The 105,550-nt window shown below is 42.5% G+C and overlaps 4 protein-coding genes and 1 long non-coding RNA gene across 6 annotated transcripts; 2 read left to right on the top strand and 3 right to left on the bottom strand.

Moving 5' to 3' along the window:
- Positions 1–9,638: 9,638 nt before the first annotated feature.
- Positions 9,639–27,872, bottom strand: LOC120047124 (peroxisomal targeting signal 1 receptor-like). The gene is made up of 17 exons (XM_038992661.1): positions 27,747–27,872; positions 26,785–26,901; positions 25,546–25,702; positions 24,444–24,482; positions 24,158–24,278; positions 23,751–23,900; positions 23,508–23,592; positions 22,896–22,986; positions 22,364–22,486; positions 20,907–20,990; positions 19,722–19,841; positions 18,570–18,713; positions 18,324–18,394; positions 13,110–13,322; positions 12,707–12,872; positions 10,166–10,323; positions 9,639–9,891 (listed from the first exon to the last, which is right to left on the bottom strand). Exons 3-17 carry the CDS (start codon positions 25,657–25,659, stop codon positions 9,639–9,641), a joined length of 1,932 nt encoding a protein of 643 aa, XP_038848589.1. The 5' UTR covers positions 25,660–25,702; positions 26,785–26,901; positions 27,747–27,872.
- A 2,216-nt stretch (positions 27,873–30,088) lies between these two features.
- Positions 30,089–61,814, bottom strand: LOC120047125 (calsyntenin-3-like). The gene is made up of 17 exons (XM_038992662.1): positions 61,757–61,814; positions 58,777–58,899; positions 57,654–57,864; positions 57,220–57,428; positions 55,798–55,947; positions 51,721–51,906; positions 46,812–47,099; positions 44,353–44,465; positions 43,181–43,406; positions 38,458–38,606; positions 37,896–38,044; positions 35,470–35,696; positions 32,311–32,472; positions 31,527–31,672; positions 31,145–31,280; positions 30,640–30,824; positions 30,089–30,497 (listed from the first exon to the last, which is right to left on the bottom strand). The coding sequence occupies exons 1-17, from the start codon at positions 61,812–61,814 to the stop codon at positions 30,348–30,350; spliced, it is 2,868 nt and encodes a 955-aa protein (XP_038848590.1). The 3' UTR covers positions 30,089–30,347.
- A 3,563-nt stretch (positions 61,815–65,377) lies between these two features.
- Positions 65,378–85,489, bottom strand: LOC120048308 (lysophospholipid acyltransferase 5-like). Of its 2 annotated transcripts, XM_038994172.1 has the most exons (13): positions 85,364–85,489; positions 81,011–81,118; positions 71,814–71,920; positions 71,363–71,456; positions 70,980–71,017; positions 69,751–69,929; positions 69,520–69,628; positions 69,302–69,388; positions 68,868–69,034; positions 68,315–68,462; positions 67,538–67,693; positions 67,138–67,268; positions 65,378–65,841 (listed from the first exon to the last, which is right to left on the bottom strand). In XM_038994172.1, exons 1-12 carry the CDS (start codon positions 85,446–85,448, stop codon positions 67,149–67,151), a joined length of 1,398 nt encoding a protein of 465 aa, XP_038850100.1. In that variant the 5' UTR covers positions 85,449–85,489; the 3' UTR covers positions 65,378–65,841; positions 67,138–67,148. The 2 variants fall into 2 exon arrangements, with proteins under 2 accessions (XP_038850100.1, XP_038850101.1); XM_038994173.1 differs by lacking the exons at positions 70,980–71,017; positions 71,363–71,456.
- Positions 85,490–88,627: 3,138 nt separating this feature from the next.
- LOC120048309 (triosephosphate isomerase B-like) lies at positions 88,628–93,527 on the top strand. The gene is made up of 7 exons (XM_038994174.1): positions 88,628–88,840; positions 90,872–90,995; positions 91,153–91,237; positions 91,537–91,669; positions 92,212–92,297; positions 92,563–92,650; positions 92,849–93,527. Exons 1-7 carry the CDS (start codon positions 88,732–88,734, stop codon positions 92,965–92,967), a joined length of 744 nt encoding a protein of 247 aa, XP_038850102.1. The 5' UTR covers positions 88,628–88,731; the 3' UTR covers positions 92,968–93,527.
- A 5,742-nt stretch (positions 93,528–99,269) lies between these two features.
- LOC120047546 lies at positions 99,270–101,061 on the top strand. Its single transcript, XR_005476901.1, has 2 exons — positions 99,270–99,473; positions 99,847–101,061. It is a non-coding gene; the product is annotated as an uncharacterized LOC120047546 (long non-coding RNA).
- The last annotated feature ends 4,489 nt before the right edge of the window (positions 101,062–105,550 follow it).

The raw sequence follows: 105,550 nt of genomic DNA on the forward strand, positions 1-105,550 counted from the left end.
GTTACCTTATCTTTAATTGGGATACCATATACTTCCTGTAAAACACAGTCCTTGAGTGGAAATAAGACTGACTTATCGATATTAATTTTCAAACCTGAAACTAAGGACATGTCTTCAATACAGGAAACTGCTTTAGAAACCTCATTCATGTCTCTCAAAAATATGGTGGTATCATCAGCCAGTTGACATCATTTAAATTCCTTGCCAAGTGCTGAAACACCTTGAAAATTCTATTTTTTGAGGAGCCATAATTGGGCAGCCCGGCCTAATGCCACGCCCAATATCAAATCTTTGGGATGTCCCATGAGCTAATTTCACAGAGCTAGTACAACCACTATAAAGTTTGGACTCCTTTAAAAAAAGCCACCAAACCCTCAAAAACATATTTCTTTGAACATAAACTCATGTTCTACAGTGTCAAAAGCTTTATAAAAATCAACAAACATAAGAAAACTACCATCAAGGATGAGGTCATTATAGTCAATTATATCTAAGTTCAACCTGATGTTATTACTAATGTGTTGACCATGCATAAAACCAGATTGTTCTTCATCAATTATATGATGTAAACCTCGTTTCAACCTCTTAGCAAATACAAGGGCAAATCATTTCCATCATTATTCAACAGGCTAATGGGCCTCCAGTTGTCTATATAAAGACTATCCTTATTTAGGTTTAGGAATCAAAGTAATTACACCTTGCTTTAAGGAAGCCGGTAACTCCCCTTTCTCTATTGATTATTGGAACATAGCAAGAATGAAAGGAATCAATTGATCATTGAATGTTTTATAGAACTCGCTTATTAAACCATAATTTCCAGAGGACCTATTGTCCTTAAGGTTTTTAATACAATCTTTTATCACAAAAATCCCTGAAATCATTATCTATCGTCTTAGCAATGTTTGCTACATTGTCTAAGAAAGGATCCATATTGGAAGTTGACTGGGCTGATGTATACAGATTCTGATAAAACTGGGCAACATGCTGAGAGATTTCTTTTGGATTTTCATTGGGAGTATTATTGATAATTCATTTATATATGGAAGTCATTTCGCCTGCCCTTTTTTCTAAATTAAAGATATTTTGTATTTCTCTCTCCCTCTTCCATCCATTTTTGTCTTGATCTTACAAACGCTCCCCGGGCATTTTCCTCGTAGATACAGTCTAACTGCATTTGCAGTGATGATAGCTCCAGTAATTTCTGATTAGTTAGATCAGTTTTTTAAGTATAATCCATTATTCTCTTTATGGTGTCATATTCTTTCTCTCTCTTCGCACGAGCAATTTCTTTCCCCATTGAAATAGCCAAAATGTCATTAGCTCCCAGTAACTTCCAAACGTATTCATAACACACGCACAATTCCAATATTTATCAATAATTCCTGCTACTTCCTTCTTAAATACTTCATTCTCTAGTAAAGTCTTATTCATTTTCCAGTAACCTTAACTACCTTTTTCTGTTGACAAAGCATGCATATTTATCTTTATTGAAATCCCTTTGTGGTCTGTTAAAATTGATGGTTCAATTGAGACTGTATCAACCTTGTCAGCATATCTTCAGATATCAGCCAGAAATCAATACAGGATTGTATAGATAAATCTTTGGTACTCCATGTAAACATAATCTTATCTGGGTTCTTATGTCTTCAAATATCTCGAACACCTAACCTTAGACATATATTCCTTATCTCACAAACATAATTGCTATCCTTAGGAGGCCATCTATCTAGATTATCATGTAATACTGTATTAAAATCTCCCCATATTATTTTGGCCAATGGAAATTTAGCCTAATCTACCAATAGCCTAATCCATCTCCCTGTATATATGTCACGCCCTGACCTTAGAGAGCCTTTTTATTTCTCTATTTGGTTAGGTCAGGGTGTGATTTGGGTGGGCATTCTAGTTTGTCTATTTCTTTGTTGGCCTAGTATGGTTCCCAATCAGAGGCAGCTGTTTATCGTTGTCTCTGATTGGGGATCATACTTAGGCAGCCCTTTTTCCCATCTTCAGTTGTGGGATCTTGTTTGTGTGTACCGTAGTTGCTTTCTGCACTGCATATAGCTTTATGTTCGTTTTTGTATTTTGTTGTTTTTCGGTGTCATTTTAATAAAATAAAAATGTACGCCTACCACGCTGCACGTTGGTCTCATTCTATCAACGAGCGTAACAATATAAGCCTTAATATTTACTTTTAAAATAACTGATGACCGATTGGTACCAAATGAAAGCCAAATATCATTTCCCCATTGACACTTCCAAAACGCAGTATCTGTGGAACAGGCATGCGTTTCTTAAATTAAATAAAAGTCGGCACTCTTTTACAATACAAAAACAAAGATTTCCTTTTCAAAATATTACGGAATCCCCTGGCATTAATAGAAAAAACAGAAATTGACATTTACTATCACAGTGACTATAAGAAGAATTTTAAACTTGTATACGTTCACATGAACCGGGTTCTCACAAAATGAAACATTCTTACTAGGTGCAAATAAAACAGTCCTTTGCACCACGCAGGTGGCAGACCTAAAGTATATTTTTATACAATTGCAAATAACATTGCGCCATATAAATTGGTAAAACGAATCGCCATCAAACTAATATTAAGTGTCAGTGCGAATTTACCTGCCGTAAAAAAATAAGCTAGGCTCACACAAATAATGCTCTTTCCCCAAGAAATAAATGTTATCAGTTGCAAAGGGGAGTACCCCAAGGTTCAACCCTAGGCCCCACGCTCTTCTCAATTTACATCAACATAGCTCACAGGCTGACTACACCGCTCACATCTCGTGCGCGAGTGTTGCAAAATAAATTTAGAGATCTATATTATTCAATTATTGCACCCACACTGCTCGCTCGCACGCGCCAACGAGTGTCTACGTTGCCAAGGGCTAAAATAGAAGTCAGTTCTATTTGTGACGCAGTTCGCGCTGCAAGTCTTTCCTCTCCCATCTCCTCATTGGTTTATAGAAGCAGGTACGCACGTACCATCTCTTCATTGGTTATACCCACGTGGGTGATTGAAAGACGAACGAGGTCAGTGGCGGTAATGCACCTAATTTATGAAAGTTGCCAATCGCAATATAAAGTCAAGAGAAGAAAAAGCCTGGAAGGAGGAGAGATGACTAGAAACGATTCGGTTGACCGTTTTATGTGTGGATTAATTGTCGGAGTAGAGGATCTTGTGCATTTCAGGTAAAATAACAACTCAATGTTTATATCCCAGGACAAATTAGCTAGCAAGTGCAAGCTAGCTAGCTAAATTGCCATAAAGGTTTAATGCTTTTTGACCTGTCCACTCCAGGAGACTATCAAATATGATGACAACACCACCCCAACGGGTTGTTGCTGGGCAGCTTCCATGTGGTGTTCGTATTCTTCTCACTTTGCTTGTTGAGGTGGATTGCTGCTATAACTTGATGACCTTTCACATACCTTACCATTTCATTGGCTCTCTTGTAGAGTGTATCCATTGTTTTCAGTGCCATGATGTCCTTGAGAAGCAGATTCAATGCATGAGCAACACAGCCAATGGGTGTGATGTGAGGGTAGGACTCCTCCAATTTAGACCAAGCAGCCTTCATGTTCGCAGCATTGTCTGTCACCAGTGCAAATACCTTCTGTGGTCCAAGGTCATTATTGACTGCCTTCAGCTCATCTGCAATGTAGAGACCGGTGTGTCTCTTGTCCCTTGTGTCTGTGCTCTTGTAGAATACTGGTTGAAGGGTAGAGATGATGTAGTTAATTATTCCTTGCCTACGAACATTCAATCACCCATCAGAGATGATTGCAATACAGTCTGCTTTCTCTATGATTTGCTTGACCTTCACTTGAACTCTGTTGAACTTTGCAGCCAGCAAATGAGTAGATAAAGCATGTCTAGTTGGAGGGGTGTATGCTGGGCAAAGAACATACAGAAATCTCTTCCAATACACATTGCCTGTGAGCATCAGAGGTGAACCAGTTGCATACACAGCTTGAGCAAGATATTCATCAGCATTTCTCTGACTACGTTCCTCCACAGATTCAAAAAAACTTCTGATTCCAGGAGGACCATGAGCTGTTGCTATCGATAAGGTGTCCGATTCATAATTTTCCCCTTGAATAGAAGTAGAGGGACTTTTGTCAGAGGTTGCTTGTTGTGAGCGCTGAGGGAACTTTATGCACTTTTGCCAGATGATTCTGCATCGTTGTTACATTCTTCACATATGATTTGGCACATTATTTGCAAATGTACACAGCTTTTCCTTCTACATTAGCTGCAGTGAAATGTCTCCACACATCAGATAGTGCCTGTGGCATTGTCCTGTAAAGATTATAAAAAATTAATGAAAAAAACCCAAATACAATTCCATGTACAGATAAATAGTTAAGCAGTTAAAACATTTATCTTACAAAGGAGTTGTTTAAAAATGAAACATGTATGGAAACAGGTGAATTAACTCTCCTCAGCAAGCTAAAACCCACATGGTAGCCAAAACTAACTAGCAGAAATTGTTAACAAGTTAGAAATGATTTAAACACTTTGCTGTATGCTACTATTTACTAGTTAACAAAAAATCATGTATGTCATATAAAATATTCACCCCACCCAGTATTGTAATCAAAACTTACCAGAAAGCATGTAGTCCTTGGCTCAGACAGTGTAGAAGTGTGGGCTCAATAGCATCTCATTAGTGTGCGAGATCTTGAGAATCAGCTGTACATATGATGGAAGAATGCACTGTGCATGCAGAGGGTTGCAATTCCATTCAATTGGGGATAGTTTAACCAAAATATGCCACAAGACCTAGAATTGCCTTATGTGTATCCCACAAAAAATGTTCACTGTTATAAGCTAACTTTTTTGATGAATTTAAGCAGAATTCCTGGGCTTAACTTCCCCCATGGAAAATTTCCTGAAAATTTCCAGGAAAGTTTATGACCCTTTGCAACCCTAGTTCCACTTGTTTTTTTTGGAGGGCCCACCAAGATTTACATGCTAAAATCGTCACTGGGGATGCCCAAGGGCTAATGTGAACTCTGATAAAGGTTCTATAGTGTACTATACTTTAGGCCAATTACACACTAGAATTACCCAATGTGTCAAGTGAAAATGTGCAATGGCATAATATACCAAACATTAAGAACACCCCCTCCCCCCTTTTTCCTCAGAACAGCCTCAATTCCCTGGGGCATGGACTATACAAGGTGGCGAAAGCGTTCCACAGGGTTGCTGGCCCATGTTGACTCCAATACTTCCCACAGTTGTGTGAAGTTGGCTGGATGTCCTTTGGGTGGTGGACCATTCTTCATACACACAGGAAACTGTTGAGCGTGAAAAACATAGCAGTTTTGCAGTTCTTGACACAAACCGGTGCGCCTGGCTCCCCGTTATATACCATACCCAGTTCAAAGGTACTTAAATCTTTTGTCTTGACCATTCACCTACTGAATGGCACACATAGAAATTCCATGTCTCAAAATCCTTATTTAACCCATCTCCTCCCCTTCATCTACACTGATTGAAGTGGATTTAACAAGTGACATCAATAAGAGATCAGAGCATTCGCCTGGATTCACCTGGTCAGTCTATGTCATGGAAAAAGCAGGTGTTTCTAATGTTCTGTACACTCAGTGTAGTACATGTAAATAGCTTAAATAGTATGTTTGGGCATATGCTGGATTTATTCTTGATAGATACGATGTGTAAAATGTTCATATTTTATTGTCCTGTATTATCTCCTATATTCCTGGTGTATCTCTCTTACCTCCACAGCAGCATTAGCTTGCTGGAAATTTGAACCTACCCACAATTCTGCAGACTCCACTGAGATCTGACCAGGAAGGAAGAGGTAGCAATGGCAGACGTGGACACCAAGTTGTCCATAACAACACAAAGTGGGACTAACAGATGTTGAGGTTGTGACTGTAAAGGAGGAGCAGAAAAAGATGGGGAAGAGGGATGAAAGAGGAAGACAAGGAATGGGAAGAAGCAAAACACAGAACTACACCCATTCTCCCACTCCCTTTCTCCCCTACAATCTACACAACTCTAGCGCAGGTCGTCTTTCCTACTTTTCTAAAAGGATTTGCTTTAATCGAAATGCAAGTTGAATCAGCGAAAACGATTTGCTTATGCATACGGTATCTTCCTGGGGTTTGTACAAAGAAACAACATAAAAACTACAAGGGAGGGGTGAGAGTTTTAATTTGGTACAAATGAATGGGGGTTGTTAATGGAAGGTGAAAGGCAAGTGTTCACGTTAGGGTCAAAGGGGGAAAAGTATATGTCACAGTCAAAGGACAACCATGAGAACTCCTATGACTACATACTCAATGGTAAACACCAGGTCTGGGGTCTAATTCAAGAAGTGACTTGGAATTCAAATAATGATAATAAAAACAAAACACACACAAAAAAAGATTATATTTCATCCCCTACCTAAATTGAAAATGTATTTGCCCCAACTGTTAAAAACATACTGTATGACTTCACTTGACAAGGGGAACTGGAAGTCTGATTCAAGAGAACAGCTATGATGATTTTCATTGGCAGATAGAAATCGTAGGCATACATTTGAACTTTTGTTTGATAATTGTCAATGTTGGGAAATGCAACATACACTACATGACCAAAAGTATGTGGACACCTGCTCGTTGAACATCTCATTCCAAAATCATGGGCATTAATATGGAGTTAGTCCCCCTTTGCTGCTATAACAGCCTCACTCTGCTAGGAAGCCTTTCCACTAGATGTTGGAACATTGCTGCAGGGACTCCATTCAGCCACAAGAGCATTAGTGAGGTTGGGCACTGATGTTAGGCGATTAAGCCTGGCTGGCAGTCGGCATTCCAATTCATCCCAAAGGTGTTCGATGGGGTTGAGGTCAGGGCTCTGTGCAGGCCAGTTAAGTTATTCCACAACGATTTCAACAAACCATTTCTGTATGGACCTTGCTTTTTCCACGAGGGCATTGTCATGCTGAAACAGGAAAGGGCCTTCCCCAAACTGTTGCCACAAAGTTGGAAGCACATTGTATACTGTAGCGTTAAGATTTCCTTTCACTAAGGGGCCTAGCCCAAAACCATGAAAAACAGCCTCAGACCATTGTTCCTCCGACACCAAACTTTACAGTGGGCACTATGCATTGAGGCAGGTAGCTTTGTCTTGGCATCCATCAAACCCAGATTCGTCCGACGGACTGCCAGATGGTGAAGCGTGATTCATCACTCCAGAGAACGCGTTTCCATTGCTCCAGAGTCCAATGGCGGTGAGTTTTACGCCACTCCAGCCGATGCTTGGCCTTGCACACAGTGATCTTAGGCTTGTGTGTGGCTGCTCAGCCATGGAAACCCATTTCATGAAGCTCCCGACGAACAGTTATTTTGCTGACGTTGCTTCCAGAGGCAGTTTGGAACACGGTAGTGAGTGTTGCAACCGAGGAGACGATTTTTACACAATAAGCGCGCTTCAGCGGTCCCGTTCTGAGCTTGTGTGGCCTACCACCTCCTGGCTGAGACGTTGTTACTCCTAGACATTTCCACTTCACAATAACAGCACTTACAGTTGACAGGGGCAGGTCTAGCAGGGCAGAAATTTGACAAACTGACTTGTTGGAAAGGTGGCATCCTATGACAGTGCCACATTGAATGTCACTGAGCTCTTCAGTAAGGCCATTCTACTACCAATATTTGTATATGGAGATTGCATGGCTGTGTGCTCGAGTTTTTCACCCATCAGCAACGAGTGTGGCTTAAATAGCCAAATCCACTAATTTGAAAGGGTGTCCACATACTTTTGTATATATAGTGTATTTAAAAGCCGAATACTTACCTTGTGAATACATATGTGAATGTACCTGCCCCGCCCAAACCCCCTTGTACTTACAAGTACTTGTCAACTTGTTGTATGCTACTTACTATTCATAGAAAGAGCTGGATACGTGCAAAACAAAGTAGTCTCTGTATCAGATACTCTTGGCTGAATTAACAAACTGTATTGACCATTTGCTTTTTCGTGCTGTAAAAGCAGCCTAATCCTGGGTCATTTTGGTCTATTTGGGTCTGCTATCCTGCAACTGGCCAAGGAAAATACAAATATGGGAAATTACTGCCCTTTCAAACATGAAAAGTAGACCTAATCAATGAGTCAGAGCTTTATTGCTGAATATCACATTAATAATCATTACAGTATGGTTAACTATTTGGAAAACAGTACAATAATTATAGTACAGACAATATGGCAAAAAAGCATTATTTTACAATTAAGCTAATTATTTTACAACAAGGGCATTTGTTTGAAGAAATAAGGGTTGAGGGAAGGAAGAAGTCCAAAGACACCTCTTTCAGTATACCATCACCTTTACACTGATGTCATCCTCTGTCCAAAGCTGAGTCATTCATTATTGCACACTGTAGCAACAGAAAATGAAAACTAGCGCTTCTTGTCGGACAAATTCAGGTAGGTCCCTCCCCGTTCGCTTCCATTGGGTTCCTACTAGTGAATACGACTCTGGTGTGTACAACTCATGTCAGCAGTCTTTCATTTCTCTCAACTACTTCTTTGATTGATATGTCATTGATTGGACTGAGTACGAGTATAATTCATTCTCTGATCTCTATAAAATAACGGGGGGAAAACTAGACACTGTGGCCCTCAAGGACCGGAGTTCAGCACCCCTGCTCCAAAGCCAGATATCTATATTACTGTAATGATCTCTTTTCTACCTTCAGCAATTGATTCGGCTTTACAACGTTTGAACTTCCTATTTTCAAGGGGGAATAAAAAAAGAAAAACAAAGATCCTCCAAACAAACAAGATCCTATCTTTTCTTTACATTACAGGAACATTCATCTCAACTTGATATTTTGCTCTACCATGTCTGTTTTATTCCCTCTGGAAAACCTAAGGTGCCAACTTTTCACTAGTATCCAATGTATACATCCATGGATCATAGGGCTGAATGAAACTAAGGGAGTCAAGTGGCTCCTCAGTTTCAATAGGCATGACGATGCCTCTGATTATGAGGGACACAACAAGAACATCCCTGCGCCCGTTGCTGAGGACCGAGGGGAGCGAACCAGACATCTGTGAACTAGTCTGGGTGCCAGTCTGTTTCTGCTTTGTGTCAAACATGATAATGAAAAAAGTAGGAACCAACTGGCAACCAGGCGATGTCAGAGTGATCAGGGGAGGAAATAGTATGTATTCAATACACCTGGTGTACACTGTGCATTTCCCTTGGTTGCTGAAAGACCCATCAAATGTCCTTCTCACCTCTCCTCCCTTTCGGCCTACTCTCCCCTTGTCACAGTTCATCATCCCTCTCTTCCTTGGTTTGGATTGGATAGGTATCAGGGTTGGAGTCAGTTCCATTTCAATTCAGGAAGTAAACTGACCCAAACCCTGGTAGTTATAAGATGGCAGAAATGCTACGAAAGGAGCTACTTCCATGTTGTTTATACTTATCCAATCATTTCTGGTTTATATGAAGTGCCTATAGGGTTAGGGGGTTGTTTGTGGACAGGACCTCTCTCTCTCTCTCCTCCTTTTCTCTCTCTACCTCTCCCAGACACCTTCCTTCCCTAAGTGCGCACTCACACACTATCAACTCTCCTCCTGCCCCTCTCCCTCCCTCGGCCCTCCCACACCTTCATTCCCCCCCCGCTTCCCCCCCCCTCTGACAGAAGTAGGAGAGCAACGTGTCGAGGTCTCGCCGGTCGGCCGCCGCGTATAGCGAGCTCTCTCCCATCATGCTTAAGGCCATGCGCAGGGTGGACCAGATGTTGTCGGACATCATGGTGGCTGCGGTGCTCCCCGGGCCCTGGCTGGCACTGACCTTCTCGCCCTCCCCCGACGCCTGACGCTGCAGGGACAGGGCTTCCAGGAAGTGCTCCACGGCCTCTCTGTAAACCAGGAAGAGAATAGGAGTCAAATTGAAATTGTCATTGTGGTGCATTCAATAGATTTTTATTAAGGCAAAAATAATTATATTGTGAACAAAGTCAATACATTATATAAAGTCCATTTCTACTCCTGGTATGACCTGAATCTACAACTTAACTTTGACAAGCATAAGAAAGTACAGTGTTTTAAGTGGTTTTGATCAAATATTTTAAAAATAAACATATTGTGTGAATTTTTTTGGGACAAAGCGGTGCATCTCTGGCCACATCTCACCTGTGGGCTCCTAGGTTGACGCAGCTGATTCCCAGGTTGTACCGACTGCGGATGAAGCCTGGCTGCAGTTCAAGCGCCCTCCTATAGGCGGCAACAGCCTCCTCTGAGCGGCTTCCATTGGCAAGCGTGGCGCCCAGTTTATTCCACAGCAGATAGTCCTGAGAGAGAGGGAGACAGACAGAGAGATCATGAGCCCCTGAATTAGTGTTGGATACATGGAGTTTTTCCACATAGACTTATACAGAAAACTACCCTCTGCATTACCTAAACATCAAATAGAAAAATTCTAACTTACAACCTTGATTTTGGACAAAATGACTTACTGCCAAGAATTATCCAGCAAACTTTCTAGCAAACCAACAATCAGCATAAGAAGCTCCGGAGAAACCTGAAAACACCACCCAACCTGCAACTGAGCGAGTAGATGTTCAGTCTGAAGCTACTTCTAAAGCCAAGAAGTAAAATACATTATAGTAATCTCTAGATATCTTACTATACAGACTCAGGACAGACGTCCCGGATGCAACGGCATTTGCACACTGTGGTGTGAAGTGAAAGGTGTGAAAGCCAACAATGACAGCAGACCATCACAGCTTCCCCCACCCCTGTGCAGAGGCAATCACAAAACAGTACCCCCCGGGAAATTAAACATGAGAATGCACGGAAACAGTACAAACAGAAGCTCCTTAAGGACAATCCAGAGACACTATTTGCTGACTCTTACAAACTGGGGATCGTACACTTATTTTTCCTCACATACATGGCACAGTTATCCTTCTGTTAAGAAAGAGGGTACGAGCAAAGGGTGGAAACTAAGAATAATGGACAATGAAGACCCTGACACTGACAAAGGTTATGTCAACCTGTACAGATCTGGAACAGTATTGGTGCACTATTGTTGCAGGGCAGCCTCAAACCATTTTCAGCAGGACTTCTACAAGATCAAAGAGAGAGCACAGCATAAGAAGCTCATCCTTGGACCACGCCCCCACCCCATAGGCGAGCAGCCCCAATAGGAGTGTCCCCTCCCCTAGACCTGAGAAAACCCAGGTCCCACAAATGCACTGCTCCTGCATTGATCTGAGGGAGAAATGGACCAAGCTGGAGATAAAGCTGGCGCAGCTCAAGGAGCTGTTCAGAACACTTGAGACAGCAAAGACCCAGACAACAATACCCCCTCAACAAGACCCAGAAGGAGGAGAGACAGCTGTCTGGATGAGGGAGACCAGTCTACCTCAGACCCACAGCACAGAAGGTAAAGACAAGAGTGAGAAAGAGAGAGAGAGAGAGTACATCAGTTAATTGAAACAAAAGGTGAGCTGATTAAAGTTGTTCAAGAGGGGGTAGTTGGTGTCTGTGAAAAAGGAAGGGCAATCACAGAAGCAGAAGGGGGTAACTGCTACATGTGACTAGGGATGGGTAGTTTCAGAGAGAAAAAGAGTTTGAATAGGGAAAGAAAGTTAAAAAGGGGGTGTTGTGGTTAGACATACCGTTTGAAGAGGAGGAAAGTAATAGACCCTTTTGGAATACCTAAAAATGCATTCCCCGGTCTCCTTCCTTTAAGTATATGACAGTCTATGATTAAAACAATGAGGTATGGTCCACAGATCTAATTGAATCTGAACAACCCTTTAACTGGAACAGAATATGAAACAGAATAATATACTGTATATATATGAACTTTTGTTACTTTCTTTGCTTTCAGGCCCACAGGGAAAGGGTGGTACGGAGGGGTCTCTTGTCGTCTTAGGGAGGGCTTGCGGAGATTTATCAGGAATGTAAGGGGTGACTCGGGATGGATAGGTGGGAGGGGGACCGATAGGCAACTTCAGTTGCTGGATGGGAAGGGGTTGGAAACATGGTTTCCGGGTGGGTGGGGACTGGGTTGGGGTTATCTGTGTATGCATTTCTTTTATCGTTTTTGTACCTGTGACCCACAGTCTGAAAATTAAAAAAAAAGGTTGATCACAATATTTTTTACAATGAGATGGACCCAATTGCTTTCAGGTAACCATTTAGCATACAGATCAGAAATGACTTCAAGGAAGCAAGCAAGGAAGGAGGCATTCGGACACATTTGAATTGATCAACTTTATGCTGTTTAAATAAAATTAAGCTAATTATAATCAAGTGTGTTTATTCTCCAAACACACATGAACCACAGATTGTGGATAACCTACTAGTGTACCTGTGGTGTGACAGAGAGGGCTGCGGTGAAGGGGATAACCTGCTAGTGTACCTGTGGTGTGACAGAGAGGGCTGCGGTGAAGGGGATAACCTACTAGTGTACCTGTGGTGTGACAGAGAGGGCTGCGGTGAAGGGGATAACCTGCTAGTGTACCTGTGGTGTGACAGAGAGGGCTGCGGTGAAGGGGATAACCTGCTAGTGTACCTGTGGTGTGACAGAGGGCCGCGGTGAAGTGGATAACCTGCTAGTGTACCTGTGGTGTGACAGAGGGCCGCGGTGAAGTGGATAACCTGCTAGTGTACCTGTGGTGTGACAGAGAGGGCCGCGGTGAAGTGGATAACCTACTAGTGTACCTGTGGTGTGACGGAGAGGGCTGCGGTGAAACAGTCCACGGCCTTGTCATACTCCCCGCTCAGATTGAAGAGGACTCCCAGGCCACACTGTAGCTGGGGGTCGACGCGGGCGGGGTCAGAGTTCGCCGCACTGAGGAACAGGGACTGCACCTCGGTAAACAAAGATCTGAGAGTGGGGGAGGAAGGAGGGAGGCACAGAGATGGGAAAAAAGGAGGAGGGAGATGATTTAACAATTGTGATATTTTAAGCCAACAGGTAGAATCCATGTTTCGTAACATAAACATGAGAAAATACAGAAGAATGTCCTGTATTTCATTTTGTGTTATATTGATTAGCAGTTATAAGTATATTCTGAATATACACGCACACCACATTCATACACAATGAAATAGGTTCACTCACTCCGGCAGCAGTGAGCCAAATCTCTCCCTCTCTCTGGTCCCTCCGTCCTTCTCACGCTCCCGTTCACTCTGCTCCAGGACTGGCCGGTACGCGGGGTTGTGCCTCAGCCAATCGCGAAGGGTCTCACAGGCCTGCCTGTGCAGCGATTCGTTGGTGAAACTGACGGCCAGTGCCATCAGAGCGGTCAGGTTGTCCTTCTTCAACTCTATGCATCTAACGGCGAGAGAAAAGGAGAGAGCAAGAGACAGAGAAAAAAAAGAGAGAGCAAGGTGAGAGAACCCGAGAAAATGTTGCGTCAGCCAACACTGAGGCAACAAGTCGTCACAGGCATCATGTAACTTCGAGGACTTTCTATTTTGCACCCAAGTTCCTGCTTATCACAGCATCTTTGTATTCGAGCCACACATAAAACATGTTTTCATAAATCAAATAAGTACATACTTCATGACATACTCCTAATGTCACATAGGAGCTACGTCCCAAAAGGCACCCTTATTCTCTATATCAGGGTTGTCAAACATGCAAGCCAATTCAATGCGGCTCAAGGGTGGTTTAACAAAAAATAACAAAATTATTATTATATATATATATATACACACACAGTACCAGTCAAAAGTTTGGACACAGCTACTCAATCAAGGGATTTCTTTATTTTTACTATTTTCTACATTGTAGAATAATAGTGAAGACATCAAAACTATGAAATAAGACATATGGAATCACTTAGTAACCCAAAAAGTTTTAAACAAATCAAAATATATATTATATTTGAGATTCTTCAAAGTAGCCACCCTTTGCCTCGATGACCGCTTTGCGAACACACAAACACACACACAGTTAAAGTAGGAAGTTTACATACACTTAGGTTGGAGTCATTAAAACTCATTTTTCAACCACTCCACAAATTTCTTGTTAACAAAGTATAGTTTTGGCATCTATTTTGTGCATGACACAAGTAATTTCCCCCACAAATGTTTACAGACAGATTAATTATCTTATAATTCACTGTATCACAATTCCAGTGGGTCAGAAGTTTACATACACTAAGATGACTGTGCCTTCAAACAGCTTGAAAAATTCCAGAAAATGATTTCATGGCTTTAGAAGCTTCTGATAGGCTAATTGACATAATTTGAGTCAATTGGAGGTGTATCTGTGGATGTATTTCAAGGCCTACCTTCAAACTCTGTGCCTCTTTGCTTGACATCATGCGAAAATCAAAAGAAAGCAGCCAAGATCTCAGATTTTTTTTTTTATAGACCTCCACAAGTCTGCTTCATCCCTGGGAGCAATTTCCAAACGCCTGAAGGTACCACGTTCATCTGTGCAAACAATAGTAGGCAAGTATAAACACCATGGGACGCAGCCGTCATACCGCTCAGGAAGGAGACGTGTTCTGTCTCCTAGAGATGAATGTACTTTGGTGCGAAAAGTGCAAATCAATCCGAGAACAACAGCAAAGGACCTTGTGAAGATGCTAGAGGAAACAGGTACAAAAGTATCTATATCCACAGTAAAACGAGTCCTATATCGACATAACCTGAAAGGCCGCTCAGCAAGGAAGAAGCCACTGCTCCAAAACTGCCATAAAAAAAGCCAGACTACGGTTTGCAAATGCACATGGGGACAAAGATCGTACTTTTTGGAGAAATGTCCTCTGGTCTGATGAATCAAAAATATAACTATTTGGCCATAATGACCATCGTTATGTTTGGAGGAAAAAGGGGGAGTTTGCAAGCCGAAGAACACCATCCCAACCGTAAAGCACCGGGGTGGCAGCGTCATGTTGTGGGGGTGCTTTGCTGCAGGAAGGACTGGTGCACTTCACAAAATATATGGCATCATGAGGGAGGAAAATTATGTGGATATAATATTGTAGCAGCATCTCAAGACATCAGTCAGGAAGTTAAAGCTTGGTCGCAAATGGGTCTTCCAAATGGACAATGACCCCAAGCATACTTCCAAAGTTGTGGCAAAATGGCTTAAGGACAACAAAGTCAAGGTATTGGAGTGGCCATCACAAAGCCCTGACCTCAGTCAAATAGAACATTTGTGGGTAGGACTGGAGGAATGGGCCAAAGGAGGAATGGGCCAAAATTCATCCAACTTATTGTGGGAAGCTTGTGGAAGGCTACCTGAAACGTTTGACCCAAGTTAAACAATTTAAAGGCAATGCTACAAAATACTAATTGAGTGTATGTAAACTTCTGACCCACTGGGAATGTGATGAAAGAAATAAAAGCTGAAATAAATCATTCTCTCTACTATTATTCTGACATTTCACCTTCTTAAAATAAAGTGGTGGTCCTAACGGACCTAAGACAGGGAATTTTTACTAGGATTAAATGTCAGGAATTGTGAAAAACTGAGTTTAAATGTATTTGGCTAAGGTGTATGTAAACTTCCGACTTCAACTGCACATATACTTTAAAATGACTCAAACCAAATGGAAATGGTGTAGAAATTATACAGAACAAAAATAAAAATGCAACATGTAAAGTGTTGGTCCCATGTTTCATTTTATACTTTAACTTTTGATACTGAAGTACATTTTAGCAATTACATTGATACTTGAGTATATTTCAAACCAAATACTGTTACTCAAGTAGAATTTTACTGTGTGACACACTTTTACTTGTAATTTTCTATTAAGGTATCTTTACTTTTACTCAAGTATGACAATTGGGTACTTTTCCCACTACTGATCATTACACAGGTGCATGTTGTGCTGGGGACAATAAAAGGCCACTCTAAAATGTGCAGTTTTGTCACACAACACCACAGATGTCTCAAGTTTTGAGGGAGCATGCATTTGGCATACTGACAGCAGGAATGTCCACCAGAGCTTTTGCCAGAGAATTGAATGTTCATTTCTCAACCATGAGCTGCCTCCAATGCTGTTTTATAGAATTTGGCAGTATGTCCAACCTGCCTCACAACCGCAGCTCGCGTGTAACCAATCCCAGCCCAGGACCTCCACATCCGGCTTCTTCACCTGTGGGATCTCTGAGACCAGACACCCGGACAACTGATGAAACTGAGTATTTTTTATCTGTAATAAACTAGTTCTGATTGGCAGGGCCTGGCTCCCAAGTGGGTGGGCCTATGCCCTCCTAGGCCCACACCCCTGCACAGTCATGTGAAATCCATAGATTAGGGCCTAATGAATTTTTTTTAATTGACTGATTTCCTTATACAGTGGGGCAAAAAAGTATTTAGTCAGCCACCAATTGTGCAAGTTCTCCCACTTAAAAAGATGAGAGAGGCCTGTAATTTTCATCATAGGTACACTTCAACTATGACAGACAAAATGAGAAAAAAAAATCCAGAAAATCACATTGTAGGATTTTTAATTTATTTATTTGCAAATTATGGTGGAAAATAAGTATTTGGTCAATAACAAAAGTTTATCTCAATACTTTGTTATATACCCTTTGTTGGCAATGACAGAGGTCAAACGTTTTCTGTAAGTCTCCACAAGGTTTTCACACACTGTTGCTGGTATTTTGGCCCATTCCTACATGCAGATCTCCTCTAGAGCAGTGATGTTTTGGGGCTGTTGCTGGGCAACTCGGACTTTCAACTCCCTCCAAAGATTTTCTATGGGGTTGAGATCTGGAGACTGGCTAGGCCACTCCAGGACCTTGAAATGCTTCTTACGAAGCCACTCCTTCGTTGCCCGGGCGGTGTGTTTGGGATCATTGTCATGCTGAAAGACCCAGCCACGTTTCATCTTCAATGCCCTTGCTGATGGAAGGAGGTTTTCACTCAAAATCTCACGATACATGGCCCCATTCATTCTTTCCTTTACACGGATCAGTCGTCCTGGTCCCTTTGCAGAAAAACAGCCCCAAAGCATCATGTTTCCACCCCCATGCTTCACAGTAGGTATGGTGTTCTTTGGATGCAACTCAGCATTCTTTGTCCTCCAAACACAACGAGTTGAGTTTTTACCAAAAAAGTTATATTTTGGTTTCATCTGACCATATGACATTCTCCCAATCTTCTTCTGGATCATCCAAATGCTCTCTAGCAAACTTCAGACGGGCCTGGACATGTACTGGCTTAAGCAGGGGGACACGTCTGGCACTGCAGGATTTGAGTCCCTGGCGGCGTAGTGTGTTACTGATGGTAGGCTTTGTTACTTTGGTCCCAGCTCTCTGCAGGTCATTCACTAGGTCCCCCCATGTGGTTCTGGGATTTTTGCTCACCGTTCTTGTGATCATTTTGACCCCACGGGGTGAGTTCTTGCGTGGAGCCCCAGATCGAGGGAGATTATCAGTGGTCTTGTATGTCTTCTATTTCCTAATAATTGCTCCCACAGTTGATTTCTTCAAACCAAGCTGCTTACCTATTGCAGATTCAGTCTTCCCAGCCTGGTGCAGGTCTACAATTTTGTTTCTGGTGTCCTTTGACAGCTCTTTGGTCTTGGCCATAGTGGAGTTTGGAGTGTGACTGTTTGAGGTTGTGGACAGGTGTCTTTTATACTGATAACAAGTTCAAACAGGTGCCATTAATACAGGTAACGAGTGGAGGACAGAGGAGCCTCTTAAAGAAGAAGTTACAGGTCTGTGAGAGCCAGAAATCTTGCTTGTTTGTAGGTGACCAAATACTTATTTTCCACCATAATTTGCAAATAAATTCATTAAAAATCCTACAATGTGATTTTCTGGAATTTTTTTTCTCATTTTGTCTGTCATAGTTGAAGTGTACCTATGATGAAAATTACAGGCCTCTCTCATCTTTTTAAGTGGGAGAACTTGCACAATTGGTGGCTGACTAAATACTTTTTTGCCCCACTGTATGAACTGTAACTCAGTAAAACTGTTGAAATTGTTGCATGTTGCGTTTATATATTTGTTCAGTATATAATGGACCTACATTCATACAGTTTCCTCACTCTGTCCAGCTTGCTAACAATCACCGAAACAAAAGCTAGAATCAGGGAGCATAAAAAAACTCAAAACGATGAACAGAGGAAATGTTTTTGCACATTTTGACAGCAAGGAAATAACACATTTTCAGTGTGGCCCTCCGAACCTTGTTGAAGACAGAATGCGCCCCCCAGGTCAACATGAGTTTGACACCCCTGCTCTATATAGTGCACTACTTTTGGCCAAAGCCCTATGGGTGCCCTATATAGGGAATAGGGTGCCACTTGGGATACACAGGGACTTCTCTCCAGTTAGTGAGGCTGCTATTCAAACTCTTTACCTGCGGAGGGCACTGATGGCTGCAAACTCTTGTTCATTCTCTGCCTGACAGGTTCCCAGATATTGCCATGCCTAAAAAAAAGAAGCAGGAAAAAAGTGTGAGAGTGCTTAGTTCTCTTTACCTCTTTACCCACATAATGCTAACAGGGTAGGAAAGAACCCCCTTAGTCGCCAGCGCTTGTTAGCCAGAAATAATTTCACCTTGAGATATTATTATATCAGAGTTATTAATTACTGAGTGTCTCACCAGCTGGTTGTCTGGTTCTCTCTGTACGGCGCTCTCAAACAGACGCACGGCCCCAGGGATGTCCCCTGCCTCCATCCTCCTCACCCCCTCAGCAAGGGGGTCCTGGTGGGATAGGTATGGGTTGTCCTCCTCAAACTGGTACCCCTGGAGGGGGTGAGAGAGCGAGGGAGGGAAAGAGAAAGGGAGGAAGAAATAAAGAGAGAGTTAAATCATGAACAGCAACTTAGCAAACAAGACAAGGCAGATTTTTTTTAGCCTGGACAGGTAGGAATGCTGAACATATTCATTTTGATCTAGAAGGCTAAACTTATCCTTAACTAAAAATGAACCCTTATTTTAACCACCTAAGTTGACTGAGAACACATTCTCATTTACAGCAACAACCTGGGGAAGAGTTAGAGGGGAGAGGAGGGGGTTGGAAGCTGGGGTTGATTAGGTGGCCATGGACACCGGGGTTAACATCCCTACTCATTTAAAACATTTTTTTAAATTTTTTTACCCCTTTTCCTCACCAATTTTGTGGTATCCAATTGGTAGTTACAGTCTTGTCCCATCGCTGCAACTCCCGTACGGACTCGGGAGAGACGAAGGTCGAGAGCCGTGCGTCCTCCGAAACACAACCCAACCAAGCCGAACTGCTTCTTAACACAATACCCACTTAACCCGGAAGCCAGCCGCACCAATGTGTCAGAGGAAACACTGTACACATGACGAACGTGTCAGCGTGCACTGCGCCCAGCCCACCACAGGAGTCGCTAGTGCGCGATGGGACAAGGACATCCCTGCTGGCCAAACCCTCCCGCAACCCGTACGACGCTGTGCCAATTGTGCGTCGCCCCATGGGTCTCTCGGTCGTGGCCGGCTGCGACAGAGCCTGGACTCAAACCCAGAATCTCTAGTGGCACAGCTAGCACTGCGATGCAGTGCCTTAGACCACTGTGCCACTCTGGAGGCCAACATCCTTACTCTTATGATAAGTGCCATGGGATCTTTAGTGACCACAGAGAGTCAGAACACCCATACACTGAGTAATGTCCCCAATCACTGCCCTGGGGCATTGGGATATTTTTTTTTTTAGACCAGAGTACAGAATGCCTCCTACTGGCCCTCCAACACCACGTCCACAGGTGGATAGGAAGCTATGTCAAGTACCTTGTCGTAGGAGCTGCTGAGCATCTGGTCAAAATCGGAGAGCCAGGGGTGACTTTCTGCATCTCTCTTGGCCATCTCCTCCCACTCCTGCTGCAGCTTCTCCCAGAAGTCCACGTCGCTCTGATACAGAGGAACAATCCCAATGTCAAAGTCAGGGGTCAAATGATGGGGGTGCTGGGCATCATCATCATACCAGTTGCTGTGGGAATCCCCCTAATGTTAACATTGGCATCCAATAAAAATAGTGGTTTGGACCAAAGGGCCAATGTGAACTTTGATAAAGGTTCTATATACACCAATGATACATATATTATATATTAAGCCAATGATACATGGTAATTACCTGATGTGTGAAGTGAAAATGTGCAATGGCATTATTAGTACATGTAAAGAGCTTAATATATACTGAACAAAAATATAAACGCAACATGTAGTGTTGGTCCCATGTTTCATGATGCTGAAATAAAAGATCCCAGAAACGTTCCATACGCACAGAAGGCTTATTTCTTTCAAACGTTGTGCAAAAATGTGTTTACATCCCTGTTAGTGAGCATGTCTCCCTCCTTTGCCAAGAAAATCCATCCACCTGACAGGTGTGGCTTATCAAGATGCTGATTAAACAGCATGATCATTGCACAGGTGCACCTTGTGCTGGGGACAATAAAAGGCCACTAAAATGTGCAGTTGTGTCACACAATACAACAGATGTCTCAAGTTGAGGGAGCGTGCAATTTGCATGCTGACTGCAGGAATGTCCACCAGAGCTGTTGCCAGATAATTGAATGTTCATTTCTCTACCATAAGCCTTCTCTAACGTAATTTTAGAGAATTTGGCAGTGCGTCCAACCGGCCTCACAACCGCAGACCACGTGTACCCACGCCAGACTAGGACCTCCACATTCGGCTTCTTCACCTGCGGGATCGTCTGAGGGGGTGCTTTGGAGTATTTCTGTTTGTAATAGAAGCCCTTTTGTGGGGAAAAACACATTTTTATTGGCTGGGTCTGGCTCCTAAGAGAGTGGGCCTATGCCCTCCCAGGCCCACCCATAGCTGCACCCTTGCCCAGTTATGTGAATGTTAGGCCATAGGCTGGAATTATTCTTGATAGATACAATTTGGAAGATGTTTAAAAATACTTATGGTCATTATTCTGTTATCTTTCCTATTGTATCGTATCTCTCTTACCTCCACAGCAGCTTTAGCTTGCTGGAAATCTGGACCTGCTGTGGCGAACTCATCTACCCATGATTCCGCTGACTCCACTGAGACCTGAACAGGAAGGAAGAGGTAGCAATGGCAGATGTGGACACCAAGTTGTCCATAACTCTATAACAACACTTAAAGTGGGATGTTGAGGTTGTGACAGTAAAGGAGAAGCAGAACAAAATGGCGAAGAGGGGTGAAAGAGGAAGACAAGATAAAGGAATGGAAAGAAGCAAAACAAATCAGAGAACCACACCCATTCTCCCACTCCCTTTCTCCCCTACAATCTATACACCTCTAGTGCAGGTCGTCTTTACTACTTTTCTAAAAGTAATTGCTATAATCTAAATGCAAGTTTAAAATCAGCAAAAACAGTGCATCGTCCTTGGGTTTATACAAAGTGCTAAGAAACTACAGGAAAACCTACATGGGGCACAACATTCTGCCACTAAAAACAGCCATCAAACTACAGTAAAAAAAGGCTGATGAAAAATATCATCAGCTCAACACAACTTTCTTGACAGAAAGCCGGTGGCGGAGCCACTGGGCAATGTTGCCGTGGCGTCAGGGGTCCTACCTGCCTGACGACAGAAGCCCATTGATGTGCCTGTTTAGCCTTAGCTTTGGCAAGCTTCTGATCCCACTCTTGGGTTGTCAAGGGTAAAGTCCCTCCCCCAGTCTCCTCCAGGAACTATGGCAACCAGGGAGCGGAGAACGGGGGGAGGCATGATTGTTTTGTCGCAGGTGTGAGGCGTTGGGGGTGGATTTTTGTTTTGGGAGGGGTGAGGACCGAGGAGTTTTCATTTGATACAAATGAATGGGGGTTGTTAATCGAAGGAGGGGAAAGCCAAGAGTTCACGGCAGGGTCAAAGGGGGAAAAGTAGATGTCACAGTTAATGAGAAATCCTATGACTACATACTCAATGGTAAACACCAGGGCTGGGGTCTAATTCAGGAAGTGACTTGGAATTCAATTCATGATGAAAACAATACAAAAATGGCTATTATTATTTTTCAATCCCCTACCTGAATTGAAAAATGATTTGCCCCAACCCTGTCAACATACGACTTCACTTCACAAGGGGAACTGGAAGTCTGATTCAAGACGGGAACAGCTATGATAATTTTCATTGGCAGAAGTCGGCATATAGAAATCGCATGTATAGAAAGGACAATGCGCTCTTTTCAACAATAAATTATTTCTACATATACCTTTTCCAAATTATACATTGTACAGCTTAGTGCAAGGCTCACATACAGAAAAGTTCATGGCCATAACTTGGTTATGTAGTTAGTAACAGTTGCAGGGGTCTGCACCAAATACTGGGACGTGGGGGGGGTCATGAGGCACAAAATGAGGAAGTTTGAGCCAAGATGGCTCCCTGTAGGTTGACAGTTGCACCCTTCCCCTTGTGTCTTCAATGGAAGTTGGCTCCTACCTGGTTGAGGTTGGAGGCCCAGTTCTGAGCCTCCTTGGCCTGAGCTCTATCTGTGTGCTGTTTGCCTGCTCTGTCCTCCACTGTGACACTGCCCTCGCCAATCTGCCTAATGAACCGCAGGAACTACAGTGCAACACAACAACAACAACATAACAATGACACAATACCCATTATGGCTATGGCTAATGGACCTAGACTGGTCATTAAATCAGTTTGTGCTTTAGCCAAATCCCAAATAATGACAGGGGAGTTGGATACCACACAAACAGTTCTGAAGACCAGGTTGTAAAGAGTCACTATGCTACTACGGTCCATCACTGCAAAATGCTTTCCCATGGAACATTTTGATGTCTAATTGACTACAAAGAAGTGTGTCTCACTAAACACTTCAAAAGAAACGGCTACAACTACAATGATCCTGTTATTACAAAGCTACATTACTTCGATGGGCAAAGAATGGGGAAAGGGTATGGGGATAGATATGTAGAAGAAAAAAAAGTATGAAACACACGCGACACGGAAACACACACACCTCAGTGTTCTGTAACTTGGGGTCATTGACCTTTGCGACCAGCTCATTGGCTGTTTGCTTCAGTTCGTCTCCTGGTAGGTACTCTTTCGTCCTATTGGATTGACAAACATTAACATCAAAGGGTTAATTTAAACAGCTAACTGAGTCTCAAACAGTGACCATTTTAAAGAACAAGTGGGTTAAAGAGACAATGTACATTTTACATAATCACACTGTATCCTTGTAAATATATTGTACTTAAAATGCATTGTATCTTTTCACAATACATATCCAACAAGGATGGAATCAAAAGACGCTTTTGAATACCTAATTAAATGACTGCTACTTATTGGGTCAACGCATTACATACACAAACTAAAAGACTGTGTGTGGGATTAACTGGTTTTCATTTTTTTTCTTGACTTAGAGCTGTTATGGCCAAAGCCCTTATAAAGTGAACGCAATAACACAGAGTTCTGAGAGGACGACATCAAAGATTTTAAGACACGCTTAGCGGCTCAACATCACAATGGCACCATCTTCTCTGGAACGTTCTCAAGGTTTCTCAGAAGTTCACTGTATCCATCTACGTGTCCCTTGCTCTCCTTTTTTTCTCTGTCTCTCCATTATTACCATTCTTGCTCCCTCTCTCCCAGGTCTCCGAGCCATAGCTTCTCCTCTGACTGTTCCAGATACTCCTCTGCCCAACGCCCGGGATCTGAGAGCGAGAGAGAAGAAAGAGAAGAGAAAGAGGGGAGAAAGGGAAAGAGAGTAAGATACCGATTATTTCTCTACCTGCTAGAAATAGTGGCCACAAAGTACATTCAAACAAATGGTTGGCAATTGTGCCTACCATTGACATTCAAAAAAATGTACCTGTGCCATCCGTGATGAACTCTCTGGTCCAATCAGCGTCAGCCGGGTCTCCAAGTCCCGCCTGCCCTGAAGAGGCGGTGGCGGCGTCTGCTCCCGACAGAAACTCAGACGTCCAATCACCAGACAGGGCCAACGCGGCCACACCCGGAGCTACGGACAGGACAGGAGGGAAAGGATGTTGTTTTCTTCACACATTGGCAAAAAAGTGTGTTTTTCAGTCCAAGTACTTGGATGGAAGGTACAGGAAAACGTAATAAAGGTGTCTTGAAGTGTCAACATATGTTCTAAAGCCTGTGGGGTAACAATATGGAAGTGCTGCCGGGCAGGCACACTGCATATCTATAATGGTGTTGCTTCTGCTGCGTTGGAGAGTATAATATGGTATTCTATTACTGCTGTGTGTGTACCTTTCTGTGGAGCCTGTCTGTAGCTCTGCTGATCGATCTGCTGCATTTCCTCCAGTAACTGGCCCATGTCAAAGCTGTGAGGGGGCCGTGGAGGCGCCTGCTGCATGAACTCATTCACCAACTGGACACACACACATGCAGAACAGGACATCAAACGCAAGCCTATTCAATGACGATTAACAAACCTCACATGAATGAAACGTGTTTTCATATTCCTTTTTTAGAATATGCAGACAAAGCACAACAGTTCGAATCAATAGGGCTGGGAAGGTAATATGAGACTGACCTCTTCTTCTGTTGCAATTTCAATGGGTGTAGGGGGAATCTAGGAGAAAAAGAGGGATGAAAGTGATACTGTGAGATATATTTGTGAAAGCTATAGTACAACTAAGTTGTATGGTCCAAACAAACTATGATGTATGAACTCGTTCAAGTATGGGTAGATGGTTCCAGGGCTCTAAAGTGCGACAAAGTTTGTGTGCGAGACCAAGAGTTTTATTTTGGGAGCTCTACGCGACTAGGAAAGAAAGCTCCAAGATAATAGTTGTGGCAATAAGGCTTCGCTGTACTGTTGTTTCAGAGTGCCTAAGAGGGAAAAAAACGAGTGCAGATTCGATCATGTCATGGTTGCTCCGTTACTACAGCTTGTTCATAGCCCAACCGAGTCAAAAGATCTGACCCATATTACAGGCACAACATTTTTATCTTCCTGCAGCGAATCACCGGGACCACATTTTACATTCATAAACCATGTTGTGGGCCGTTCGAAAACTACTCGCATGTCGTTAACCATTTGTTTACACTTTGTTCATTCATGTTTTTCTGATTGGCTAGCTAGCTAACAAACCGGTAACTTTACCAATATCTCCAAATATTTGGGGGCACAGAAAGAAAGGAAAAGGCATAGCTTCTTCAGGAGATCAATGATCATAGAAATCACAGACCTGATGTTTTTAAAGAGAAAGTGTACAATTTTAAATGTAATGCATCTCAATATGAAAATAGTGCTTTTACACAATGTAGAAGCCTAATATTCCGCAAATGACTTGGTAATTTCAATTTAAGTTTAAGTTTTATAATAAACAAATGTATTTTACAGTGTTACATATTACTTTATAGGGCACAACATGTGCTTAAAGTAGACAGAATTCATAAAGACTTAATCTCAATAATTTTTTCATGGTGCGCATAAATTTCATGTCATGCTCCTAAATTTAAAAAAAAATTGGGAGCACCAATTTAAACTGGATGGGCCCCACCGTTGACCAGGGAAAATAGCTATCAATGCAACATGGCCAATAACAAACTAAGAATATAACAAACAGAACATGGATTACTTTACATATTCCATACGTTCTTTATTCTAATTTCTACCGGTGACTACTCACAGTTGGTGTTGACCTGTGCCTCCAAGCACCTCCCTCCTGGGTCATGTGACCCGTCAGCTTCATGAGGGGATTGGCTCCCCCGCACTCCCCCTCCACCAGCTCCCGCATCGCCATGGCAACACCGGGCAGCGGTGTATCCAATCAGACCACCTTAGAGCTGAAGAGAGGAATAAGTGAAATAAAACATTGACTTATCGATTAGACGATGGATTTTATTTGTACATTATTTGTACATTTCAAACATTTCAAATCTAATTAACTCAGTTTGATAATGTCACATTCAGGATCCTGCCTGGGTGCCAGACTCTTTCTGCATTCATTGAGGTGCCTAACAAGACAACAAATGTGAGCTATTAAGCAGAGATAGACCGGCACCAACACTATTCATGGTCCCATGCAAGACAGCTCAAGATAAACCATTTGAATACAAAGACGGTGTACCAGTACCAAGAAAAACATAAGAAAAAAATGTGGATGTCCGCTCACTGTTGGGAAGTCATTTACCTTCCTACTACAGCTAGGCTATCCTTTTCTCCAGCTCCTGTGCTGTGTTTGGGTGTGCGTCATCACTCTCTTTTCAACCTTTTACATCAATCAAAGCAACATGAGAGAGCTGTTTGAGAGATATGGAGATCTATTTGAGGATGAGAGGGCTAGCCAGGCCAAATTGAAATCTCATCCCAAGTGCCCAATGTCTCATAGTCCTCTCCTAATCTAACATGCTCTATCGGTTGCCTTTTAACACACACACACACACACCGAGGATACCAAGAATGGCTCCACAACAGGACTGAGTGAGAATAGCCTAGAGCTTCACTTTCCCTCTTCCGACTGGCTTTCAGTCTTTAACTCACTCTTTAAATACACACCTGGCCCTTTAAGTGAAAGAAAACATTCACGGGTGACAACCAACAGTCAAAGCAACTCCCTCTACTGCAAAGCTGTAGTAATATTCCCCAACCCACAGTCCTCTCCCCCACAACAGTGTGTCAATGCAATCAAATGTCGGAGAGAGAGACGAACCTGCTGTTCACATAGCTGACCTACTATCTAGGCCAACAACAGACGAGCACAGATAGTGGCTTACTCAACTTCACTAAACCTCTCAGACAAATACAATAATGACAATTTCTATAATGCAGTCAGCCCTGGAGCTGAGAAGTTAAGACATGCCCATTTCCACCATCTTACTACAATACAAAAAGTAACAGCACCACACACAACTGCAGGTAATCTTACCGAAAATAAGGGGAGACAACACTGTACCCTGTCCACAGGTGGTCCAGTACCTATACTAGGGTTTAGATTGGGTCAGCGGAAAGAAATCCTTCAAACAGATGCTGTACGATTAGGGCCCTGTTAAGAGGATTATAGACAGATATTAATAAACACTGTCTCACACACACACACACACACACACACACACACACACACACACACTGTGCAATACCGTGGATAGAAGAGACAGTCTTAATGAATATGCATGGTCCCAAAATGAGTGAATGTGTCTGGGTTTAATTCAGTTAGTAGGTATTCCTAGTGAGGTGTCATACTTTGCACTGTATGACAGCATGCTGTAGCTATATTGGCTCTACAGAAAAATATAGGTTAACTTCTCAAGTTGAGACTGACAGCATGAAAATGTTATTTAGGTATGATGCTTTCTCAAGTTGAAAACATAAGGTTAGTATTGCAATGCTTTTACCTGAAAACCACCAGTTGAGAATTCAAAGAGCACCATGAAACTAACCATTGCCATCATATAGGCAGTAGGTACTATATCTACTATATACTATACTAACTAGCTACTATACTGCAAACATCCTACTACACCATGTCAATAGTTCATGCACAGAAGTTAAGGGTGAGGCATGTCCTAGCCAAGTTTAGATTTATATGGTCACATTACATAAATGAATGTCCTCCCAACTAGCACTATAACGTTAAACATTGACTTTACATAATATATGTACTGTATGCTAGCTAGCTAGCTAGCTAACGTATCTACAGTGTGTAGTGGCTGTAGCTAGCTAATTATGGTTAGTTAGAGAGCGTTGAGCTTGCAAAATACATTCAGTAAAAGATTGAAAGCTAAGTAGCTACGTGTTTGCCACAATGCATGTTGATGACCAAATGCTAGCAATTTAGCTACAAAAATGTGACAGACCATTATTCGATTGATAGCATAATGTTCTACTCACCACCACCTACTACTACTACTGACTGTAGACCTTCCTACTATCCTCTTCTCCTAATTGTCTGCTTACAATATAATAAATAGCTGGCAATTCAAGCATCCAGCGAAGCTACTGAGTGTGAAAGTAAATCTTTACCCGTGTTTATTAACGCGTGTCTCTTTATTTACCTCTTGCTCTTTCCCCCATGACCCACAAAAAACCTACACAGACGCACAGCTAATCCTGCAAGTCGTATTCTCAAACAGCATCGACGTAGACCTTAAATGACAGACAATACGGAATGTGCGCAGAACGAGTTTATGCGTGTGTAAACGCTGCAAATCGATGTTGCCATTTATGCCTACGAATATTGTAACATTCTAAAAATGTTCGATTAAGTTGCAATCTTTGGCTACATTTGGTGAAACAATGTAACGAAAGGCGCGTAACATTGACCTTGATTGACAGTGGGTGAAGTACGCAAAGGGACAGCAAGGTTTGCGTATTTTATTGCGCAAGGTATGAATGAATTACAAAGTCCAACAAATTTGTTCTGCTTTGTGGCAACATAATTTTCTGTCTCAAACTCAAAACCCCTAATTCTCATTATCTCAGGAGAGGAACGAAAATATTATCTGGTTATTCCTGATATATGTAGGCTTTTACCAAGGAATTTATCTATTCTCTCAAACCATCCAAAAAGTGCTCAGAAGATGGTGATAATGAAATATTTTCAAATTGATTATTTACTTTTTAAAAAACAGGCAGCATTTAGACGTCATCAGAGTGTTTTATTATGAACTTTGAAATGTTTTCAGACAGTTATCAATAACAATAATCGTCATAATCCATGTTATCATTGTATCAATAATTACAGTTAATGTCCCAATAGTAACCATAGTAATAATATAAGTAATTCATGAAATTTGTATTACATTTTTAATATTACACTGAAAAACAACAGGCTTTATTTACTGACAGGTTTATCACTGCACATTGAAACACAGACAGACAGCAATAAACACAAAGGGAGGAAGTGAGGGAGGGTGAAGGAGGGATGGAGGGAGGAGGTACATTCAATAGACCAAAGAGATGGTGGGGACCGGCGTGAAAAGAAAAAGACGAGGGGGAGAGAGGAGATAAGGAAGAGAGAACGATTTGAGAATATTCTAAAGGAGGTGTGAAAGAAGGAAGAAGTGAGAGCGAGAGGGGTGACATAGTAGGTATTTATCACAATGTCCCCTCCATTTACTGTGATTCAGATATGAACAAGATTTTAAATTACAACAATTCAACACACGAATGAATACACTCATCAAGCCAGGAATCATCATCCTTATTACTACTACTATTATTATTACTCTGTATGCTGATGGTGTAACCTTTAAAAATATACAACAGCTGGTCAAATGATAAAACATTGTAATTGGTAATAAATAATATGTATATGCAGCTCCCTCTTTAAGAGTACAGACAGAGAGCAAGCGTTGACTGCAATAATAATAACAATAATTGTATGTACAGAAAATGTAATACAATCAAAACTGCCCGAGCTGAGCTGACATTCTGGATACAGCGGGTGTTGTGGTGTGTGTGTCGTTGTTATAGTGAGGTTGTTACGAGAGCGGTGGGTGGTGAAAGTGCAATGGGCTGGGGTCGCTCAGTCGAGATACTGGGGTTGTGGTAAGGGTCAGAGGTTACTCTATGCCCGTATCGGCAGCCTGTTTGGTTGTCTTGCAAAAACATACAATGAAAGGGATCTACCAACCAATACAATTTAACATTTAAAAGTCTACCCTGACAAAAGGAAAGTCCTGAAAATGTACACTTGTGCATGTACAATTTATTTGATCTAATTTAGCACATCACATACAGTATGTGAAGCACATCGTACATAGTATGTAAAAGTCTGTTAGAACCCTATAATTGTATGTTTTTCTATATTAGGGTTACTATAAATGTGGATCTGATCTGGAGTCAGATCTGGTGGGGAGGGGGTTCGTGTTTTTGGAAGTTGAGGAATGTATAGAGAGAAAGAGCGAGAGCGAGAGAGAGCGAGAGATTGTGCAGCAAAAAGACGACTAGATTAAATCTAGAGGTGTGTGGGATAGCGTCAGGATCAGGGCTTGTGTCTATGTGTGAGGGGCCGACACGAGGCTGTGTGTGAATCGATTGCTTCAATATTCATTTTGTGTGGTGGGCAAAGGTGTCTGAAGTGTGATATAGAGATAATAAAACATATACAATCTTAACTTTACAACTAAGTTATGTAGTCTCGGTCCGGCCTGTGTCACACAGACTTCCCGGACAATGTCAATTCCCTGTGAGTTAGGAATTAGTGCACCACATACAATTTTTGTTGGTTGTTTTGGTCAGGCGGTTAGAGTATACTGTATATATTGTACCGTAGAACATTTACGTGGTGAAACATTCAATGCACTGTTATTGGCTATGATGTTGTGATGTTGCGGTAATACAGTGTTTGTTGCTGTACGTTTACATTCCATAGACTAGAGGTGTCAGCAGTTTTCAATATTTAAAAGCGTTGAGAAGAGTGTGTGAGTGGCGAGCCGTTTTGTGGTTTCCATAGAAATGGGTGCGTCCAGAGAGAGAAAGACGATTGGCTTAGTAGCGACGGGGGTTGCCGTCTCTGCCCTCTTTCTTGATGATGATTCGCTGGTCGTCGTTGGCGTCATCAGGCGACTCCACCACTTCCTCGTCCTCCTCCCCCTCACCTTCAGTGTCAGCTGAGATGCCCATACGAGACTCATAGGACTGAGAGAGACAGAGGAAGAGAAAGAAGTGATCAAATAATCATTAAAATCGTCTCTACTCTTACACCAAACTCCAAACTTCCACACTGAAATGAATAAATAAAAATATATTCTATTCTGCAAAAACACAGTTAGATCTTTACCTCCATGGGGTTGACAATGATGGTGAGGGCAGAGTCATCCCATTGGCCGCTGTCCTCCTTAGACCCTCCCCTGGCGCCCTCGCCACGACGGTGGATGGAGCGGATTCGAAACACTCCCAGGATCACCATGACAACCAGGAAGCCCACGCACACCATGATGATGACTGTGGCTGCTCCTGGCACCACTGTCAGAGGAAAATAAGAATTTTATATGAACATTTCAGGCACCATCCTGTCATTAATGTCAGTGACACTGACACCTTGTGGTGAAAATTAACCTGAGATTTTTTGTATTTTGAATCTCTATTTTGAGAGTGGATAGGGGATTTCCCAATAGAAACAAAAGGGATGGTATAGAGTTACCTTCTATCTGTTTTTATGTGTCTGGATTTAACATTGAGCAAAACACATGTACTCAGGAATATAGAGCATAGTTCTCCTGTAAAAGGTAAATCAAGCGAAAAAGTTCGACATTAATACTGAGGTAAATAAAGTGTGTATAAACCTGAGTTGCGGTGGGGGTTAGGCAGGGTGTGTCCGCTCAGCTCCCCAGAGTGATGAGACGGGTGAAGGAACTGCTGCTGGGAGGCCAGGAGGTGAGACGGGTGGTACAGACTGTCCAGGGAGTGCAGGAAGTTCACCTGAGAGCAAGAATGGATGAATATTTGGATGGACAGACAGAGTGAGTAAAAGAGAGATAAAAAAGAAAAAGAAGCCTTGTCACAGAACCTCTTACTAACTGAGCTAATGTGGTGCTCTCTCTCTACCCACTAAATGCTAGTTTAAAAACACTTAGCTAGTGCCCTGGTATTGTACACCCCATTGAAGCGTATTTGCTAACCCATTTTGGGTTAATTACAGCCTCTATTGTCAGTTAGATTAGTTACCTCCAGTGTGAGCTCGTTGCTGGTGTATCTGCCATTCATCTCGGAGCAGGACAGACGGAACCGCCTCTCAAAGCGGGCCGAGCCTTTAGCCAGCCGGTAACGGACAGACCGAAGGACATCCTCATACACGGAGATGGACTCCGCTCCTAACACAGAGAGAGAGAGAGAGAGAGAGAGAGAGAGAGAAAGAGAGAGATGATGAGAGGTGGAGAGTAGGAAGTTTAGTGGCAGTTCAACACTCAGGAAACAATAAGACAAAAAGATAATGCTACAGTTTGTGAACGTGAAACAGAGGTGCGATGCAATATGCAACATAGTGTCACTTCAAAATCCCAACTAATCGCACCATGCTGAATGTCACTGTGGGAAGTAAATGAAGCGCTTCAGCACACAGACTATCCATCTGGTGCAGTTTTCCCAAACTTCTGTTTGAGAGATTTTCTTAGTTTTTCTTTGGAATTAAAGACCATACTCCAGCCTCACTAGCATTGAATTTATCAAAAGGTGCATTTCAGTAGCTGGTGCAGGGTTCCTCACTCCATGGCACAAGTGGGGGGGTGAGCCTTTCCTTTTTAGTCCTCTATTGCTCCTATATTGTTCCCGCAAGCAAGGGGGGAGGCTGATGACATCAGAGTGCACCCATCAGACCAACTCCTTGATTTAATATTTTTTTTTTTTTACCCTTACGTATTTATAACTGGGATATCGTTTTTCAACGGGAACAGTTTAATCACAGCTAAAGTGGGTCTTTAAAATAAAAGCAAATAGGGGAAATGAGCGGTACCTGTGATGGCGATGTAAGCAGTGGTGTTGATTATCTCCAAACCCCTCTCTCTCAGGGCATCCATGTCCACCAGGAGCTCCTCCCTCTCTGGGTTTAGCTCCTCCCCCAGGGGCTGGACCTCACAGCCGTCCAGAGTGTGGGCCACGGCATCTGACATCAGAGCTGGGGGTCCAGGGGTAAGAGAGATGAATGGAGGAGAGAATGAGGTGAGAGAGGGAGAACAAAAGATGGAAAGAGTGGAAAGGCAGAGTGCAAAGCAGAGAAAAAAGGAAGGGAGAGCGACAGAAAGCAGACAGTTAAAAGGAACAATTTTGTGGAGATAGAATAAAGTACAGTTGAAGTCAGAAATTTAGCCAAATGCATTTAAAAACTCAGTTTTTCACAATTCCTGACATTTAATCAGAGTACAAATTCCCTCTTAGGTAAGTTAGGATCACCACTTTATTTTAAGAAGGTGAAATGGCAGAGTATTAGTAGAGAGAATGATTTATTTCAGCTTTTATTTCTTTAATCACATTCCCAGTGGGTCAGAAGTTTACATACTCAATTAGTATTTGCTAGCATTGCCTTTAAATTGCTTAACTTGGGTCAAACGTTTCAGGTAGCCTTCCACAAGCTTCCCACAATAAGTTGGGTGAATTTTGGCCCATTCCTCCTGACAGAGCTGGTGTAACTGAGTCAGGTTTGTGGGCCTCCTTGATCGCAAACGCTTTTTCAGTTCTGCCCACAAATTTTCAATAGGATTGAGGTCAGGGCTTTGTGATGGCCACTCCAATACCTTGACTTTGTTGTCCTTAAGCCATTTTGCCACAACTTTGGAAGTATGCTTGGGGTCATTGTCTATTTGGAAGACCCATTTGTGACCAAGCTTTAACTTCCTGACTGATGTCTTGAGACGTTGCTTCAATATATCCACAAAATGTTCCTTCAACACGATGCCATCTATTTTGTGAAGTACACCAGTCTCTCCTGCAGCAAAGCACACCCACAACATGATGCTGCCACCCCCGTGCTTCACGGTTGGGATGGTGTTCTTGCAAGCCTCCCCCTTTTTCCTCCAAACATAACGATGGTCATTATGGCCAAACAGTTCTATTTTTGTTTCATCAGACCAGAGGACATTTCTCCAAAAAGTACAATCTTTGTCCCCATGTGCAGTTGCAAACTGTAGTCTGGCTTTTTTGGAGCAGTGGCTTCTTCCTTGCTGAGTGGCTTTCCAGGTTATGGATATAGATACTTTTGTACCTGTTTCCTCCAGCATCTTCACAAGGTCCTTTGCTGTTGTTCTGGGATTGATTTGCACTTTTCGCACCAAAGTACATTCATCTCTAGGAGAGAGAACGCGTCTCCTTCCTGAGCGGTATGACGGCTGCATGGTTCCATTGTGTTTATACTTGCCTACTATTGTTTGTACAGATGAACGTGGTACCTTCAGGCGATTGGAAATTGCTCCCAAGGATGAACCAGACTTGTGGAGGTCTACCATTTTTTTCTGAGGTCTTGGCTAATTTCCCCATGATGTCAAGTAAAGAGGCACAGAGTTTGAAGGTAGGCCTTGAAATATATCCACAGGTACACCTCCAATTGACTCAAATTATGTCAATGAGCCTATCAGAAGCTTCTAAAGCCATGACATCATTTTCTGGAAATTTCCAAGCTGTTTAAAGGCACAGTCATCTTAGTGTATGTAAACTTCTGACCCACTGGAATTGTGATAGTGAATTATAATTGAAATAATCTGTCTGTAAACAATTGTTGGAAAAATTACTTGCAAAGTAGATGTCCTAACTGACTTGCCAAAACTATAGTTTGTTAACAAGAAATTTGTGGAGTGGTTGAAAAACGAGTTTTAATGACTCCAACCTAAGTGTATGTAAACTTCCGACTTCAACTGTACATAATAGATTAGGTAGTGAGCCACAGATAAAGCATTGGCAGAGACTATTTTCTCTGTTGCTACACAGCTTTATCAACTGTGTCCTGAACAGACCCCATGCAGGAAGAAAGAGGTTCTTGTACATAACCATCATCATAACAGATACACTCATAACACTCATAACGGATGACAAACATAACCATCATCATCCTCATAACGGATGACAAACACAGATGTGGTGTGCTTCCTCTCCAATATACAGCCATTGCACACATACATAGGATTCTCACTTGGAGATGCACAAGGCACATCTAATAATAGTACTGGGTTTGTGTGGTCCTAATTAGTATTCAAGCACACAATCATTGGGGAAAGTTGATGGGTGGACGGGGGTTGGGTCAGTGACGAATATATGTATAGATGGATTAGCTGAGGATGTGCACGATTCAATGGGGCTGAAGTCCGTGAGGGGTTGTGATTCTGGACGGCCAGATAACTACCAACAATGACAAGAAACTGCCATGTGTGGAATCGTAAGTGACTCTTGTTCTTGAAGTCTTGTTTTGAGGTGTTTTGAGTGATTTCATGTCAATGCTAATATGGCAAAAAATCTGCTAGCTAGCTAGCTAACCAACAACCTCTAACGACGTATTTGAGAGACAACAAGTGCTCATTGGGCAAATGTATTCAATAAACACTGGAGACGGAATATAGTTTACATGTTGTCAACAATCTAAGTCAACCCAGTCTGCACGTGCGTCGGTTTTGCTGCTAAACAAACAACCCAACTATATGACTGGGAACATAGTTTCTCAGGGTTAGAAAACATGCACCCCAATTCAAAATCTGATTTAGAAGACAGATCTTACTTCACATTCTTTGTCCGCAGACATATAATTAAGTAGCACTGCTAGTAAGTGGAAATGGAGGCAGGTGTAAGAAAAATAAGTGATTTATAAGTTTGAGATCCAGGCCTCAGCCCTGAATGACTATTAAAAACAGGCTGAGATCAGGGGTGGAATCTAAGTAAAATATGCACAGTTTGATTGATGATTTAATGTGTTCCGACGCATTGATCACACAAAGACCAGACAATGGTCCATATGTAATCAGTCGTGCTCACATAATTATTTTTAGAAGCATCAATCCGTGTACAGTAGGTGTCCTTCCTACATAAAATGCTGGCAAAATGCTCTCAAAATTATTAGATTGATGCGATTGGAATGCACTAGTCTCTACCCCCGCATTGTCGTATTCGTGGAAGGGCTCTTTTTCTGGCTCACCTCCTCCTTCCATGCCCTGAGCGGCTGTGTTAACAGCATGAGACAGGGAGCACACAATCCTCAGCTCTGGGAAGAGGGGTACACCACGGGGGCCCTCGAATTCAGGCGCGGGGCGGGCCAGGTGGGGGCCGACCCCAGACAGGGAGATCTGAGGGGCGTCAGGCTGAAGGACCACCAGGTAGCCCTCCAACTGCCTGAGCGTAAGACAACTCTCCTCATTGAAACACCTAGAGGGAAGAGAGGAGAGAGAAAGAGAGAGAATGGGGGGGTCAAATAGGGCACCAGTTATTTCTCTATAAGTAAACAGTTTTAGGACTTGATGATTAGGCAAATCAGGTGCGTTAATGTTGGTCTAGGACAAAAGCCTGCACACCCTGTGGATTTCCAGGATTGAAAAACCCTTGACTATAATGATATTGTTTGTATTGTCTGATACTAATTAGTAGCTGATACTAATTGTGCCACTTTTCAGAAGCACTTTGAAATTGTGTTATTATTTGGCGATTCAGCACTTGATTTATGATTCAAGTGGTGCTCTGAGTTGTTTAGTGTGTGAGTGTTGGAACTATCTATCTCTCGTAATACTGTCTCTCTCTCTCTCTCTCTCGCTCGCTTTCAGTGAGCAGCTGCTATATCTGACTCTCCACAAGGGCCTGCTGTTCAGCCATCTGGAAGAACTGCTGACCTGAAATTAGTCTTATCTTTAAAAACATGCCCTCCAACTACTAACTGATAAATCAGACTGAAGAACACACTGGAAAAGCAAATAACCTCCTGACCTGGAATCAGACTAATCTTAAAAACACAAACAAAGAAACAGATCTCAAAACAAGCGTAAAAACATATCACTGTTGTACCTTAAATCCGACTAATCTAAAAACACAACAATAAGCGCAGCCATTTAAAAAAAAAAAAAAAAAAAAAAAAAAAAAAAAACTCTACAGGGTTAGATAATGAGGACTTCCGGTTGTTGCATCACTTCCTGCGATGGGTCAGATACTAAAGTACATAGATAGGTAGGACCAACATGCACTTCAAAGTACATAAATATTTAAATCAACAAAGTGGATAAAAAAGGACCCGTGTAGGCCTATGCGGTGCATTAACCCAAAAATAGAACACATTTTTCTGGTCATCCATGAACTTAATACAATGTGCGATACACTGTGTCATAAAAAAATATACTGTTTCAAGATTATATGCTTCAACCGTGCTTCCTCTTACCCAAGGCTAGATTACCTAGTTGAGCAAAAGCCGGGACTCATATCAGCTGCAAATCAAGCTCCACTCCTTGCACAGGGATGCTATCATTCAACATAACAGTATATCCTTGTGCTCTGATACATTTGCAGAGTAAAAGTTTCACATGCACACACATGCACTCATTTCAGCTTTTATTTATAACCTCCTGAGGGGGAAGAGGCGCTGTCGCATCTTCGTCACGAATGTGTGCGGACCATTTTAAGTCCTTAGTGACTTGGACACACAGGAATTTGAAGCTCTCGACCCGCTCCACTGCAGTCCTGTCGATGTGGAAGGGTCCACAATCAGCTCCTTGGTCTTACTGACATTGAGGGAGAGGTTGTTGTCCCGGCACCACAATGCTAGGCCACTGACCTCCTCCCTGTATGCTTTCTCATCGTAGTCGGTGATCAGGCCTACCACCGTTATGTTATTAGCAAACTTGATAATGGTGTTTGAGTTGTGCATGGCCACACAGTTGTGGGTAAAGAGGGAGTACAGGAGGGGACTAAGCACGCACCCCTGAGGGGCCCCTGTGTTGAGGGTCAGTGTGGCGGAGGTGATGTTGCCTACCCTCACCACCTGGGGACGGCCCGTCAGGAAGTCCAGGATCCAGTTGCAGAAGGAGGCGTTCAGTCCCAGGGTCCTAAGATTGGTTTCGAGCTTGGAGGGGAAAATGGTGTTGAATGATGAGCTGTAGTCAATGAGCAGCATTCTCACGTAGGCATTCCTCTTAGGTGGGTCAGAGCAGTGTGGATTGAAAATGAGATTGCGTCGTCTTCGGATCTGTTGGGGCGGTATGCAAATTGGAGTGTCTGGGATGATGTTCATGTGTGCCATAACCAGCCTTTCAAAGCCCTTCACGATGACAGATGTGAGTGCTACAGGGTGGTAGACATTGTGGCATGAAGCCTCAGAGTTTCTTGGGAACAGGAATGATGGTGATCAGCTTAAAACATGTGGGGATTACAGACTGGGACAAGGAGGTTGAAAATGACAGTGAATATGCCTGCCATTTGTTCTGCGCCTGGACTGAGAACACGCTGTGGAACTGTCCAGCCCCGCGGCCTTACGAGTGTTGACCTGATTAAAGACCTTACTCACGTCGGCCTCGGAGAGCGAGATCACTTAGTCCTCTCTGTGTGTGTGTTGGTGTGTGTGTGTGTGTACATGTAAGCGTGTACCTGAGGGAGGTGGTCAGTTTGAGTGGCCTGACTCCAGGGGTGGCGAAGCGGAGAGAGTTCCTGTAGGTGACCTGTTGCACGGCCCTGTTGAAGCTCTCAATGTCATCACCCTCCAGAACCAGCACAGACTGACTGGGGTTCACATGCACCTAAAAAGGTCAAAGTTCAAGAGTTCATGCTCCGAGGTCGCACACCCCTCAGTCACACACATAGTTAATTCTGGCTATGTATTCTCTTTATATATATATATATATTTCATCGGTACCACCATTTTGGGACTTCAGTTTTGATTGACTGTATGTTGCATGTGCACAGATATATATTATGCAGTAGACTCCAAATATTATGCAGTAGACTCCATATCCATCAGGGGGAAATTAACCTTTTTGTACACAACAATCTGAGTAGGACATATAGCAGAGGTTAACAAAACGTTGGGTGCCCTGACCTATCAAACCCTGTAGATGAAGGGGGAAAAAATGCTGGTCGTCAAAGCCCACTCTAAGCGTTAGCCAAGTGAGGCAGTGACCAATAGGACTCCTCTACAGTAGGGTGAGGTTACCTTCATGCCTGAGCCCAAGGTCTCCAGGTCCCCAAAGTCCAGCCCCTCCCTGCAGGCATACAGACACTCCACCACACTGTGGGGCTCCACACTCCCTGGACGCACCGTCACCCCTGACAACAGGCCACGGTAACCACCCACATACTTCCCTAAGAACCAGAAACAAAATGAACACAGTCAACACAGACAAAAAGATGAACACCCACACACATATATGCGCATGCACGGACACGGACACACACTTGTAAAAACAAATTAAGTCACCTGTGTCTTTCACCTCAGGGATGGTGTTGTTAAGGATGTCCTTCTGTTTATCTTCTGTCTCTGTGGGGAGAAGAAAGGGTAAAGGCAGTTGTTTTTATATAAAATAATTTATGGGTAACAATTAGATATAGATTTCCATTAAAATGTGGATTTTTTATTTATTTTTTAAGCAAAAACATTTTTCTCAAGAATTTTGCTAGGACTGTCTGGGAGTGTGTCACGGCCGTTGAAAGAACTGGACAAAGGTGCAGTGGTGAGCGTACATAATCTTTTATTATTTATGATGCCGACAAAAACAATAAACAATACCAAACAACCGTGAAGCTTAAGGCTAAGTGCCACAAACAAAGTTAACTTCCCACAAAGACAGGTGGGAAAAAGGGCTACCTAAGTATGGTTCTCAATCAGAGACAACGATAGACAGCTGTCCCTGATTGAGAACCCTACCCGGCCAAAACATAGAAATACAAATAATAGAACATAGAATACCCACCCCAACTCACACCCTGACCAAACCAAAACAGAGACATAAAAAGGATCTCTAAGGTCAGGGCGTGACAGAGTGGTCTAAGTGGGGAGGGGAAAACTGAAAACCAGCTGTTGGCAGAGAGGTTTGGAACTCTTTATTATTGGTCTATTAACCAATTTACCCCATGCAAACCTTCTGATTAGAAGGTCCTGTGTAGATTGTATTTTCAACCAGCAACTATCAGGAAATAAACACTGATAAAAAAAAAAAACACGTTTACAATGTTAGTTTCATCAGCTGTTGTAAAATATTATTTATACAACAGGTGGGTCCAATCCTGAATGCTGATTGGTTAAAACCACATTCCAGCCGGTGTCTATTCCAAAACTTACCAACGGCTAAATCTGATGTTAAAATGCCTATTTACTCTGTTCCATCTGACTGCGCAATCCACTGTCTCATCAGCCCAGCCAAGCAATTTATAAACTTGATCTCCACTATAAAAAGCATCTAGACATGATCTAACATTTATTTTAACAGCGGAGATTTGTATAAACCTTGCTACCTGTCTCTCCGACATTTGCAACATTGTTTCAATATTCAAATTCGTTCTCCAGCTGTCCCCTAGTAATTAACGTGTCGGGAGTCTGAATGAGACATACAGGCAGGCAGCTTTTCTCAGCCAGTCAAAATCATGAATCAGCTGGCACCATTTTTATGGATATATACAAAGAAATGTCAATTGAAAAAAAGTATGAAATGAAATGCAGCTAGTTTGCAGTCTTTCCAGCTTCAGTTTGACGTGATTGTGTTAGCTGTGTTGTTGGCTAGCTCCTCTGAACAACAGTGTCCTGACAAGTGAGCACATTTTCTGTGCCAGGTGAAATCACGCCTCATTAGCTAATTTCTATGTATGTATGTAAATAAATGCCACTAGAAAAAAAGCTTAAACAAATGCAAATGCGGCTACTTTGCTGTTATTCTGGCTGCACTTTTTGACGTGACTGTAAGTTAGCCGTAGTTGGCTAGCTAGCAAGCAAGGGATAAGAACGTTGCCAGCCAGTATGGCAATGGAACATTTAGAACAAACGTCCATAGATACAGAACAAAAAGACAAATGACTGTCGCGTCTCTAGCAACCGAACCGATAGAATGAACGACCAGCTGGCTTGGGTAGCAATCCTAGATTTGTGTCGGGACTATATATTGTGGAAGGATGAAATAGTATATTTTTATTAAATATTCATGCATTATTTGAATATGTTGGTAACCCGTTGTATAAAAGTGATAATGCCCCCGAAGCCGGTGTTTGGAGGATATATAACACCCGTGCCAATATATCCTCCAAACACAGTCTTCTCGGGTATTATCACTTAAATAAAGCACAGGAAAAAATAATTTTGACTGCTCTGGGCCTTTAAAGACAGAGAAGGGGTAGAGGATGACAGAAAGAAGTGAGAAAGACAGGTGTGAGGGGAGAAATAAAAGGATAGTAAAAGCAAGAGAGGAGTGGAAAAAGAAAATGAGAGAGAAGAGTGAAAAAACAGAATAAGAAGGAAGATAGAAAATAAACGTGCAAATCTGACAAAGGTGTGTCATACCCTCATTATCTCCCAGCAGCTGACTGCCACACAGGCAGTAGCCATGAATGTGTGTGTGACTGTATTTCCAGTGCTAATTGGCAGACAATGTGTCCCATTTTAGCTATTAGCACTGGTGTAACTGGCAGGCTAACCGTCTGGCCTGCCTGTTGTTCTGTTAGCCTAAATAATTGATAAGTCAGTGATATTAATAGAGTATGGAGAGGCAGTCAGAGCATCTCACACAAATATAATTAGGTGAATGAGGAGGGAAATGCCATGCTTTTCTGTGTCAGATGACGTGTGTGTATGTGTATGTACAATGCCTTGCAAAAGTATTCAGACCCCTTGGATTGTGTCACATTTAATTGTGCTACAAAGTGGGATTAAAATGAATTGTAATTTTTCATCTACAATCTACACAAAATAACCTAATGCGAAAGTGGAAGAAATTTATTTTTATTTTTTTAGATATATTTTTATTTATTTAACTAAAATATAGTTGTTGCATAAGTATTCAGCCCCTTAGCCTAATTAGTTAAGGAGTAATATGTGGCTTAACAAATCACATAATACGTTACATGGACTGTGAAATAATAGGGTTCGACATGATTCTTGAATGACTAACTCTTCCTCTGTCCCACATGCATACATACAGTTGAAGTCAGAAGTTCACATACACCTTAGCCAAATATATTTAAACTCCGTTTTTCAATTCTACAATTATTTTTCTGAGGCCTTGGTTGATTTCTTTTGATTTTCCCATGATGTCAAGCAAAGAGGCACTTAGTTTGAAGGTAGGCCTTGAAATACATCCACAGGTACACCTCCAATTGACTCAAATGATGTCAATTAGCCTATCAGAAGCTTCTAAAGCTTTGACGACATTTTCTGGAATTTTCCAAACTGTTTAAAGGCACAGTCAACTTAGTGTATGTAAACTTCTGACCCACTGGAATTGTGATACAGTGAATAATAAGTGAAATAATCTGTCTGTAAACAATTGTGGGAAAACTTACTTGTGTCATGCACAAAGTAGATGTCCTAACCGACTTGCCAAAACTATAGTTTGTTAACAAGAAATTTGTGGAGTGGTTGAAAAATGACTTTTAATGGCTCCAACCTAAGTGTATGTAAACTTCCGACTTCAACTGTACATCTGTATGGTCCCTCAGCCAAGTATTGACTTTCAAACACAGATTCAACAACAAAGACCAGGGAGCTTTCAAAAGCCTCAAAGAATGGCAGTGATTGGTATCAAACATTGAAGATCTCTTTAAGCATGGTCAAGTTAATAATTATGCTATGGTTTATACACTGATTATACCAAACATTAGGAACTCAAGGAGCTGAATACTTAAGCAACAACTATATATTTAAAATATTTGAATTTTTCTTCCAATTTAACATTACAATATTTTGTGTAGACTGTTGACATGATAATTACAAACATTTGAATTCCACTTTGTAGCACAATAAAATTTGAAGAAATCCAAGGGGTGTGTGTGTGTGTGTGTGTGTGTGTGTGTGTGTGTGTGTGTGTGTGTGTGTACACGTGTGTGTTTTGTGCGTTGCTTTCATTGGTGTATTGGAACATTTGGTTCTATGAACTGTTTCATTAGCAGAAGAACGTGAACTGTGACAAATCCCAAAGATCTATTTGTGGGGCAGGCGTTGCTCTTTTGTAATCTTGTAACCTAGTCAAGAAATGTATTGCCAAAGCAATATATTCTATTGTCTATTGTGGTATATTAATGTGATCTTTTCCTTGCCATGTTCTCATCAACTACCACTCATTAGCAACACTTTACATAGCCATCATTCCAGGGTATCTATATTTTTATGTAATTAAAAGTGACATTTCTAATTCATTCTTGTTAACTAGCTTGTTATAGAAAAATAGGTTATTAGTTATCCAACTGGTAATTACACTAGTACAGGACCTCTGCAATGTAAAGTGTGACCCACTTTGGCATCGTTCATTTGCTGACAGGTGTTCTATGCAGTAAAGTTGAACCGTTCTATGTAGTGTAAGGTTTAACCACAGAGTTTCTAAACCCAGAGTGTAACCCCAGTGTAACACCGCGACGCTTCCGGTAACTCTTGCGAAACAGACCAGTCCGGGGTTTGTGAAGTCAATGAGAGAAGTAAAAAAAGTATTCCTTAGTTGTTCATTTTCTGGAAATCTAAAGACAACCTAGATTCGAGCCAATATCTTAAGTAGCTGAACATCTTATTACTCCAACCTTGTTAAAGTGACAAACTGAAACTTTAGAATTTTTGTGAAAAACAACTTCATATCGAAGGAGTGCGTTTCATTGGCGCAGTTCGGCGCCAGACGACTGTTAGACACCATAACGCGTTTCTACGCATGAGCTTAGCTAGCCAACGTCGCCATGACATCGCCTACAAGTGGGATTGGGGATTTCTATTGGAGAAGCAGTTTCAGCCTGTCTTTGGTTTAACCAATCGTTACCCCAGCAGGCGCCAATGACCAGTCGCTGTCGTGGGGCAGGGTTGGGTATGGCTCCGTTGTCGTGGATGAGGGCGGGGTCGAAGGTGACTCCATCCACGTACAGTGTCACAGAGGGGAACTGGACACTGAGGGACAGGTGATGCCACTCGCTGTCACACACCTAGAGAGGAAAGAAGGACATGGAGACACGATAGGTCAGAGGTCAAGAAACAGCTGAACACTTGGATTGTGTACAGCAGACACAACAGGAGAACAAAGAAAAATCTACTAGATGTGCTACATAAACTTATCCCATATAATATCAGAATGTTTCTAAATGTTTTATCCCTTTTGTTTCTACTGAACACTACCCATGACAGCAGACTGAGCACTATAACAGTTCTTGTCGCAGGAGAGAGACAGATAAAGAAGTAAAGAGAGACAGAGGGATTTGCCAAATGTTATCTGTATCAGCTTGGTCCCTATAATCCTACCCATTTTAAGCAGTCTGAGACCAGTAACCCGAGCAAAAACCACTTAGCCCCCCCTCCAACCTCCTCCCAAAACCGCACAACCCCAGCATCCCCTTATCCCCTCTGCCCCTGCCTCTCATCCAAATCCTATCTTTCCCAATCCCTTGCTTCTTGTCCATATCTACAAACTCCCCCAAGGAAAATATCCTAGCCTAGAGGTTAGAGCATTGCGACAATAACCAAAAGGTTGCTTGTTTGAATCCCCAAGCCGGCAAGGTGGAACAATCTGCTGTTCTGCCCTTAAGACACTTAACCCCCACAACAACTGCTCCCCGGGTGCCGATGGTGTCGATTAAGGTAGCGCCCCGCACCGCTCTGATTCAGAGGTGTAGGGTTAAACGCGGAAGACACATTTCGGTTGAATCCATTCAGTTGCGCAACTGACTAGGTCTTCCCTTTCCCTTGTAGCTAGCGAGTCTGCCTTGCGATCAGGTGCCCTGGGTTGTAACCCTACTTAATGCAGTCTTCTTAAAAATAAATCAATACAATTGCAACTGGCATTAAGTGAGCATTGGCCTTTTTGAATGGCTCTTTCACTCATAGCGCTCCAACTTGCAACTGTTCCACCCTCATCCAGCAGCATTCCCATAGTACCTGCTCCAGTTTCCAGAGGAATTTCACGGGCCGCGCAGCGGAGACATCGGGCCAGTAGAAAAGAGAAAGACGGCAACCGTGAACGGAGAGAGAGTAGTGGGAGAAGGAGTCGTCTGAGGAACATAGAGAGGAGACACAGTCAGTAGACAGAAAACAGCATTTGAGACCAAACTTGCAGAAGGAATATGAGACACAAGCAGTGCATCTCACAACAAAAGGATTTTCATATTTCCTCGCCATAGACTTCATAGAATTAGACTGAAGCAGAGCCATTTAGATACAGTATACATAGCCGGGGGAAGTAGGGTTAGTGAGGATGCTATAGCACCCTTGGAAAAATCTGAAGAAAAAAAAATATATAAATATATATACAGTACCAGTTAAAAGTTTGGACACACCTACTCATTCCAGGGTTTCTCTTTATTTTGACTATTTTCTACATTGTAGAATAATAGTAAAGACATCAAAACTATGAAATAACACATATGGAATCATGTAGTAACCAAAAAAGTGATTATTCAAAGAAGCCACCCTTTGCCTTGATGACAGCTTTGCATTCTCTCAACCAGCTTCATGAGGTAGTCACCTGGAATGCATTTCAATTAACAGGTGTGGCTTGTTAAAAGTTAATTTCCTTCTTAATGCATTTGAGCCAATCAGTTGTGTTGTGACAAGGTAGGGGTGGTATACAGAAGATCGCCCTATTTGGTAAAAGACCTAGTCCATATTATGGCAAGAACAGCTCAAATAAGGAAAGAGAAACGACAGGCCATTATTACTTTAAGAAATTAAGGTCAGTCACTTCAGAAAATTTCAAGTACTTTTCAAGTTTCTTCAAGTTCAGTCGCAAAAAAACATCAAGCGCTATGATTAAACTGTCTCTCATGAGGACCGCCACAGGAAAGGAAAACCCAGAGTTACCTCTGCTGCAGAGGATAAGTTCATTAGAGTTACCAGCCTCAGAAACTGCAGCCCAAAAAATACTTCAGAGTTCAAGCAACAGACATCTCATAGGAGACTGCGTGAATCAGGCTTTCATGGTCGAATTGCTGCAAAGAAACCACTACTAAAGGACACCAATAAGAAGAGACTTGCTTGGGCCAAGAAACACGAGCAATGGACATTAGACCGGTGGAAATCTGTCCTTTGGTCTGATGAGTCCAAATTTTAGATTTTTGGTTCCAACCGCCGTGTCTTTGTGAGACGCAGAGTAGGTGAACGAATGATCTCTGCATGTGTGGTTCCCACCGTGAAGCATAGAGGAGGAGGTGTGATGGTGCTATGCTGGTGACACGGTCTGTGATGTATTTAGAATTCAAGGCACGCTCAACCAGCATGGCTATCACAGCATTCTGCAGCGATATGCCATCCCATCTGGTTTGGGCTTAGTGGGACTATCATTTGTTTTCAACAGGACAATGACCCAAAACACACCTCCAGGCTGTGAAAGGGCTATTTGACCAAGGAGAGTCATGGAGTGCTGCGTCAGATGACCTGGCCTCCACAATCACCCGACCTTAACCCAATTGAGATGGTTTGGAATGAGTTGGACCGCAGAATGAAGGAAAAGCAGCCAACAAGTGCTCAGCATTGGTGGGAACTCCTTCAAGACTGTTGGAAAAGCATTCCTCATGAAGCTGGTTGAGAGAATGCCAAGAGTGTACAAAGCTGTCATCAAGGCAAATGGTAGCTACTTTGAAGAATCTCAAATATATTTTGATTTGTTTAACAATTTTCTGGGGCTACTACATGATTCCATATGTGTTATTTCATAGTTTTGATGTCTTCACTACTATTCTACAATGTAGAAAATAGTAAAAATAAAGAAAAACCCTGGAATGAGTAGGTGTGTCCAAACTTGACTGGTACATAACGGTGGAAAAAGTACCCAATTGTCATACTTGAGTTAAAGTAAAGATACCTTAATAGAAAATGACTGAAGTAAAAGTGAGTCAGGTGTAAAATACTACTTGAGTAAAAGTCTTAAAGTATTTGCTTTTTAATATACTTAAGTATCAAAAGTAAATATAATTGCAAATATATACTTCAGTATCAAAAGTAAAAGTATAAATCAAATTGCTTATTTAAATTATACACCATTTTTGTGTTTTTGTTCTTTTATGGATAGCTAGGGGCACACTCCAACACTCAGACATAATTTGTAAACGAAGCATGTGTTTAGTGAGTCCGCTAGATCAGCGGCAGTAGGGATGTTCTCTTGATAAGTGAGTGAATTGGGCCATTTTCCTGTCCTGCTAAGCATTAAAAATGTAATGAATACTTTTGGGTGTCAGAAAGAATGTATGGAGTAAAAATACATTATTTTCTTTAGGAATGTAGTGAAGTAAAAGTAGTCAAAAATATAAATAGTAATGTACAGATACCCCAAAAAACTACTTAAGTAGTGCTTTCAAGTATTTTTACTTTAACTGACAGTTGTGACTGACCATTTGACTGACCATTCTTGACGGTACTGCAGACGATCGTCTCCTCCTCCCTGTGGGTTCCTCTGGCCTGATTAGTCGGAGGCTGCGTGTTGATCCCACCCCTTCGCATCCACAGCTGGAGTGTGAAATGGTCTCCGGATACGGCCGCGGCAACGGAGTCGGGTACCACAGCAACATGGGTGGAGCCATTGAAGGAGAACACCAGGGACGAATCAGAAGAAGGGAGGGTGGGCAAGGCTGAGGTCCAATTGGCTGCTGGGGACGGGGGCGGGAGTAAGTCCACTTCACCTCTCACAGCACCTGGTGAGACAAGAGACAGGAGTGAAATCATGAATGACATACTGTACAACCCTAGACTTGGTAAAGGCCTTAGCAGCATTAACTCTTTTGGGACTGTCTGTGGTTAATGTGCTTGTTTCAGGTTGGGAGTTCAAACCCCCTTTTGACTCACTCCAATGTTGCTGCATCACTCTACTTACTTACTATAAACACGTTAATGCCTTAACGAGCTGACTTTTGTACTCATTAAATGTAAACTTGGCTCTCTGGATTGTATTTTCGAATTGTTATCACAGACTGTCAATTCTGAGTTTGTCCTGATGGGTGATCTGAATCAGGACTGGTTAACATCTAGCTCTAATCATCTCAAAATTCTATGCAATACCTATAATCTCACTCAGATTATCAACAGTGTAACTAGGTCCTCTGAAATTTGATCGTAACCAATACTCCTCATCGTTTTAATGCTTCTGGTATTTTTGCAAATGACATAAGTGATCACTGTGCTATTGCCTGTGTGAGAGATGGTAAAATTCCTAAGAAATCTCCACGTGTCATTACAAAAAGAAACTGGAAGTGGTTTGATATTCAAGGTTTTTTACATGATGTAGCATTGAATGGAATAAATCCCTGATGTTGAACTAGCCTTTTCTTACTTCCACAACGCATTCCAGGATGTATGCAATAGGCATGCCCCTTTTAAAAAATTCAGGATTAAGGGCAGAGAGAACCCTTGGTTTGCTAAGGAACTTACAAAAATCATAAGGGAACGAAATGCTATGTGGGCTAAAGCAAGAGGGACTGGTTTGGCAGATGATTGGATGGCTTTTAAACGTCTTCGAAATATGGGTGTGGCTATGATCCGTAAATTGAAAGCAGACCACTACCTGAAATCTACTTCACATATTTTAAATAATCCATCCAAATTTTGGCAAGTAAGGTTTGGAGTGCAAAAAAGATACAGCTTCCCAAACATTTGTTGGTAGACACACAGATTGTAACTGAGAGAACCTCCATTCTGAAAGCCTTGAATCAGCATTTTGTTTTTAGATGCAGGCAGTTTATTTGAAAAGGTCAAAGGTATAATTGAGCTCCCTAAAAATGTACCTGACACCCCTGTATACTCTTTCACCAGGTTCTCCTTTTCATCCTTCTCTGTTTCAGAGGTGTGTAAAGCCCTGAAAGAAATTGATGGGGAAAAAAATCCCCTGGCCCTGATGAACTAGACCCCCACTTCCTACACATAGCTGCAGACATCATTGCTCCCCCTTAACTTGTATTTTTAACCTCACGCTTGATGTTAAGGAAATCCCCAAGTTATGGAAATCTGCTTTTGTACAAAAGCCTCTCCTGAAAGGTGGAGATCCTTCGCTACTTGACAACTATTGACCCATATCAAAATTGTCTGTACCGTCAAAGGTACTGGAGTCCTTATTTAGTAGGCAGCTAAAGGCCTACTTCCAAGAAAACAACATCATAAATGGAATGCAATCAGGTTTTAGGTCTGGCCACATCACTGTTTCAGCAACATTGAAGGTTTTAAATGACATCCACTGTGTTCTTGATAAGAAGAAACATTGTGTGTCTGTCTTTATTGATTTGTCGAAGGCTTTTGACACTGTGGACCATGCTGTGTTAGTGCAAAGGTTAAAATGTTGTGGAATTACTGGTCATGCTCTAGATTGGTTTATAAATTACCTATCAAATCGTACACAATGTGTAATGGTGGATGGTTGTAAATCTGAGTCCATAAAGGTGTGCTCAGGTGTTCCGCAAGGTTCTATTTTGGGCCCACTGTTGTTCATTTTGTATATCAACAACATTGGGGATCTTACTGAAACAGCAGATGTTAATTTTTGTGCAGATGATACTGTTCTTTATTCAAGTGGTAGTAGTTTATCTTTAGCTTTTGAAAATGCCCAAAGAGCATTTAACATCATACAATAGAATCTGTATGATTTAAAGCTGGTTCAAATTTGGGTAAAACAAAATGCATGGTATTTTTAAATGCCAGGCATGTTACTAATCACGTAATTTCTACATTGGCTGGACATACTGTAGAGCAAGTTAAAGTGTACACATATTTGGGTGTGTAGGTTGATGATAAACTGAGCTTCACAGTACATGTAAAGAACTTGATAAGGTTTTTATACCGGCATAAGGCTTGTTTTTCTTTGGAGGGCAGGAAGGAGCGGGTACGATGTACATTACTGGCGGTTTTAGATTTTAGTGATGTTATACAGTTGAAGTCAGAAGTGTACATAGACTTAGGTTGGAGTCATTAAAACTTGTTTTAGAACCCCTCCACAAATTTCTTGTTAACAAACTATAGTTTTGGCAAGTTTGTCAGTACATCTAATTTGTGCATGACACCAGTAAATTTTCCAACAATTGTTTACAGACAGATTATTTCACTGTATCACAATTCCAGTGGGTCAAAATTTTACATAAACTAAGTTGACAGTGCCTTTACACAGCTTGGAAAATTTCAGAAAATTATGTCATGGCTTTAGAAGCTTCTGATAAATTATGTCAATTAGCCTGAGTCAATTGGAAGTGTACCTGTGGATGTATTTCAAGGCCTACCTTCAAACTCAGTACCCCTTTGCGTGACATGGGAAAATCAAAAGAAATCAGCCAAGACCTCAGAAAAAAAATTGTAGACCTCCACAAGTCTGGTTCATCCTTGGGAGCAATTTCCAAACACCTGTCTCCTAGAGATGAACGTACTTTGGTGCGAAAAGTGCAAATCAATCCCAGAACAACAGCAAAGGACCTTGTGAAGATGCTGGAGGAAACAGGTACAAAAGTATCTATATCCACAGTAAAACAAGTCCTATATCGACATAACCTGAAAGGCCGCTCAGCAAGGAAGAAGCCACTGCTCCAAAACTGCCATAAAAAAGCCAGATTACGACTTGGAACTGCACATGGGGACAAAGATCGTACTTTTTGGAGAAATGTCCTCTGGTCTGATGAATCAAAAATAGAACTGTTTGGCCATAATGACCATCGTTATGTTTGGAGGAAAAAGGGGGAGGCTTGCAAGCCAAAGAACACCATTCCAACCGTGAAGCACGGGGGTGGCAGCATCATGTTGTGGGGGTGCTTTGCTGCAGGAGGGACTGGTGCACTTCACAAAATGGATGGCATCATGAGGAAGGAAAACTGTGGACATATTGAAGCAAAATCTCAAAACATCATTCAGGAAGTTAAAGCTTGGTCGCAAATGGGTCTTCCAAATGGACAATGACCCCACGCATACTTCCAAAGTTGTGGCAAAATGGCTTAAGGACAACAAAGTCAAGGTATTGGAGTGGCCATCACCAAGCCCTGACCTCACACCTATAGAAAATTTGTGGGCAGAGCTGAAAAAGCGTGTGCGAGCAAGGAGGCCCACAAACCTGACTCAGTTACACCAGCTCTGTCAGGAGGAATGGGCCAAAATTCACCCAACTTATTGTGGGAAGCTTGTGGAAGACTACCCAAAACATTTGACCCAAGTGAAACAATTTAAAGGCAATGCTACAAAATACTAATTGAGTGTTAACTTCTGACCCCCTGGGAATGTGATGAAAGAAATAAAAGCTGAAATAAATAATTCTCTACTATTATTCTAACATTTCACATTCTTAAAATAAAGTGGTGATCCTAACTGACCTAAGACAGGGCATTTTTACTAGGATTAAATGTCAGGAATTGTGAAAAACTGATTTTAAATGTATTTGGCTAAGGTGTATGTAAACTTCCGACTTCAACTGTGTATATGCAGGCCACAACCACTACCCTGAGAGAACTTGATTCAGTGTATCATGCAGCCCTCAGGTTCATTTCAAGTCAAAAACGTCTAATACATCATTGCGATCTCTACAGAGCTGTTGGCTGGTCGTCATTTACCTTGCGTAGGCTTTAACACTGGTATAAACGTATTAATATGGCCGTATTGGGTAAAATGCCATTTTATCTTTCTTTTTTTAACAGGTCGGTAAATAAATATCAATTACGGTCTCATTCTCATTTGCTTCTAACAATACCAAAAATTAGAACAGGTCATGGTAGAAATAGTTTTAGTTACTTAGCTCCGTGGTCCTGGAATTCCCTACTAAACATTTAAACATTTTATGATCTAGTTTCGTTGGTGGAGTTTAAACACTTGAATGACGTATATATATATATCATAGAAGAGCGTAATTGTCTTTAGGACAGCTGTTTGTAGTTAAGACTTTTGTGTTTTTAACGTAAAATGTAATTGTTGCACTGTATGTGTGTTTATAGTTTTGTTTAATGTATGTAAGCTGTTTTGGCTGAAACGTTGTCCCCCCTGCTGCTATTGGACCAGGTCTCTCTTGGGAAAATAGATGTTATCTCAATGAGAAAAACCTGTATAAATAAAGGTAAAATAAAAAATTAAAAGATGATATTGTGAGCTCTATGAATATCAGGGCCTGTACTCTCCCGAAATGCATGACTTCATTTAATTTATGCACACACCACAAATGCAAGGTATTTTTATGCTTATGTGGCAAATACGGCTAAAACCTATGTGGCTTGAGCATGCTCCATTCCAATCTTCGGATAGTCACAAATTATTATCCCAAACATTGAATCCATCATGAATAGCCCAGACTCAAGCCGCACTCACCACAGAGTCTGCGCACTGATCGGTCTGAGTAGCTGTCCCTGTCACAGCCCTTCCCAATATGGCCAGTCTGCAGCTCTACGGTGGCCTGGATGTTCCACACAGTCTCTTCGCAGGTCTCCAGGTGCAAACTGGGGAACAGGGGAATGCTGCCTGACCCGGGGGTATACTCCACCCGCTTCGACCAACCTGAAAACCAAGAAAGAAAATAAACCATCAAAATACAGGGCATTCGGAAAGTATTCAGACCCCTTGACCTTTTCCACATTTTGTTACGTTTCAGCCTTATTAAAAAATGTATTACATTACAATTTTCCCCTCAATCTACACACAATACCCCATAATGACAAAGCGAAAACAGTTTATATTTTATTTATTCAAAAATATATAAAAATAAAACAGAAATACCTTTATGTAAGTATTCAGACCATTTGTTATGAGACTTGAAACTGAGCTCATGTACATCCTGTTTCCCGTGATCATCCTTGAGACGTTTCTACAACTTGATTGGAGTCCACCTGTGGTTAATTCAATTGATTGAACATGATCTGGAAAGGCACACACCTGTCTATATAAGGTCCCACAGTTGACAGTGCATGTCAGAGCAAAAACCAAGCAATGAGGTCGAAGGAATTGTCCGTAGAACTCCGAGACAGGATTGTGTCGAGGCACAGATCTGCGGAAATGTACAAAAACATTTCTGCAGCATTGAAGGTCCCCAAGAACACAGTGGCCTCCATCATTCTTAAACGGAAGTTTGGAACCACCAATACTCTTCCTAGAGCTGGCTGCCCGGCCATACTGATTAATCAGGGGAGAAGGGCCTTGGTCAGGGAAGTGACCAAGAACCCGATGGTCACTCTGGAACTCTGTCAGAGTCCTTCTTGAAGGACAACTATCTCTGCAGCACTCCACCAAACAGGCATTTCTGGTAGAGTGTCCAGACAGAAGCCAATCCTCAGTAAAAGGCACATGACAGCCTGCTTGGAGTTTGACAAAAAACACCTAAAGGACTCTAAAACCATGATAAACAACATAGTCTGGTCTGATGAAACCAACATCCTCAGTCTGAAGGAAACCTGGCATCATCCCTACGGGGAAGCATGGTGGTGACAGCATCATGCTGTGGGGATGTTTTTCAGCGACAGGGACTGGGAGACTAGTCAGGATCGAGGGAAAGATGAACGGAGCAAAGTATAGAAAGATCCTTGATGAAAACTTGTCAAAGCACACAGCTAAGAAAACGCAGGAGTGCCTTCGGGTCTCTGGATGTCCTTGAGGGTCCCAACCAGAGTCCGGACTTGAACCCGATAGAACACCTCTGGAGAGACCTGAAAATAGTTGTGCAGCAACGCTTCCCATCCAACCTGACAGAGCTTGAGAGGATCTGCAGAGAAGAATGGGAGAAACTCCCCAAATAAAAGGTGTGCCAAGCTTGTAGCATCATTCCCAAGAAGCAGTGGCGACCCGTCATTCAGGGCAGCTTTGTTGCCTGTTTTACATGTTATGTTGGCATTAATATGTGTCACATATCAGTTTGCAAAAAAATATGTTTTTATAAAGCCACATACAAACATTGTCTATTTTTTTGCTTTCTTGAGTAAGGCAGTGCCAAAATGCAGGTGTTTCAGACTAGCTCGGTGCTTTCTGTGGTGGAGGTGCAGCCAGCGGAAAGTACAGAGCGTAGGGGTTGGTAATGCTTTCTAGTTGCGCCGTGATTGGCTCAGTGTTCCTTCACTCATGGGGACACTACGTCTCCACAAAATCTATGGGAGAGCTTGAACATTCAATCCCTTTGGGTGCTGCTTATAGATGTATATTAGAAATGCCCATCCAAGAAGGCACAAGGTCATTGGCCACAGATGTCAAATCACGTTATATCTACCGTAGCTTTGATTGGACTGATCATGTCAACATCATACTTCCAAATCTTAACTAGCAAGCTAGCCAAGCAGTCATCGTCCTGAATCAAGTCGACAATCTACTGGCAAATTCTTTTCAATCCTTGTCATATGCAGAGAAGTTATAGATAAAATGTATCGGTGCTCATCTGTCATTGGAAGTAAACATAACTTGGAAATTGCAAATTCAACAATGAGTGGTTTGGAAGGAATCAGTGGCTAACTGCAAGCGTTGCAAAGCAATCACTAGCCTGCTATTCAGTGTAAAGGGTGTGTGGTCCAAGTCTGGGTTTAATGGTCTCTTTTCCAAGCTTAAAATTATAAACATTCACATGCAACACCATGGGCCAGAAAAGGTTGAATACATTGGCCATGCTGTCAATCCAGCATGACTTCTGCCGCATTCAAAACATCTGAAAACTCTGAAATCTTCAGTGAGTTCAAGACAACTGGGATCTCTTGAAAAAAATGAGCTCCGACTGGGAAAATACATTTTGAACAGTCATCCAACTCAAAATTTGCAAGTCGGGAATTTGGGCCTCTTTCTAGAGCTCAGACCTGTAAATCACTAACGTCATGATTCAACCTTTTTTCCCCAGAGTTTCCAGTTGTCTGGAAAGCACCATAAATCCAGAGAATGCCAGACTTTGATGACAAAATTTGCCAACCAGAAGGACTGCTGCGCCACCTTCCTGTTCAAGTGAGCACAGAAGGCCAGCATCCTGGAGTCACCTCTTCAATGTTGATGTTGAGACTGGTGTTTTGCGGGTACTATTTAATGAAGCTGCCAGTTGAGGACTTGTGAGGCGTCTGTTTCTCAAACTAGACACTCTAATGTACTTGTCCTCTTGCTCAGTTGTGCACCAGGGCCTCCCACTCCTCTTTCTATTCTGGTTAGAGACAGTTTGCGCTGTTCTGTGAAGGGAGTAGTACACAGTGTTGTACGAGATCTTCAGTTCCTTGGCAATTTCTTGCATGGAATAGCCTTCATTTCTCAGAACAAGAATAGACTGATGAGTTTCAGAAGAAAGGTCTTTGTTTCTGGCCATTTGGAGCCTGTAATCGAACCCGCAAATGCTGATGCTCCAGATACTCAACTAGTCTAAAGGCCAGTTTTATTGCTTCTTTAAAATCAGAACAGTTTTCAGCTGTGCTAACATAATTGCAAAAGGGTTTTCTAGTGATCAATTAGCTTTTTAAAATGATAAACTTGGATTAGCTAACACAACGTGCCATTTGAACACAGGAGTGATGGTTGCTGATAATGGGCCTCTGTACGCCTATGTAGATATTCCATAAAAAAATCATCCGATCCAGCTACAATAGTCATTTACAACATTAACAATGTCTACACTGTATTTCTGATCAATTTGATGTTATTTTAAATGGACAGAAAATTTGCTTTTCTTTCAAAAACATTTCTAAGTGGCACCAAACTTTTGAATGGTAGTGTATGCCCCGCCCCCTTCATTTAAACAATTTTGGGGGAGTTTGCCACGCCAAGATTTACATGCTAAAATCGCCACTGCTAAGAAGACTCCAGGCTGTAATCGCTTCCAAAGGTGCTTCAATAAAGTACTGAGTAAAGGGTCTGAACACTTAAACGTAAATGTGATATTTCAGTTTATTTAAAAAAATGTAAACCTGTTTTTGCTATGTCATTATGGGGTATTGTGTGTAGATTGATGAGGGGAAAAATCGATTTAATCCATTTTAGAATAAGGGTGTAACATAACAAAATGTGGAAAAAGTTAAGGGGTCTGAATTCTTTCCAAAAGCACTGTACAAAAATGCTGTGTTAAGTCATTCATGTTATGATAATTATGCTCTAAAGGCAAAGGTAAGTTGTGTCCCTCGACCATTCACACCAATTAAGATATCTTTCGTTATCACCATTTTCTCAATTGAAGTCTGCAAAACACAACCCAACAACGTCCATTCTATATGCTACAGTATCATTTCAGACACTAATGTAGTTCCCACAAAGATACAGCCTGCGTCCCAAATTACACCCTATTCTCTATATACTGTAGTGCATTACTTTTGACCACGGGCCAAACGGCTCTGTCCAAAAGTAGTGCACTATATAGGGAATAGGTCCATTCCACACTACCACTGAGGAGGCAGATGAGGAAGTCATGAATAATGAGGGGGTGAAGCGTTTAGTGTTATTGATTACCGATCCAGCCGGGTTTGCAGGACGGTTTGACCGTGACGACGACCTGGGCGTCGGCCTGAGCGCGGTTCTTGCCACAGTCAAACGCGGTCACCCAGAAGGTGTGGACACGCTGGCGCTTCGAATCCAATGGCTCTGTGTTCTTAATGTTACCTAGGAGATGGGAGGAGAGAGAGTTATGTACAGTACAATACAAACAGTCATTCACTCACTCACTCAAAAGCACAGCATGAAAAGTACGCACTCTTATACACAGACTCTCAGACACACAAATTGTTCAGTGGCGTATATTCAAATGGAAAAGGCAACGACAGGGGAGGGAGAGAGAAGAGAGAACGATATGAATGAATAAAGACAGCTTCTTCTTACAGTATATCTAGAGACGAAGAGAGAATGTCCCAAAGATATGGTTGACGGAACCTGCACGACAGGCGCCAGACAATGAGAAAGAAAGACTGTGCAAAAAGGGAGGGATGAAAGAGAAAAAGAGAACGAGAGAGAAGGGGGGAGAGAGTGAGAGACAGTGACAATACTAGGGCATTTAAACCGCCAGGGCTGAAACAAAAAGTCTCTGTGCTTCATCTGGGCCCAGAAGCCTGACCCATATATTAAAGGAACTTCTCATCCCCTGCAACCTCCTCCCCAGTCACTGCCAATTGTGCAAAGTCACGGTAAAAACCTAACTCCTGAGAAAATCTGCCTCCCCCTATGCCGTTGTCATATTACAAAATGCCCGCTATCGATCTCCCACCAGTAGCCCGTCAATGGGAGTCTTGCAGACTGAAATCAAAGCCTTCTCCTCAGAGGAAGCATGCCTACAAGATCAACAGAAACACTAGACTAAGGCCTAACCCCCTGAACCGATTGTCCTCTGGGCTCTGTTCAAAGAAACCTACCCTAGCAATGTTGATGCGGTAGCTTTGCTTACTCAACTACTACCTACGCACATGTATGTTCTTCTGAAAGCTAGGACTATCTACCTGTGAAGGCGGGAGTCAACCTGCGTTTCTTACAGCAAAAACATGCTGCAAATCTATTAATTGCAGTACAAAAGGAATGCTATAGCATAAAAATTGCAATGTGGGTGAGCAAGATACTTGGAAATGGCTTAGGTCACTCTCTAGCAATGTACATAGCAACAAGACCAGCTGGAGACAACCAAAATAGAACAGGGAAATGAACTCGTATTTTTACAGATTGGTAGTCATCACCATGCTAACTGTTGTTTTCATTGGGGACAAGATGTCAACTCACATTATATTCACTTTTATAGTATATGAATCAAATAAAGAAATTGTAAAGACCAGAGCCATATATTTAGATAAACATTTTCTAAATGGCTCTGGTAAAGACTAGGCAGACCCTCATTTATTTGTGGGAAACTAATGTAAAGCCCAGCTCAATTGTCGTAGCTGTAGTTCTCACCATCGTTATCGATGACAAAGGGAACGTTGGGGGTGATGATGTCGTAGAAGCAGATCTGGCTGTACTGCGGGGAGCAGTCTGCGTCGAGGGCCTCAACGCGCACGATGCGGTCGAACAGACGGCCTTCGGGGACGGAGGCCTCATAGCGACGCTCCACGAACACTGGGGAGAACTCGTTTACGTCATTCACACGTACATGCACCGTGGCCCTGAAAGAGAGAGAGAGATAGAAATAAGAGAAAAGTAAAGAGCATGATAAAGATGACAAAAGAGGTCATAACTGCATTGTAATATAGTCATGTATTGATCAAGCATAGCACTGACAAATACCCAAGGGTTAATCATTCTCCAAACTACAACAACCAGCATAACCTCTGACAACAACCCTATCCATTAAACCTATTTGTCCTTCAGGGTAATGTAGTGTATCTCACTTGTGGGACTTCTTGCTGTTGGCTCCATCGGGGCCCTCTCCACAGTCATAGGCCTGGATGGTGAAGCTGTGCTCCCGCTGGCTCTCACAGTCCAGGGGCTCTTTAGAGCGGATCAGGCCCTCCCCTGTCGAGCGGTCCAGAACCACCGCCTCAAACTGTACCGAACTGGATCCCGTGGGCCCACTGTGCACCCGGAAGCCACAGATCTCACCTGGAGGAGAGAGAGAGAGGGGAAGGAGAGAGAAAGGGAGGGCCCAACTCATTTTAGTACCAATTTAACTTCTAGTGACTCTCTGTGCATCTCAAGGACCCAGTAGGCTTACATTTTGATGATTTACATTGACGGATTTACTCAAATAGAGTCTACAATGGCTAAAAAAATAACAAATGAAATTCAGTGATCTATTTCAATGAAACCCATGTGTTGTTACATGATCCAATCGATCACTTTATTGTCCCAGTTGGGAAATGTGTGCCCTAATGATTTCTGTGAGCACAGGGCATATAATGTTCCCAATGAATACAAATAATTGAATTTCACTTGGCTGTGGAGGACCAGTGTAGTACCCAGGAACAGATTTACACAGACTATTGGGGCGGCTCTAAAAATAGAGGACTGGACAGACATGATTATTTTCCATGTTAATATTTGTAATGCTTATGGGAGTGCCCAGCAAAATCCTTTCGGTAGCGCTTTATTTACCTAGAATTTACTGAATTGTGTGGTAACAATGTGAACTTTCTGGCACAAATGATGGTGCTTCATTGGTTATTATTGTGTAATTACAATTTTACTCTGTTCATTCTAATTTTAGGGCGGCATAACAAAAAAAAAAGTCTAACAATTTCCCCTCTACAAAATGCTTACTCACTGTAGGGGTATTGTGGGACTCGGTTTAGCCCAATAGCCCAGTGAGATAGTGAACTAACCGTGGCCATTGTAATCAATAGCAAATATGTTCCAAATGGCAATATGTTTTGTGTTTATACTCGGTGTTAATTAGTAAACACACGGTAATATTTGTACCGTAAAATACATCGCTACCATACTTTGAATGCTTAATATTATATGGGGGAGCCCTGATTTGTTATAGGACTGCCAAGGGCCCCCGATCATTCTAACCTGCATAGTGCAGTGGAGCGTCTTTATCCAGGGCAAACAGTGGTGGGTTGAGGAGAACGGTGTTGTCGTTCTCCATGACGATACCCTGGTACTCCGTCTCGATCCATGGCTTGTGCTTATTGGCTGAACGGCAAGACAGGAGACAAAAGGAGGCTTGGGTTAAATGGAGCAATCAGAAGGGGAGGGAAAAACATGGCTATTTGTAACACCCCATTACATGAGAGGATGTGTGTGTGTGTGTCCCTGCAGATACATACAGACAAATAAAGACACACACACACACAGAAATGTACACACTCAAACCCGACCCCCTAACACACCCGTCAAGTGTCACTCCACACCTTGCGTCAGTTGGCAACATAATTACACCTAGGCCGATTTCACCTTATCACACAGGGAGAGGTATATTGCACATATCAATCAGAACAGCCCAAGCAGCCTGCCCACAGGCACACTTCACTCACTGGCAAACATGGACGTCCAAATTAAACAGTGAAAGTTTGCTCTGAATCCACCCTCTAATTGCCAATTAATTATTCATTTCTCTCCAGAATGTTCACCCATATCAATCAAAGGCTGAGCTAACAAGCTGGAACGGTGACGATTTTACACTCAAATAATCAAAGACCAAAACAAAAGCCTGAGGGCTTTTATTTTAGACATGTCTCCCTCACTAGACCCTGAAATGATGACGTTAGACTCAGACAGCCAATGACAGAGCCACAGGACATGTTGTGTAGCAACCGCTCTGCCGTTTCAACATCAAAACACTCTGGCAAATTATAACAATTAAAATGCCAGTCTGGTCTGAATCAACGTGAGATAAGAGTTCTACAGAGGAGTGTCTTCCGTCTGGCCACTCTACCATAAAGGCCTAATTGATGGAGTGCTGCAGAGACGGTTGTCGTTCTGGAAGGTTCTCCAATCTCCACAGAGCAACTCTGGAGCTCTGTCAGAGTGACCACCGGGTTCTTTGTCACCTCCCTGACCAAGGCCCTTCTCCCCCGATTGCTCAGTTTGGCCGGGCGGCCAGCTCTAGGAAGAGTATTGGTGGTTCCAATCTTCTTCTATTTAAGAATGATGGAGGCCACTGTGTTCTTGGGGACCTTCAATGCTCGACACAATCCTGTCTCTGAGCTCTACGGACAATTCCTTCAACCTCATGGCTTGGTTTTTGCTCTGACATGCAGAGTCAACTGTGTGACCTTATAGACAGGTGTGTGTCTTTCCAAATCATGTCTAATCAATTGAATTAACCACAGGTGGACTCCAATCAAGTTGTAGAAACATCTCAAGGATCATCAATGGAAACAGGATGCACCTGAGCTCAATTCCGAGTCTCATAGCAAAGGGTCTGAATACTTATGTAAATAAGGTATTTCTGTTTTTTATTTTTAATAAATTAGCTAGTTAATTAGTTTTCGCTTTGTCATTGAGGTATCGTGAGTAGATTGATGAGAAAAAAATATTAAATACATTTTTAAATAAGGACGTAACGTATCAAAATGTGGAAAAAGTCAAGGGGTCTGATTACTTTCTGAATGCACTGTAGATATCCCACTGGGCACAGACATCAGCTCAACGTCTAGTTTTGATGTACATTTGGTTAAGTTGTCAACTAACGTGAATTCAACGTGAAATAAACCAAACATTTCACCATATCATTGGATTTAGGTTAAAAGTTGGATTTTTAAAAAATGGGAAATTCCCTTACGTTGATTACTTTTTTCCTAATCCAATCAGTTTTGCCACATTGATTTTTTTGTTGTTGAAATGACATGGAAACATTGATTCATCCAGTTATTATCCCAGTGGGACGTATGTTTGGTTGTTGAGTCAATTAGACCATGCCCATTTCAAGCTTATCTTTCTAAAAACGAAAATGTTTTTTTCTGAATATTCAGGCAAGTTAGCTGGCTAACACCTTCATCTTGCTTTGTAGCATACCCCTTTGGTCATGTGACCAGGCTAGTGAGTGATGCCCAGGCTAGTATTCACCATCCTCAATGGTTAATCTGATACGAACACTGCTTGTCCTCAAGCTTCTGCTCTGTCCCTCCTTTTGTAATTTATCTCTAACCCTCTCTCCCTGCCTGTCTCTCTTTCCCATCCCCTCCTTCCCTAGTTCTCTCTCTCTGCAATACAGCATTAAATCTGAACATCAGGGCCGTGGATTACACCCAGGATTACAGATTGAGAGACATCTCTTTCCATCCCTCTCTCTCCATCTCTGGCACTCTTCCTCTCTCTGTCACTTTCTCTCTCCACACAACATCCCCTCGTTCTCTGCCCTGCTCTCACACGCTTCTACCTCTCTCTATTTCAATCCGGTCACTTGATTTAACATACCATCTCTCTCTCTCTCTTCCTCTCCCCTCCCACCCTTCCTAACTATCTGTCGGTTTCTCTGTCCCACACGCGGCGTCTCTGTATCCCTTCACTTCTACCGACTCCTTTTGCTCCCCTTCTCTCCTCTCCACTTGTCTTCCAACGTCACTCCCTTCCTCCCTCCCTCGCCCTCTGACGTTCCTCGCCCCACTCCAGTTTCACTTCAAGTCTCCAGCATGATAATCATTGGAACAACGTTGGTAAATCAAGAGTCATGGCTATCCACGGTGATCTGAGAGAAGAAGACTGATCCTCCTTTGAAAGTCAAGCTATCAATTACACACAGAATCACATACACCAACATCACCACATTGATCAAAATACATACATACATACAGGCTACATGAAGGACAACACTCTATAATGGTGATGTGTATGCAATCATACATTACAGACATATCATTTAATATATTATGACTTTGAGCACAGTGAGTGGGTATATGATTGAATTCCCTCTAGAGTTCAGGGGAGAGCGACAAAAGGGCCCTGGCCATGAGCGTGACTACAGGTATGTGTGCTCCCATGGCAATAGAAGAAGAAAAAAAACGTATTTCAGCAGTACAATTAACAGTCAAAAGGAAAGGAAACTGACCTTTGTTGCCATTGGCAACCGAAGTCAAGCAAAGGAGGAGGAATGAGAGAGAACTCATTCTGTCCATCTGAGGGAGGAAGGGTAGAAGGGAGGATGGAAGAGGAATACAGTACATGCATTAAACCAGGGGTGTCAAACTCATTCCACGGAGGGCCGAGTGGGCTGGTTTTTGGTTTCTCCTTTCAATTTGTGTCCAATTAAGACCTACACAACCAGGTGAGGCGAGTTACTAACTAATCAGTGACCTTAATCAACTAAGTGCAAGGGAGGAGTGAAAACCTGCAGACACTCGGCCCGCCTCAGAATGAGCTTGACACATTCAACCGATCAGCACTGGAAGATAGACTGAGGTGTAGAGAACATAGACTAGCCAGGACAGGACAGACAAACACACATAGGTAAAAATCCTAATACATTAAGCCTACAGCCAACGGAATCTTCCGGCGCTATACTTTCACCTCATACAGAATACAGATGAATAACGCATAATAACAAAAGCACAGTAAAACGACAGCACATGGGTCCAGGTCATGGTAGAGTTAAGTGAACTGTAATAAATAGCCTCGTAGTGTCTAGTTATGCTGCATTCATTTTGAGATGGTCAATTATACAGTGATGGTATAGCCTATACAGGCCAATATGCTGACTATGCACACACCTACTCACTTGCCTGTGTGGGTGTGTTAAGGGTTTGGTGTACGTGCCAGTTAATTGACACAGTGTTCAAAATTATTCCATGGGGTATTGAGCCGTTATTGGCATCACGATACCACAGTCTACCCATTCACTGCCATGCGTAAAATCGAAGCCTATCTAGGCCTATCCCTATATATTTAATCAAAACGAAAAACTTTAACGAGACTGTGTAGAGGGCCGTACAATATATATTCTGCTCAAAATTAATAGTTAGCACATGTTGTTCAAGGCTACACAGAGGTGATGGAGACATGCGACAATAACTAATCGATTGTATACCCCATATTGATGGATAGGTGCATCAATTGGCACTATACGCCAGCGGATCTATATTTGGACCCTTAAAAATATTGTATTAGACATAGATGCTGGTTACAATCAAAAACAGAAGAAAGCCGCTGTCAATTTTACATTACCGTGTGAGTGTGAGGTGATTTGGTACCCAACGCTACCCTCGTAGCATCCGCGCCTCCGCAACTCAGCTATCCTCCGACGAAAAAAAAATCTAAAGCGCAGGTAACGGAATTGCATACACAGATCTATTGAATATGCTCAAATGTGCACGCTTCAGTTTGATTTAAGACTGATACGAACGGATAGTATCTCAATACCTATGTCCTTGTTTTCGGCAGACGTCGCATGAAGGGGCAAAAACGATGGGAATATAACGCTGACGTCCCCGCCCTCCGTGTTTCTTAACCCGCCCACACTGCGTCCTCTTCTCTCTCAGCTCCAATTCTATCTCCCTGCCAAATTGCGTTGTTCTCTCTGTTTATTGAATTCTCTATGAGGGTGTCCGGGACAACGCATGATATTACTCATTTCGGCGCAACATATATATATATATATTTTTTTTTTTGTCTACATGTAGTGACAAAGCTGGGGGCACGCTTAACAGTCACTACCTTTCCCCGCCCTGACTGCAAAATGACGTCATATCACCCCTTCTGCCAGACAGCGTGTACACACAAGTGGTGGACAAAGTACCTAATTGTCATACTTGAGTAAAAGTATAGACACCTTAAAAGTTACTCAAGTAAAAGTCACCCAGTAAAATACTACTGGATTAAAAGTCGAAAAGTATTTGGTTCTAAATAAGTATCAAAAGTAAAATGTACTGCTAAAATATACTTAAGTATCAAAAGTATAAATAATTTCAAATTCCCTAATATAAAACAAGACACCACCATTTTCTTGTTTTTAAAATGTACAGACAGCCAGCCACACTAACACTCAGACATAACTTTCAAACGATGCATGTGTTTAGTGAGTCTGCCAGATCAGAGGCAATAGGGATGACCATGTGTTCTCTTGATAAGTGTGTAAATTGGACCGTTTTCCTGTCCTGCTAAGCACTCAACATTTAACGAGTACTTTTGGGTGTCAGGGAAAATGTATGGAGTAAAAAGTACGTTTTCTTTAGGAATGTAGTGAAGTAAAAGTAGTCAAAAATACAAAGTACAAATACCCCCAAAAACTACTTGAGTAAAAATACTTGAAAGTACTACACACCTCTTTGGTTTTTAAAATCCAGCATTTTAATGAACATTACAAAAAGTTTGTTTAAAATTATTTTTTCCCCCCATTTCTCTTTTCCTTTGTACATTTGGTAGCAATAAGGCAAAAAAGTAGTCTCTGGAATAACAATTAATTCACATCAATTAATTATTACCACAAGTATAAATATTATTAAAATCTGGGTTGTTGCTACAGTGAGTCACTGCTCTCCCAATGTGTCTCTGCATTGGAAAAGGATAGTGGTAGAAGTTGCCTCTTAACACAGATGTAGGAACAGAGTAGCTCACAGGTCAAACATTCTAGATCTGACCTTGGTGCCAGTGGTTAGGGAGAATTTTTACCAAGTCCTAAGAAAGATGGAGGAAGGTGCTAGATCTCACTGGAGACCACTGGTGATGCTGTTGACATTGGTATGGTGATGTCACTCAATGTAAAAGTGGTGGTTTTGGTTACCTGTTGTGAGTTTGTTTTCCAGTTTGTTCAGAGACAGCCAGGAAGGGTGTGGGGTGGCAATGGAGTGAGAGGAGGATGGTGAATGGCAGACAAAGCCATGAGGAGAGGGGGATGGGGGAGGAGGAAAAAGTCATGAGGAGAGGGGGATGGGGAAGAGGAAAGCATTGAAATCCCTTCATGGAATCTTATCCAAAGCTACAAAAATGGTCTATCATAAAACCCTCCTAAAAGAGCTATAAAATCCAGTCTCATCACGAAATAACGGAAACGAAATCTGAATTGAAACCAGAATAAATGTAAAAACATTCGTTGATAATACAAGGCCATTTGAGTCACGTGTTAGTGTGTACAGTGTTTTACAGTGCTTCTTGTGAGTGTTGGCCAACGGATCAATGAAAACACTCCTCCCCAAAAATATATAATTCCCATCAGAGCAGCAATCCTTGTTTTTTTTGTTCTCTCAACAAAATGCATGTTAACAAAATCTGAAAGTGCCAAATACATTTCTGTTGTGCCTGAACCATAGCCATGTCTGTGCAGGTTCTTTCTACACCGAGTAGAGAAAACATTAAGAATACCTGCTCTTTCCATGGCAGACTGACAAGGTGAATCAGGCGAAGCTAAGATCCCTTATTTATGTCACTTGTTAAATTCACTTCAAAATCAGTGTAGATGAAGGGGAGGAGACAGGACAAAGAATGATTTTTAAGCCTTGAGACATGCATTGTGTATGTGTGCCATTCAGACGGTGAATGGGCAAGACAAAATATTTAAGTGCCTTTGAACGGGGTATGGTAGTAGGTGCCAGGTGCACCGGCTTGTGTCAAGAACTGCAACGCTGCTGGGTTTTTCACACAACAGTTTAGCGTGTGTATCAAGAATGGTCCACCAACCAAAGGACATCCAGTCAACTTGACACAACTGTGGGAAGCACTGGAGTCAACATGGGCCAGCATCCCTGTGGAACGCTTTCAACACCTTGTAGAGTCCATGCCCGACGAATTGAGGCTGTGGGGGGGTGCAACTCAATATTAGGATGTTTTGTATACTCAGTCTATATGGACTTGAGGGGAGGGTTGAAACAAGAGAGATCATAAAAACAGAGCCGTCTACAAACCCAGAGCCCGTGAGTGGCGAGTGCAATATTCTGTGTATACAAGAGTCAGTCTCTCAAGTTCTCTAAAATCAAGAAAACACCCCCTGATTGGCTCACAATTGTGGCACAAAGGTTATTTCCTGTACCCTCATCTCCCTGGTCCCAAAAAAACGTGCGTCCCGTCCAAAACACTAAAATAAATAGAAAGAAAAAAAAGTGTACACAAATAATATTAAAGGCTTTAAAATATTTTCTGATCTGCTCCTAGTTAAAAGTCACAGTTCCCTTCAGTCACATCCTGGGTGGAGATTCAGCCAGAGACCTGAGAGAGAGAGAGAGGAGGTGAGCGATTAGTTGAGGTGACTTTCCCCCCCTTACAAAAAGCGCTTTGAGCATGTGGCAGAAAAGCACTATAGAAATCCAATCCATCATCATAAATATTATCCTATATCCACAAGTAACATAAGCTACAACGACATTTCTACCCCCGTTTCTGTCTATTCATAAAGATGTTGTGAAGATCCCTCTATATGCATTAGGAGAAATTTGAAAAGCCTAAATCTAACAAATTGGAAAAATTGGCAGCATTTGCTTTGGATCAGAATCTTTCCCATTCATTTTAGATCTGCATATTTTTAATTCATACCATATGAGGTATGAAAACATCTGTCAAAAGTCGATTTTGGGGTGAACTATGCCTTTAAGTTTAATTAATTATCTGGAAACTACCTTTTGCCAATATGGAGACCATAATGAGTAACTGAAACTTAGGGAATGTTTTGACAAGGTTTTAAGTCTAAACTAGAGCTGGGACAAAAATGGTATAAAATCGATAATTATGAATAATAATTGTTTTAATACATTTCTTTTAGGACTTTCAACTTCATTTTAAGTAGATCATTTACCCAATAGCATTTTTTCATTTTTACATGAAGAGGGTAAAGTTGGTAATGTCTCAACGAGGGCAGAAATCATTTTACGGGCAGTACAGCACTGTTGGGAGGGGACGCTTCATTTCCTAAAGTTCCAAGTAGTCAAAATCATACATTTGAGATGTAGGTGTCGCCAAAGCTGTGTTGTATACATTAGGTATGTCGCATTATGATACATTACAAGCTCAGTTTTTTTCTCTCAGTTAAAAAAATAATAATAATATAATTGTCCGTTTTAGGGCTAGTTCACCCAAGTTACAAAATGGCATATTGGCGTCCTTATTCTGTAAGCAGTCTTTGGACAAGGTATGAAAGCAACCAATGCTTTCGTTTTGTTTACCTGGCCACGGTTTCAAATGCTTTTCATCTATAAGTAACTTACATTTTTTTTTAATATGTTATGTTGATTTGGCCATTAAGTGCAAAAAATGCTAATACAGCTACCATTGACTTGCATTGTATTTGTGCCACAATTGCTAAAACGTTAGCATTTGAAACAGAGGCCAGGTAAACAAAACCAAAGCATGGATTTATGTCATACCTTGTCCATAGATAGCTTACAGGGTAAGGAAACCAATATGTCATTTTGTACTATCCCTTTAATCATTATCCAAAATTCCATAATCGCCACAGCCTTACTGTAAACACAGAAAAGTCTGGGAGAACTATACAGAAGCTTGCATTACCTAACATAGTTCTAGTCCTCCTTTTTCTCGCTCCGTTCTTTTCTAGGTACCAGCACCTTGCGGAGATATGGGATGCCTAGATACAATGTGAAGAAGAATATGTGGCCGCAGAAATAAATGGATGAATACACCTGCAAAAGAGAAACCGAGCAGATTAAATCCTCATCCAGACATCCATTTCCCCAACCCAAGTCAAGAGTTTAAACATATGCCAGACAACTGCATTTAGCACACAGTAATCTATGATCCGAGTTCTAACATGTTTGTGGCATTACGACCAGCCAGCTACCTTTAGCCACTTCAAAAAAAGTAAATAAAGAGTCTGAACATTTATAATGTGTTGCGATGTGCTTATGACAACATTACGAAGGCTTATTACACGTTCTAAGCTGCTTATTACCCTGAGCCACTTGTCGTAGGTGAAGAGGCAGAAGGGCACCAAAGGATAGCCCATGAAGAGCCAGTGGATGAACTGCTGGACCAGGTAGATGAGGGGGTAGAGAGGACTGTTGGCCAGGCGGGTCAGCAGGGGACTGTCCCTCACCAGCGCTTGGGCCTGAGACAAACAGGGATAGGCATACAGCAGAAAGATATAGTTATGGACACGGACACACACACAGTAATCCAGTAACGCATACAGGGCAGAGAGTTTGAGAATCCTCCAACAGCTTAAATGGAGATCTTGACCCTTTGTTGTAGACCCGCTTGAGGATAGATTAGCAATGACAGGGTGTCTCCTCTTGAGGCTTAAAATTCACAGGTCCAGAGTTTGGAAAACATCACAAAGAGAAAGATGAAAAGCCATGCACACTGTTTTTATGCTCCCAATGTTAGATGCAACTATGTTGACTACTGAGGGTCAGGTCGCCCTCGCAAAAAAGGTTCCTTAACCTTACTTGCTTAAATAAAAAAGTTAAAATACGGTACATTCCCACCGTGGTCAAGACATTGCAGTGTACAACTTTGAAAGCATCCAAAATAAGCGAGGAGGCATCTCTCTGTCTCTGGTGTTTGTTTCCATAGAAATATAACTAGACCAGCCATTCCTAATCAAGTCACTGTTCTGTGATAAGTGGACAAGCAGCAATATTGAGTGTACCCATAAGAGTAAAGCAGGAAGTTCAGTAATCAAGTAGTGCTTTATTAAAATTCTATGAATTCCATTATTTACTCATACCTGTCTCTCCACATTTACGATGATGAACTCCATGGAGAAGCAGAGGAGGTATCCAGAGTGCGTGCCATGCCAGATGGCCAGGAACGCAAGCGCGGTCACCTGAGACAGGAGCTTATTACCCAGGAACTTCAACCGCTTAAACACGTGCCTGGAGGAATGTTACAAACCACCAAATATTGTTAGATGTATAATTTGTATCACTTTGTCAGGCACTAACCTGGCCCTACATAGTTTTTGTTTCAGTCAGGTACTAACCAAGCCATGCATAATTTTAGTCAGGTACTAACCAAGCCATGCATAATTTTAGTCAGGTACTAACCTAGCCATGCATAATTTTAGTCAGGTACTAACCAAGCCATGCATAATTTTAGTCAGGTACTAACCTAGCCATGCATAGTTTTAATCAGGCACTAAGGTCCTTGCTATCCAAGATCCCTGGGACGTCCTTACCCAATTAAAGTGTAATTTATAATGGTGACAGTAAGGATGCCCCAAGGATCCCAGAAAGCACTAACCTGGCCATAAATAGTTTGAGTTTTAGTCAGGCACTAACCTGGCCACCCAGGCATTGGTGTTTATGTTGAAGGAGGCGATGGTGCCTGTGAAAAGGGGTGTGGTCTCAAACGTCCACACCTTCATATTTGCGCAGGCGTCCCATTGGTGCTCGCCATTCTGACCCAGCCCATTATAGCCGAGCCCAGAGAGTATACAGACGCCCTCCTGAGTCACAAAAAAAATGACATTCCTTTTACAAAACACTTAACTTCCTGAAAAACCTAAATACAGGGTCCCGCTGATATACTGGGCTCCCAGACCAATTTCTTCTCACCTGATCTGACGTAGGTGTGCCCCAGTGGAACTATTCTGTGTGACAATGACAGGTATGTGGAGACAGGTGTGTCTGTAAAGGTTTTATTTGGAAGCGGGTGCAGCCTGGAAATGAGATGTTTTACGTACCAAGTGCTGCTGCATAGTGCTACTACTCACCGCTATGACCCAGCAGCTAACATATTTGTACAGGATGACTTTGGCCCAAAGGAGGATGAAGACACAGCGGTACCAGAACGGCTGCGCCTGGAGAGACACGCATTTGACTAAGGACGGTTACATTTGTCAAACAGAACCACGTATGGAAATGTGGCTTTGGCTTCAAATCTGATGTTAAAAGCGTCAGGAATGCTGGTGCAAAAGCAAGGCTTTCTTACGTCGTACTCATCTGTTAGGTAATAGCTATCTGGGTAGTGCGGACTAAATATTGCGTAGATCACCAGGCAGAGGAGGCCGAGGGAGAACCGCTTCATAGCAGGTATAACACTGAGAAAAAGAAAAAGATTGTTAAGTAAACCCATGTATCCATCCCCTTCCTCAACCCCCCCCCCCGGTCCTACCTCCCGGTCTGCCCTTCCCTCCATCCATTCCTGCCTCCTTTCCTCTACCTGTTAGGTGGCTGTCCAGGGCAGTCGGTGAGCTCCCCTTTGACTAGCCTCTGGTAGCTGCGCAGTGTGAACTGGGGTCCCACCAGAAAGCCTCCGTAGAAGTAGGAGAAGCCGATAACCTCCAGCAGAGAGGGAACATTGGCCAGGGCTGACCTCTTCTGCTCCTCATTCAACTTGGACTGGTGGGGTGGAGGGGGAGAATAGTGGTTGAGCCGGGGAGAGGGAGAAAGAAGGGGGAGGGTTAGGAGGATTTAGAGTAAAAGGGGAAAGGTTGGGTAAAAGAGAACAGAGAAAGGGAAAGCAAAGAGGGGGAAAGGGTAGAATGAATGTGAAAGAAAGAAACGACAGGAAATAGAGAAGCATTTTTTAACAGTGCACAAAGTCACTGGCTGAGAAAGAATAAGCTCCCTGCATATCCAGTTACCCAGGGTTCTTATTGAAAGCTGCCCACGGTTGGACCGCAAACTCAATTGAACCAAATAGGACTACTTAACAGGCATTTAACTAGGGGGCATAAAACTGCTGGGTTTCCAAGTGCAAACCCGTGGCATGTTTCCAAAATACTACAAAAGATAATAGTCCAACAACAGTCAATAGTCAGCAACAACAAGGTATTCTCTGACACGGATAGAATGGTAAACAAAAATACATTAACGACATTGTGCAACGAATGACAGAGACAGAGAGATGGTGATGATATCGTAGACATACAACAGGACCTCATGCCTGCCTTTTGTAGGCCTTTTTGACTAGGCAAAACAAGACACAGCACAGTAACCAGACTACGGGAATGGGGGTCCCAAATCGCACCCTATTCCCTACATAGTGCTCTACTTTCGTCCAGAGCCCTATAGGCGGTTGTCGAAAGTTGTGCCATTTAGGAGGCCCCCTACATAAACAGAACAGGTGAGCAGCAACTGTAACATTGTAATGAGTGATGACCACTAGATATTTGCCTGTTTGTAAATGGACAACTTCCTCAATGCAAACACACACACGCTACCTCAACTCATCTCTGACTGATGTGTGGACAAAGTCTCTCACCCAAACAGTCTCACTTGCTCGCGTACACACACACACACACACACACGAGAAAGAGAACTTGGAAGAGGTTGAAGCAAAGACAAGTACACTGAGAGCAAAATAATAAATAGAACAGATAAGGGAGAAAAAAAATTCACAGAATTGACCAATAATCAAATGGCAATTAGAGAGATCAAGCAACTCACTGGTTCCTGGCCACCGTCATAGTAATCAAATGACAAACCTGAAATCAAAGAGAACGCAATTGGCATCAGTCACTATGTTATGAAAGCTCCTAGGATTGCCATGATCATTGGAATTAATACTTTTTAGACTGTAGATGTTCCTCAGCTGCACAGACGTAAAGCCATGACGGATTTTAGTAGGATTTTTAGTATACTACGCAAAATATGATCCATGTTATCTCCGAGGCTAATGAACAACTACTACAAGTTGTCAACAAGAAAAGAAAAGGATATAGGACAAATAATCATTCAGCGACGGGTGTTACACAAAATAAAAAAAAGTGGGAAACAGAGGTGTTGTACAGAGCAGTGGAGAGAGGGTGTTAGTGATGAGGTGAGCATACCGATAAGTTTGAGTGCAAGGACACATTGGGGCATGGTCCATTTGATATCGTATTCTTCTGTAGCTGTGTAGTAGTAGCCTGACAGCAGGTATGCCTACAGAGAGAGAAGTGGATGAAGAAAAAGAGAGAGAAGACAGACTTGATCAAAAACAAAACAAAACAATTATCACAATCACACTTTAAAAAAAAGGAGGGATGGAGAGAGAGCGCATTACGTCAGTGGCAGTGCTCTACGGCGCGTCAGTACTCCAGTGAAAGCAAAAAGGACAAGAGGAAGAGGATATCCTAACATGAACAGCAGAATTCACACAGAGTGCAGCTCTTCAACTACTGTACCAAGGGAGGGGCAGCAAGCAAGAGAGAGCAAGAGAAGCTGCCTCTACATCACAAGAGAACACAGGAAGAGATTGAGAGAAAAGGAGAAAAATAAAGAGCGAGAAAGAAATCTCACCATTTGAAAAATAAAGCTGGCCAGGACGGTTGTTATCGTCCTTCCCATAAGCCTCATCATCAGGAACTGGACAAGGACGCATAATGCAGAGTGATAGAGCTGTGTGCCTGAAAGAGACAGAAAGTTGAAATGATAGAGGGGCAGAGAGATGGATATTAGCACAGAGAGAAAGAGAAACAGAGGAAGAAAAAGTGCATTCTTGCAAGTTGAAGATGAGCAAGTCACAGGTTATGTGAAGAGGATAATAAAAAATTTTTTAAGACAGATTCCACAAAGACAGGGAAAGTGCAACAGACCTGCTGTAAAATCCAAGTGCAGCAGAGAACAAGGGGGAAAAAAGGTTGTGTTATTAATCCCCTACCATTATGTAAACATCAAACCATCCCTCAGTCAGTCTCTTTACTTCTTCACAATTACTCATGACTTGGTGGTTACTGGTTAGGCTAGCTATAGCGTACAAATTTAATGATTGACACGCCTGGACTAGCTCAAGGTCTAACATACAGCCGACTCAATGCGGCCCCTGGGGTGTTTTGAGCAAAATACTTTTAATATATATATATATATATATATACACACACACACATTGAGGGGGAAAAGTATGATCCCCTGCTGATTTTGTATGTTTTCCCACTGACAAAGAAATGATCAGTCTATCATTTTAATGGTAGGTTTATTTGAACAGTGAGAGACAGAATAACAAAAAAATCCAGAAAAACGCATGTCAAAAATGTTATAAATTGATTTGCATTTTAATGAGGGAAATAAGTATTTGAACCCCTCTCAATCAGAAAGATCTGGCTCCCAGGTGTCTTTTATACAGGTAATGAGCTGAGATTAGGAGCACACTCTTAAAGGGAGTGCTCCTAATCTCAGTTTGTTACTTGTATAAAAAAGACACCTGTCCACAGAAGCAATCAATCAGATTCCAAACTCTCCACCATGGCCAAGACCAAAGAGCTCTCCAAGGATGTCAGGGACAAGATTGTAGACCTACACAAGGCTGGAATGGGCTACAAGACCATCACCAAGCAGCTTGGTGAGAAGGTGACAACAGTTGGTGCAATTATTCGCAAAAGGAAGAAACACAAAAGAACTGCCAATCTCCCTCGGCCTGGGGCTCCATGCAAGAACTCACCTCGTGGAGTTGCAATGATCATGAGAACGGTGAGGAATCAGCCCAGAACTACACGGGAGGATCTTGTCAATGATCTCAAGGCAGCTGGGACCATAGTCACCAATAAAACAATTGGTAACACACTACGCCGTGAAGGACTGAAATCCTGCAGCGCCCGCAAGGTCCCCCTGCTCAAGAAAGCACATATACATGCCCGTCTGAAGTTTGCCAATGAACATCTGAATGATTCAGAGGACAACTGGGTGAAAGTGTTGTGGTCAGATGAGACCAAAATGGAGCTCTTTGGCATCAACTCAATGTGTTTGGAGGAGGAGGAATGCTGCCTATGACCCCAAGAACACCATCCCCACCGTCAAACATGGAGGTGGAAACATTATGCTTTGGGGGTGTTTTTCTGCTAAGGGGACAGGACAACTTCACCGCATCAAAGGGTCGATGGACGGGGCCATGTACCGTCAAATCTTGGGTGAGAACCTCCGTCCCTCGGCCAGGGCATTGAAAATGGGTCGTGGATGGGTTTTCAATGCATGACAATGACCCAAAACACACGGCCAAGGCAATAAAGGAGTGGCTCAAGAAGAGGCACATTAAGGTCCTGGAGTGGCCTAGCCAGTCTCCAGACCTTAATCCCATAGAAAATCTGTGGAGGGAGCTGAAGGTTCGAGTTGCCAAACGTCAGCCTCGAAACCTTAATGACTTGGAGAAGATCTGCAAAGAGTGGGACAAAATCCCTCATGAGATGTGCAAACCTGGGGCCAACTACAAGAAACGTCTGACCTCTGATTGCCAACAAGGTTTTTGCCACCAAGGTTTTTGCCACCAAGTACTAAGTCATGTTTTGCAGAGGGGTCAAATACTTATTTCCCCTCATAAAAATGCAAATCAATTTCTAACATTTTTGACATGCGTTTTTCTGGATTTTTTTCTAATACATTTTAGAATGAGGCTGTAACGTAACAGAATGTGGAAAAGGTCACAGTGTCTCTCACTGTTCAAATAAACCATCAATTAGAATTATAGACTGATCACTTCTTTGTTAGTAGGCAAATGTACAAAATCAGCAGGGGATCAAATACTTTGGAATTACTGGAAAAAATATACTGGAATACTGGAATTTAAGCCTGGGAAATTTGGGCATTTTGCTTAAATTCGTTAAAAAAAAAGTTTACCTTATAACAGTGAACCTTTTTTGTGGGATGGACATAAGGCAATTCTAGGTCTTGTGGCATATTTTGGTTAAACTATCCTCAAGTCAATGGAATTGCAACCCTCTGCATGCACAGTGCATTCTTCCATCACATGTACAGCTGATTCTCAAGATCTCACACACTAATGAGATGCTATTGAGTCCACACTACTACACTGTCTGAGCCAAGGACTACATGCTTTCTGGTAAGTTTTGATTACAATACTGGGTGGGGTGAATATATTTTATGACACAGTTGAAGTCGGAAGTTGACATACCCTTAGGTTGGAGTCATTAAAACTCGTTTTTCAACCACTCCACAAATTTCTTGTTAAAAATCTATAGTTTGGGTAAGTCGGTTAGGACATCTACTTTGTGCATGACAAGTCATTACAGACAGATTATTTCACTTAATCACAATTCCGGTGGGTCAGAAGTTTACATACACTAAGTTGACTGTCCCTTTAAACAGCTTGGAAAAATCCAGAAAATCATGTCATGGCTTTAGAAGCTTCTGATAGGCTAATTGACATCATTAGAGTCAATTGCATGTGTACCTGTGGATGTATTTCAAGGCCTAACTTCAAACTCAGTGCCTCTTTGCTTGACATCATGGGAAAATCTAAAGAAGAAAAAAAAAAAAAGACCTCCACAAGTCTGGTTCATCCTTGGGAGCAATTTCCAAACGCATAAAAGGTACCACATTCATCTGTACAAACAATAGTACGCAAGTATAAACACCATGGGACCATGCAGCCGGCATACCGCTCAGGAAGGAGACGCGTTCTGTCTCCTAGAGATGAACGTACTTTGGTGCGAAAAGTGCAAATCAAACCCAGAACAGCAAAGTGAAGATGCTGGAGGAAACAGGTACAAAAGTATCTATGTCCACAGTAAAACGAGTCCTATATCGACATAACCTGAAAGGCCGCTCAGCAAGGAAGCCACTGCTCCAAAAATCGCCACAAAAAAGCCAGACTACGGTTTGCAACTGCACATGGGGACAAAGATTGTACTTTTTGGAGAAATGTCCTCTGGTCTGATGAAACAAAAATAGAACTGTTTGGCCATAATGACCATCGTTATGTTTGGGGATGCTTGCAAGCTGAAGAACACTATCCCAATCGTGAAGCACAGGGTGGCAGCATCATGTTGTGGGGGTGCTTTGCTGCAGGAGGGACTGGTGCACTTCACAAAATAGATGGCTTCACGAAGAAGGAAAACTATGTGGCTATATTGAAGCAACCTCAAGACATCAGTTAGGAAGTTAAAGCGTGGTCGCAAATGGGTCTTCCAAATGGACAATGACCCCAAGCATACTTCCAAAGTTGTGGCAAAATGGCTTAAGGACAACAAAGTCAAGGTTTTGGAGTGGCCATCACAAAGCAATGACCTCAATCCTATAAAAAATGTGGGCAGAACTGAAAAAGCGTGTGTGAACAAGGAGGCCTGCAAACCTGACTCAGTTACACCAGCTCTGTCAGGAGGAATGGGCCAAAATTCACCCAACCTATTGTGGAAGCTTGTGGAAGACTACCCAAAACATTTGACCCAAGTTTAAATTGTTTAAGGCAATGCTACCAAATACTAATTGAGTATGTAAACTTCTGACCCACTGGGAATGTGATGAAAGAAATAAAAGCTGAAATAAATCATTCTCTACTATTATTCTGACATTTCACATTCTTATTTTTTGTTAACAAGTAAATAGTAGCCTACAGCAACGTGTGTTTAAATCCTTTCTAACTTGTTAACAATTTCTGCTAGTTTGTTTTTGCTACCATGTGGGTTTTAGCTTACTTGATCCTGCTAACTGAGGAGTGTTATTTCACCTGTTTCCATACATGTTTCATCTTAAAACATTTATCTTACAAAAGGAGTTGTTTAATCTAACTGCTTAACTATTTAGCTCTACATGGAATTCCATTGATTTTAAAAACTTTTTTCTAATCTTTACCACGGGCACCATCTGATGTGTGGCGACATTTCACTGCAGCTAATGTTGAAGGAAAAGCTGTGTAAATTTGCAAATACTGTGCCAAATCATATATGAAGAATGCAAAGATGCAGAATCATCTGGCCAAGTGCATAAAGTTCAGCAACCTCTGACAAGTCCCTCTACTTCTATTCGAGGGGAAAATGATGAATCAGACACCTTATCGATTGCATCAGCTCATGGTCTTCCTGGAATCAGAAGTTGAATCTGTGGAGGAACGTAGTCAGAGAAATGCTGATGAATATCGTGCTCGAGCGGTGTATGCAACTGGTTCACCTCTGATGCTCACAGGTATTGGAAGAGATTTCTGAATGTTCTTCGCTCAGCATACACCCCTCCAACCAGACATGCTTAATCTACTCATTGACTGGATGCAGAGTTCAACAGAGTTCAAGTGAAGGTCAAGCAAATCATAGAGAAAGCAGACTTTATTGCAATCATCTCTGATTGGTGGTTGAATGTTCGTGGGCAAGGAATAATTAACTACATCATCTCAACCCCTCAACCAGTATTCTACAAGAGCACAGACACAAGGGACAACAGACACACCAGTCTCTACATTGCAGATGAGCTGAAGGCAGTCATTAAGTTATAGCAGCAATCTACCTCACCAAGCAGCAAGAAGAATAAGAGCACCACATTGAAGCTGCCCAGCAACACCCATTGGGGTGGTGTTGTCATCATGTTTGACAGTCTCCTGGAGGGGAAGGAGTCTCTCCAAGAAATGGCCCTATCACAGTATGCTGATATGGATAGCCCCATCAAGAGGATCCTGTCTGAAACCTATAGCAGTAGCCATTGCACAGATTGAGGGATACAATGCCATCCTGTCTGATGTTCAGACTCTGCTTGCAGATGTAAGAGGAGAAATCCATACTGCCCTGCCCACTTCACTGTTGCTCCAAGCAGAGGGAACTGCAGTTCTGAAATGCATCAAAAAGAGTGAAGACTTCTGCCTGAAGCCCATACACGCCGCAGTGTACATGTTGGACCCCAAATATGCTGGCAAGAGCATCCTGTCTGGTGCAGAGATCAACCAGGCCTATGGTGTCATCACTACCGTGTCTCGCCACCTTGGCCTGGATGAGGGCAAGGTTCTTGGCAGTCTGGCGATGTAGTCGTGGCCAAAAGTTGAGAATGACACATTAATTTTCACAAAGTCTGCTCGCTCAGTTTGTATGATGGCAATATACTCCAGAATGTTATGAAGAGTGATCAGATGAATTGCAAAGTCCCTCTGCCATGCAAATGAACCGAATCCCCCAAAAACATTTCCACTGCATTTCAACCCTGCCACAAAAGGACCAGCTGACAAGTCAGTGATTCTCTCGTTAACACAGGTGTGAGTGTTGACGAGGACAAGGCTGGAGATCACTGTCAGTTCGAATCACAAACTGGAACCTTCAAAAGGAGGGTGGTGCTTGGAATCATTGTTCTTCCTCTGTCAACCATGGTTACCTGCAAGGAAACACGTGCAGTCATCATTGCTTTGCACAAAAAGGGCTTCACAGGCAAGGATATTGCTGCCAGTAAGATTGCACCTAAATCAACCATTTATCTGATCATCAAGAACTTCAAGGAGAGCGGTTCAATTGTTGTGAAGAAGGCTTCAGGGCGCCCAAGAAAGTCCAGCAAGCGCCAGGACCGTCTCCTAAAGGTGATTCAGCTGCGGGATTGGGGCACCACCAGGACAGAGCTTGCTCAGGAATGGCAGCAGGCAGGTGTGAGTGAATCTGCACACACAGTGAGGTGAAGACTTGGAGGATGGCCTGGTGTCAAGGGCAGCAAAGAAGCCACTTCTCTCCAGGAAAAACATCAGGGACAGACTGATATTCTGCAAAAGGTACAGGGATTGGACTGCTGAGGACTGGGGTAAAGTCATTTTCTCTGATGAATCCCCTTTCCGATTGTTTGGGGCATCTGGAAAAAAGCTTGTCCGGAGAAGACGAGGTGAGCTCTACCATCAGTCCTGTGTCATGCCAACAGTAAAGCATCCTGAGACCATTCATGTATGGGGTTGCTTCTCAGCCAAGGGAGTGGGCTCACTCACAATTTTGCCTAAGAACACAGCCATGAATAAAGAATGGTACCAACACATCCTCTGAGAGCAACTTCTCCCAACCATCCAGGAACAGTTTGGTGACGAACAATGCCTTTTCCAGCATGATGGAGCTCCTTGCCATACGGTAAAAGTGATAACTAAGTGGCTCGGGGAACAAAACATCGATATTTTGGGTCCATGGCCAGACTCCTTAAGAGGCGGGTGGACAAACAAAAACCTACAGATTCTGACAAACTCCAAGCATTGATTGTGCAAGAATGGGCTGCATTCAGTCAGGATGTGGCCCAGAAGTTAATTGACAGCATGCCAGGGCGGATTGCAGAGGTCTTGATAAAGAAGGGTCAACACTGCAAATATCAAACAAAAATATAAACTACATGTAATTGTCAATAAAAGCCTTTGACACTTGTAATTATAATTCAGTAGTCAGTCAGTAATTAATAATAACATCTGACAAAAATATCTAAAGACACTGAAGCAGCAAACTTTGTGGAAATGAATATTTGTGTCATTCTCAACTTTTGGCCACAACTGTACACTTCCAAGCAAGGGCTTTGGGATGGAGATGCAATATGGCAGTCGTGCCAACATATCTCATCAGCCACCTGGTGGAAGGGACTTTGTGGATCTGAGGCTTTTTCCCATGTTACCTCCATCATCCTCCAAATCCCACCAACATCAGCCGCCTCAGAGCGCAACTGGTCCTTGTTTGGGAACACACACACAAAAGCACGCAACAGGCTTACCAATACAAGGGTTGATAAATTGGTGGCCATCCGGGCAAATTTGAGGCTTTTTGAGCCTGACAATGAGCCATCCTCAACAAGGTTGGAAAGTAACAGTGAAGATGAGGCCTCAAAGACTGATGTTCAAGAGGTGGACATTGAGGAGGTCCGGGGAGAAGACATGGAAGCCTGAGAAGAAGACAACCAAAGCTTTAGTTTCTAGACTATCATTTTACAGATGTATGTTGAAAACGTTTTTGGGAGATGCGATGGATCATTGGGGATCATTCAATATTCCCTTTCTTTTGTTGTTCAGTGAAATTATCCCATGTGAAGTGCCAACTCATTTAAAAGTAACATTCATAACTAAATAGTTTTTTACAATTTCTATTGGAAGGATTTAATAATTTGCAATTATGTCTACTTATGATAAGGTAAAAGGTTTGTTTGTCTCCATATATTGTAAATATATCCAATGCAAAAAACATCTACATTTATAATGGTATTAATATTAATTTGCATACATTTCTGTTAATTCCCCATATATTCCCGTTAATTCCCACGGAAAGTTTCCACCTCTGAATATTCCCCAAAATATGCAACCCTAAGCTCAACCAAATCGAAACTGTGTAGAAATTATAAAGTACCTACATTTATAGTCTCTTCACTCTGTCCAGATTTCTAACAATCAGTGAAACGAAAGCTAGAAAGTCAGGGAGCATGGTAAATTCCCCAAATTATGGATAGAGGACTGTATTTTGGTAATTTTGACGGTGAGGAAATATAACAAATTGTGTGTGCAGCCCTCCGGACCTCGGTGAAGACTGAGTCAGGCCCGCGGGTCAAAACGAGTTTGACATCCTTGAGCTATACAAATCCCACCCTTAAGATACTGTCCTGTTCTAGGCCGTTCCCTTGCAGCGTTACACACTAGGGTTTTTTGTTAGTATGGCATGGAAGCCCCTGAAGCAATAATCAAAGCTACAAAACACCAAAATATTTAATTTGAAACAAGAGGGCACATTTCTTTCGGGTGGGGGGGGAAATCAACAGAGCTGGGGAGGAGGGATGCTTCCACATAGGGTCGCAAAAATATTTCAATAAATTCCCTGGTTTTCCCAGAAATCCCGGTTGGCGAGTAGCCAGAATCAGGAAGGAACCAGGATTTCTGGAAGACCAGGGAATTTATTTAAAGTTTCCAGAATTTTCCAACCCTACTCCCACCGCTGCAAAGTAATGGTTAGACAAACACTGTTTTCAGAAATGAGCCACTTTACCCTTTCATTCCCCCCCCCCCCTCTGGAGTTAACGCCAAGAAAATAGGTCCCCATCCCAACTCCGCAACAGTTTCCCTGCCAACATCACCACCATAAGGAAATCATTACCCATTCCCCACTACTCATTCCCCAGCCACTTGGCTGAACTTACATTAGACTCCTGAACAGCTAATCAAATGGCTACCAAGACTATTTGCATTGCCCCCCCCCCCCCCGCTGCTACTCTGTTATTATCTATGCATAGCCACTTTAATAACTACCTAAATGTACATAATTACCTCGATACCGGTGCCCCCCCCATTGACACATTGTACCGTTACCCCCTGTATATATCCCCACTATTGTTATTTACTGCTGCTCTTTAATTATTTGCTATTCTTCTCTTTTTTTAGGGATTGTCTTAACTCCATTGTTGGTTAAGGGCTTGTAAGTAAGCATTTCACTGCAAGGTCTACTACACCTGTTGTATTCGGCGCATATGACAAATACAATTTGATTGTTTTCTCAACAACCCACCTGTTCTCTCACCTCCCCCTGAAGTTGTGATGTTCCAATATTGTTATAAGTTATTGATGACACTATTTAGCTATTTCATGTAGCACTGCTCAAAAATAAGCTCCTGGTCATAGCAAACTTCAATCCTTTTAACAAATGTATAGGCATGAGCTGAAACACCTACCAACTTCCACCTTCATTAATTTCCTCTCCCCATCCCCCACACCACTTCCCCACCTCCTTTCTCTCTGCCTCCCTCCTCCTCTATTTGCCTCTCTGCCTCCCTCCGTCCCCTCCCTCCGTCCCTTTGCGTCTCACCAAAGTTGAAAGCTGCCAGAGACAGTCCGGAGATGGCGTGGTATAAGTGAATGACAGTGGGTGGCTGGTGGAAGAAGAATTGCCGGTACAGCAGGGCACAGGGGTACCCTGAAGGAACGACAGAAAGAGAGAAAGGAGACAGTTAACATGTGAATCAACACGAGTGAATCATTCTAGACAAGAGCCCTTAGTGATGACAGCAAAATTAAGACCTTGTAGTTCAGTGCTACAACCTCAAGATAAAACTGAGACGTTTATCAGTGCACACCCAGGGATGCAATTGGTCTGGGGCCCGCCAGGGCTGAGGTTCTGTACCTTAGACAATTCATACAACAAGATCTAATAAAAATCAAAAAAATGGTTGTGCCATGTCTCCCGCCCAATGTAGTCAACGCATACGAGACTGTGCACGCACTTTTCTGACTGCTCGCACAGGCTGCGCAACTGCTATATAATGGTTGCCTACACACCCCCCAAAAAATGTGTAAAACAGAAAAAAATGCTTCTGCCGAGACACACTTTGAGGATGCTGCTGTCCACATGTACTTTCTCAGCCAACATGAGTAGCCTAACACCAAAATCAGACAACCCCATAGTTGAATATGGGAACCTTTTCAATTGGCTTGTCACATTCTATGCAAGAAAATAATACACTTTCAAATTGTGTGTACCACAGGGGAAATCAACATGTATGCATTTGCCCAGACATTGCACCATCACAAGACACATTTAAAAGGGGTTAATGGCCCCTTAAAAAGAGGATCCCAGCTTTCCATTACTACTACATGTATTATTTCTCAACTCCTAAAAATGTGTGAACTGAACCATTTTCAAACCGGAGTATGAGCAGAATGGTTTAGGTGCTTTTAGCGCTTGCTGTTTACGAGAAGAGATAAGGGCAGAGAGGAGATCAGGGCCAAATGTAACAGGTAGGCCTACACTAAAAAAAAGTCTGTTGCTTTTACGGTCACTTACTGGCGGCCAGTTACAGTTGAAGTCGGAAGTTTACATACACCTTAGCCAAATACATTTCAACTCAGGTTTTTCACAATTCCTGACATTTAATACTAGTAAAAATTCCCTGTCTTAGGTCAGTTAGGATCACCACTTTATTTTAAGAATGTGAAATGTCAGAATAATAGTAGAGAGAATGATTTCAGATTTTATTGCTTTCATCACGTTCCCAGGGGGTCAGAAGTTTACATACCAAATACTAATTGAGTGTAGCATTGCCTTTTAAATTGTTTAACTTGGGTCAAATGTTTCAGGTAGCCTTCCACCACCTTCCCACAATAAGTTGGGTGAATTTTGGCCCATTCCTCCTGACAGGGCTGGTGTAAATGAGTCAGGTTTGTAGGCCTCCTTGCTCGCACATGATTTTTCAGTTCTGCCCACATATTTTCTATAGGATTGAGGTCAGGGCTTTGTGATGGCCACTCCAAAACCTTGACTTCATTGTCCTTAAGCCCTTTTGCCACAACTTTTGAAGTATGCTTGGGGTCCTTGTCCATTTGTAAGACCCATTTGCGACCAAGCTTTAACTTCCTGACTGATGTCTTGAGATGCTGCTTCAATATATCCACATATTTTTCCTGCCTCATGATGCCATATATTTTGTGAAGTGCACCAGTCCCTTCTGCAGCAAAGCACCCCCACAACATGATGCTGCCACCCCCGTGCTTCACGGTTGGGATGGTGTTCTTTGGCTTGCAAGCCTCCCCCTTTTTCCTCCAAACATAACAATGGTCATTATGGCCAAACAGTTCTATTTTTGTTTCATCAGACCAGAGGACATTTCTCCAAAAAGTACGATCTTTGTCTGGCTTTTTTAATGGCGCTTTTGGAGCAGTGGCTTCTTCCTTGCTGAGCGGCCCTTCAGGTTATATCGATGTAGTTCTCGTTTTACAGTGGCTATAGATACTTTTGTAACGGTTTCCTCCAGCATCTTCACAAGGTCCTTTGCTGTTGTTCAGGGATTGATTTGCACTTTTCGCACCAAAGTATGTTCATCTCTAGGAGACACAATGCATCTCCTTCCTGAGCGGTATGCCAGCTGCGTGGTCCCATGGTGTTTATACTTGCGTACTATTGTTTGTACAGATGAACGTGGTACCTTCAGGTGTTTGGAAATTGCTCCCAAGGATGAACCAGACTTGTGGAGGTCTACCATTTTTTTCTGAGGTCTTGGCTGATTTCTTTAGATTTTCCCATGATGTCAAGCAAAGAGGCACTGGGTTTGAAGGTAGGCCTTGAAATACATCCACAGGTACACCTCCAATCGACTCAAATGACTTCAATTAGCCTATCAGAAGCTTCTAAAGCCATGACATAATTTTCTGGAATTTTCCAAGCTGTTTAAAGGCACAGTCATCTTAGTGTATGTAAACTTCTGACCCACCGGAATTGTGATACAGTGAATTATAAGTGTCTATAAGTGTCAGATTATAAATAATCTGTCTGTAAACAATTGTTGGAAAAATTACTTGTGTCATGCACAAAGTAGATGTCCTAACCAACTTGCCAAAACTATAGTTTGTTAACAAGAAATTTGTGGAGTGCTTGAAAATCGAGTTAATGACTCCAACCTAAGTGTATGTAACCTTCCAACTTCAACTGTACCTGTAAATTCTAAATAAACTGGTTTAACAATACATTGCTGTAAAGTTTACTGTAATGTAATACTGCTAAACAAAAGTTTATTTTGAATTTACGGTAACATACTGTACAGTGTATTTTTGGGACATTCAAGTCATCAATATGATGCTAACTAGCAACAAGATCATGTTCAGAGTTTGCAAAGTAGCTAATTCTTAGCCCAATGGGGTAAATGCAGATGGAAAACCCCATTCTTTAGGCCATTTATTAGCCACCATGATGCATCAGTTGGGCTACAGCCAGGTGATAGCATAATGCTTTTAGCTAAATAGCGCACCTGCCAGATCATGATGATATGTACCAATATGTTTTGGGCTGGAAGGGCAAATTATATTTTAGATGGTGTTAGCATAATTTTATTCCATTAATATTGTAGTGGAATGTCCTTTTAAAAAGTCACCAGAACGGACCTTCTCACAGTCATTCTACAAAAATGTTAAAGGTCCATCTGTGACCTTTGCCACCACAGCTTAAAAAATAATAATCTGGAAACATTGACCAATCGTTTATGTTTTGGATCCCTGGACACTTCAAATTAATTGAGAGCTTCTGTTCAATTTGTATGCCTAAAGCAGAGTGACTTTTCATGTTCGATTATGAAAAGTCACTCCACTGGAGTGTCATTATCTGAGCATTACAGAGAAATCACATGCTATTTGGTTGTGGAGAAATGGGGTTAACAGCTGCCAACGACAGCAGTTGGTTAATTAAGAGCATGTAGTTTTGCAGTCATATGTGCTTTTGGTGCTTATTGTTTAGGTCAGTGCACTATAGAAAAAAGAATAAAAACTCCCAATTGAACCACTCTGCACACACCCCCACACTCACAGTTTTCTGGTGTGTGTAACTGACAAGGGTAGACATTGGCAGTAGAATTAACAGCTGGTAATCACATTTAATTTACTTCCATAAAGTATAGAGGTCGGGAGGTCTTGCAATCTGATACCTTCAATGTGTCACAATCACAATGATGACTGGTAAAGGCAGTATTGTAGTTTCTATACATTTACAAGATTGTAAACATGGGGCCTAGTGTGATACAACATGAGCCAAAGGCAAGAGATGTACAATTATAGGCTACAGCAAGAACAAACAATATCAGGGTAACAGAAGCTGAATAGCAACAGCAATTAATTTAAGACAATGAACTGAAATACTGCACTATTTGTTAGTCAATCCCAGCAAATGTGACTTCAGAAGAAAAAAAAGGTTAATGTGTCAGAGCAAAGTTCAGAGATGACAAGACACCCAGCTACCTGGGATACACCGACCATGTAAAGTAAACCTGTCCGTACTGTATGTTACAACCGCTTGTAGTAACCTCTCCTACCATAATCGCTAGCTAACGTTAGCTAAAATAATATGTTTTCTGACAATCAGCAGAGCAGATAATGTGTTCTGCTTATTCTTGTGCCCGCTCAACCTTGCAGCCCGTCTGGTCAGCTTGTCAAAACAAGGCTAGCTAAATACATTTAACTATTGTATTATCGTTCGGCTTGCCAGCGGGTCTACTCGCTAGCTAGCTAACGTTAGTCTGGCTAGTCACTGCAGCTGAGCAAGAGACATCATTAACGTTACCTGGTTTAGCAGAGTGTGTGTTGTTACACTGTTTTAAAGGTGTAAATCAATATTACATTGACACATGGTTATGTCAGAGAGTCTACTGAAATATGTCAGAGATGACTGAATTGAACTCACCGACTAAAACGGACAGAATCAGCCGAACCGCAGGTTCTGGGGAACCTAAAGATTCCGACAATTTCTCCATCAAGGGAGCCGCCATCTTTCGTGTGGGCGGAAGTGGCTCTGGTGATTCCGTAGATGTGTACCTTCGTGAGCGTTCCACTCTCTCCTTTATCTGCCCTTGTCGATTTAGCGCTCTCCACCCCTTTCCCCTCCCCTTTCTTTAATGTTAATTCTTCGCCTTTCTCACCACATCGACCTTCAAATCTCTTTTGCCCCCAAATTTCGCAACATCTGTTCAATCTACTGCAACCTCTCTCACTTAAGTAAAATTATATGCAGCCTACTGGTGTTGTAATATAGAGCATGTTGATCTTAAATTGTTACGAAAATCATCAAACTTTTTTTGTGGGCAAAAATACATTAGGTTGTATCTACACACCTCCATCAATATCAATATCAAGCTTTTCCTCCATCCACTACCTAATATCATATTACATTCTGTTGTCAGTGCTGCTCAACAGTGGTGTAAAATCCCCCCCGTGTGGCATTAGTTGGGAATTACGTGTTTGCCGAGGCAAGTGCATGTGTAACAGTATAACTTTATGGCGTCCCCTCGCCCCAATACGGGCGCGAACCAGGAACCCTCTGCACACATCAACAACGGTCGCCCACGAAGCATCGTTACCCATCGCTCCACAAAGGCCGCGGCCCTTGCAGAGCAAGGGGCAACATTACTTCTAGGTTTCAGAGCAAGTGACGTAACTGATTGAAACGCTAGTAGCGCGTACCCGCTAACTAGCTAGCCATTTCACATCCGTTACACATGCACCACCAATTTCTTTTCCCCCAATGGTTAAAGGCCCACTCTTTAATTTGAAAAACAACAAAACGTTATCCCGCCACTTGGTTTTCTGTATAGGCCTAAACTGAGGGATAGGGCTGGACACTTAAATTCATAGATTGAGCAATGTATGGTACATGTCAGTCCATGACATGAGGTCAACAACATGACAGTTTTAACTTGCATTTGAAGATTTACTTTGAGGCATTTATAAGTGCTATTCTTCAAGAATTAGTGGCCATTATAATTATAGATTAACACCACAGCTGTGTCAGAAGTAGGATAGGGATGACCTGTAAGGGCCATCGAAAGCACGGACGGGCGTGCTTGGGCCCTGAAAGATGGCGAAGCACAAGGACTTGCTTCCCATTCAGTTGAGGTAGGTAACAAACTTGACCTTTCTAAAAACCGATTAACGCTCCCCAAACCGTAACCTTTGGAAGCCTGTTCGTGCCTCGACACGGAACCTCGCTCTGCCCCCAGAAACACTACAATATTATTCATTTAATGATCAGAAATGGCTGTAAATATCACAAAATGGGCCTAGAATTTGGGGAAGGTAAACTGATCAAGATCGGTCATGTAAAGAGTGACGCAGTTAAATAAACATTGACATGGAAAACTGAAAACTGCTGCTGACTAAATAAGTAGATCATCTTTATCCTCCCTTTCATTTTTTGTGCATGTGAATAAATCCCACTGTAGACAATATGCACCCACCATGTTGCTTTCACCTGTCCTGTCATTTCAGATCATCAGTGCAGAAGATGAGCGGGGAGGACCGGTAGAGAAGCCAATTCAGACTATTATTGTACTGAAACTGAATTGTTCAGCATCAGTCAATTTACAAAATGAAAGTAGGCCTATTGTATTGTTGTATCTATGATACAGTGATGACCTTAACCCAATACCTAGCCACTTCCTCAAGAGGGCAGGTGTTAGGTTGACAGTTGGTTTAAGCCCCGGGTCTGGACTACAATCTTACTTCGCTACACTGGTGTCAGAAGTGGGATGCCCCCCAGTTGTGGCCATCGAGAGCACATCCCAAGGGTGCCGGTGTGAGGAATTTATGGGAGTAAAGCGCAAGGACGCGCACTCCGAAGAAAGGGGGCGAACTTAACCCAATAATAGCAACCTCGTCAATGGGTTCTGATCTCCCTGGCGTAACTAATAGCTAAAGTATTGGGTTGACATCACTGAGTGTTCAAACCTACATCAGGATTACTACCCTATGATTTTTAAAATTGTATTTAACCTTTATTTAACTAGGCAAGTCAGTTAAGAACAAATTATTATTTACAATGGCCTAACCGTCCAAACCCTCCCCTAACGACGCTGGGGCAATTGTGCGCCGCCCTATGGGACTCCTGATCACGGCCGGTTGTGATACAGCCCTGGATCGAAACCGGGTCTGTAGTAACGTCTCTAGCACGGCGATGCAGTGCCTTAGACCGCTGCACCACTCAGGACTTCATAACATACAGTGAGTGATTGATTCCAAATTATAAACCTGGTGGTTCGAGCCCTGAATGCTGATTGGCTGACAGCCTTGGCACGTATACCAGGCGTATGACAAAACATTTAGTTGTACTACTCTAATTACGTTGGTAACCAGATTCCAATAGCAATAAGGCACCTCAGGTTTGTTGTATATGACCACTTTCCCACAACCCCTCGGGCCTTATTGCGTATATCTACACTCTGCTTCAATCTGTAACAGGATGGACAGCTGTATAATTTTTTTCTACAGAGTTCTGGGACTTGTTCAATTGAAGATGCCTACTTGACAAATACTAAAAGAGCAAGTTTTCCATAGTATTTTGAAGGTCACAAGCCTTCTTGTAGGTTTTACAGTTAGTATTTATTTCAGAGTTTGCTCCTATCAGGCGTACAAAAAATATGTTTCAGAATGATTAAAATATAATGTGGCAAACATGTTGTAATGTTACACAAGATGGCTTGTTTTGTTGTCTAAACAAAGTTATTTTAAGACAAATTGCGGTAAATATAACGCGAAATGCATGCTGGGTATACAAATTATAAGATCGAATGCTAGCCAATCAATGCGCTGAATTCTCTCAGCTTTCTTGAGTGAGAATGGGTTGTTCGATTTAGCAGGCCCCGCTCGCCGTCCGATCGGAATAGCCATTTTATTTGATATAACCGAACATTTTCAGTGGGTGCTCTGTAGAAATGTTCGACATGTTTTTAATGTATTTCATCCCCATATACTGAAACATAAATATTATTTTCACGCTTAAAACAAAGATAGCCTAATTTGAAGAACATCCCTTTTTGTGAAAATGTAGCCTGTACTCTTTATTCTACTGAAATAAAAGGCTACCATTGTACATAAGGAAACGCTATTCTGGGCGTGTCTCTGTAAACCAATAGAACAAACTGAGAGGTTGGGTTACGTGGCCCATGATGATAAATACAGTGATTTGCGCCGGGGTCGTTGCTCTTCTCCCCGAAGTAGATCCGCCTTATAAGAATCCAGCTCAGTTCGAAGGCCGAGAAACAACCTTAAACTGCAAATATGTCCAGAAAATTCTTCGTTGGTGGTAACTGGAAGATGAATGGAGACAAGGCAAGTCTTGGCGAACTCATCAAAACCCTGAACTCTGCCAAGCTCGACCCCAACACCGGTGCGTGGTTCTGTGTGGCTTCTGTGGTTTAATGTCTGACTCGTGTAGTAGTCTTAGAGTTGATCTTTGAAATTGTGTAACTTGTCGCATTGGGTTCCTGGTGTAGCCTATCCAGTTGAAATGACAGTCGCACGGCACACTTTCATTGTGAAATTAGACTTTTGTAAGGTAAATTGTTTCAGCTCTCCATCAAGAGAAGGAAAAAGCGTGAAACAAAGGTTAGGGAAGGTCATTTATTGGTATCAGTGCACGAATCAATGGGTGGCAAACCAAGCTATACTCCGGAAGGTCCCTTTTCATTGCCATTTTCACAATGGTTTTAAATTATAGGATACCCTGACACTAATTTTTACGTAATTATGATGCGATCTGTGCGATGGTGACAATTTGTGGAGAATACAGAATACAATGCAGAATACATAGGCATATGCCTATTTTGGTACTGAAGCGCCCTATAATCCTTTGTAACCGGAGAAATCCATTGTGTCAGGGGATTTTTAAACAGGATTCCTAAACTGAACTAGGATAGAAGAACATGACTTGCTAAATGGATTGTCTATGACAGTGGGCGTACGTTCCGAACAGCACGTAGCCACAACAGTCTGTCTGGCGCAAGCGAGGGGCGGAATGTCTGTTTTGTTCTTTGATGCATTATAATGATCCATCCGATCGCGAGCCCTGTTTCATATAACTACCAGGAGGACCAAATGTCGGATATCATTGCACCATCACAATACTTTAATTTAGAAATACATATTCTACCGTTAGACCCAAACTAATTTATGCACAACATACTCATTTTGTTAACCAATAAGATAGAGTTCCCCATTCCGCCATGGAGATGTCGGTGTTTCCTCCATTCTCTATCGTGCATTTCCAAACTGCCACAGAGGCGTATATGCAGTCTGCCCTGATCGCATGTTTGCATATGAACACACAATTTCAAGAACAGGCTACACGTACTTAGTCACGTTTTGTGTCGTTTTTGTAGGATACATGGGCGTTATCTGCTGCTCCACGGAGTGCACCAAAGGACACGTTATGTCCGTGTAGTAACCTACATCTGTCTACAGCCTCGGACTTTACCCCACAGAAAGAGCCACCCCTCACAACTCTTAACTAATCTACACAGTACAAATTTACTGACGCGTGAAACAGGACGCTGCACGGGCCAGCAGATGACAAGCTCGCGTAGGCTTTTCCCATGTCTCTTTCTAGAAATGTAAAGTCAATGGTAAATCACTTCTTCCCTAGGCCGTTTTATGAACCTGCAGAGTATTTAACATTTTTTTTTAATCCTGTGGTTGACCTTTGAATTTAAGGTCCTGTTCGACCCCAGCAGAATGTGACCATGTGAGCGACTTTTGTGAGCTGAGTTCTAGTGACCTTTTGGAGGTTGAACTAGGACCTTTTTGCAGCGGGGGACTGACTCTTGGCAGGGATAAAGGACATTTGCGGAGGGATTAGTGACTGTAGAGGTTTAATATAGACACACTTAACCCCAAGATACAGTTACATTGCTAATGTCAGTGTCTGGCCTACTGTACCCCACAACACTGGGGATATCCCACTTGTACAGTGTGTACTAATGCTGCAGACTCTGGTATTGGACTGTATAACCAACACTGGCCCAAATAGGCCTAATCATTTTGATAGATAGACCTTGTTTTGTACACTTAAGTGAATAGTAGAGTGAGCCACTACATGGAGTTGTCACCACTCTCAAAGGAAAGCCTTTTCCACTGATACTAGATGTCACCAACAATTACTGTGTACACTTCCTATTTCAGTTTCAGAAAATATTACTGTAACGTTGGCGTCCATGTAAACATCAAGGGGCAAATCTTAACTTCCACTTAGAATTTTCACTTAGTCTCACACATTGACATCAGAGCATGACTAAGTGAAAAATGAAACTGAAGTGGAATTTAGGATTCACCTCTTAAGAATATTAACTGGTCAGTCTGTTATTCCAACCCTGAGAATAGTGGTCAGTGCATGACCGTGTTGGTTCTCTCTCTCTACTTGCAGAGGTGGTCTGTGGTGCCCCGTCAATCTACCTTGAGTTCGCCAGGGCCAAGCTGGACCCAAAGATCGGAGTGGCCGCACAGAACTGCTACAAGGTCAAGGGGGGTGCCTTCACCGGGGAGATCAGGTAATGGACATGCTCTGTAACTGTGGATGCTAGTGTCTTCAGGACTCTAGTGCTTTACTGAACCAACACTGTAGGCTGACTGTACTTTGGGTGCTAATCTCTCTTCTTTCTCACACACTCTTTCTTTTTCCGTCCCCTCTCTTTCTCTCCTTCTCAGCCCTGCGATGATCAAGGACGTTGGCGTGCACTGGGTGATCCTGGGCCACTCTGAGAGGCGCTGGGTCTTTGGAGAGACTGATGAGGTAAATGGCTTATTAGGTCGAGTGCTGGTGTTCATGAATGTGTAGTCTCGGGAGGAGTCTCTGGAGGTGGCAGCAGACTATCACAAGAACAGGGCCGTGACACAGAATTGGATTATGTCTCTTTCAACAGTGAATTGCCCTTGAACATGACAGGATTTGAGGAGCAGTGACAAATCTATGGATCATCATTTTAATCTCCATTTTACACTCCAGGTGTTCCTCAAGTAGAGGAAATGTGAAAAATATGACAATAAATGAACAACCTGTCTGATTGGATAATTGTTTGTGTGTCCTGACAGCTTATTGGTCAGAAGTGCGCCCACGCCCTGGAGAATGGCCTGGGTGTCATTGCCTGCATCGGTGAGAAGCTGGACGAGAGGGAGGCTGGCATCACGGAGAAGGTCATCAACGCACAGACGAAGCACTTCGCAGGTATTGTCACTGAAATCACTGATTCATAATGAGTGTGTTACACAAAACCACAGATTCTGCTCAGGCGTACACATATATTATCAGAGCCTGTAATCAGTGTATCAGAGTGCTGATCTAGCATCAGTTTTGCATTTTATATATTTGAAAATGAGCCCTGAACTTTACAATGCACAGAGAAGAGTTAAACATGTCAAGAGCCATGCCAATTATATATAACCATCGTATAAACTGCAAAGGCCTCTTTGTATCTGGAAAGTAAGCAATACATTCCAATTACTGTATGTACCCTGTATTACTTTGTAGCGATTCTAACATTGTTGAATGTAGTAATACTACTGCTGCGTGAATACATCCTATTAGCAAAGGGATAGTGTGCCCGCCACAGACGTGACTGGGACTTTCAGTGTAATTAATACGTTTTCCTTTTCGTTAACAACTTGGTTATATTCAGCGTGTCCATGATGGCACTGTGTCCATTTTGAGTTCTCCATTTGATTAATGTGAATGCAGTACTGTATTCATTATGTCAATTCTGTTTGCAGACAACATTAAGGACTGGTCCAAGGTTGTTCTGGCCTATGAGCCCGTGTGGGCCATCGGCACCGGAAAGACCGCATCCCCCGCCCAGGTAAGTGTTTCTTCTAGTGTCATCCATTACTATTGTATGACCTCAATGGAAAGAACCTAGGACAGATGGGAACATGTGACTAAAAGCCTGAATCTCTGTATACTGTATATATTCAGTCTAGACTAGAGCAGAATGTGTTGTCCATTTGAGATTCATCACTAAATTGAAGGCTAAAGTCAGAACTTACTGGATTTTGGAACCCATATTCATGGTTTTATTTGAATCTCCTTTTTCTTTCTTTTCTTTTCTCATCTTTATCTCTCAGGCCCAGGACGTTCATGACAAACTGAGGCAGTGGGTAAAGGCCAATGTGTCTGAGGCAGTAGCCAACTCTGTCAGGATAATCTATGGAGGTGAGACCAAACTCCTATGCTTCACGTTTAAACACACTTAAGCTGTTAACGCCACAACCACAAGTGGGGATGAATAGGTTTTGTCATTGCATAGCTAATCTAACTCAAGTCAGGGGCATGCAGTGGTTCCCCCCCCCCCCCCCCACTCTGTCCCTCATCACTCCATTCCTCACTCATATCTGTCTGTTCTCTCCTCAGGTTCTGTGACTGGTGGCACCTGCAAGGAGCTGGGAGGCATGAAGGATGTGGACGGTTTCCTGGTTGGCGGCGCTGCACTCAAGCCAGAGTTCGTTAACATCATCAACGCCAAACAATAAAAACCCTGAAGTGGTCAGACCATGTCCATATTTGAGGCCAACTCCATTCAGACGGAACCTGAACCATTATCCTCAAAACTCGGCACTTAGAACCCCCTTCCCTTACCCTTTTTTAAAATTCAATGTATTTGTGTGATGTCTTTACCTCTTTCTTTTTGGGGGTTTAATGTTTCAAAGAAAAGGGACAGTTTGACACGCATACTATACAGCAGTGAAAGGTGTTAGTTCCACTGAGATAGTGTTTTTTTGTACTGGCCTCCACTACTGTTTTTTAAAGGGACTGCACTTGACAACACCATCCTGGATGGAACAACAACTCATGCCTTTACTTGAAAGTTTACAAACTTTTATGTATACAGTGTCAAAACTAGCAATCAGATTCACTTGTCTTTGTACTATAGCTGACTCTTTGTGTAATTATGTTTTGTGTCTTATCCCTTCCCGTAGAACACATGAGCCGCTCTCTCATTGGCTACTCGGTCAAGAGGGAGGCGTCCATTACATGTCCATGTTTTGTTAGGGGGGGCTGACTGTTGTTGTAATAAAAGGTTTAGAGACTAGTTGTGTCCTGTTTTTATTGTATTGTTGACACACAGCACATAATCTTTCACAGCATGATCTTGAATACTAGCAGGCTGCATTCCTACCTCTGTGTAAAGCCAGTCAGACTACAGTATCTGGTGGTGGTACTTTGGTAATGTGATGCCAAATTTCTGAGCGTTCATGTAGATAATGGTGCAATACATATCATGTCCACTAGGCCATGCCCAATCACCAATATCCTCAAACAAAATTTATTATTTCTCTTCTGCAGCATTCTTCGAAAGTGGAGATGTTTCAAAATGTCAAACGCATGCTTTCCCTTGCATGCAGGGGCCAAATTGAGCTCCACACCACATCGCGTGTGCCTCCCAAATTTTGTAACAATGTAGAGGGCTCCGTATAGCTCCGCATTGCCATGATTGGTTGGGGGCAGGAGGTCCTGTATAAACACAAACTCACTTCACAACAGATTTGCTCAACAGTTCTGCGCTGCTCCATGAAGCGCAAGAAGTATGAATGCCCTGACTTCTGCAGAGGCTGTATTAACCGTAAATGTTGCACGACCAATATAGACATTGGATTGCCCATGCAGCGCCTGGATTGACGCATGCTGTAATGCAATTTGTATGATAAAATTAGACGTTTGCTTTGCGTTGAACCCAGCCATGCATGCGGTAATACGAAGTGATAGGGACACGTATCTGCCTCAATGCCTGCCTGATGAGTGCCTCGCATTGTTACACATAAAAAATATATAATAATGAATGATTGCCACCGCTATATGCATGCGTGTTATTGGAAACTCGCCAACTAATGTAGCTATTGATAGCTATGGTAAAAGGACAATTTTGCTGAGACGATTGCCAGTTGATTGGGCATAACATATGAGGTGTAGGCAAAGCATGACCAACGACTTAGTTGCTGCAGGGTGAGGGTGGAATTATACCTAGTGTGGCTGCTGTGGTTGCAGCTCTAGTTCATATTACTTGAAAAAAGAGAGAAGTGAAACAGAATTTGGACAAGGGTTGGTCCAAATTATAGTAATATTTTTTTGAACAGAAGTTTAAAACAGCATGCACACACAGGAGGAAATCAAAATCCAAAACCAAACCATAAAAAAAGCATCTCTGCATCATCTAAAAAATATATTTTTATAAAATAGTATGGTATTATAACAACACATACAGAACTCACATTTTATTAATTCCGTCTGAGCAGCACATCTGTCCAGTGAGGAAACAATGATGAGGAGCAGAGCTTTCTGTGGTGGTGGGGCAGCCAGCGGAAAATACGGAATGTAGGAGTTGGTAATGTTCTCTAGTTGCACCTAATTGGCTCAGTGTTCTGTCACTCATGGGGACACTACGTCACTGCAAAATCTACCGGAGAGCAAAAAAATTCAAGCCCCTTGGGTGCTGCCATAGAGTTACATTAGAAGGTCATTGGCCATAGATAAAATGGCGTCAAATCATATATCTACAGTAGCTTTGATTGGACTGATCATGTCAACATCATACTTTCAAAATTTTTGCTAGCAAGCTAGCAGTTATCATCATGATTCAAGTCAACTATCTAATGGCAAATCCTTTTCATATGAAGAGAAATGATAGAGAAAACGTATCGTTGCTCATTGGCCATTGAACATAGACATTACACAACAAGTTGTAAACCGCAAATTCAACAATGAGTGGTTTGGAAGTTCAAGAGAACTGGGAATTTGGAAAAAAGCAATATCCGATTGGGAAAATACATTTTGAACGGTCATTCAACTCGTAATTCCATGTCGGGAACTCAGGCCTCTTTCTAGAGCTCCGACCTGAAGATCACTAACATCATGATGCAACTTTGTTTTTTTCAGAGTTCCCAGTTGCCTTGGAAGCACCATAAATCCAGAGAATGCCAGACTTTGATGAAAAAGTTTGATGACAAAATTTGCCCATTTAGGACCGCCGCGCCACCTTCCTGTTCAAGTGAGCACAGCACAACAAGGAGAGTCCAAAATTGTCTTGTATGCTGCTGCATAAATGATGCAATATGCCAGGGAGATATGTATACTGTAGCTAAGAGAGTAATACTAAGTGTATGTTGTGTAGTAAGCTGTTAGTAGCCCATGTGCCTCACCGTAATAATTTGGTCCCTTTTCCCCTCATAATTTGGCATACTGTTCTGACTTGGTGGTGCACATGTAGCCTATAGCCTGTTTTAGAGAAATGTCATCATTGAATATTGTAAGAGCTTTCATTGTCTGTTTATATGCCCCCTTTATTTATCCTACGGTTCTGACTTGGTGTACAGGGAGAATACTGTAAGAATGGCTCATGTTCTGAATTCTGTCGCTGTACATTTCAAAAGTGCTGAACAAATAGTTACATTGACTGTGTCAGTCCTAGCTCGCTCATTAATGTCTTAATCTAAATTACGGATCGCCTCTTATCCACTCGTCGTCCCCTTATGCCATAGATACATCTCAATTGTCAGTAGAAACCACATTTGTTTAAGCAAGTCAGCCATATCAGCTATGTTTTTTTTAAAGGCAGTAAATGAGGCTGAATGAACTGTTTCGCAGTGGAAGATGTTGGGACAGCTTTATGTAGGCCCTAACAGTTTGTGGGCACCGTTTGTCACTGTTATAGTCCAATTAATGTATTGTTTAGTGTTGTGTAGTGGCTTTGCTGGCATGCATCTAAACAATTTTTTGGAGTTTGCTCCACCAAGATTTACAGTTGAAGTCGGAAGTTTACATACACCTTAGCCAAATACATTTAAACTCAGTTTTTCACAATTCCTGACATTTAATCCTAGTAAAAAGTCCCTGTCTTAGGTCAGTTAGGATCACCACTTTATTTTAAGAATGTTAAATGTCAGAATAATAGCAGAGAGAATTATTTATTTCAGCTTTTATTTCTTTCATCACATTCCCAGTGGGTCAGAAGTTTACATACACTCAATTAGTATTTGGTAGCATTGCCTTTAAACTGTTTAACTTGGGTCAAACTTTTCGGGTAGCTTTCCACAAGCTTCCCACAATAATGTGGGTGAATTTTGGCCCATTCCTCCTGACAGAGCTGATGTAACAGAGTCAGGTTTGTAGGCCTCCTTGCTCGCACACACTTTTTCAGTTCTGCCCACAAATTTTCCCTTTTTTCCTCCAAACATAGCGATGGTCATTATGGCCAAACAGTTCTATTTTTGTTTCATCAGACCAGAGGACATTTCACCAAAAAGTATGATCTTTGTCCCCATGTGCAGTTGCAAAACGTAGTCTGGCTTTCTTTATGGCAGTTTTGGAGCAGTGGCTTCTTCCTTGCTGAGCGGTCTTTCAGGTTATGTCGATATAGGACTTGTTTTACTGTGGATATAGATACTTTTGTACCTGTTTTCTCCAGCATCTTCACAAGGTCCTTTGATGTTGTTCTGGGATTGATTTGCACTTTTCGCACCAAAGAACGCATCTCCTTCCTTTCCCTTGAAGGATATTGGTCTTCGGGCAGGTAGACAATATGTATCACCCCTCATAACGAGCCGTGCATCAACAGAGCCCAAGGTGCCAAGGAGGGACTGGATAGCCGCCAACACTGGGTCGCACAGCGGCAGCAGGAGCCCGGTGTAGACGGTGGACGTAGCCGGAGCGGCGGTGTTGCAGCGGAGGAATAAGGACCAGCCTGATGTGTAGAATTGCAGGAAATAAACTTTAAACCTGCTAAATGTTCTCTCCGCCAACAAGAGGGGTGTGAACAGTTTGGGTCATGAACAGTGCCTGCGCAGGATGTTCCCCAATGCTGGATGGGTGACCTGAGTGAAAAAGTTTGGGAATCTCTGCTATATCGCACAGTAATAGGCTACTGTAGCCTACCCATACTGTCAACTATTTTACATAAGCTACCGGTCTATTTACTGTGTGCTGTAATCTTTTGCAGTAATGCTGTATCCGGCAAAGGATTGTGTCAGTTTCTGAAAGAGAAAATAATGGCAAATGGTTGTGCACCTGTTAGCGAATGTTTAAATTCAACATTGCATCGGCTTTCTCCCAAATCTAAATATGATGGAATGCCCGCGAATTCTTGAACATTGTCCAGGGCAAACTACAATTATTTATTTTTTTACTGTACTTACAGTAGCATACATAGAGGCCTACTTCAATGTAAAATATCAACTGTTCACCTTTGAAATTCGACTGTATATTGTGCCATTGGCTTCCCTGAAAACAGGTACTGACAGGAGGAGCAATATGATTCTGTCAGGGGTAGTCACACTGGATGTGGATGGTGATGGAAGCTTTGGCGGTCCACACAATGAAGAAGCAGGTGTCCCTTCCAGTGATGTGGACCTGACCTTGTACCTGGTGCCAGCAAGACCCTCCCTCCCTGATATAGAAATCCTTCGACTTCATGGCCTCTTCAATGGTAAGGTCCCTTGCACCATAGGGACACTTGACCTCCACCACTACTGTGACCCTCCAGTGAGGCACCCAGGATCCCAGACCCCGTGACCTAAAGCCCGGACTCCTGCATATCCATCCCTGTAGTCATTTGAATGCCTTGATGCCCTCCTCTTCGTTATCTGTGGCCCACCTTACAGACAATATCCCATCCAACGACTGATCTGAGGACCTTTTTTAGCAGCAACGGAGTTAAGCGCTTGGCCCTAACCACTGCTCCATAATTGCAGGCCGTCAACCTCCCTCTCCTCATGGTGTGCCAGTTGGGGTTGGTGCGCTGTCCAACTGTTGCCTGCCGTATAGCCTCCTGCTGCTCCGCTGACAGCGCCATGACAGCCAGGGTACCTGCATGCCCCAGGTGCCCTTGTTTTTTAACAATGTTCGGTACAGACAGGGTGACAGGGAGGGTAGCTGTTGTTCTGGCTCAGGTTCCATGAGACATGCCGTCCCACTGAACCTGCCCCGGAGACGGTTCCTTGGCCACTGAAGATCCTCCTCTGTGAGCTCTCGGGACAGAGGGTTGTTGTCTTCAACCGGGTTACAGGTCCTCCACTGACTGCACCTGGTTGGGCACGGCTGGCTTCCTCAACTCGCATTCCACATCTGTACGGCCGTTATTATGAACCACCAAAATAGGCTGCATGGCTAGAGCTGTTGCGGTGACCATATCACCGCCACACCGGTGGTCACGAGTCATGAATGCAGTCAAATTCCATGTGACCATTTAGTCATGGTAATTAGGATTCTCTAAGCTCTGATGCTGTTGATGATCATTAGTAGCATACCAAACAAATGTAACCAATCTACACTCGTACATTAATCTTCTGTAATGTATTATTTTTTATTTAACTAGGCAGGTCAGTTAAGAACAAATTCTTATTTACAATGACGGCCTATACCCCGGCCAAACTCTAACGACGCTGGGCCATTGTGCACCACCCTATGGGACTCCCAATCATGGCCAGTTGTGATACAGCCTGGAATCAAACCAGGGTCTGTCGTGACACCTCTAGCACAGAGATGCTGTTCCTTAGACCGCTGCGCCAATCTATCAATAGATTTATAGGTTTTCTCAAAATATGTTACATAGCATAGCCTATATAGTTATAAACATGTATAGTTATTAAATAGTTTTGTCTTTCTCAGAATTTTTTCTGGAAGCATGAATTATTACTTAATCCAATTTCAATTTAATAATGCAATTTTCATATCTTATTTCAGTTTATCCCATTTCAGAGTGCTCGACGGGACTTTTATTTAGAAAATCGTGAGAGAAAAACACGTGACCAGAAGTAATAACCTCACACTGCTTTGTTTATGTTACTTGGGGTAGCTACTCGACTAGCATTCCTCAAAATGTCAAAAATAGAGTTGCTGAGATTGTTTCTCAACGAAAGATTGACAGCTGCTGCTGATGAGATATTTGGGACAATTGAAAAGACAATTGTAGAGTACCAGGAAGAAGTGTCCCGAACGAAAGAGGAGAACAGCCGTCTACGGGGGATGTTAAGGTTACAAAAAACAGGTTTGTGACTTTTTACAACGCTTATGGGCACTAGCTAGCTAGCTTATACAGCTTTGATATTACTGCATCTAGCTAGTACTGATTGATGTGAAGCTCATTAATATTTGCCCTTCTGACTCAAATTGCATTGCCAGCATTGCCCCTTGGATTCTCGAGAACTAATTCAGCTAGCTACCTGCATTCTACATGTTTTGTCAGACCCCAAAAAGATGCAGGTTTGCCTGGCCTGCTTCAACTCTGCATGCTCACTATGCTGTAGGTTTTACAAAAGTAAGAATCAAAAGACAATCTTGGGACAATCTTATGCGTCCTCCCATGGGGTGGGAGGATGCATAAGCCATGAGTGGCTTTTTTTTAATCCATTCTCCCTCAGACCCCCAGCCGCTGACTGTCTCAGACGAGGATCTTCCCCCTGAGCAGCAGCACTGTGAGCAGCAGTGGAGCCCAAGTCTGGAACAGGATGGTCCAGAGGCCACACAGATTAAAAAGGAGCAGGAGGAACTCCGGACCAGTCGGAGGGAAGAGCAACTTCAATGGCTAGAGTCTGGTACCAAAGACTTCACATTCAGTCCGTCCTGTTTGAAAAGTAACTATGATCCGATTCAGAACCCAACTCATTCATCACATCTTCACCAAGTACAAAGTGAGGAAAGCAGAGAGAACCCAACTCATTCATCACATCTTGACCAAATACAAAGTGAGACAAACAGTGAGAACCCAAGTCAGTCCTCATACCTTCACCAAATAGAAAGTGAGGAAGACGGAGAGAACCCAGCAGCTCAGTCCTCATATCTTTACCAAATACAAAGTCAGGAAAACCGAGAGAAGCCATGGCAATGCCGTGTTTGTGACAAATGTTTCAGCAATATTCATCATCTGAAAGCGCACGTGAGGAGTCACACAGGGGAGAGACCATATAAGTGTCCTATATGTAGAAAATGCTTTATGACAACAAGCGCATTGAATAGGCATCAGACAATTCACACTGACGGAAAACCGTTTAGGTGTAATTATTGTGGCAAATCCTTCAAATGGATGAACTCCCTTGGAAGGCACATAAGGATTACCCACGAGAGGGAGAATATATGACAGCACCTTGTGTGGGAAAGGGCAACAGCTGTTATGAAAAAGTGACATCCTGATTCTTTTTATATTCTATTGCCATTAATATTATAATATGCCATATGCTATTGCCATATAATTACACTATAACAAAATAGAACACTATGTTATGGTTAATTATAGGATATCTATGGCTATTTTGTGTGTGTTGTCTTTTACATGTTTGTAACCACTTTCCCAGGGACTGCAGATGGAAATATGTCTTGATCAATGCGCGTTGTCTTTGTCAAATAAATCAAAATAAGGTCAAGATTTCAGAGGCGTATCTTACACCTGTCTGTGCATAAAGATTGTTTTTTTTTGTTCATATGTTGTAATGTCATGTCACATCTGTTTTGACCATTTCCTCCAGTGATCAAGAGCCAAAACATTTTCCATATGCTTACATTACTGTACTTTTTTTTATACCTCTGATCTTTGTAATGTGCACACCTGATGGCAAAAAATAAATAATCAACACACCAAATCTGTTGCCATAGTCTTATCCCTACTTAGCTATGTTTCTGGGTTTGATGCCATTGAAGAAACATGTTCAATAATTAAAGCATGTAAATAATTCAGTCCGAGAACTAAGGAGATGTCACATGACTTAGATTTGAGACTGATGATTTGAAATGATCTGGCCAGGTTTTGTAACGTTTTGTCACTGCCTACTCATTTTGTGGCACAGTCTCCATGGGTTAGGCTACTCTCCACCCAGAGACAGTATCGCACTTCCAAAAAACGGATTGGCTAGTGAAACGCACACTCGACCCTCTGATTGGACCAGAAAACTGTCAATCAACATGGATCTGATGCGCTACAGTAACGCGGTGCGAAAGATTTGGTGTCGCAAGTGTGAAACTGAATGCGAAAAACAAATAAACAATCTATACACTTTTATATTTATATCTTTTCTTATTCGATCTGGTCACCAACATAGGCCTACGGCATTGCGCCAAATTATTGTAATCTGTGTTTCAGAACCAATAAATCAAATCAAGTTTATTTTATATAGCTCTTCGTACATCAGCTAATATCTCGAAGTGCTGTACAGAAACCCAGCCTAAAACCCCAAACAGCAAGCAATGCAGGTGTAGAAGCACGGCGGCTAGGAAAAACTCCCTAGAAAGGCCAAAACCTAGGAAGAAACCAGGCTATGAGGGGTGGCCAGTCCTCTTCTGGCTGTGCCGGGTGGAGATTATAACAGAACATGGCCAAGATGTTCAAATGTTCATAAATGACCAGCATGGTCAAATAATAATCAGGAGTAAATGTCAGTTGGCTTTTCATAGCCGATCATTAAGAGTATCTCTACCGCTCCTGCGGTCTCTAGAGAGTTGAAAACAGCAGGTCTGGGACAGGTAGCACGTCCGGTGGACAGGTCAGGGTTCCATAGCCGCAGGCAGAACAGTTGAAACTGGAACAGCAGCAAGGCCAGGTGGACTGGGGACAGCAAGGAGTCATCATGCCCGGTAGTCCTGACGCATGGTCCTAGGGCTCAGGTCTTCCGAGAGAGAGAAAGAAAGAGAGAAGGAGAGAATTAGAGAGAGCATACTTAAATTCACACAGGACACCGGATAAGACAGGAGAAGTACTCCAGATATAACCAACTGACCCTAGCCCCCCGACACATAAACTATTGCAGCATAAATACTGGAGGCTGAGACAGGAGGGGTCAGGAGACACTGTGGCCCCATCCGATGATACCCCCGGACAGGGCCAAACAGAAAGGATATACAGTGGGGCAAAAAAGTATTTAGTCAGCCACCAATTGTACAAGTTCTCCCACTTAAAAAGATGAGAGAGGCCTGTATTTTTCATCATAGGTACACTTCAACTATGACAGACAAAATTAGAAAAAAAACCCCCAGAAAATCACATTGTAGGATTTTTAATGAATTTATTTGCAAATTATGGTGGAAAATAAGTATTTGGTCATTAACAAAAGTTTATCTCAATACTTTGTTATATACCCTTTGTTGGCAATGACAGAGGTCAAACGTCTTCACAAGTTTTTCACACACTGTTGCTGGTATTTTGGCCCATTCCTCCATGCAGATCTCCTCTAGAGCAGTGATGTTTTGGGGCTGTTGCTGGGCAACACGGACTTTCAACTCCCTCCAAAGATTTTCTATGGGGTTGAGATCTGGAGACTGGCTAGGCCACTCCAGGACCTTGAAATGCTTCTTACGAAGCCACTCCTTCGTTGCCCGGGCGGTGTGTTTGGGATCATTGTCATGCTGAAAGACCCAGCCACGTTTCATCTTCAATGCCCTTGCTGATGGAAGGAGGTTTTCACTCAAAATCTCATGATACATGGCCCCATTCATTCTTTCCTTTACACGGATCAGTCGTCCTGGTCCCTTTGCAGAAAAACAGCCCCAAAGCATGATGTTTCCACCCCCATGCTTCACAGTAGGTATGGTGTTCTTTGGATGCAACTCAGCATTCTTTGTCCTCCAAACACGACGAGTTGAGTTTTTACCAAAAAGTTATATTTTGGTTTCATCTGACCATATGACATTCTCCCAATCTTCTTCTGGATCATCCAAATGCTCTCTAGCAAACTTCAGACGGGCCTGGACATGTACTGGCTTAAGCAGGGGGACACGTCTGGCACTGCAGGATTTGAGTCCCTGGCGGCGTAGTGTGTTACTGATGGTAGGCTTTGTTACTTTGGTCCCAGCTCTCTGCAGGTCATTCACTAGGTCCCCCCATGTGGTTCTGGGATTTTTTCTCACCGTTCTTGTGATCATTTTGACCCCACGGGGTGAGATCTTGCGTGGAGCCCCAGATCGAGGGAGATTATCAGTGGTCTTGTATGTCTTCCATTTCCTAATAATTGCTCCCACAGTTGATTTCTTCAAACCAAGCTGCTTACCTATTGCAGATTCAGTCTTCCCAGCCTGGTGCAGGTCTACAATTTTGTTTCTGGTGTCCTTTGACAGCTCTTTGGTCTTGGCCATAGTGGAGTTTGGAGTGTGACTGTTTGAGGTTGTGGACAGGTCTCTTTTATACTGATAACAAGTTCAAACAGGTGCCATTAATACAGAGCTTCAGAGTTTGTTCTGTTAGGTGACCTAAACTGGGATATGCTTAACACCCCGGCAGTCCTACAATCTAAGCTAGATGCCCTCAATCTCACACAAATCATCAAGGAACCCACCAGGTACAACCCTAAATCCGTAAACATGGGCACCCTAATAGACATTATCCTGACCAACTTGCCCTCCAAATACACCTCTGCTGTCTTCAATCAAGATCTCAGCGATCACTGCCTCATTGCCTGTATCCGCTACGGGTCCGCGGTCAAACGACCACCCCTCATCACTGTCAAACGCTCCCTAAAACACTTCTGCGAGCAGGCCTTTCTAATCGACCTGGCCCGGGTACCCTGGAAGGATATTGACCTCATCCCGTCAGTTGAGGATGCCTGGTCATTCTTTAAAAGTTACTTCCTCACCATATTAGACAAGCATGCTCCGTTCAAAAAATGCAGAACTAAGAACAGATATAGCCCTTGGTTCACTCCAGACCTGACTGCCCTCGACCAGCACAAAAATATCCTGTGGCGAACTGCAATAGCATCGAAGAGCCCCCGCGATATGCAACTGTTCAGGGAAGTCAGGAACCAATACACGCAGTCAGTCAGGAAAGCAAAGGCCAGCTTTTTCAAGCAGAAATTTGCATCCTGTAGCTCTAACTCCAAAAAGTTCTGGGATACTGTAAAGTCCATGGAGAACAAGAGCACCTCCTCCCAGCTGCCCACTGCACTGAGGCTAGGTAACACGGTCACCACCGATAAATCCGTGATAATCGAAAACTTCAACAAGCATTTCTCAACGGCTGGCCATGCCTTCCTCCTGGCGACTCCAACCTTGGCCAACAGCCCCGCCCCCCCCGCTGCTACTCGCCCAAGCCTCCCCAGCTTCTCCTTTACCCAAACCCATACAAATCAGCTGGGCTTGACAATCTGGACCCCCTATTTCTGAAACTGTCCGCCGCCATTGTCGCACCCCCTATTACCAGCCTGTTCAACCTCTCCTTCGTATCATCTGAGATCCCCAAGGATTGGAAAGCTGCCGCGGTCATCCCCCTCTTCAAAGGGGGAGACACCCTGGACCCAAACTGTTACAGACCTATATCCATCCTGCCCTGCCTATCTAAGGTCTTCGAAAGCCAAGTCAACAAACAGATAACTGACCATCTCGAATCCCACCGTACCTTCTCCGCTGTGCAATCCGGTTTCCGAGCCGGTCACGGGTGCACCTCAGCCACGCTCAAGGTACTAAACGATATCATAACCGCCATCGATAAAAGACAGTACTGTGCAGCCATCTTCATCGACCTGGCCAAGGCTTTCGACTCTGTCAATCACCATATTCTTATCGGCAGACTCAGTAGCCTCGGTTTTTCTAATGACTGCCTTGCCTGGTTCACCAACTACTTTGCAGACAGAGCTCAGTGTGTCAAATCGGAGGGCATGCTGTCCGGTCCTCTGGCAGTCTCTATGGGGGTACCTCAGGGTTCAATTCTCGGGCCGACTCTTTTCTCTGTATATATCAATGATGTTGCTCTTGCTGCGGGCGATTCCCTGATCCACCTCTACGCAGACGACACCATTCTGTATACTTCTGGCCCTTCCTTGGACATTGTGCTATCTAACCTCCAAACGAGCTTCAATGCCATACAACACTCCTTCCGTGGCCTCCAACTGCTCTTAAACGCTAGTAAAACCAAATGCATGCTTTTCAACCGTTCGCTGCCTGCACCCGCACGCCCGACTAGCATCACCACCCTGGACGGTTCCGACCTAGAATATGTGGACATCTATAAGTACCTAGGTGTCTGGCTAGACTGCAAACTCTCCTTCCAGACTCATATCAAACATCTCCAATCCAAAATCAAATCTAGAGTCGGCTTTCTATTTCGCAACAAAGCCTCCTTCACTCACGCCGCCAAACTTACCCTAG

This window comes from Salvelinus namaycush, chromosome 5 (assembly GCF_016432855.1).
Source record: "Salvelinus namaycush isolate Seneca chromosome 5, SaNama_1.0, whole genome shotgun sequence".
Classification (NCBI taxonomy): domain Eukaryota; kingdom Metazoa; phylum Chordata; class Actinopteri; order Salmoniformes; family Salmonidae; genus Salvelinus; species Salvelinus namaycush.

Excerpts from the sequence above, each read along its gene's own strand:
- LOC120047124 (XM_038992661.1), bottom strand. The coding sequence starts at position 25,659 with ATGGCGATGCGGGAGCTGGTGGAGGGGGAGTGCGGGGGAGCCAATCCC. Across the intron at positions 24,279-24,443 it reads AAATTGCAACAGAAGAAGAG|TTGGTGAATGAGTTCATGCA; the intron begins GTCAGTCTCATA and ends GTGTGTGTCCAG. Across the intron at positions 19,842-20,906 it reads AAGCTAAAGCTGCTGTGGAG|AGCGACGTGGACTTCTGGGA; the intron begins GTAAGAGAGATA and ends CCTCTGTATCAG.
- LOC120047125 (XM_038992662.1), bottom strand. The coding sequence starts at position 61,814 with ATGAGTTCTCTCTCATTCCTCCTCCTTTGCTTGACTTCGGTTGCCAAT. Across the intron at positions 32,473-35,469 it reads TCAGGGCATGGAAGGAGGAG|CTCTGATGTCAGATGCCGTG; the intron begins GTGAGCCAGAAA and ends CTGGACCCCCAG. Across the intron at positions 30,825-31,144 it reads TAACCCCCACCGCAACTCAG|TGGTGCCAGGAGCAGCCACA; the intron begins GTTTATACACAC and ends TTCCTCTGACAG.
- LOC120048308 (XM_038994172.1), bottom strand. The coding sequence starts at position 85,448 with ATGGCGGCTCCCTTGATGGAGAAATTGTCGGAATCTTTAGGTTCCCCA. Across the intron at positions 71,921-81,010 it reads TCTGGCAGCTTTCAACTTTG|GCACACAGCTCTATCACTCT; the intron begins GTGAGACGCAAA and ends TGTCTCTTTCAG. Across the intron at positions 69,389-69,519 it reads ACCTAACAGATGAGTACGAC|GCGCAGCCGTTCTGGTACCG; the intron begins GTAAGAAAGCCT and ends GTGTCTCTCCAG.
- LOC120048309 (XM_038994174.1), top strand. The coding sequence starts at position 88,732 with ATGTCCAGAAAATTCTTCGTTGGTGGTAACTGGAAGATGAATGGAGAC. Across the intron at positions 88,841-90,871 it reads CAAGCTCGACCCCAACACCG|AGGTGGTCTGTGGTGCCCCG; the intron begins GTGCGTGGTTCT and ends CTCTACTTGCAG. Across the intron at positions 91,670-92,211 it reads ACAGACGAAGCACTTCGCAG|ACAACATTAAGGACTGGTCC; the intron begins GTATTGTCACTG and ends TTCTGTTTGCAG.